The sequence below is a fragment of the Scyliorhinus canicula genome, unplaced genomic scaffold, assembly GCF_902713615.1.
Source record: "Scyliorhinus canicula unplaced genomic scaffold, sScyCan1.1, whole genome shotgun sequence".
Taxonomy (NCBI): Eukaryota; Metazoa; Chordata; class Chondrichthyes; order Carcharhiniformes; family Scyliorhinidae; genus Scyliorhinus; species Scyliorhinus canicula.
The window spans coordinates 1-136,927 of NW_024055487.1; the positions used below are offsets into that span (position 1 = coordinate 1).

Sequence of the window (136,927 nt, forward strand, 5' to 3'; positions counted from 1 at the left end):
GTGTCAATGCTTTGATGCTGTCACAATTGTCTCAATCCCTTGGTCACATTAACATAGAACATTACAGCGCAGTACAGGCCCTTTGGCCCTCGATGTTGCGCCTTCATGTGAAACCCCTCTAAAGTCCCTCTACACTATTCCCTTATCGTCCATATGCCAATCCAATGACCATTTGAATGCGTTTAGTGTTGGCGAGTCCACTACTGTTGCAGGCAGGGCATTCCACGCCCTTACTACTCTCTGAGTAAAGAACCTACCTCTGACATCTGTCCTATATCTATCTCCCCTCAATTTAAAGCTATGTCCCCTCGTGCTGGACATCACCATCCGAGGAAAAAGGCTCTCACTGTCCACCCTATCTAATCCTCTGATCATCTTGTATGCCTCAATTAAGTCACTTAACCTCTTCTCTCTAACGAAAACAGCCTCAAGTCCTTCAGCCTTTCCTCGTACGATCTACCCTCCATACCAGGCAACATTCTTGTAAATCTCCTCTGTACCCTTTCCAATGCTTCTACATCCTTCCTATAATGTGGCGACCAGAACTGCACACAATACTCGAAATGCGGCCACACCAGAGTTTTGTACAACTGCAACATGGCCTCATGGTTCCGAAACACAATTCCTCTACCATTTCATCTCCTGCTGTGTCTCAAGTAGCTGTGTGTGTTTGGGACCCGCTCTTCAGCCCATTTCACCGTAAATTTAAACTTGCTGTTTTTCACAAGTAACAAATCACATTTACACACACCAGTATCCAAATCATGTCACACATTCTTAACTCTCAGATGTGCTGATGAAAGACCAAAGTGAGTCTATCTTCCTTATTTCCCCCTGTTACGGTGCTGATATTTTATGTAGCGCCTGGACTTCTTTACAAACAAAGTTCATGGACAGGATGTAAACATTTCCAAGAGAAGTGATAACTCATTCATCCCATCTACTATTCCAGACTTTCACTGGAATTTAGGGGGATACCAGATTGACAGATTCCAGACACACCGAGGGAAGTATTCCAATTCATTTATTGTCTAGGACAATATATTCACAATATTTTTAAAACAGAAATTAAACGTTCCATTTGATTTAGACATTACATATTCTGTTTGTTCTTTAATGGGCGATGTCAGGCTGGGGCTGTTCACCTTTTCGCAAGGAGGTTGAGGGGGAGAGTTGAGAGAGGTGGGACATATTATGACAGTTTCGATAAGGTGGATAAAGAAAGGTTGTTCCCATTAGCTGAAGGACAAGGACAAGGGGGAGACAGATATAGGTTTTGGGGTAAAAGATGCAGAGGAATGTGAGGGAGAATATTTTGATGCAGTGAATGGTAATGACCTGGAACTTGCTGCCTGTGAGGGAGGGTGGAATGAGACAAGGAAGATTTCAAATGGAAACCGAATGGGCATCTCGGGATCTAAACTTGCAAGGGCTACAGGGATAGATGGGACTGACTAGTTTGCTCCAGGGAGCCAACAGGGAATCAATAGGCTGAATGGCCTCCTCGGATCTCACAACTGATCTGAAAACAACAATTGCAGCTGCTCCAGTCTCCCCCGCTCACTTAAGTCCCTCATCCCTGGTACCTATTCTCGTAAATCTCTGCACTCTCTCCTGAGAACTTCACATCTTTCCTAAAGTGTGGGGCCCATATATAGGGTTCCATTCCAGAGGGAGAATTGAAAAGCAGGAAGTTATGTTCAACTTGTTTAGATCCAGGGCTGGACGACACTGGGAGCACCGTCAACATTGGTGATCTCCATTTAGAAAAAGGAAATAGAGGCTCTGGAAAAGGAACAACAAAGATTCCAAGAATATACGAGAACAGCGCATTTAATCCTTAGGAAAGACTGGGACGGCTTTTCTCTAGAAAAGAGAAAACTGAAAAGTGACCAAATGGAAGATTATGAGGAGGTTCAATAACTCAATAGGAATTTCAGCAGAAACCTCTTTACCCAGCGAGTGGTGAGAATGTGGAACTCGTTACCACAGAGCGTGGTTGAGGTGAACAGCATGAATACATTGAAGGGGAATCTGGATACAGACATGAGGGAGAAAGGAATAGAAGGAGATGCTGATGGGGGGGGATGAAGAGGGGTGGGTGGAGGATCATGTGGAGCATAAATACTGACACAGACCAATGGAGCCAACTGGCTGCAAACTCAATGGATCACAGATAAATGTATTGATTTTAGATCCACCTGTACTGGTAGGAAACATCTGCTATTCCTCCATTGTGAAGGCAAACATACCATTCTATTGACATAGAAACATAGAAAATAGAAGCAGCAGGAGGCCCTATACAATTGCAGTAAAACAGGCCCTTTGAGTCTGCTCCACCATTCATTCTGATCATCAAGTTCAATACCCTGGTCCTGCTTCCCCCCCCCCCCCTTCCCTTGATCCATTTAGCCCCAATAGCTGTATCTAATTCCTTCTTGAAAGTACACTATGTTTTGGCCTCAACAATTTTTGTGGTAGCGAATTCCAGATTCCCCACTCTCTGGATGAAGAATATTCTCTTCACCTCAGTCTGAAAATGTTTACCCTTATCCTCAAACTATGACCCCTAGTTCTGGACTCCCCACCATCGGGAACATTCTTTCTGAATCTACCCTGTCTAATCCTTTTAGAATTTTGGAAGTTTCGATGAGATCCCCTCTCACTCTTCTAAACTCCAATAAATATAATCCTAACCGACTTAGTCTCTCCTCATATGACAGTCCCACCATCCCAGGAATCAGCCTGGTAAACATTCACTGCACTCCCTCCATTGCAAGAACATCCTTCCTCAGATAAGGACACCAAACTGAACAAAATACTCCAGGTGTGGCCTCACCAATGCCCTATAAAACTGCAATAAAACATCTCTATTCCTCCCGTTATGAAGGCCATCATACCATTTGCCTTCTTTCCTGCCTGCTGTACCTGTGCACTTACTTTCAGTGACTGATGCACGAGGACACAGGCCGTGCTGAGTATCCACCTCTCTCAAATTACACCCATTCAAATAATAATCTGCCTTCCTATTTTTGCTACTGAAGTGGACATCCACATTATACTGAATCTGCCATGTATGTGCCACTCACTCTGCCTGTCCAAATCCTGCTGAAGCATCTCTGCATCCTCCTCATAGCCATCTGGCCCATCGAGTCTGCATCGACCCTCTGAAAGAGCACTCCACCCAAGTCAACTCACCCATCCTATCCCAATAACAAAACCTACACATTGGCACAAATGGGCAATTTAGAATGGCCAATCACCTAACCTGCACATCCTTGGACACTCAAGAGGCAATTTGGCATGGTTGGTGGACCTCAAAAGAGTGGCCAATCCACCTAACCTGCACATCTGTGGACTGTGGGAAGAATCTGGATCACCGGGAGAAAACCCACGCTGACACGGAGAAAGTGGAAACTCCACACAGGCAGTCACCCGAGGCCAGAACTGAACCCTATACAGGATGAAATACGTGTCCTTCATCAGCTTTTGTGGATCATTTCAGTGGGAAGGTGCTCTTAAGTCTCAACATCAGCCCACTGGAAGCTACGTCGGGAGACCGGCCAGTCCAGCAGAAAGAAACTCTCCAACCCTCCCACTTCACCAAATGTCAGAATGTCAACCCTGGATGTGATTAACAGGAGCAGTAACAGCAGAATCCAGCCCCTATAATCGCTTTTGAACTCGCTGATGTGTCTGCAGGTTGGCTGACTGTGTGAATCCCTTCCTACAAACAGAACAGATGAATGGTCTCTCCCCAGTGTGAACTCTCTGATGTGTCAGCAGGCTAGATGACTGAGTGAATCCCTTCCCACATTGAGAGCAGAGGAATGGCCTCTCCCCAGTGTGAACACGCTGGTGTTTCAACAGGGTGGATGAATCTCGGAATCCCTTTCCACAGGCAGGGCAGGTGAATGGTCTCTCCCCGGTGTGAATTCGCTGGTGAGAGAGCAGGATGGAGGACTGAGTGAATCCCTTCCCACAGTCAGAACAAGTGAATGGCCTCTCCCCATTGTGAACTCGCTGGTGTATCAGCAGCTTGGATAACTGAATGAATCCCTTCCCACATGCAGAGCAGGTGAACGGCCTCTCTCCAGTGTGAACCGCCTCGTGTGTCAGTAAGTGGGTTAACTGAGTGAATCCCTTCTCACACAGAGCAGGTGAATGGCCTCTCCCCCGTGTGAACCCACTGGTGTTTCTGTAGATTGGATAAATTAGTAAATCCTTTGTCACACTGGGAGCAGGTGAAAGGCTTCTCCCCAGTGTGAACTCTCTGGTGTGACTGCAAATGGGATAACAGAGTGAACGCCTTCCCACATTCAGAGCAGGTGAATGGCCTCTCACCAGTGTGAACCCGCTGGTGTGACTGAAGGTTGGATGATCGATTGAATCCCTTCCCACAATCACAGCAGGTGTATGGCCTCACCCCGGTGTGAACTCGCTGGTGCATCAACAGGTTGGATGAATCACTGAACCCCTTCCCACAGTCAGAGCAGGTGAACGGCCTCTCTCCAGTGTGACTGCGTCGATGGATTTCCACCTCAGATGGAGCTTTGAATCCCTTCCCACAGTCCCCACATTTCCACGGTTTCTCCATAGTGCGGGTCACCTTGTGTCTCTCCAGGTTCAATGATCAGTTGAAGCCTCGTCCACACACAGAGCACGGGTGCAGTCTCTCCTCACTGTGAATGGTGTGATGTTTTGTCAGGCTGTGTAACTGGTGAAAGATCTTTCCACAGTCAGTTCACTGGAACTCTCTCACTCGGGTGTGTGTTGTGTGGGTCTCGATGCTTTTCCAGTCACACTGATATTTGAAACCTTTAGCTGACAGTTCGGGCAAACATTTCTCCTTCTAGATTCAAAAGCCGATGATATTCAGGTTCCAAGGGATCGAGTGACTGTCAGATCGAGATGTGACGTTTGAGATTTCTGTCTGTAATTCCTCCTCATCTAATACCCTGTAAAAACAATTTACAAAAGTCATCACTGTCAGTACAGGATAGAAATCCAGAACAGACAATTCTAGTTCCTATGGAACATTCTTTCCTCTCTTATTCCCTGAAAGCTGCAAATCTCCATCCCACACAGTCTATCTCCATTCTTACTCTGCTGGATCCCTGTGGTATGCCGCTGGTCACTGGCTTCCAGTCACTAAAGCAGCCGTCTGTAATCACCCTCTGTCTCCTACAGCTAAGCTGATTTTGAATCCACCGTATCATGTTACGTGTATCCCATGTATAAAGTCTCCTGTGTGGGATCTTGTCAAAGGCTTTGCTGAAATCCATGTAAACCACATCAACTGCACTACCCTCATCTACACAGCTGGTCACATAAATAATCAATCCAAAATTGTTAGGCATAACCTCCCTCTAACAATGCCATGCCAACTATTCCTGATCAAATATTGCCTCTTCAAGGTGAAGATAAGTCTCTCTCCTTCTGAATTTTTCCCAATATTTTCCCTAGCACTGACATGAGACTCATTAGTCTGTAGTTCTCGAGTTTATCTCTGCAAACGTTCTGAAATAGTGGGACCACATTAGGTGATCTCCAGGCCTCTGGCGCCTCTCTGGCCAGAGAGGAATTAGAAATTTGGGTCAGAGCCCTGCAATCTCCTCCCTCGTCTCTCACAGCATCCTGGGACACAGTTCATCCAGACACGGAAGATTCGTCCACCTTTTAAGCCTGCCAACACCTCCAATACCATGTCACTCCCTATCTCAATTTGCTCAGGAACCTCAGTCTCTCTGTCTGAGTTCCATATCTACCTCCTCATTCTCTTGGGTGAAGACAGATGTGAAATATTCGTTCAACAGCTGACCAATGTCCTCTGGCTCCACACACAGATTGCCCTTTGTCCCTAATAGGAACACTGTTCTTGATCTGATGAAAGATGATGCTGACCTGAAACATTAACTCTGTTTCTCTCCACAGGCGCTGCCCAATATGCTGAAGACTTCCAGCTTTTTGGGGGGTTTATTTAAATCACAGCAGTCCAGGGGTGTCGAACAAGGATTTTATATATCTCAGGGCTTCTCCAGTCACACAGATACTGGACATCTTACCGACAAACAGAACAGACCAGAAGAAATAGGAACAGGAGTCAGCCATTCAGCCTTTGAGCTGCTCCACCATTTAATAAGATCACGGCTGATCGAAACACTCGGTAAGTCCACTTTCCTACCTTCCCCAGTAACCCTTAATTCCCTACTGATTAAAAACAGATTGATCTGAGCCTTGCAATTGAGCAAGGACTCGGCCTCCACATTTCCTGGGTAAATAATTCCAAGATTTACCAGTTTGGGAGAAGAAATTCTTTCCGCATTTGGCAGACCCCCATTGTTCCTTGAAGAAGGTGATCAAGACTGTAGTGTTCTAAATGGGGCCTCACTGGCTGCTTGTACAGTTGCAGCAACACCACTTTGCTATTAGACTCCATCCTCCTTGAAATAAACAGAATAATAATCTTTATTAGTGGCACAAGTAGGCTTAACACTGCAATGAAGTTACTGTGAAAATCCCCTAGTCACCACACTCCGGCAACAGTTCGGTTACACTGAGGGAGAATTCAGAATGTTCAATTCACCTAACAAGCACGTCTTTCGGGACTTGTGGCAGAAAACCGGAGCACCTGAAAGAAACCCACACAGACACGGGGAGAACATGCAGACTCTGCACAGAGTGACCCAAGCTGGGAATCGAACCCAGGTCCCTGGCGCTGTGAAGCAACGGTGCTAACCATTGTGTTACTGTGCCACACGATAACTTGGGTGATTATTTGATTATTCTGCCCGCTGTCCCAAGGCAGCAGGAGGTGTTGATAGAGTCAGTGGATGGAAGGGGGTTGGGAAGTGGGTGAGAAGAATGGATGGGAGGACACCAAGATCCCGCTGCACAAAAGCATTTTGAAGTTTCTCTTCATTTAGATAATAAGTTGCCTTTTATTCAATTTTGGCCCACTCACCCAACCTATGCAAATCCATTAGTTTATTTCATATTTCCCCACTGCAACTTGATTTCCCATCCATTTCAGTGTTATCTACAAATTTGGATATTGTATATTCTGACTGCCCCATAATCATTAATACAGGTTGTAAATAGATGGGCCCGAGGGCCAAACCCTGAGGCACATCACTGGTTACAGCTTGCCGACCAGAAAAAGACAGATTAATCCTCACTCTGCTGTCGGTTGGTTAGCCAATCCTTTATCCAAGCGATAGAATTTGGGAGAATTTGGTTCAAGCGCCTGACTAGTTAACAGGAGATCCTGGGTTCGAAATCCAGTGGTGCCTACTCTTTATTTTAAGGACGGCACAATAGCACAGTGGTTAGCACTGTTGCTTCTCAGTGCCAGGGACCCGGGTTCCACTCTCGGCTTGGGTCACTGTGCAGAGTCCGTACGTTCTCACCGTGTCTGCATGAGTTTCCTCCGGGCGCTCTGGCATCCTCCTACAAGTCCCAAAAGACATGCTGTTAGGCGAATTGGACATTCTGAATTCTCCCTCCGTGTACCCGAACAGGCGCCAGAATGTGGCGACTCGGGGGTTTTCACAGTAACTTCATTGCAGTGTTAATGTCAGCCTACTTGTGACACTAAAAAAAATTATATATTACATTGTCTGTCATTCCCATGGGATCTTACCTTGTTTATTACCTTTTGTGCAGCACCTTATCAAATGTATTCTGGAAGTCCAAATACATTGACAGTACCCCCATTATTCATTTGGCTTGTGACACCTTCGAAGAACTTTAACAAATGATTCAAACACGATTTACCTTTCACAAAACCATGCTGACTCTGATGGACCTCTCACCTGATACAGCAAAATAGAGATAGATTGGAGAGTTGGGCAGAGAAATGGTAGATGGAGTTCAATCCAGGCAAATGCAAGGTGATGCATTTTGGAAGATCCAACTCAAGAGCAGACTATATGGTCAATGGAAGAGTCCTGGGGAAAATTGATGTACAGAGAGATCTGAGAGTTCAGGTCCATTGAACCCTGAAGGTGGCAACGCAGGTCGATAGAGTGGTCAAGAATGTATACAGCATGCTTGCCTTCATCGGACGGGGTATTGAATATACAGTCGGCAGGTCATGTCACAGTTGTATCGGACTTGGTTTGGCCACATTTGGAATACTGCATGCAGTTCTGGTCGCCACATTACCAGAAGGATGTGGATGCTTTAGAGAGGGGTGTAGAGGAGGTTCACCAGGATGTTGCCTGGTATGGAGGGTGCTAGCTATGAAGAAAGGTTGAGTAGATAGGACTGTTTCATTGGAAAGACGGAGGTTGAGGGGAGAACTAATTGAGGTCTACAAAATTATGAGAGGTATGGACAGGGTGGATAGCAACAAGCTTTTTCCAAGAGTGGGGGTGTCATTACAAGGGGTCACGATTTTCAAGGTGAGAGGGGAAAAGTTTAAAGGAGATGTGCGGGGAAATTTTTTTACGCAGAGGATGGTGGGTGCCTGGAATGCTTTGCCAGCGGAGCTGGTCGAGACCGGTACGAGAGCATCATTTAAGATGCATCTGGACAGATATATGAAGGGGTGGGGAACAGAGAGAAGTAGACCGTGGAAAATAGGCAACAGGTTTAGATAAAGGATCTGGTTCGGCGCAGGCTGGGAGGGCTGAAGGGCCTGTTCCTGTGCTGTAATTTTCTTTGTTCTTGAAACCTCACAATGCCCGGGGAATGATTGACGGCATCTCCGGACCAATGGAAGCAGAGGGGCGGGACCGGAGGCCTGTTCTGAAGCAGCTGGTCCTCCAACGAATCACAGTGAATGGGTGGGCGGGACTGGGCTGAGTGAAGCATGCGCAGTGTGATTAATGGCGACGTGAAGAAGGTTCTTTCTCCGATTCACAATCCGTAAAGGTCGGAATGGCAGGTCAGTGGGATCAGCCCGGTCGTGAGGCACACTTCCTAAACATATGATAGAAACAGGAAACCGGGAAAAATAACCTACCGGTGACCTGAGCGGAGGCTGCAGCTTTCTCACAGACAGGACGAAGCAGCCGCCATCTTTGTTTCGCACTAGCAGCAATGCGCATGCGCACACATTTTTAATTGCGTACTCGCAGCAGTGCGCACGCGCGCCCAGCATATCTTTATTGGAGCAGAGCGCATGCCCAGTCGCCATCATTGTTGGGGGCAACATTTTTAAAAAATGTTTCTTCATGTCAGAATGTCATCAACTTTTTCACTCTGAGTTACAGATTATTATTTATGGGGCAGAACAATGATACATATCCAGAGCTGTGACAATAATTCGTATTTATATTGTGCCTTGAACAGAATAAACATTAAGACTTTTCAGAGAAACGTTCCAAAATAGGTGATCTTGGTGGTGATGTGGATATATGTTGGGAGCTCATCTGGGGTGAAATATTTCACCAGGGATGTAAACAGTTTGCTTCAGCCTCAGACATTTTGCAGGAACAGACAGGGATCGTGTTTGTCTAGGGAACGGAAGAGAATGGGTTTAATCTTCTCAATATTTAAATAGAGTAAATTTCTGCTCCTTCAGCACTTGATGTCAGACAAGATCGGACATTGTGTGTCTTGGAAGGGAACTTACCAGGTAGTGATGTTAACATACAGCTGCTGTCCTGGTCCATCCAGGTGGTGGAGGTGAAGGGTTGAGGAGATTCTGTCAAATTGTGATTCCGATATAGGTATATATTCCATTTCATTTTTTTCGAATGCCTCTCCATTGTTCCTGTCACTCCCACTCCCTTTTCTCTCTCCCTTTCCCGCATCATTCTGTCTTCCTCTCTGTCTCTCCACCATGACTCACTCTCTTTTTCCTCTCTCTCTGTCTTTCTTGTCACGTGGAATTCCCTAGCCCAGAGGGTTGTGGATGCTCCATCGTTGAGTATATTTAAGGTTAAGATGGTGTGATGTTTGGTCTCTCAGGAAGTCAAGGAAATGGGAGCTGACAGGAAAGGAGACTGGAAGACTAAGATCAGCCACAATCGTGTTCACATGGCAGACCAGGTTTGACAGGCCGAATGATCTACTTCTGCTCCTGTTTCTTGTATTCTTGCAGAGGCCCGAGTCTTGTGTGCGTTCCGGCCGGTTGGCAGGTTCCCTTCCCTGAAGGACATTAGTGAACCACTTGGGGTTTTTATGACAATCCAACAGTTTTCATGGTCACTTTATCCCAGTGTTGGTCCCACAAATGACCAGATTCATCAGCTCAATTTCACAACCTGTCTTTGTGTTTTTGTGGGTTCCTCTCTCATTCCCTTTTTTTTGTTTTAAATCAATTTAACAGTGTTACAAGGGGGAAGATTTGCAGTCAGGAAACTCAAGCCAAACATTACATCAGGATCGGAGGATCGCCTAATTTGTTGCAATCTAAATATCGGTGAATTTTGAACATGGAAGGAAAAAGCACCGTTCACAGTGAGGAGAAACCATGGGAATGTGAGGAGGGATTCAGAGCCACATCTCAACTGGAAATTCATCATCCCAGACCCTCTGGGGAGAGATCATTCACTTGCTCCGATTGTGGGAAGGAATTCTCTCGATCATCCAGCCTGCTGCAACACCAGCGAGTGCACACCGGGGAGAAACCATTCAACTGCTCCGTGTGTGGGGAAGGGATTCGCTCAGTCTCCAGCCTGCTGAGACACCAGCGAGTTCACACTGGGAAGAGACCATTCATCTGCTCAGAGTGTGGGAAAGGATTCATTCGGTCATCAGACTTGATGACGCACCAGCGGGTCACACGGACGAGAGACCATTTAAATGTCCAGACTGTGGAAAGTGCTATAAAGGTTCTCGGGCTCTGATACTCCATCAGCGTGTTCACACTGATGAGAGACCTTTTCAATGCCCAGACTGTGGGAAATGCTTTAAAAGTCCGGGGAACTTATGCGGCATCAGCGTATTCACACTGACGAGAAACCATTCAGGTGCTCTTACTGTGAGACTGGGTTCAAGACATCATCTGACCTCACTGTGCACCAGCGAACTCACACTGGGGAGAGGCCATTCACCTGCTCCCAGTGTGGGAAGACATTCACTCAGTCATCCAGCCTGCTGACACACAAGCGAGCTCACACTGGGGAGAGGCCTTACATCTGCCTCAAGTGTGGGAAGGGATTCACACAGTCATCCAACCTGATGAGACACCAGAAAATTCACAAGTAATTACAGTGCGTGGATTATGCTGTTAATCACATGCAGGTCTGATCCATCTTCATTGGGGTCTGTTTCTGCTGATGTTATTGAATTTCAACCTCGTTACATAAGCTAATATTCAAGATAACATTTTAATAAATCAGCTTAATGCGCTATATTTAATCTTTTTTTAAAATTTAGAATGCCAATTAATTTTTTCCCAATTAAGGGGCAATTTAGTGTTGCCAATCTACCTAACCACATCTTTTGGGTTGTGCTGGCAAAACCCACGCAAACACAGGGAGAATGTGCAAACTCCACACGGACAGTGACCCAGAGCTGGGATAAAACCTGGGACCTTGGCGCAATGAGGCCCCAGTGCTAACCCACTGCACCACCGTGCTGCCCCTATTTAATTTTTTTAACACCTCAAACATAAGTTAGTTCCTTTTGAAGGATCCTCCTTCTCCCCTGTCTTCTCCATTCTCATCTCCAAAAACAACTGTGAGGAGCTCATGGAGGTTCTTTGTCACAAAGATTGAGACAATCCGATCAGCTGCCTCTGCTGCTTCCCTCCCTTCCTCTAACCCACCAGACAAAACTGTCTCTAAAACTCCCCCTTGTCTGAGTCATGAACTCACATCTATCTCCAGTTTCTGTCTGGTCTCCTGTCATGTCCCGTTCAATCTAATCTTGTTTACGAAACCTGCCTTCTGCTCCATTGACCCTATTCTCACTAAACCGCTGACCATCCAACTTCCCCACATTAACTGATATTGTTAATAGTTCTCTCTCTCTTCTGGTGTTGCCCCTCAATTTAAATACACCATCCTCACCCATCCTGAGAAAACAACCCTTGACCCCCAACTTCTTTGCAAATGACCACCCCGTCTCCAACCTCCCTTTCCTCTCCAGTTTGGTGTCCCCCAAGGATCTATCCTTGGCCCGTCCTATTTCTCATCTACATGATGGCACGAGAATCCATAGAATCACCACAGTGCAGAAGGAGGCCACTTGGCACACCGAGTTTGCATTGACTGCCTGAAAGAGGACCCTAGCTAGGCCCACTCCCCCTTCCTCCCCCCATAACACCACCTAACCTGCACATCTTTGGACTGTGAGAGGAAATCAGAGCACCTGGAGGAAACTCACACAGATTTGGGGAGTATGCACAAACTCCACACACTGTGTGGTATTTGCGCGTTTTCCCCGTGTCAGCGTGGGTTTCCTCCAGATGCTCTGGTTTCCTCCCACAGTCCAAAGATGCGCAGGTTAGGTGGATTGGCCATGCTAAATTGCCCCTTAGTGTCCAATATTCAGGTGGGGTTACGGGGATAGATCAGGGGAGTGGGTCTAGGTGGGGTGATCATTTAGAGGGTCAGTGCAGAATCGATGGGCTGAATGGCCTCCTTCTGCACTTTTAGGATTCTATTAAAGACAAATGTGGGCCCATTACAGAACGAGACAGGATTTATTTATAATGGGGAAGAGGGAAATGACAGAGAATCTAAATAATTACTTTGTGTCTGTCTCCACGGAGAAACGTAGAAAAAAATCCTCCCAGAAATAAGAGAGAAACTACAGACTAATGGGAATGAGGAACTGAATGAGATGAGTGAAAAAGTAGCACTGGAGAAATTAATGGGATTGAAAGTTGATAAATACCAGGGACCTGATTATTTACATTGCAGAGTGTCAGAGGAGGTGGCTGTCGACACAGTGGATATGCTGCTGGTCATCTTTCAACATTCTATAGACTCTGCAGATTGGAGGTTGAAAATGTAATCCCACTTTTTCAGAAATGGGGGAGAAAATGGGGAACAACAGACTTGTTATCCTGACATCAGTAATGGGGTAAATACTAGAATCTGTTACAAGGATGTGTTAACAGCAACATTTAGAAAATAATGATCTGATTGGGGAAATTCAGCATGAATTTCTGAAAGTGAAATTATATTTTCCATGGGGCAGCACGGTAGCACAGTGGGTAGCACAGTTGGTTCACAGCTCCAGGGTCCCAGGTTCAATTCCCGACATGGGTCACTGTCTGTGGAGTCTGCACATTTTCCCCGTGTCTGCATAGGTTCCCTCCGGGGCTCCGGTTTCCTCCCACAGTCCAAAGATGTGCAAGTTAGGTGGATTGTCCATGCTAAATTGTCCTTAGTGTCTAAAAAAGGTTAGGTGGGGTTACTGGATTATGGGGATGGGGGGAGGCGTGGGCTTAAGTAGGGTGCTCTTTCCAAGGGCCAGTGCAGACTCGATGGGCCGAATGTCCTCCTTCTGCACTGCAAATTCTATGATTCCAAAGCTGTTGGAGGTTTTCTTTAAGAATATTACTACTGTCTCTGCGTGGGTTTCACCCCCACAACCCAAAAATGTGCAGGTTAAGCGGATTGGCCATGCTAAATTGCCCCTTATTTGGAACAAAACAAAATTGGATACTCTAAATTTATAAAAAAAAGAATATTATTACAGAACAGATAAGGTGAATCAGTGGATATGGTGCATTTGGATCTTCAGAAGACTTTCGATTAAGTCCAACAGAGGAGGTTAGGAACATCTGAGTGGGGGGGGGGGGGGGGGGGGAGAGTATACTGGCACGGATTGAGGATTCATAGAAAACAGCGAGCAGGAATAAATGGATCATTTTCAGCTGGGCAGACTGTGGCCAGTGAGGTATTACAAGGATCAGTATTCGGGCTCCAGCTGTTCACAATATATATCAATGATTTGGGTGCGGGGACCAAATGCAATATTTCCATGATTGCTGATGACTCAAAACTCGGTGAGAATGTGCGTTGCGAGGAGGATGCAAAGAGGATTCATGAGGATTTAGACAGGCTAATGAATGGGTAAGAACATGGCAGATGGATTATAATGTGGACAAAATATGAAGTTATCCTCTTTGGTTCGAGGAAGGTGATGTAGAATATTCTTAAATGGTGAGAGATTGGGAAGTGCAGATATCCAGAGGGATCTGGGTGTCCTTGTTCATGAGTCATCAAAAGCAGGTGCAGCAAATGATCAGGAAGGCAAATGGTATGTTGAACATCATTGAAAGAGGATCTGAGTATATGTTGAAATTTATTATCAGGTTAGCAAGACTTTACTAAAACCAAAATGTTCAGTATGTAAAAGCCTGGGGCTTCTGACCTGGTCTAGCTTTGAGCAGAGGAACCAGATGAGAACAATGTGCTGATTACACTCACAGCTCTTTCTAATGTGTCCTCCTTTGAGTATCCAGTAATCTCACGGTCTCAGTATGCAGTCACTTATGTAATAGAAATAATCTTTAAATGCCCATTGTTTCCTACTTTCCTACTGTTTAATGGAGTCTGGATACAGAGACTTCTGTAAAAACACAATGTATATTGAACCTGTTGGGGAGAAACAATCTGTTATAATTTGAAATGAAGTCCAGGATTTCTGAAAAGCTGTGGCTCCATTATCAGCAAAGCTCTTTTCATCCATGAAGCAGATAAATTACTGAGTGAATCTCCTCCCACACACAACCACGAAACCTAGAAGGACAAGGGCAGCAGATGTATGGAACATCACTTCCTGGAAGTTCCCCTCCAAGCCACGCCATTGGGACTTGGAAACATATCACTGTTCCTTTACTGTTGCTGCATCAACATCCTACCTAACAACACTGTGGGTAGACCAACACCACATGGACTGAAGAGGTTCAAGAAGGTGACTGTGAGAGGAAACCAGAGCACTGGGAGGAAGCCCATGCAGACACGGGGAGAAAGTGCAAACTCCACAGTCAACCAAGTCTTGGAATCAAACCCAGGTCGCTAGCAGTGCTACCATGCTAATCACGATCCAACATCCCGTCTGGGTTCCTATTGTTACTGATTTCCGCCCCAATTGCTAAATCAAAGCACAATAAATTCACAATTCCCTGGTTAGTTGGTAGCTGCCATGGCGAGGACGTTACCCGACACCCCCGCCCCCGCCCCCGCGGTGGTGAATGTCCTCTCTCCAGAGCACAGGAGAGCAGTGCGCAGGCGCAGCAACGCCCTGCACAGGATCATGCGCAGTGATAGGGATGGGAAGCCTATTGTTTATCGGATCTCCAAACCGGTGAGGATGCGGAAACGCGGAGGGGGCGATGAAGCCGGCGGGTGGACGGGGAGGGTTTCTAAACACCTGGTGAAGGCATCAAGCCCCGAATCCGAAGCTGCAGGTCCCACATTTGCAGCTCCGGGTCTTTTCCCCGGAGACTGACCCAGACTAACGGCCGCCATCTTATTTCAATGGAGAGACTGCGCATGCGTTCGTGTTTTGGCGAATTCGAAAGATGGTGGGCGGGGCTTCAGCGCCTCTGTTTCCAACCGGGTCCTAGTGTTCGGGAGGTGCATTAGGCTGCAGGCGCTGCTTCCAACCCAGAGAATTCCATGGACCATGTCTTAATTCAGTGTGGGAGGTTGCAGTCCTGATAGTTAGTTATCTGCAGCAGCTACTTCTCAAGTTTTAGTTACACTTCAGTCCCCTGCTCCTAATCTTTGGCTGCCCGGTGTAGAGGGACTGGGTAAGTCAGGGATCTTGTCCTGGACTTGCTCTTGGGCCTGGTTAAAACAGCAATTTATAGAATTTGGATGATCAGGTCCCATTTGGTGGTGGGAATTACTCTGGTTGAATATAAGAAATAGGAGTCAACAACTTCACCACTACCACTGCGCCACTACCTCCTGTGGGGTGGCAGTGACGGTGTGGTATTGTCACTGGACTACTAAACCAGAAATCCAGGGTAATGTTCTGTTACCCGGGTTCGAATCCTCCCACTGCAGATGGTAAAATTTTAATTAAATAAAAATCTGGAATTAAAAGTCTTGATGACCATGAAACCATTGTCAATTGTCGTTAAAACTCAACTGATTCACCAATGACCTTTAGGGAAGGAAATCTTCTGTCCTCACCTGGTCTGACCTACATGTGACTGCAGACCCACAGCAAAGTGGATGACTCTTAACTGCCTCCTCCAGGGCAATTAGAGATGTTCAATAAATAGGAACTTTTTTTTAAATCAGTCTATCAAGCCTGCTCCACCATTGAATAAGGTCACTTTACTGCCGACCCCCATAAGAGGCCTCTCTTCCATGGGCCTGCATGTGTCTGGGTGGCTCTGGGAAACAGTTGACACCTTCCACGATCGGTGGGTACCTCAGAGTACAGAGTGTTTCATAGACATTGGTAAAGACATTCTGGTTTAGTCAGGAAGATTCTCTTTTGCTCTTGTTGGGATTTTGTTTCTGATTTTGATTTATTTTATTTTGATTGAACAACACGTTTAAGAAAACAAGAAAAGAAAGAATGTTGCATAGAAACTAGAATTGCCTATTCTAAATTTCTGTCCTGCACTGACAGCAATGACTTTTGTAAACTGTTTATAGGATATTAGAAGATGATTTGTGGATGGGAAACTCAAACCAAGCATCACATTAAGATCTGATCATCACTTAATTCACTCGGAGCTGATTGTCATCAAGCTTTGAATGTCAAAGCAGAAATATTTATCAGTTTTGGCTGCAGGAAATAATTTCAAACATCAGTGAGACTGGAAAAGCACCGAGACACACACACCCGAGTGAGGGAAGGGATTCATTTCATCATCCCACCTGGTGAGACACCAACGGATGTTGATGAGACAAAGGAGAAGATATTCACCTGCTCTGTGTCTGGGAAGGGCTTTACTCAGTCTTCCAACGTGCTGAGACACCAGCAAGTTCACACTGGGGAGAGGCCGTTCACCTGCTCTGTGTGTGGGAAGAGATTCTCTCAATCATCTCACTTGCTGACACACCAGCGAGTTCACAAATGACTGCGGAGGTCAGATTCTGCTGTTAATCACATAATTCGTTTGTTTATGTTGCTGTTAGTAACTCCTGTAACTGAGACACAGTTTAATTATCTGGATATCTGTTAAAAAAAATCGGTGATGATGAAAGTAGACAGCGCCGTTGGAAGCAGATAAGGGTTAGGAGCAGGATCAGTCCAGACAACCTGTCTCACCTACACTGTTATTCAATACAATCATGGCTGATTCAGCCTCAATTCCTCCCTCCTGCCTGTTCACCAGAACCCTTAATTCTCTGAGAGACCAAAATTCAGTCTATTTCAGTCTTAAATATGCTCGACAATGGAAACAGAAAATTTAAATTCATAGGACCAAAGGAGGCCAGGTGGCCCATCTCTCTGTCTCTCCTCTCTCGCTCGCTCCCTCCCTCCCTCTCTGCCTGGAACAGTCCCTTGTTAACACTCAACATCCTGCTTCAGCCACTGGAGGATGGTTCACATCAGTGGATGGGGTAGGGGGGATAATAAATAAGAGCTGACACTTTGCACTGAAATTAATGAGGACTCTGAGCTCTGGGAAACTATTAACAAATGTCTCCTTGTGAAACATCAGCTCAGGAAGAGAGCCAGAAACTAAAACAGGACAAGACACTGAGTTTCACAGAGAGAGAGAGAGGGAATAGAGAGAGAGAAAGATGAGGATCTGCAGTGGAATAAGTTTTAAAAATGTTCCATAGGAATTAGAATTGTCTGTTATGCATTTCTATCTTCCACTTACAGTGATGACTTTGGTAATCTCCTTTTACAGAGCATGGGAAGGTGAGGATTTGCAGATGTTTAAAGCAGTGAAACAAAACATCATGTCAAGATCTGACAGACACTTGATTCACCAGGACTTGAATATCATCAGCCTTTGAATGTGGAAGGAGAAATGTTTGTCTATTCTGTCTGTGGGAACAGATTTCAAATGTAAGTATGACTGGAAAAGCACTGAGTCCCACACAACACACACCCGAGTGAGAGAGTTCCAGTGAACTGACTGTGGAAAGAGCCTCCACCAGTTACACAACCAGAAACCTCACAGTAACATTCAGAGTGGGGAGAAACGGTACATGTGTCCTGTTTGGACGAGGCTTCAACTGATCGTCCAACCTGGAGAGTCACAAGGACACCGGCACCATGGAGAAACCGTGGAAATGTGGGGACTGTGGGAAGAGATTCAATTATCCATCCTGGCTGGAAACTCATCAACTCAGTCACACCCGGGCCAGCATCACACAGAGACTATTGAAATGTGGAGACTGTGGTAAAGTTATCAGATCCCCATCAGAGCTGGAAATTCACCAACGCAGTCACACCGGCGAGAGACCATTCAACTGCTCTAAATGTGGGAAGGGATTCACTCAGTTATCCACCCTGACTAGACACCAGCGAGTTCACACTGGGAAGAGGCCATTCACCTGCTCAGAGTGTGGAAAGGGATTCACTCAGTCATCCCACCTCACTGAACACCAGCGAGTTCACACTGGGGAGAGGCCGTTTACCTGCTCTGAGTGTGGGAAGGGATTCATTAATTTAACTAACCTTACTTCTCATCAACTTGTTCACACTGATAAGAGACTTTTTAAATGTTCTGACTGTGATAAGAGCTTTAAAGCACAAGGGATCTAGAGACACCAACACATTCACTCTAGTCAGAGCCCATTCTCCTGTTCTGTGTGTGGGAAGGGATTCCCTCGGTCATTCAGCCTCCTGAGACACCAGCGAGTTCATACCAGGGAGAGACCGTTCCCTTGCACTAAGTGTAAAATGAAATTCACTCGGTTATGCGTCCTGCAGAGACATCAGAAAGTTCACACTGTGGAGAGTCCATTCACCTGCTCCGAGTGTGGAAAGGGATTCATTCAGTCATCTGCCCTGCTGAGACACCACCTAGTTCACACTGGGGAGAGGTCATTCATCTGCTCCCAGTGTGGGAAGGGATTCATTGAGTCATCCCACCTGGTGAAACACTGGCGAATTCACACTGGGGAGAGGCCGTTCACCTGCTCCAAGTGTGGGAAGGGATTTGCTCAGTCCTACCACCTACTGAAACACCAGCAAGTTCATGAGTGACTGCAGGGTTGGATTCTGCTCTTATTGCTTCTGTTAATCACATCCAGGACTGAACTATGTCCATTCTGACAGGGCGTGTTTTCCCTTCCATTAATAATGCCTGTGACTGGACTGGAGTTTAATATTTTGATATGCGTTAAGTATGACAGTGTTTTCTAAATACAGTGTGTTAGGTATTTGTTTTCCCCAAGAGGAGACTAATTGCTGTCCTTGTTGTGATATCAAGTTCAGGAGATTTTTTTGTGAGGAAGTAACCAGGATGTAAAGCAGCTTGTGATCAGCAGCTAGTATTGGGTAGGAATTGCAGGTAAATCCCCAGGGTCTGAGAATCTGGATCCCAGAGTGCTTAAGGAAGTGGCTCTGGAAATAGTGGATGCATTGATGGTTATCTTCTGGGATTTTGTAGACTCTGGAACAGTCCCTGCAGTTTGGAGGATAGCTCACGTCACTCCAATATTCAAAAAGGGAGGTAGAGAGAAAGCAGGGAATTATAGACCAGTAAGCCTAACATTGGTAGTGGGGAAAATGCTTGAATTCATTATCAAAGATAGGTGCTGGTTTAGCACACAGGGCTAAATCGCTGGCTTTGAAAGCAGACCAGGGCACGGTTCGATTCCCGTACCAGCCTTCCCGAACAGGCACCGGAATGTGGCGACTAGGGGCTTTTCACAGTACCTTCATTTGAAGCCTACTTGTGATAATAAACGATTTTCATTTTTTTTTCATAGAATTTACAGTGCTGAAGGAGGCCATTTGGCCCATCAAGTCTGCACCGGCTCTTGGAAAGAGCACCCTACCCAAGCCTATACCTCCACCCCATCCCCATAACCCAGTAACCCCACCTAACACTAAGGGCAATTTGGACTCTGAGGGCAATTTAGCCTGGCCAATTCACCTAACCTGCACATCTTTGGACTGTGGGAGGAAACCGGAGCACCCGGAGGAAACCCACGCGCACACGGGGAGAACGTGCAGACTCCACACAGACAGTGACCCAAGCCGGGATTCGAACCTGGGACCCTAGAGCTGTGAAGCATTTGTGCTAACCACTATGCTACCATGCTACGTTATTTCATTTCAAGGACTTTATGGCGAAACATTTAGGAAGCACTAGCAGGATCAGTCAGAGTCAGCATAGATTTATGAAGGGAAAATCATGCTTGACAAATATGTTGGAATTCTTTGAAGATGTAACCAGTACAGTGAGCCAGTCGATGTGGTACATTTGGACTTTCAGAAGGCGTTTGACAAAGTCTCGCTTAAGAGATTATTGTGCAAAATTAAAGCGCATGTGATTGGGGGAAATGTATTGAGGTGGATAGAAAACTGGCTGGCAGAGAGGAAACGAAGAGTAGGAATTAATGGGTCCTTTTCAAATTGGAAGGCAGTAACTAGTGGGATCCCTAAGGGATCGGTGCTGGGACCCCAGCTATTCACAATATATATTCATGATTTGGATGAGGGAACAAAATGTAACATCTTAAAGTCTGCAGATGATACCAAGTTGGGTGGGAGGGTGAACTGGGACAAGCATACAGGGATTCTACAGCAAGATCTGGACAGGTTGGGCAAGTGGGCAAATCAATGGCAGGGCTATATAATTTGGATAAGTGAGAGGTTATTCGCTTTGGAAACAAAAACAGGAAGGCAGATTACTACCTGAATGGTTGTAAATTGGGAGAGGGGAGTGTGCAGTGAGACCTGGGTGTCCTTGTGCACCAGTTGCTGAAGGTAAGCATGCAGGTGCAGCAGGCGGTAAACAAGGCTAATGGTATGTTGGCCTTCATTGCGAGAGGTTTCGAGTACAGAAGCAGGGATGTGTTGCTGCAATTATACAGGGCCTCGCTGAGGCCACACCTGGAGTATTGTGAGCAGTTTTGGTCTCCTTCTCTGAGGAAGAATGTTCTTGCTCTCGAGGGAGTGCAGCAAAAGGTTACCAGACTGATTCCAGGGATGGCGGGACTGTCATATGAGCAGAGATTGACTCGGTTGGGATTGTTCTCGCTGGCGTTCAGACGAATGAGGGGGCATCTCATAAAATTCGAACAGGACTAGTCAGGGTAGATGCAGGGAAGATGTAACCAATGATGGGTATGTCCAGAACCAGGGGTCACAGTCTGAGAATTCAGGATGAACCATTTCGGACAGAGATGTGGAGACATTTCTTCACCCAAAGAGTGGTGAGCCTGTGGAATCCATTACCACAGGAAGTAGTTGATGGTAAAACATTGAATATATTCAAGAGACGGCTGGATATTGCACTTGGGGTGAATGTAATCAAAGGCTATGGGGAGAAAGCAGGATTAGGCTATTGAGTTGGATGATCAGCCATGATGGTGATGAATGGTGGAGCAAGCTCAAAGGGCCAAAAGGCCTCATCCTGCTCCTATCTTCTATGTATCTATGTACTGTCTGTAAATAATGGTTGCTGAATCCCAAGTGTAGATCTGTCTACTGAGCCATCTTGTCATGTATCTTCAATTAAACCAAAGCTATGACTAGTTCAGCAATCCTGTGTGACATTGGTTAATTGGTGCAAAGACACATCAACACAACATGGTGACAGCAGTGGATTTGCGAACCACAGGAGCCGCCATGGAAAAGATTTAATGCAAACCGGAAGCTGTATGTGTATGGAAGCCACAGAAGGAAGAGTCCCTCCACAAACAGTGATTTGCAGAACAGTGAATATCTGATGTGTGGGATTACTGGATTGAGGGTGAAAGTAAAGCCACAAGTGAGTTCAGGGTCGTGCTGTGCAATCGGTTTTGAATCTGGCATTAAAAGCTGCAGGGCCATTGAAACATCCTTGGGGCCATTCCTGTGCAAAAGACAACAGTACGTGAGGAACTGCTGCCAAAAGAAGAAAGGAAAAACAAACCCAGCAGCTGCAATGTGAATCTCCCCACAGAGCAGAGAGGTTACATATCCCTTTCATATCAAGGTTGTCCGTAAAACACCGGGAACATCAGGAAGGTGACCACCAAATCCCCTAGCAAGAATTGGAAAGCCACAGATATCCAATCTACATTTAGGCTTTTCAAACAAAGGATGGAATGACACTTCTGATTTAGCCATCACTTAACTGGATGAACGTGCAGTGAAAATGAAGATAGGTCATGAATTCAAAGGGCTGTATGGAGTCAACACTTGGGGTCTGTCTGAGGAGTATCAGAACAAGCCTGTTAAACTATGGAACATGTTGAAAGAGCAGCTTCATATAAAGGTGAACTTTAGAATACACTGAATGGAGCTGATCACTTACAGGCAACGGCCAAATAATCAATCAGTTCGTCAGTAGGCACCGTGATAGGAGAAATGAATATGATTTTTTCAGAAGCTGAGCTATCTGAACAGAGTTATTTTGTATTATCTATTTGACGTTTCAATGGTGCATTCATTACCCATGATTCACCGCGGTTGTGAATGTGCCCTATTCACTGCACAGGGGCCCAGTGCGCCGACGCAGCTCTGGGCTTTATCGGGAGCATGCGCGGTTTCATATTGCTCGGAGACCTTCGAGTGCGGTAATGGCTTGTTCCGTGGGTGAGAGTCGGTGGGGCGGAAGAAGGAATTAAGCGGGAGTCGGGATGCGGAGGGTGCAGAAACTTTATAAACAGCCGGTGTATGCCCTAGGACCGGCATAAGACCCTGAAGTTCCCGCGTTTGCAGCTGTGGAGCTTTTCCCTGGGATCAGGCCCAGTTCCAAGGCCTCCATCTTAGTTCAGAGGTGAGCAGAGCGCATGCCATCTTTGTGACGTAACGGAAAGTAGGTCAGTGTTCAGGTGACCAGGAGAGAAAATGTTGGATTCCTGAATTGACAGAGGGCCGGGTTGACCGACACCTCGACATCGCAGAGCGCATGTGCGGCCATCCGAATCACAGAAGAATAAGATTGTAGAATCTGTACAGTGCATATGGAGTCCATGCGGTCCATTGAGTCTGCACAGACCCTTCTAAAGAAAACTTTACAGATACACTCACCCATCAATCACGCGCTATCTCTGCAACCCCATAATCGAACCTGCACATCCATGGACACTAAGGAGCAGTTTATCATGGCCAATCCACCAAACCCTCACTTCTTTGGACTGTGGGAGAAAACTGGAGGAAAACCATGCAGACACCGGGAGAACTTGCAAACTCCCCACAGACAGTGACTGGAATTGAACCTGGGTTGCTGGCACTGTGAGGCAGCAGTGCTAACCACTGTACCACCATACCATCCGAGCACTGAGGCCTCAGCGCCAGGGACCCAGGTTTGTTTCTGACCTCGGGCGACTGTCTGAGTGGAGTTTGCACATTCTCCCTGTGTCTGCGTGGGTTTCCTCCGGGTGCTCCAGCTTCCTCCCACTGCCCTAAGATGTGCAGGTTGGGTGCCTCGGCCATGCTAAAATTGCCCCTTAATTTGTCCAAAGATTAGGTGGGATTATCGACATTGGGGGAAGTGGGCCTAGATAGGGTGCTTTCAGATGGTTCATGCAGACATGATGGGCTGAATGGCCACATTCTCCACCATTGGGGCTGGTTTAGCTCACTCAGCTAAATCGCTGGCTTTTAAAGCAGACCAAGCAGGCCAGCAGCACGGTTCGATTCCTGTACCAGCCTCCCCGGACAGGCGCCGGAATGTGGCGACTAGGGGCTTTTCACAGTAACTTCATTGAAGCCTACTCGTGACAATAAGCCATTTTCATTTCATTTCATAGGGATTCTATGTTTCTAATTAGGAGCAGGAAGAGGCCACTTGGACAAACCGGCTCCCTAACCTTTGACTCAGTTGTAGGTAGAAATCTCTCAGAGGGAGAGAATTCTGCCGGCTCTCTGAATCACAATTTCGCCACATCTCTGTCTGAGACTCTTATTTTTAAACTGTCCCTGCAGATTGAGATTTCCTGTGAAGAAAAATCATTTAAGCAGTTACCCTGTCAAGCACCCTCAGAATCTTCAAAACTACCTTTCATTCATCTAACTCCAATCAGTTATAGAGACCCCGTCCAACTTTCCCCCATAAAACCCTTCATACCAGGTATCAGCTGAGTGAATCTTGTCTGAACTGCTTCCAATGTCAGTGTATCCCATATTCTGTAATCCTGCACCAGGAAACCAGAGAGGATGTTATGAATTTATATCCGGACTTTGAAAACTCCTTTCAGAGGGAGTTAGAAGGGGAGGATTTACACACAGCAATCTCGAATTTAAGTTAAAATGTTTCTCTTCATTTCTAACCACAATTGACACATGACTCTTGTAATCTTCTTTTGCAGGGAGTGAGAAGGTTTGAAGACTGAGAATTTTCTCTGATTCCAGTGCTTCTGATATCTTTCCAGCTGCAGCTCCAGCAGGTGGTTTGAAATTTGAAAACAGTGAAATTGTTCCAGAGGTGAGTATTATCGAGCATTCATCTATAATTTAAAGTTTTTAGCATTGTGCTTTGTTATCTGTGCTCTGGTTTCAGGGCTCTGGGGCAGGTTTGTCTCCTTTATTGTGGATCTGAATCCATGTTCACCCATTGCTCTGTTTCAGCTCTGCCCTCCCTCATCACCTCTCTGCCATTGTTTAACGTTTTCTGCCTCTAATAGTGGATTTATTTTAACCATGTTTGGTATTTTATTGTTATTTCTTCCAATGTGTCTCAATGAAGATTTCACTGCTGCCCATCGCTTGGCTATGTGCTGCTGATTTACCATCTTTATCTTCCCATGGTCAGGAATTGTTTTTCCTGCACTAGAGATCATTTCTCTTCTGTTCATCAGCTAATATTAACCATCAAATTCTGCACCATATTTATTCCGTGTAATTGAAGATTTGAGATTACTATCAGACCAGCCACGACCTTATTAAATGGTGGAGCAGGATTGAGGGGCTGAATGGCGACTCCTGCTCCTTGTTCTTATGTTTATTGATTCTGTCACCCTGAGATGTTAAATCTGTTTCTCTTGCCACAGTTACTCACTGACATGTTGAGTATTTTCATTTCAGAATATTTTTATTTCAGATTTTCAGCAACCAGTATTTTGCTATTATTTTGTTGCAGACGTTTCTCACAGAAGCGAGTCTAGAAGCAGAGATAGACCAATTAAGAACTGATTTGTGTTGGGGGGGGGGGGGTGTTGTTTGTGGAGGTTAGTATCTGGCCTCCAGTTACAGTCCTTTTTCACAGAATCATTGAATGATTACAATGCAGATGGAGGCCATTCGGCCCACCATAACTATGCTGCCTCATCCCACTCCCCTGCCCTTTCTTCACTTCCTTGCAGTGTTTTTTTCTTTCCAAGGTCTTGTCCAATTCCCTTTGGTTTGTTGTATCAGTTTGGCTGGAATGGAGATGCAGGAGAAGCTGCTGGGTTTAACCCCGAGGACTTTGTAACCCAGTATTGAGCAATAATTTCAGATGTGAAGTTGTCAAGGGAGGTACGGGGAACGGCACCAAGTCATCATCCTCATTTGGAGATCCGGTGCAGACACAATGGGCCTTCTGCACCCTAACAATTCAGTGATTGGGTGATCTATAATAGTTTGCTCTGTGGCCAGCTGTTCTTAAGAAACTGCCCCCAAAACACTCTCTATGTGCTCATCTGCAGGGAAACACGGTGTTGCAGTGGTTAGCACTGCTGTTTCACGGCACTGAGGATCTGGGTTCGATCTCAGCCCTGGCTCCCTGTCTGTGTGGAGTTTGCACATTTTCCCCATGTTTGTGTGGGTTTCACCACCACAACACAAAGATGTGCAGGATAGGTGGATTGGCCACACTAAATTGCCCCTCAATTGGAAAAAATGAACTGGGTACTCTAAATTTAAAAAAACAAATGAGCTCATCTGCCTGGCTACCTTTGCCAATCTGATTTCCACAATCTATATGTGGATAAAAATCACATGATTATTGCAGTACTTTTCTCACAAGCCCTTATTTCTTCCTGTATTCTCCGTCCTACAGTGTGGTTATTGTTAGGGGGTGCCTAGAAACTACTCCCACAGTGACTTCCTACCTTTATCATTTTCTATCGTTACCCAATGTGATTGTACATCGTGATCTCCAGAACTAAGGTCATCTCTCTCTATTGTAATAATGTCATCCTTAATTAACAGAGCTGCCCCTCCGCATATTCCCAGTTTCCTGTCCTTCTGAAAAGTCACGCAGCTGTGAATATTCAGGTCCCAGCCTTTGTCATCTTGCAGCCGTGTCTCTGTAATGACTATCAGATCACAGTACCTGGAGTACGGTGCACACTTTTAATCTCCTTCACTAAGGAGGGTGATTCTTGCATTGGGAGCAGTTCAGAGAAGGATCATTGGGCTGATTCCTGGGATGAAGGTGTTGTGTTGTGAGGAAAGGTTGGGCCTGGACTCATTGGAGTTTCGAGGTGATCATATTGAAACAAAAAAGATTCTGAGGTAACATGATAGGGGAGATGAAGAGAGGATGTTTCCCCTCATGGGGGATTCAGGAGCGAGTGGGCAGATTGTCAAAATAAAGGGTCCCCATTTCTGATGGAGATGAGGGGAAATGTCTTCCCTCAGAGGGGGGTTAGTCTTTGCAATTCTCTTCCCCAGAGAGCAGTGGAGGCTGCATCGTTAAATATATACAAGGCCCAGTTAGAGTTTTGATCAAAAAGGGAGTCGAGGGTTACGGGTGACAGGAAGAAAATGAAGTTCAGGTCACAATCCGATCAGCCATGATCTTATTAAATAGAAAAGCAGGTTTGATGGGCTGAATGGCCTTCTCCTCTTATTTCTGAGGATATAAGATCTCTTGGTCGAGAACAGGAAACGCTGAGTGTTGATCTGTCGATCAGCGGGAATTAGCACCTTCTGGAGAATAGGCAGTGTGTATCTTAGATACAGCAGAGTGAGAATGGAGGGAGAGAGAGATAGTGTGTGTGTATGTTTGTGTGTGAAAGTAACTAGAATTGTCTGTTCTGAATTTTTGAGCTGTACTGACAGTGATGATATTTGTAAACTCCTTTAACAGGATATTCAACGGCGAGTATTTGCAGCCAGAAATCTCAAACCAAACTTCACATTGAGATCTGACGGCGTCGGCCATTTTACCATCAGTATGACTGGAAAAGCACCGAGACTCCCGCACCAGGGGGAAACCGTAGGGATTGTGGGAATGGATTCACTTCCCCATCTGAGCTGGAAACTCATCGACTCACTCACACAAGAGACCGTTCACCTGCTCTCAGTGTGGGAAAGGATTTACTGCTTCATCCAACCTGCTGACACACCAGTGAGGTCACACTGTTCACCTGCTCTGTGGAGGAAGGGAGTTACTACTTCATCCAGTCTACGCAAACACCAGCAAGTTCACACTGGGAGAGACCATATACCTGCTCGCTGCGTGGGAAAGGATTCGTCCATTCATTCATTCTGCTTACACACTGGTGACATCACACTGAGATGCCGTTTATCTGCTCTGTGTGTGGGAAGGGATTCGGAGATTCATCCAAACTGCTCATACACTCCCGAATTCACACTGGGGCGAGGCCGTTCACCTGTTCTGACTGTGGGAAGGGATTCGCTCAGTTATGCAGCCTGCTGAGGCACCAGCGAATTCACACTCGGGAGATGCCGTTTATCTGCTCCGTGTGTGGGAAGGGATTCGGCGATTCATCCAACCTGCACACACACTCCCGAGTTCACACTGGGGAGAGGCCATACACCTGTTCTGACTGTGGGAAGGGATTCACTCAGTTGTCCAGCCTGCTGAGACACCAGCGAGTTCACTCTGGGGAGAGACCATTCACCTGCTCCGTGTGTCGGAAGGGATTTGGAGATCCATCCAGCCTGAGCAGACACCAGCGAATTCACACTGGGGAGAAGCCATTTACTTGTTCCATTTGTGGAAACAGATTTGTTGATTCAATCCACCTGCAGAGACACCAGCGAGTTCACACTGGGGAGAAGCCGTTCACCTGCTCAGTGTGTGGGAAAGGATTCACTCAGTTAACCAACCTGCAGACACACCAGCGAGTACACACTGGGGAGAGGCCGTTCACCTGCTCTGTGTGTGGGAAGAGATTTGTTAATTCATCCAACTTGTTAACACACCAGCGACTTCACACTGATGAGAAGCCGTTTATCTGCTCCGTGTGTGGGAAAGGATTCAGAAGTACAGCCCACCTGCAGAAACACCAGCGAGTTCACAAGTCATTACAGGGGTTGGATTCTGCTGTTGCTGCTGTTAATCACATCCAGGACTGACCCACGTTCATTCTGACAGTGGGTGAAGTGGGAGGGTCGGGGGAGGTTTCTTTCCGTTGCACTGGCCAGTGTCCCAATTTTAATTTCTGTCGGCTGAATCTCTGAGCGAGGGCACATTTCTACTGAAATGATCCACAGAAGCAGATGAAATGCATTAATTTTATCCTGGAAAGTTCTGATGAATGTAGGAAATTTTTATACATTCAATTTTATATATATTGCAGAAATATTTTTGAAAATCTACATTTACAATATCACTATACTCTGCATCACCCAATATCTATGTCTATGCATTTACATTGTGTATTTATCGTATGTCCTATGTTATTTCACGCATGGAACGATCTGCCTGGATTGTATGCAGAACAATAGTTTTCACTATCTCTGCACATGTGACAATAAATCTAAATCTAACATACAGGCAGATGGTATGCTTGCAAAAGATGCAATTAAAATTTTGTAAAAATGGGATAATCATTGAATCTAACCATTTAATTGTTTTCCTAAATTGGGCGAATTAAATCTAGTTTATAGAAAGGTTCACTGGGGTTTAAGATAATTGAGGAGTTGTGTTTAGCCTTATTAAAATGGCAATAAGACAGTTAGCGGGGTAGCAAAATGTAACTAATGAGTCAAAGACAGATAGCTGAAAGGTCTCTCACTTCTACTGAAAGCAACTCTACACAGAGGACAGCAAAGATCCCTGTGTTTGCTAACTTTATTTCCAAGTGGCTTTGATTAATTGGAGAATAAGAAGCTCTCGGGTAGTAATTAAGAATAGGTTACCTGTTAATTGCAGCTATTCTCTGTGATGTCAGTGTAGTTGGTACTGTGTTAATAATAACGTTTGTTTTAATATAAAAGATCGCTGTTAGTCAGTGGAATCACTCGTGGGGTGAAATATCTTTTCCTCACAGTTTTATAAATTGAAAAACGTTGGAGTCTCGTCCGGATTCCTAATATAAATTGGGGTCTGGTCTGGTATCCATAACACAGTAAATAAATGATGCAGAGTTGGGTGGGAGGGTGAACTGTGAGGAGAGACGCTTCAGCAGGATTTGGACAGGCTGAGTGGGTATATACATGGCAGGTGCAGTATAATGTGGATAAATGTGCGGTTTCAGCTTTGGTCGCAAAAACAGGAAAGCAAATTATTTGTTGAATGGGTGTAAATTGGGAGAGGTGGATACTCAGCGAGACTTTGGTGTCCTCGTGTATCAAACGCTGAAAGTAAGTGCTCAGGTACAGCAGGCAGTAAAGAAGGCAAATGGTATGTTGGCCTTCATAGCGAGAGAATTTGAGGATAGGAATAGGGATGTTTTACTGTGATTGTACAGGGCATTGGTTAGGCAAAACCTGATGTATTGTGTTCAGATTTTGTGTCCTTATCTGAGGAAGGAGGTTCTTCCTACAGAGGGAGTGCAGCAAAGGTTTATCAGGCTGATTCCTGGGATGGTGGGACTGTCATATGAGGAGAGACTAAGTCAGTGAGGGTTATATTTATTGGAGTTTAGAAGAGGGAGAGAGGATCTCATCGAAACTTACAGAATTCAGAACTAGTGGTCACAGTTTGGGGATAAGGGGTGAACCTTTTAGAACTGAGGTGAGGGGAAATTTCTTCACCAGAGAGTAGTTAATCTGTGGAATTCACTCCCAAGAAAAGTAGTTGAGGCCAAAACGCTGTTTAATTTCACGAAGGAATTAGATTTAGCTACGGCGGGGTGGGTGGGGGGGTGGAGGCAGGATCGGGGTATTGAATTTGATGATTAGCCATGATCATAATGAATGGTGGAGCAGGCTCGAAGGGCCGAATGGCCGCCTCCCTATTTTCTGTGTATATTTGAAGTAAATAGTCTTTTTCTTACCACTACAGGTGTCTTGTCTTTCATCTGTCCACATTCCGGAGGTTAGCCGCACTCTGAACAATCTTTCTCCACTGACATTTAATTTGTTAATTTCATTAATATCTATTTGAATTTGGTGAACTTTTCATTGTTAGATTGATGCCCTTGAGGGAAAGTGAGTGAGAGGGGTTGGCAGGCTCTTTAACAGAAAGCCAGTCCCTCTAAGGCCATTGGCAAAGGAGCCAGAGTGGGAGAAGAGATTTCATTTTTCACAGTGAGTTGTTCTGATCTGCCTGAAAGCAGATTCAGTAGTATCTTTCCAAAGCGTAAGTACTTGAAAGGGAAGAATTTGCAGGACTGTGGGGGAAGAGCTGAGCAGGTGGATGAATCGGAGTCCTTTCAGAGACATAACAGGGGAATGATGGACCAAATGGACTCCTCCTGCAGCCTGTGAATCTGAGCCTCTTTGTGCAGGTTAAAAGGGACAAATTTCATTTCAGCCCCTTCCCTGTTTATGTATTTAAAGAGAAGATATAACAATGTTTTCCTCGGTATATTTTAAACATTGAAGTCTTGCACGGCCGAATCTAGTCAACAACCTTCCTGTAGCCCTCTCTGGACACAGCAAGAAAGCGTTTGACTGCTTAACAATAGCTGATTCCACTGAATATGATCTAACCACAACAACAAAAACAACACCCATTTGTATAGTACCTTTAAACTTCCCCAAGATTTTTACAAATGTGAATACCAAAGAGAATTTGACACTGAACCACAGAGGCAGGTTTAAAACAGAGTCGTTAATTTAATGGCAGTTAATGCAGGTCAGGGAGAGCTGGGGATGATCGGTGAATGGGACTCAGTGAGAGTTGAGACAGGGACAGCAGAGTTTCTCTATTAAAGAAAACTGGGACAGTTCTGTACATTTCCCATCACACTTTATGGCTAAAGTCCAGCTGACATCACAGCATTCCATTGGGATTGTGGAATCTACTGATGTCATCACATTCTATTGTGATGTCATAAAATGACATCAGCCTTTTTGTGATTCCATAATCAGCTGACACCAGACTGGGCGTGTGGGATTAGCTGATGACTGCACATTCCTCAATCATGTACAGTGAGCAGAAATAATTTATTTTAAAAATTTATACATAGAATTTGTGCTACATGTATATAAGGGGAGTTTAGCAAGTGAACAGTTAAGCTCTGAGTGGGAGATGGAGCGGAAGGAAGTCTGAGCAGCTGGGAAAAGAAGAACAAAAAGGTTGATTGGATCTTCATACTGGATTCCCCCAGAGGTGGCAAATCTGGCAGTAAGAGATCCAGAGGTGGGGAATCCAGCCGTGAGAGATCCAGAGGTGGGGAATCCAGCAGCGAGAGATTCAGAGGCGGGAAATCCAGCAGTGAGAGATCCAGAGGTGGGGAATCCAGCCATGAGAGATCCAGAGGTGGGGACTCCAGCCATGAGAGATCCAGAGGTGGGGAATCCAGCAGTGAGAGATCCAGAGGTGGGGAATCCAGCAGAGATCCAGAAGTGGGGAATCCAGCTTTAAGAGATCCAGTGGTGGGGAATCCACCATTGAGAGTTCCAGAGGCAGGGTAACCAGCATTGAGAGATCCAGAGGTAGGGAATCTAGCCGTGAGCGATCCAGAGGTAGGGAATCCAGCAGAGAGATCCAGAGATGGGGAATCTAGCCGTGAGAGATCCAGAGGTAGGGACTCCAGTAGTGAGAGATCCAGAGGTGAGGAATCCAGCAGTGAGAGATCCAGAGGTGAGGAATCCAGCAGTGAGAGATCCAGAGGTGAGGAATCCAGCAGTGAGAGATCCAGAGGTGGGGAATCCAGCAGAGAGATCCAGAGATGGGGAATCCAGCAGAGAGATCCAGAGATGGGGAATCTAGCAGTGAGAGATCCAGAGGCTGTGACTCTTTTTCTAAAGTATAAATTTAGAGTACCCAATTCATTTTTTCTAATTAAGGGCAATTTAGTGTGGCCAATCCACCTAGCCTGCACATCTTTGGGTTGTGAGGGCGAAATCTACGCAAACATGGGGAGAATGTGCAAACTCCACACGGACAATGACCCAGAACCAGGATTGAACCTGGGACCACGGAGCCGTGAGGCAGCAGGGCTAACCCACTGCGTCACCGGGCTGCCCCCAGAGGCTGTGACTCTTGGGGCTGCCTGTGGGAATGGGCTGCGGGGAGACATCTGTCTGAAGGGACTTCAGTCAACCTCCTGTTGGAGATTAAATAATTGAATCTGTACCTGAGTCTATCTGGGGATTGTAACAACAGAGATATTTCTCCAGTTTTAATGGTACATATTGGGTATATTAGTTTTGGTCCTGCTGTAAAGTACATGTATTATTTCTGTTCTTGTAATGCAATACTGTTGTTATGTTAAATAAAAGCAAATTACTGCAGATGCTGGAATCTGAAACCAAAAGGGAAAAATGCTGGAAAATCTCAGCAAGTCTGGCAGCATTTGTCAGGAGAGAAAAAAGCTAATGTTTCGAGTCCAGATAGTTATGTTATGTATTTCCAGTCAGAGACATTGCAGCACAGAAGGAGTGTATTCTGCAACTCAAATCCAAGCCAACTCTCTGTAGAGCAATATAATTAGTCCCATTCTCCCTCTGTATCGCTGCCCTGCAACTTTATTTCATTGAAATGACCATCCAGTATAATTTTGAAATTATGAATTGTCTCTGTTTCCACCATCCACAAACGGAGTGAGTTCCAGTTTATGACCACTTGCTGTCCACGTAAAGCTTGTTCTCACATTCTCCAGTTATCGCTAATTAAGTAATATTGTATTTTACACACTGTTAGTCCAGCTATATATACATATATGGGATGCATATGTATAAAGTATATATAGAGGCAGGAGGTTTAGAGGAGATGTGAGGAAAATCTGTTTTACCCAGAGGGTGATGGGAGTCTGGAACTTGCTGCCTGAAAGTGGGGCAGCATGGTCGCATTGTGGATAGCACAATCGCTTCACAGCTCCAGGGTCCCAGGTTCGATTCCGGCTTGGGTCACTGTCTGTGCGGAGTCTGCACATCCTCCCCGTGTGTGTGTGTGGGTTTCCACCGGGTGCTCCGGTTTCCTCCCACAGTCCAAAGATGTGCACGTTAGGTGGATTGGCCATGATAAATTGCCCTTAGTGTTCAAAATTGCCCTTAGTGTTGGGTGGAGTTACTGGGTTATGGGGTTACTAGGTTATGGGGATAGGGTGGAGTTGTTGACCTTGGGTAGGGTGCTCTTTCCAAGAGCCGGTGCAGACTCGATGGGCTGAAATGCCTCCTTCTGCACTGTAAATTCTGTCAATTCTATCTATGAAAGGGTGGTGAAGGCAGAGACCCCAATAACATTGAGGTATTTAGATGTGCACTTGTGATGTCAGGGCCGACGAGGCTATGGGACAAGTGCTGGGAAACAGGATTACAACAGTTCGGTGGTTATTTTTGACCAGTGCAGCCACAATGGTTTGAAGGGTCTTCACTGTGCTGTTGACCTCGAGGACTATGGCCTTGGACAGGCTGCAGGGATTCAGTACGGTGACAGGAATGAGGAGCTTCAGTGATGTGAACACAGTGGAGAAGCCGGTTTTCTTCTCCTTGGAGTAATGAAGAGGAGATTTGACAGAGATATTCAAGATCGTAAATAGTTCACATTGAATAAATAAAAACTGTTTCCACAGACCAAAGGGTTGTTAACCAGAGGACACACACCAGGAGGCATAGTGGCGCAGTGGTTAGCACTGCTGCCTCATGGTGCTGAGGAACTGAGATCGATCCCAGCCCCAGGTCACAGTTGAGTTTGCACATTCTCCCCGTGTCTGTGTGGGTTTCACCCCCACAACCCAAAGATGTGCAGGGTCAGTGGATTGGCCACACTCAATTGCCCCTTAATTAGAATTTCTTTTTAAAAATTGAAACCAGAGGTCACAGATTTAAGGTGATTGACATAAAGGTCAGAGGGGAAGATTGAATGAGGTGTTGTTAACCGGAATGCACTTCCTGAAAGGCTGGTGGAAACAGATTCAACAAAGGGAGTTGGATAAATGTTGGAAGGGGACTAGTTTGCAGGGTTCATGAGAAAGGGCAAGATAGTGGGACTAATTGAGTCGCTCTTTCAAAGAACCAGCACGGGCTCGATGATCAGAATGGCCTTCTGTGCAGGGAGATTCTGTGATTACAGACAAGTGTGTGCTCCCCGTGTCTGTGTGGGTCTCACCCCCTTTGATAAAGCGAGAGGAGTCCAACGAGTTTCTTAAAAGTCATTTTTTATATTCAGCAACAGCAATATTCCCACAGAGCCGGGTTACAATTCACCGGCTCCTCTCTCCTTTTTAGCTGGCTCGACAGCGGCCACCCTTTTATACAAGTGCTGGATTAACTCAGTTAATGAGCGCGGGGAAACAATCATCCCCAGCTGGAGGAGTCCTGTACAGGTTATCAAACCCCCACAACCCAAACATATGTGCAGGCTAGGTGAATTGGCGATGCTAAATTGCCTCTTAATTTGAATAAAAAAGATTGGGTACTTTAAATTTCTTAAGAAATAAATGTATCTCCAATATGTACAGTAATGTCTGGATTTCCCATCATTCCCTGCTATCTCTTTGAAAGGACAATTGCTCTGCTCTTTCCCCATAGCTCTGCAAATTCCTCCCTTTTAAATATTTACCCTTTGGAAAGATACATTGAATCAGCTTTCAGGCAGAACAGAACACTCACTGTGAAAAATAAAATAAAATCTCATCCCCCCTCTGGCTCCTTTGCCAATGACCTTGGAGGTCCTCACTTTCTGTTAAAGAACCTGCCAACTCCTCTCACCCACTTTCCGGAAAGAGCATCAATCTAATCATGAAAAGTTGAGAAAAATAAAATTGAATATTTTTACTGAAAAAAGTTTATTAATGAAACTGAACATGATTAAAAAGAACAGAAAATTACTTGAAGATCAAAGACAACCAGAATAACAGATGTTCATAATGTTCTGGGTCCCAAATGGTTTCCCTTTGGCTCCTCTGCACCCTGTTCCTGTGACTCTCTGCTTTGGACACGGGGGCACTGAACCCTGGGGGTCGAGTCACCATTACACATGATCACCACCACCAGGCAGCATGGTGGTACAGTGGTTAGCATTGCTGCCTCATGACGCTGAGGTCCCAGGTTCGATCCCGGCTCTGGGTAACTGTCTGTGTGGAGTTTGCACATTCTCCCCGTGTTTGTGTGGGTTTCACCCCCACATCCCAAAGATGTGCAGGTTAGGTGGATTGGCCATGCTAAATTGTCCCTTAATTGGAAAAATATGAATTGGGTATAAAAAAAGACACCACCCCCTCCAGTGCCCCATTTCGAACCCGGGTCCTCAGCCCATTAGCAGTGCTAGCCACTGTGCCACCCGCCTCTCTTATTAACTCCAGCCCAGGTGACATCCTGGTAAATCTCCTCTGCACCCTTTCCAGTGGTATGACATCCCTCCTGCAATGCAGATTCCAGAACTGCATAGAAGACTCTAACTGTGGCCAAACCAACATTTTATTCAGTTCCAACATAACCTCCCTGCTCTGAAACTCTGCCTCGGCTAATAAAGGCAAGTATACTTTACCATCGAACTTAAAACGCCCACACTTCATGTCGAGATTGCGAAGGCACCCAATTCTCAAATTCGGCCAGGAACACATTCCCCACTCCCCTCAAGGGACCTGGTGTGCCGGCATACTCTGTCCGGCCACAACTCTGAGTCGGTCAGAATAATCAGCATCCCGTGCAACAGGGTTTCCTATTGAGATGAGCCTCCTCCGGGTAGTTTGCCCTATCGAGCAAAAAGATTCTCATCTCCGCTTCCACTATTCTCTCAAGGATATTTCACAGTTCATCAAAGTGAGCAGCAACAAGCTACACCACGGAGCAGAGAGTATCGGCCACAACATCCTTCCTAATGGCAGCCACCATCACAATGTCAACAGCACAGCCGGGGTGTAGGCCTGCTCACCAGCAAAACCACCACTGCAGGCTGGGCCCACCCCAACCACTCGGATCCTCATCGCCAAAGTCTAGCCAGGATCTTCCAGGGACATAGTACGAGGCACGTGCTCCAAAAGCAAGTAATTATGTAATGTCCATCCAGATTAAAAACAAGGATTAAAAGATGAGAAGCGCCAGAGCTTGAGAAAATGCAGCCGCTTCCTGTGCTCACATGTCCACCCCCTTCCTTGTTTTGCAGTTCGATGAGGGTCAGAGTTCTTACTGCCCCCACCGGGGCTTGAAGGTAAGATGGTGGACAGCGCAGGCTGCGTGCCTGGAGCTACTGTTTCCCGGAGATCCAGCAGAGACGGCCCACGTTCAATTCTTCAGGACAATATTACACGTGCTACCACCTTGGGAAAGCCTTCCACCATTCCTCCGCAATGTTGAATAAGGGATACTTTTCCCAGGGCTGGAAGCTCGAGGCATTCAGTTGTAATCAGGGTTCCTTTTATTCTTCGAGGCACTGGTTTCATGTTCAAACCTTTGCTTCAGAACAGTTAATGTGAGGCCATTGGCACCATTATTGAGGGTAGCCATAATGTTTGAAACAAACCTGTTGGATTGTAACCTGGTGTTGTAAGACTTCTTACCATTATTGAAGATTAGGATTTGCAACCAGATGGCTTTGTTGGTAACTGGTTGGGGCAGACAGACCCACCGTCTGCTGGGCCACTGTGTGGCTTAGCTGGAATGTTCATATGATGCAAGATGTGTTACATTCCAGGACATCTGGGGTGTTAGCCTTTGTTCACTTTGAAACTCCTCAGAAACTTCCAGAACCCAGCATGTGACCTGCTGGAACCAACCTGTCAGCTCAGCAATTGTACCTTCCGAAAATCATTAATAAAAAGACGTTATATAGTAGCCCAGCTGACAGATATGTTTCATCTTCCGTCTTGACGGTGACGTACTTTTAATTGAAAGTTTAAAAAAATCTTTTTAACTTGTTACTTTCCTACCTCTGAACAGTTAATGAATCCTATGAATTGACCATTTGAAGTGTCCATTCTGGCTGGATGGTTAAGGCTTGTGAAACTTGATTCATTTTGCAATGGTAATTTCTTGTACCCCATAAATCAACCTGTCATTTGTGAATTTGCTGGTGTTTCTTGAGTGTGGATGACTGAGTGAATCCCTTCCCACAGAGCAGATGAATTGTCTCTCTCCGGTGTGAAGTCGCTGGTGTGACAGCAGGGTGGACGAACGACTGAATCCCTTCCCACAGGCAGAGCAGGTGAACGGTCTTTCCCCAGTGTGAATTCGCTGGTGCTTTTGCAGGTTGGATGAATCACTGAATCCCTTCTCACACTGAGAGCAGGTGAATGGCCTCTCCCCGGTGTGAATTCGCTGGTGTTTCCGCAGGGCCGATGACTGATTAAATCCCTTTTCACACAATGAGCAGAGGAACGGCCTCTCCCCAGTGTGAACACGCTCATGTTTCAGCAGGGTAGACGAATCAGCGAATCTCTTGCCACAATCGGAGCAGGTGAACGGCCTCTGCCCGGTGTGAACACGGAGATGTCTCCGCAGCGTAGATGATTCAGTGAATGCCTGCCCACAATCAGGGCAGGTGAATGGCTTCTCCCCGGTATGGCGACGCCGATGGATTTCCAGCTGGGATGGGCAAATAAATCCCCTCTCACATTCTCCACATTTCCACGGTTTCGCCATGATCCAGATGCCCCTGCCTCTCTCCCAGTTGAAAGATGATTTGAAGCCTTGTCCACAAACACAGAGAACACAGTACGATCCCTCCCCGCTTTGTGAGTGGCGCAATGTCTTTTTCAGACTGTGTCAGTGTTTAAAGCACTTTCCACAGTTTGTACAATGGAACCCGCTAAATTGGGTGTCTGTGTGTCTGTGTATCCCGGTGCTTTGGCAGTCACACTGATTTTTTAAATCTTTTGAAGCAGGTGGAACAGGCAAACATATCTCCTTCTAGATTCAAAAGCCGATGATATTCAGGTCGCTATGAACTGAGTGACTCGGTCAGATCTCAACTTGCATTTGGTTGAGATTTTCCTCCGTCAATCCCCTCCTTCCATTATCCTGTGAAAGGAATTTACAAGTGTCATTACAAGACAGAAATTCAGAATAGACAATTTTAGTTGATGTCAAATTTGTTTCCTCTCTCATTTACTGAAAAGCTATAAATCTTCATCCAACATATACTCCCTCCATTCTCACTCTTCTGTAGCCGATAGTCACCCTCCAAATTCTACTGAAGGTTTTGGTTAAGGTTGATTGACAAATCTATGTTCACTGTTCCTATCCTGGACACACAGACCTCACAATCTTCATGTAGGCTGCCAGACAGATGTATGTCCCTGGCCCAAGGATGGAATTGAACCCGGTGCCTGGTGCTGTAAGGCAGCAGTACACCACTGTGCTGCTCTCAAAGAGATTGACAGGCCAAATGGCCTCCTTGAGGGCTGCACTGTGGCACAGTGGTTAGCACTGCTGATTCACAGTGCCAGGGACACAGGTTCGATTCCGATCTTCGTTGACTTGATGTGTGGAGTTTGTACGTTCTCCCCTGTCTGTGTGGGTTTCCTCCCACAGTTCAAAGATTTGAGGGTTAGGTGGATTTGCCATGTTAAATTGCCTCTTGGTATTGTTACATCACCCTGCGGTCAATTCCAGTCCCACAGACCCAGAGTCCCAACACGAGTGAATTCTAAAGTATCCAAAATCTTTGGCCCTTGACTGCTCCAATAACTTACAGGCGTCAGATTTGTAAGTGAAACACAACAACTGTTTATTTATAACAAAGATAGAAATAAGACAAGCAATAATTATAATAGAATAATGGCCAGATAATCTATCAGTCCCCCCTTTTACCATCTGACCCTCCACCAAAACACACACAGGACGGAGACACACAAAGGGAGGAGAAGGGGTAAAAATAATAAGAGGATGAATATGAAATGGAAGAGGAGTGTTCTTGCTTCGGATGCTGATATCGTTGCAGCAGCAGCTGTCCTCCCAAACCGAGGGGTGATTGTAACCGCCGGTTGGATCGCTAATGAGGATCTTTTGGCAGTAGCATTCAGCCAGAAGTCCCAGCTATAGGATTCCCAATGGGGGAATCACTTTAACTTGTGTTAACCTGAGCCTTCACTCCAAACGAACAGCCTCAGTGCTGTGTAATTCTTAAGCTCTTGGTCTCACTTTCTCCCCAGATTCAACTTGTGATTTAAACTTCACTGCTTTCCAGACTCACCAGAATGTCCCTGAGCTTAACTGAGGAAAATGGAATATCAGAGAGCACCTTCTACAAGATCTTAGAAAGGTCTGGTAACCTTTCAGGGAGTGAAACCCAAAGAGTTCCCTCCAGCTCTGTCTTCAGGATTAAACACTGTAGAAGTCAGGTATTTTAAATACACTTAATATAGGTAAGAAGACTGTTTAAGACAGAAATATTAAATCCCAGTTTTAAAATGAAAGAAATATACAACTTCCAAACTCAGACATGTGTTTGGGAAAAACAGAACCACTGATAAAAACATCACATTCTTTCAAGGGCAGCAGCAAAATCCCATGGATTTTAAGGTGGTATAATCAAAGGACCCATTGTTTTGAATTCTGGCCACTTGTGATAACAGCCTGAACCACATTCCATAACGTATGCAAGCTGAAACATTTTAGACTGTGTCAAAATACAGTTTCATATATATTTTCGAAATAATAGCATGATGAGATGACTAACGTCTCAATTGTTGCAGATAAGCAACAATTGGAAGTGGCGTTGCATTGGGAGGATGGACGGCTTGTTATCAAATCAAATGTGTTTTGAATATAGCTTAAACCAATTAGGATTATATTGGGGTGTGATCGGATCGCTTAAGACAGATATCAAAGAGTATATCCATGGATGATTTGGCCACCATTTTAAGACTAGAGACAGACAAGTCAAAAAGACAAGAGACTAGAGGCAAGAAGACAGACAAATCAGAGGAAAAAGAGAAAAGGCAAGAAGACAGACAAGTCAGAGAGACAAGAGAAAAGACAAGAAGACAGAAAGTCAGAAAGACACAGAGAGAAAGAGACAGGAAAGAGACAAAGAGAACAAGACAGAAAGAGAGAGAGAGAGAGAGTAAAGGAAGAGAATTAGAAAAGAGTTCTGTATTCCTACTTCATTTTCATACTTTGACTTCAGCCTTTGACTTTTAAAGTTGTGTTCAGGCTAATGTCTCAGAAGATAATTCCTGTGATTCTTTGAAGAAAATCAAATTGTCTACAAACTACCTTTTAAATCATTTTCAAGTTGTAACCAATGAACTTCAATAAAACAATTCTTATTTGCACCTGACAAGTTTTTAACTTGAATTTCTACTGAGTTTCAGCAATGTCTCACCAACAACCGGCAACCGTAAATTAAATAAAACTGGATCAAATCCTAAGATACTTCAATTGGCGTGGTCGGGCAGCGGGGGAGGAGTTCTGATTCGACCTTCGGAGAGGTTCGGAAAGCTTCGTGAGAAATCGGAGGAGGAACAGGCGACGACGGAAGCTTCGGGAATAATCGGAAGAGATCGGAAGACAGTCGGAATCCACGGCTAGACTGGGGTAAGAAATATCTTTTTCACCCATTAAAAGTCTTAAAGCCGCATCAATCAGTGCTTCGACCCCTGAAAAGGACATTTTTATAGACTGTGTTAAATCAATCAGCTGCTGGTTGTTGAGACTAACGCAGCCTACACACAAAAAGTTAAGTGAAAGGTTGAATTTATGGCTGATCCAGTTGAAAGTATAGATTTAGACCCTTTAGAAGGCAGAAATTTACTCCCTACGACGATAAAAGGAGGAACTGGGATACCAGATGTTTCCATTGAAGATATGTTGGGGGATTTTGGGTCTTTCTTTCGTAAACAATTTGACCTATGTGAAACTTCAAGAAAAATTGAATCAAAGTATAATATCCGCAGAGGACAGTGGTCCTTTGATAATATCAAGAGAGCATGGGGAAAAAGCACACGATTGCACAGTGCAGAACGTGTTAAATGGTCCCTGGCAATTATGGGACAATTACGCAGACAGCAAGAGATAATTACTAAAAATAAAACTGATCATGAATATAGGACCACTAAAGACCAACTAATTGCAGTTGTTGAAGAATTGCAAGATGCAAAGGCAAAACTTGAATCTGATGATGAAACTAGAACTGATTTGGAAAACAAAATCTCTGAACTCCAGCAGTTGCCTGTTCAAATAGCAGAAGTACAAAATCAAATTTTTGAGGTGCAATCAAGAAACCAACAGCTGCTATCAAAAACTGAGCAAATTGAATTTGAAAATTCCAAGTTAATTGAAGAAAACTGTGTTTTAGAAAAAGAATTGCGAGATGCAGAATTCAGTTTTGAACAGGATGATGCCAAATTCCAACAGTTATCTGTTCAAATAGCAGAATTCCAAAATCAAATTTTTGAGGTGGACTTAAGAAACCAAAAGCTGTTAGCAAAAACTGAGCAAATTGAATTTGAAAATTCCAAGTTAATTGAAGAAAACTGTGTTTTAGAAAGAGAATTGCGAGATGTAAAATCCAAATTTGAACAGGACGATGAACTTAGAACAGAATTGCAAAACAAAACTTCTAAACTCCAGCAGTTATCTGTTCAAATAGAGTTCCAAGATCAAATTTTTGACGTAGAGTCAAGATACAAACAGTTGCAATCAAAAACTGATCAAACTGACCTTGAAAATTCCAAGTTAATTGAAGAAAAATGTGTTTTAGAAAAAGAATTGCAAGATACAAAAGCAAAACTTGAACATTATGATGAAATTGGAACAGAATTGCAAAACAAAACTTCTAAACTCCAGCAGTTATCTTCTCAAATAGCAGAATTACAAAATCAAATTTTTACAGTGGAGTCAAAATATCAAAAGTTGCAATCAAAAACTGAGAGAATTGAACTTGAAAAATACAAGGTAATGGAACAAAAATGTGTTTTAGAAAGAGAACTGCAAGATGCAGAATCTAAACTTGAACATTATGATGAAATTGGAACAGAATTGCAAAACAAAACCTCTAAACTCCAGAAGTTATCTATTCAAACAGCAGAATTACAAGATCAAATTTTTGAAGTTGAGTCAAGATATCAAAGGTTGCAATCAAAAACTGAGCGAATTGAATATGATAATTGCAAGTTAATCGAAGAAAGATATGTTTTAAAAAGAAATTTAAACATTGCCACTGAAAGTGGCAAGGTCCTAAAAGACTGGATTCAAACAGCAGCTGAAGTAACACAAACTCAACAAGCAGCCCACCTAGTGGCACAATTGGCAAATGCACAGCCGAAATCAAGTGTCATGAATAAATTAATTCCTCTGCCAAATGAATCAGACGAAGATAGTGTTCCTACAAAGCGTAATACTAAATTAATTCAACTAGCCCCTTTAAAACGCAAACGGGTTAGAGTTGGAAGCAAAAAAATAGAGGAAGAAGGTGAAACTATCTCTAGAAACATATTTGATCATCAATGGACTCAGGAACCAGCAGAGCCTGCACAAATTGACAAATGGTCCAAAAATCTCTTTTTACAGTTTGCTTTTAAAGGTTTGCTTTTACAGTCAATCAACAACAGTACACATGGACTAGACTACCGCAAGGTTTTCACAATAGCCCAACTGTTTACCACATGGCTCTGCAGAATCACATCAGGGAACTGCCTGATCTGCCTTCAACCATTATTCAGTATGTAGATGATGTTCTGTTAGCCTCCATCAATAAAGATGACCATGAAAAGGACTTACGGGTGGTCTTGAACCACCTCAGTGCAAATGGTCACAAAGCTAGCTTTGCAAAAGCACAAATTACCCAGGAAGAAGTTGTTTACTTGGGACAGAAAATTTCCAAAGGCAAAAGGGAACTTACTCAGGACAGAACAGCTGCCATCAAAGCAGCTAAAGAACCCTCAACTGTACAGGAAGTCAGATCTTTCTTGGGACTCTGTAATTTTAACAGAAATTGGATTGATTCTTATACTCAGTTATGCCAGCCATTGAATGATCTTCTGAAAGGAAACAGGAAATCAAAAGATCGAGTTAAACTCAATTCTGAACAAAAACAATCATTTCTGAATTTGAAAAAGGTCCTGTGTTCAGCGCCAGCCTTAGGTATTCCAAACAACGGAAAACCTTTTACCACGTTTGTTCATGAAAGAGATGGTTACATGACTGCAGTACTAGCTCAAGAACATGGTGATCAGTTAAGACCAGTTGGGTACTATTCCCTTAAACTTGACAATGTGGCACTAGCATTTGGCAGTTGCTTACGAGCCATGGAAGCTACATGTCGAGCTGTAATGATTACATCTGGACTTGTTCTAGACCAAAAGTTAATCATTAAATGTCCACATTCAGTCCATTCTCTACTATCCATGAACAGAGTGTCACAAGTTACATCAGCTAGATGGACTAGATGGACAGCAGTTTTGGAAGCTCCCAACTTATATTTTCACAAAGCCAGTCCTGTAAACCCATCGTCCTTGCTCCCGCTTCCCGAGGAACAAGGGGAGGGAGAGAGAGAAGTGCATGACTGTGTGAAAATAATAGAGGAAATGGAAGAAGTACGCTTAGTAGAAGAAGAGCCACTACAGAACCCAGATTTAATCCTATTCACAGATGGTTCCTCTTTTATTGACAAGGGTATCAGGAAAGCTGGGTGGGCAGTCACATGCCCATACGAAGTATCAGCTGAAGGAAGTTTGCCCCCAGCTACATCAGCTCAGCAGGCCGAATTAAAGGCACTTACAGAAGCATGTCATGTGGCAAGAGATAAAACTGCTAACATCTATACTGACTCCAGATATGGTTTTGGAGTAGCACATGATTTTGGCCAACTGTGGAGAAAAAGAGGATTTCTCACAACAGCAGGTACACCTATCCGAAATGGAAAGGAAGTACAAGATCTTCTAGAAGCTATGACCTTGCCCAAAGAAGTATCAGTTCTAAAATGTAAAGCCCATACTCATGAGGACACTATGGAAGCAAGAGGAAATGCTCTTGCGGACCACGCAGCAAGGGAAGCTGCCTCCCTTTGTGCCTCTCATTGGCATCAACAATCCAGTCACATTTACAAATTGGGAGTAACCACCTTATTACATGATTTACGTGAAATGCAGAATGATTGTACAAAGGAAGAAAAATGGAAATGGTTAGAATCAGGTATTCAACCGTATGATGATGAAATTTGGAGAGAAGTTCAAACTTGTAAACCAGCCGCACCGCAATCACTAATGCCCTTCTTAGCTCAACAAATTCATTCATGGGGACACATATCACCTCAACAAATGATGGATCGATTCCACAGAAGTTGGTGTGGTAAAGGATTCAAAAAACATGCACAATTGGTAGCAAACCGATGTGTAACCTGTCAAAAGAATAACTTGGGTCCTATAACATCAATGCCTCAATTAAGAGCTCCTGCTCCTGCAGGTCCATTCCAGGACTTACAAGTAGATTACATCACTCTTCCTAAATGTCAACAGTACAATGACGTCCTTGTAATAGTGGATAAATTCTCCAGATGGGTGGAAGCTGCTCCAGCTAGAAGAGGGACAGCTGCCCATACAGCCAAAGTGCTATGCCAAGACTTTATTCCCAGATGGGGAGTACCAGCTAGCATTGACTCAGACAATGGAACCCACTTTACAGGAGCTGTTTGTAGGGAAGTCTGTAAACTACTAAACATTAACTGGAATTTACACTGTCCTTATCATCCACAATCATCAGGACAAGTGGAAAGTATGAATCGAACTTTGAAAGAAAGACTGTCTAAATACAGCCAGGAAGGCATGAATTGGGTCCAAGCTTTGCCAATAGTATTATGCAGCATTAGAGCAACACCAAATAGAACAACAGGCCTGAGCCCTTTTGAAATCATCACAGGCAGACCAATGTCTCTGCCAGGAACTATTGACTTGAGGAAAGCAGACTGTCATTTAATGAGTGATGCTTTGCTGTCTTACTGTCAAAATCTAACAAATGCTGTTAGCTCTGCTTCTCAACAGGTGTTAGCTGCGTGGGGTGATCCTCCGGAGGGTGGACACGACCTGGTGCCCGGTGAAGAAGTGTACGTCAAAAAGCTGCAAAAGGAACCTTTGGGATCAAAGTGGGAAGGTCCTTTCGTAATCCTTCTCACCACCCAATCCGCTGTTAAGTTAAAAGGAAAGAAAAGTTGGATTCACGCATCGCACGTGAAGCGCGCGTACAAGTAAAATGTTTGCCGCAATTTTAATTTTCAGTTATTTGATTGACTTCGTGAATGTTGCATCAGAAATGAATAAGAACACATTCTAAGATATATGCTGAAAACTTTAACATTTCTAATTGTTGGGTATGCATTGCAACCCCTACTAACTCAGGGGAGGGTATTCCCTTTCTAACTATTCCCTTTAATGCTTCAGAAACAGCAGAATGGTACATCTATCAAAGTGTCCCTCGCTCTGTGGTGACCCGTTCTGGAGCATATACATGTGAAAATGGGAGGTACCAGGTTGACATCCAAAAATCTATTAACTTATGGAAATCTGCAGGCTATCCACTAAACACCTTTTCAGGATGGCACCAACTTCAATTTAACCCTGACAACAAACCTCAACATCTTAACCTCCCAACTAATATTAAACAAAAAGGATCAATTTGCCTCATCAGTAAGGACCCTAAAGGGATACCAATGGGTAATAGTAATTGTACTAACTATGTAGATGTTAACACAGCTTTTAAATGTACTAACGACCGCTTAGAAAGAGTTATGCGGTCCTCAAGGATAACAGGCATACCTAACCTCAGAAATAATAAAACATTCGAAGACCAATGGCTCTTAGAATATATTTACTCATATTCTGCTTATAATGGAACTTATTTTATTTGTGATGATAAAGCATATCCCTGGCTCCCAAGATCCTGGTCAGGATCTTGCTATTTAGGATACATGGTACCTGCCATTCGTCATGTGACTAATCTCCTGCATATTTCAGAAATGACTGTTCAAAGAAAAAAACGTTCTATCACCTTTAGAGATGCAATTTTTGCTAGATTCATTCCTTTCTATTGGGAAGTAAGGATGGAGAATGAGTTAAATAAAATAACAACCATCATACAAGATGTGGCAGAATACACTGCCACTGCCCTAGACAAAATCTCTGACGAAATGCAAACAATTCGAACCGTGGTATTGCAAAATCGAATGGCACTTGACTATGTGCTAGCCAAAACCGGTGGCACGTGCGCCCTGATTGGTGCAGAATGTTGCACTTTCATTCCTGATAACTCTGAAGAAGTTAAAGATTTGGTATTACATATCCAAAAAGAAATCAAAAAACTTGATCCATCCCAAGTTCTCTCTCTCTGGGATAGAATTTGCGGGTGGTTTGGATACACAGGAATGTCCATAATGAGAATAATTCTATTCTCCTGTGCAGCTGGATTCATCATTTATATGACATACCAGTGTGCTACGTGCATCAAAGAACTATTCGCTAAACGCAGGGGGCCAACTGTCAGAATGATTCACACTAACCCTACTGCACCCCCAATTGATGAATTTGAGATGAAATACTTTTGTTAAAATGTTAACCGTAATATCAATCAATTATTTGTATAATCTATTAATACTGAATCTGTAGCATCAAATTTGACTAATTCATTAATTGTTATTTTGTAATAATGATTCTTTAAGAATTTTAATGATTATTGTTGAAATACTTGTTGCAATACTAAGTTTCCATTCTATTGTTTAAATCTGCAATGACAATATAGAATGAATTATTCTTTGCGCTTTTACCTACCCTATCGCTTTAATGATATCTTTTATCTTATTCTGATATATCTCACTTGATCTTTCGATTTATCAAAGGGGTGACTGTAGAAGTCAGGTATTTTAAATACACTTAATATAGGTAAGAAGACTGTTTAAGACAGAAATATCAATTCCCAGTTTTAAAATGAAAGAACCATACAATTTCCAAACTCAGTCATGAGTTTGCAAAACACAGAAGTTTGATAAAAACATCACATTTTTCCAAGGGCAAGGGCGGAATCCATAGCAACGAGGGATAAGGATGAAGTATTGTACGGTTCTCACGCCACTCGAGATTAGGTTGAATCATATCCCATAAATTATACAAGCTAAAAAAATATCTTGAACTATATTGCCTTGTTTTTAATAAATGGACAGTTAAAACATCGACTCAAATATAATATATATATGTATATATTTGATTCCAACATTCTCAGTGAAACAATCTTATAAAAGACAGTTTGAGTTGTATGTTCTGAAATATGCCTAGCCTAGCAAGATGAGATAACATGAGGTCTCCATGGTGGCAATAGGTAGGTCAGCATTAGACCAGTTTTTGCTGGTTTTGATAAAGCACAATATCCCATGAGAAACATACCAATAAGCAACAATTAGAAGTGGCGTTACATTGTCATGATGGACGGCTTTTTATCAAATCAAATGTGTTTTGAATATAGCTTAAACCAATTAGGATTATATTGGGGTGTGATCGGATCGCTTAATATAGATATCAAAGAGTATATCCATGGATGATTTGACCACCATTTTTAGTGAAGTGAAGTGAAGTGAGGTGAAGTGAGGTGAGGTGAGGTGAGGTGAGGTGAGGTGAGGTGAGGTGAGGTGAGGTGAGGTGAGGTGAGGTGAGGTGAGGTGAAGTGAAGTGAAGTGAAGTGAAGTGAAGTGAAGTGAAGTGAAGTGAAGTGAAGTGAAGTGAGGAGAGGAGAGAAACGGGGGCAGTGAGGCGTGAAGAGACTAGAGACGAGAGACTAGAGACTAGAGGCAGAAGACGAGAGGCAAGAAGACAGACAAGTCAGAAAGGCAAGAAGACAGACAAGTCAGAGAGACAAAGAGAACAAGACAGAAAGAGAGAGAGAGAGAGAGAGAGAATTAGAAAAGAGTTCTGTATTCCTATTTCATTTTCATACTTTGACTTCAGCCTCTGACTTTTAAAGTTGTGTTCAGGCTATTGTCTCAGAAGATAATTCCTGTGAATTTTTGAAGAAAATCAAATTGTCTACAAACTACCTTTTAAATCATTTCCAAGTTGTAACCAATGAACTTTGAATAAAACAATTCTTATTTGCACCTGAGAAGTTTTAAACTTGCTTTTCTACTGAGTTTCAGCAATGTCTCACCAACAACCGGCAACCGTAAATTAAACAAAACTGGATCAAATCCAGAAATCCTAAGAAGAGATACTTTTCAATTACTCTGAATTTTTTTTTAAGAAAAGGATTACTTGTAACTTCCCCACCTGTCAGTTTTTTTGCATTATCCTGAAGTGACCTTATTTCTATCGGGAGTTAACTGAAGTGTGTTCCTAACCCCTCATTATCTAAATTTCCATTTACCACTTTTCTGTCCACCTGACCCAGTCCATGGCTTTCTCCCTCATTGTCTAAAACACATCAGCAACTTATAATCCTGGTGCATACATTTCAGTCTAAATCACTGATATATACTGGAAAACTGTGGAGCCCCACTGGAAACAGACGTCCAGGCATCATTCAGTCCCGGATGTGACTAACAGCAGCAACAACAGCTGAATCCAAACCCTGCTGTTGCCTGTGAACTTGCTGATGTCGGTGCAGATTGTTTGACTGAATGAATATCCTCCCACACACGGAGCAGTTAAACAGCCTCTCCCCAGGACCGCTCCGACGTGTGAGCCACATTGTAGCACTGTGGTTAGCACTGTTGCTCCAGGGTCCCAGAATTATCGGCTTGGCTCATTGTCTGTGCGGAGTTTGCACATTTTCCCCGTGTTTGCGTGGGTTTCCTCCGAGTGCTCCAGTTTCCTCCCACAAGTCCAAAAATGTGTAGATGAGGTTAGGTGGGGTTATGGGTTAGGTTGGAGGTATGGGCTTAAGCAAGGTGCTCTTTCCAAGGGCCGCTGCACTCGATGGGCCGAATGCCCTCATGCACTGTAAATTCTATGATTCTGTTTCAGAACTCACTGGTGTTTCTGCAGGTTTGGTTTACTTTTAGACCTCTTTTCTAAGTCAGAACATTTAAAAGGTTTCTGGTCAGTGTGAACACGTTGGTGTGTAGTCAGGCGGGATGACTGAGTAAATTTCTTGTCACACATTGGGCAAGATTAGTCTCTGCCCAGTGTGAACTCGCTGGTGTTGCAGAAGCTGGGATGAACATGGGAATCCCTTCCCACACACGGAGCAGGTGAATGGCCTCTCCCCAGTGTGAGTGCGTTGGTGTCTCAGTAAATGCATTTTACTTTTAAAGCTCTTCTCACAGTCAGCACATTTAAAACGTCTCTGATCAGTATGAACAAGTTGGTGTCTCAGGAGGATTGATGACCGAGTGAATCCCTTCCCACAAACGGAGCAGATGAATGGCCACTCCCCAGTGTGAGTGCGTTGATGTAACAGTAAATCCTTTCTGCTTTTAAAGCTCTTCTCACAGTCAGCACATTTAAAAGGTCTCTGATCAGTATGAACAAGTTGGTGTCTCAGGAGTTCGGATGACAGAGTGAATCCCTTCCCACACGCGGAGCAGGTGAATGGTTTCTCCCCAGTGTGAGTACGTTGATGTGCCAGTAAATCCTTTCTGCTTTTAAAGCTCTTCTCACAGTCAGCACATTTAAACGGTCTCTGGTCAGAGTGGACCTGACGGTGAGCCCGGAGGTTTGATAAAGCATTAAATCCCTTCCCACATTCCAAACAGGCGAATGGCCTCTCCCCAGTGTGAGTACGTTGATGTAACAGTAAACGGTTTCTGCTTTTAAAGCTCTTCTCACAGTCAGCACATTTAAACGGTCTCTGATCAGTGTGAACAAGTTGGTGTGTCAGGAGGTGGAATGAGCGAGTGAATCCCTTCCCACACACGGAGCAGATGAATGGCCTCTCCCCAGTGTGAGTGTGTTGATGTGTCAGTAAATAATTTCTGCTTTTAAAGCTCTTCTCACAGTCAGCACATTTAAACGGTCTCTGGTCAGAGTGGACCTGACGGTGAGCCCGGAGATTTGACGAAGCATTAAATCCCTTCCCACATTCCAAACAGGTGAATGGCCTCTCCCCGGTGTGAGTGCGTTGATGTGACAGTAAATCCATTCTGCTTTTAAAGCTCTTTTCACAGTCAGCACATTTAAAAGGTCTCTGATCAGTATGAACAAGTTGGTGTCTCAGGAGGTGGGATGACAGAGTGAATCCCTTCCCACACACGGTGCAGATGAATGGCTTCTCCCCAGTGTGAGTGCGCTGATGTGTCAGTAAATAATTGCTGCGTTTAAAGCTCTTTCCACAGTCAGCACATTTAAACGGTCTCTGATCAGTATGAACAAGTTGATGTTTAAGGAGTTGGGATGACAGAGTGAATCCCTTCCCACACACCGAGCAGGTGAATGGCCTTTCCTCAGTGTGAATACGTTGATGAGTTTCCAATTCAGAAGGGTAATTGAATCCCATACCACAGTCCCCACATTTCCACGGTTTCTCCATGGTTATCAACAAGTTATCAGGTGGGATGTAGGTTTGAGGTCACTATCAGATCAGCCGTGATGTTATTAAATGGTGGAACAGGCTCACGGGGCTGAATGTCCTATTGCTGCTTCTTGATTCCAATGGTGCGAATGTCCTTCTCTCTCTCCAACTTGGATCATCAGTTGAAGCCAGAGTACGGTGTCTTCCTGATGTAAATGCTGCAATTGAATTTCATGCTGTGTGACTGGTTAAAGCTCAGTTCCAGCTAACTGGAAAATTACTTCCATGTCTGTGTCTCGGTGCTTTTCCAATCACAGTTACTTTTGACATTTTTCCCCAAAGACAAAACAGACAAACATTTCTCCTTCCACGTTGAAAGGCCGGTCCTGATGAATCAAGTGATTCTGTCAGATCTCAACATGATGTTTGCATCTGCAAATATTCTGTAAAAGGAGATTACATTGAATTATTGTGAATATATAAGATACAACCAGGCCATTCTGTCACAGATTCTGATGCTGTCAATACTCAGCACACATCTCCGACTGTCACACCGATCAAATTTCAGCCTTTCAGCTGATTTTCGATTCCATTTTCTCTCATGTGCTTGTCCCGTTTCCTTTTGGAAACACCTCAGCACTTTCCTCAACTCCTTTCTGTGGTAATGAGTTGCACATTCTGAACCTGTCATAAATAATTTTGTCCGTATTGTCCCCTTGGATTTATTCTTAACTATATTGTTGTTTATTGATGGTCACTCTCACATCGCCCCTCTCCAAACTATAGACAATTTAAAGATTTATAGCAGGTCACTGCTAAATTTGTTGTTGTCGATAGAAAAAAGGCCCCACTCCATTTAATCTTTCCCGAGAGCTGTAATCTCTCATGTTACAAAAGTCATCACTGTTGATGCAGGATAGAATTCGCAGAGAGACAAACCTTTCCGTTGAGTTCAGTTTTTTGTGTGCAAATTCTCCAGTTCTAACCCCCTGTAAAAGGAGTTTACAAAAGTCATCACTGTCAATCCAGGATAGAAATTCTGAACAGACAATTCTAGTTTCTCTGGAACATTTTTTGCTCTCTTGTTCCCCCAAAGCTGTAAATCCCCGTCCCACACATTCTCCCTCCTCCCTGAGCTGAAATCCAAACTCATCTCACCATCTGCACCATTTCTTTCCTCCACTTCCAGTTTTCTCCCTCCCTCTCCTCTGCCTGGGTTCAGTTCTCCAGCTCCTGTCTGCAGACTGACAATGAAATCAATGGGTCTTAATGTTGAAGCCTCGTTGACACAGAATATGTCCAGGGTGACTATTCATTGTGAATACTGTGGTTTTGCTTTCAGGCTGGTGAAATCTCTTTCCAGGGTCAGCACATTGGAAACTCTCTCTCGGGTATTTGTGTATCTTGGTGTTTTCTCACTCACACTGGTGGCTCAGATATTTTTCCAGACAGAACGGAACAAACATTTCTCCTTCTGTATACAAATGCTGATGATATTCAGATTCTGATCAATCAAATCACTAAAGCATCTTGATGTGAAGTTTGGTTTGAGTTTCATGTCTGTAAATCCTCTGATATCCTGGAAAAATAATTTTACAAAATCCATCACCGACAGGATACAGGGGGCTTGGGGCCTCCAGCGGGTGTTTGTGAATCCTCCCCGCCCACCTGCCAGGGTTTCCTTCCTTGCCAGAGATCAGAGTCCTCATTGATTTGAGTGCAAAGGGTAAGCTCTTATTTATTGTTTCCCTCCCCGACCTTCTGATGTGAATCACCCTCCAGTGTGTGAAGCAGGATGGTGCCCGTTAACCTGGGCCTGTTCCCGGGAGGGAGGGAGAAGCTCCGCAGCTGCAAACCAGGGAGCTGACAATGATGGTGAAGGGTTTGCTCCAGCTCACAATGCCCGGGAACTGATTGACGGCGGTTTCGGACCAATAGGAAGAGAGGGCGGGCCTGGAAGACGGAACAACAACGGCTGGTCCTCCAGCCAATCAGAGTGAATGGGAGGCGGGGCACAGCCGGGGCTCTCGCTCCCTCCGCAGCACCCGGGCCTGTCTCGGTGAAAAGCCTGAGCAGCTTTCGCTGGTTCAGCTGCCGTATCCGACCTTCCTATTCGGTGCTTGGGCTACACGGAGTGTTTATGAAGCCTCCCGACCCATCCGCCGTCTCCATCCCTCCCTCATGACTCACCTGACTGAATTTATGTGTAAATTTCGCACTTCTGACCCCCGGCTGAGGATTTCTTCCCGACCGCCTGAATCCTGACTAGTCATCTGTATTGCGCATGCTCCAGCACACGTGGGAGACCGGGGCTGAGCCCCGCCCCTCATTCATTCTGAATGGTTGGAGGACCAGCCGCTCCACTCGGTCTGCCAGTCCCGCCCCTCTCTTCCTATTGGACCAAAGCCGCCGTCAATCACTCCCTGGGCATTGTGAGCTAGAGCATGCGCAGTGCCGATGCCGGACTCGGCCAGGAGGCTCCAAATCCCAATAAGAAGTTTCCGGACCCGGGTTTGCATCGAGCGGGGGAACAGCTGCGGCCTGGTCCCGGTGACAGGCCTGAGTTAACGGCCGCCGTCTTTATGGAGGCTGCAAACCCACAGGGGGAAAAACATCAGAGATAGGGTTTGTTGTGAAACCAATGGGATATTGTAAAACAGGAGGGTTACAGTCAACAACAACTATTTATATAACACCTTTAACATCATAAATCCACCCAGTCAGCTTCACAGGAACATTATAAAACAAAGTGAGACACCCAGACACAAAAGGAGATAAAAACTTGGTCAAAGAGGTGAGTTTTAAAGAGTCTGAAAGGAGGTAAGTGAGGTGGAGACGGGTAGTTTTCGGGAGGGAATTCAGTGCTTGGGGTCGAGGGAACTTAAAACCATGGCGGAGTAATTAGAATCGGGGCTGTGCAAGAGTCCAGGATCAGAGCTGTGCAGATATCTCAGGGGGTTGTGGAGCTGTAGGAGGTGACAGACACAGGGAGAGATGAGGCCATGGAGGGATTTGAAAACAAGGGTGAGAATTGACTGGGAGCGAATGCAAGTCTCGGAGCACAGGGATCATGGGGGAAAGGAACTTGCTGTGAATTAAGACATGGGTAGCAGACTTTTGGATGGCTTGAAGTTTCCAGAGGTAGAATGTGGGAGAGCAGCCAGGTGTGTCATGGAATTGTCCAATCGGAGGTGACGATCGTAAATTGCCTTTGTATCTAAAATGGTTAGTGGGAATTATGGGGATAGGTGTAGGTGTGGGCTGAGCTAGGGTGCTCTTTCTAAGGGCCGGTGCCGACTAGATGGCGCAAATGGCCTCCTTCTGCACTGTAAATTCTATGAGGTCAGAAGCTCATACTGGATCAAGTGTGAAACCAAATTTACAGAGACTGGCTAAGTTTCAGACTGATAGAATCGGTATGTCAGGAATGGAGATTGGAGCAGGGACCGAACAGTGGATTCAGTCATCTCCATATTTGATTGAAGTTATTTAGTCAGCAGGAAGAGAACCAGAATGAGCCTTAAGTCTGATATCCGGTATAACTTAGTTCGAGAGGGAGAGGAAAAACGAAGGAAACCTTGGAAGATTTGGAGAAACGAGTTTCACGATTGCTCATCAAGTCTCCACATGGTCAGTTCTGGACACAATGTTCACATCTGTTATTCTATTTCGTCAGTCAGAGTCATTCAGATTAATGTCTATCACAAGTCATGAATGAATTGACTGAATTATATTCATATATTCATATTGGAAGCAACTGTGCTAACCACTGTGCTGCCGCTGATTTATTGGATTCAAGTTCAAATACAAGCCACGATGAAACATCTGCCGTGGTGGGGTTTGAACCTGCATTCTCAGAGAATTGTGCTGGGTCTCGGGATTACTCATCCAGGGACAATACCACTACACCATCACCTCCCCAGTCAAGCGCTTTGCAGAGCTCGTCCGAGATACGAACCCGGGTCCTCTCGCATTTTGGAAACCCCCGAGCGAAAATCATACCCCACGGTTTCCACGGTAGCTCCATGGAGTCAGTGTCTTTGAGCTTCTCCGACCACCCCCCTTCTGTCACGCCAGCCCATGGGTCTATTCGGGCTCCCAGGTATTTCTCTGTTTCACCTGGAGGGATGTAGGCGATTACCTCGTCCCCGAGCTTCCAGTTTTCGCTGTGGTTGTATATGAAGGTTTTCGACTTGTGGGTAAAGTGAAAACCTTTGGTCTTGTTGATATGAATGAATTAAAAAGGCATATTCTTACCACTAATTATATAACTTTGGTAAAAGGATACAGAAATAATAATCAAATACTTTATTTGGATTTCAGCCCAGGGAGAAGGGAGAGTGTGTGGGACGGGGATTTACAGCTTTGGGGACAGAAGAGAGAAAAAATGTTCCGCAGAAACTGGAATTAATTGTTCTGAATTTCTATCCTGTACTGATAGTGTGACCTTTGTAAACTCCTTTTACAGGGCATTAGGAGAGCATTTTCATATAGGAAACACAAACTAAATATCCCATTAAGATCTGACAGTGTCACTCAATTGCTCAGGACCTGAATATCCTCAGACGATGAATGTGGAATGAAAAATGTTTGTTCTGTTTGTGGGAAAATATTTCAAACACCAGTGTGACTGGAAAAGCCCCGAGACACACACACACACCCCTGAGTGAATGTGTTCCAGTGGACAGACTGTGGAAAGAGCTTTAACCAGTTACACAGCCTAATAAAACATCACACCATTCACTAAGGGGAGAAACCATACACGTGTTCTGTGTGAGGACCAAGCTTCACTTGATTGTCTAAAGAGGAAATGGACAAAGACACTGACTCCATGGAGCTACCGTGGAAACCGTGGGGTATGATTTTCGCTCGGGGGTTTCCAAAATGCGAGAGGACCCGGGTTCGTATCTCGGACGAGCTCTGCAAAGCGCTTGACTGGGGAGGTGATGGTGTAGTGGTATTGTCCCTGGATGAGTAATCCCGAGACCCAGCACAATTCTCTGAGAATGCAGGTTCAAACCCCACCACGGCAGATGTTTCATCGTGGCTTGTATTTGAACTTGAATCCAATAAATCAGGGGCAGCATGGTGGTTAGCACAGTTGCTTCCAGCTCCACTGTCCCAGGTTCGATTCCTGCTTGGGTCACTGTCTGTGTGGAGTCTACACGTTCTCCTTGTGTCTGCGTGGCTTTACTCCGGGTGCTCCGGTTTTCCCCCAGTCCAAAGATGTGCAGGTTTGGTGGAGTGGCCATGCTAAATTTGGCCCAAAAGCGTTAAGTGGGGTTACTGGGTTATGGAGATAGGGTGGAGGTGTGTGCTTGAGAAGGGCTCTTTCCAAAGGCCAGTGCAGACTCGATGTGCCGAATGGCCTGTTCTGCACTGTAAATTCTATGATTATGGAAGTTGGATGTTAAACAATTTCGTGAGAATTAGGTCAAAGGAGCAAAGGGTCTCACAGACAAGATGAGCGCTGAGAGAGCATGATGGGAGATAGCAGGTAAAGAGGAGAAAGATGTGAGTTCAGAATTTGGACAAGAAAGGTCTTCGAGGCAGTTTTATTGAGTGGTTTAGTGGAAGAGGACCTGTAGAATCAGCTGATTGGATTGTTTCAATGGGTGAGGTTTTCCAGACCTTCCTGCTGGCTGGAACTTCCAGTCCCACAGATCTCTCAGTCTGCTGTTCCGGTTCATTGGTTGCCTCATTGGCTTTGCTGTAGGCCTCTTGAGGTCTGTGGAAGAACTCCCGGAGCCTCATTCACCTGATGAATTCTCTGGAGCGGAAAAACTATGACATCATCTTCGCAGCCTTCAACGCGTCATCGATGAAGACGAACATCTTGCCAAGGCCACCCCACACCCCCACTTCTTGCTTTCAAACAACTGTGCAACCTCAAACAGACCATTGCTTGCAGCAAACTACCCAGCCTTCATGAGAACAGTAACCATGACACCACACAACTCTGCCATGGCAACCTCTGCAAGAGGTGCCCAATCATCAACATGGGCACCACCATGATACGCGGGAACACTGCCCACCAGGTACGTGGTACATACTCGTGCGACTCGGCCAACGTTATCAACCTCATACGCTGCAGGAAAGGATGTCCCGAGCATGGTACATTAGCGAGACCATGCAGACACTGTATGAAGTTACTGTGAAAAGCCCCTAGTCACCACATTCTGGCACCGGTTGGCAAAGCTGGTTTAGGAATTTAACCCGCGCTGCTGGCTTTGTTCTGCATCACAAACCAGCTGTCTAGCCCACTGAGCTAAACCAAAGACAATTGCCAGGCAGGAATGTTCCGCACACATGACTATGGCCTCAACCAGAACCTTGGATTCATTTCGCATTACATTCACCACCCACCATCTGGCCTGGGCTTACAAAATCTGACCAACTGTCCTGCCTTGAGACAATTCACACATCTTTAACCTGTGATTATCTCTCTCCAGTCGCATCATCTGGACCAGTAAAGACTAAGGAGAAGGTTCTCAATAAACTGAAAGGTCTGAAGGTGGATAAATCACCTGGAACGGATTGACTACACCCCAGGGTTCTAAAAGAGATAGTTTAAGAGATTGTGGAGGCATTGGTGGTGATCTTTCAGGAATCACTGGAGACAGGAAGGGTCACAGAGGACTGGAACTCGCTAACGTAACACTGCTGTTTAAGAAGGGAGGGAGGCAGAAGACGGGAATTTATAGGCCGGTTAGCCCAACTTCGGTCAATTGTAATATTTCAGAGTCCATTATTAAAGATGAGATCGGAGAATACTTGGAAGAGCATGATAAAATACAGTAGTCCCCCGTTATACCGCGCTCTGCAATACCGCGGTTCGCGATATACGGCGGGGGGGGGGGCTTATGGACCCCAACTTACTTGACTCATTTTAAACTCTTTTTGAAACAGCACCTTTTTTAGCCACAATGATTAGACCGATTAGCCGCGATGATTAGAACGATTAGCCGCGATGATTAGTCCGATTAGCCGCGATGATTAGCCGCGATGATTAGACCGATTAGCCGTGATGATTAGAACGATTAGCCGCGATGATTAGACCGATTAGCCGCGATGATTAGCCGCGATGATTAGAACGATTAGCCGCGATGATTAGACCGATTAGCCGCGATGATTAGACCGATTAGCCGCGATGATTAGCCGTGATGATTAGAACGATTAGCCGCGATGATTAGACCGATTAGCCGCGATGATTAGAACGATTAGCTGCGATGATTAGAATGATTAGCCGCGATGATTAGACCGATTAGCTGCGATGATTAGACCGATTAGCTGCGATGATTAGCCGTGATGATTAGACCGATTAGCCGCGATGATTAGACCGATTAGCTGCGATGATTAGACCGATTAGCCGCGATGATTAGCCGTGATGATTAGACCGATTAGCTGCGATGATTAGACCGATTAGCCGCGATGATTAGCCGTGATGATTAGAACGATTAGCCGCGATGATTAGACCGATTAGCTGCGATGATTAGACCGATTAGCCGCGATGATTAGCCGTGATGATTAGACCGATTAGCTGCGATGATTAGACCGATTAGCCGCGATGATTAGCCGTGATGATTAGAACGATTAGCCGCGATGATTAGACCGATTAGCAGCGATGATTAGACCGATTAGCAGTGATGATTAGCCGCGTTGATTAGACCGATTAGCAGCGATGATTAGCCGCGTTGATTAGACCGATTAGCAGCGATGATTAGCCGCGTTGATTAGACCGATTAGCAGCGATGATTAGAACGATTAGCAGCGATGAGTAGCCGCGATGATTAGAACAATTAGCAGCGATGATTAGCCGCGATGATTAGACCGATTAGCAGCGATGATTACCCGCAATGATTAGAACGATTAGCAGCGATGAGTAGCCGCGATGATTAGAACAATTAGCAGCGATGATTAGAACAATTAGCAGCAATGATTAGACCGATTAGCCGCGATGGGTAGCCGCGACCGATTAGCCCGATTACCCAGCCATAAAAGGGATACCTTTTCGAGTGCGGGTATCTTCGAGTTCAGTTACTGTCGTTCAAAATATTTAAGCGCAAGTCTTACACAGTAAAGCAAAAGATACATTTGAGAGACCGGCTTCGAAAAGCGAAGCCAAGGCAAATGGCTTCGGAAGCGAAGGCAAAATTCTCCAGAGAGACTGGTGTACCATCAGTGGTGAACAGAGATCCGCCGACTCAGGAGCAGCAGCAACCTTTCCCGACATCCTCAAGAACTACATGGTGCAAGAGGAGCTGACCCCAGAGCAACTCTACAATGCAGATGAGTCAGGGCTCTACTGGGAGATGCTGCCTGACAAGACCCTAGCTGTCAAGGATGATGCCCACAAGACTCTGGGATACAAGCAAGCGAAGAACAGGCTCACCATCCTGTTTGCCAGCAATGCCACGGGAACACACAAGCTGAAGCCATTGATTGTGGGCAAATTCAAGTCTCCTCGATGCTTTCACCACATCAACATGGAGAACCTACCCATTACCTACCGGAACTCTGGCAAAGCCTGGATGACAGCTTCCTTATTTAAGGAGTGGTTCTTCAAGTTCTTCGTACCCAGTGTCAGGGACCACCTTAGTGCCCGCAACTTACCGCAGAAGGCCACACTCCTACTGGACAACTGCTCAGCCCACCCTCAGGGAGATGTTCTCAAGACCAGGGATGGGCAGATCCAAGTGCTCTATCTCCCAAAGAACACCACCAGCAAGATCCAGCCATGTGATGCTGGCATCATTCAGACCTTCAAGTCTGTGTACAAAAAGGAACTGATCCTGGAAATGATAGACTCTCCTCTCACTGTCCCAGATTACCTGAAAGCCATCACCATCAAGGATGCCTGTTATCTGGCAGGGAAGGCCTGGGGAGCTGTGACGGAGAAGACCATCGCCAACTGCTGGAACAAGGCCCTAGGAGCAGCACTCCCTCGACCCCTACATTACTCGGATGAAGAGGACTTTGTAGGCTTTACTGAAGCAGAGATCAGGGCAGCTGAGGAGAGGCGAGAGGACCACCTGGATGAGAACCTAACACTCCAGGATTGGGTGAACAGGTGGTCAGCAGCAGAGGATGACATGGCACCCGCAGAAACATTCACAGAGGAGGAGATCATCGACCAGGTCACCCAAGAGGAGGCAGAAGAAGAAGAAGAACCCCAGCCCACAGTGGCAAAGAGCCACTCGGATGCCATCACGCACCTGAAGTGGCTCATAGCATACACAGAGCAACAGGACTTCGACCCCATATTTATCCTACACCTGAAGAACCTCCAGAGGCAAGCACAAGTCAAGATGAGGAAGGGGATGTGCCAGAAGAAACTCACAGACTTTTTTAAATGATTTTTAAAAATATGCTTGTAAGTACAATTTTAAGTATATTATTGTATGTATATATTATTGTATATATTTTAATAAATTTAAAACTTGATTTAAGACTTGAACGAACTTTGATGTTTTTTATTTAAAATGCCCTTCCATTCAGCAATGTTCAGCACAGTCAGCGATGTTTCCTCCCGTTCATTCATTTGGATATCCGCCATCTTGGATATCCGCGGCTCGGTGGCTGTCTTGGACCCGAACACCCGCGATATAACGGGGGACTGCTGTAGTACTGAGTCAACACGGCTTTGTCAAAGGGAGGTCATGTCTGACAAATCTGTTAAGAGTTCTTTGAGGAGGTAACAAGGAAGGTAGACAAAGGAAAACCAGTGGACATGATTTATTTAGATTTCCAGAAGGCCTTTGACAAGGTGCCGCAGAGGAGACTGTGAAATACGTTAAGAACCCATGGTGTTAAGTGTAAGATCTTGACATGGATAAAGGATTGGCTGACTGGCAGAAGGCAGAGAATGGGCATAAAGAGGTATTTTTCAGAATGGCAGCCGGTGACTAGTAGTGCGCCTCAGCGGTCTGTGTTGGGACCACAACTTTTCACAATATACATTAATGATCTCGAAGAAGGAACTGAAGGCACTGTAAATTTTCAGATGCTACAAAGATCTGTAATGGGACAGGTAGTATTGAGGAAGCAGGCGGGCTGTAGAAGGATTGGATCAGGTGAGCAGAGTGGGCAGTGAAGTGGCAAATGAAATACAATGTGGAAAGGTGTGAGGTTATGCACTTTGGAAGGAGGAATGGAGGCATAGACTATTTTCTAAATGGGGAAATGCTTAAGAAATCAGAAGCACAAATGGACTTGGGAGTCCTAGTTCATGATTCTCTTCAGGTTAACGTGCAGGTTCAGTCAGCAGTTAGGAAGGCAAATGCAATGTTAGCATTCATGGAGAGAGGGCTAGAATACAAGACCAGAGATGAACTTCTGAGGCTGTATAATGCTTTGGTCAGACCCCATTTGGAGTATTGTGAGCAGTTTTGGGCCCCGTGTCAAAGGAAGGATGTGTTGGCCTTGTAAAGGGTCCAGAGGAGGTTCACAAGAATGATCCCTGGAATGAAGAGCTTGTCGTATGGGAAGGTTGAGGACACTGGGTCTGTACTCGTTGGGAGTTTAGAAGGATGTGGGGAATCTTATTTTAAAATTTAGAGTACCCAATTCATTTTTTCAAATTAAGGGGCAATTTAGCGTGGCCAATCCACCTGCGCTGCACATCTTTGAGTTGTAGGGAGAAACCCACACAGACACAGGAAAAATGCACAAACACAGGGTTGAGTCTGCTCTGCCAGTCAATCATGGCTGATATATTTCTAATCCCCATTCTCCTGCCTTCTCCCTACACCCCCGATTCCCCTTATTAATCAATAACCTATCTATCTCTGTCTTAAAGACATGTCTAACAGTAAGATAAAAGCAACTTACTGCGGATGTTTCAACCTGAAACAAAAACAGAAAATACTGGACAATCTCAGCCGGTCTGGCAGCCTCTCTGGAGCGAGATGGCAGCTGCCATTTCGAGTCTGGGTGACTCTTCGTCAAAGCTGGAGAACTGGAGATTGGGTGAAATTTATACTGGAGAGAAAGAGAAAATGCTGGGAAATCTCAGCAGGTCTGGCAGCATCTGTAGGAAGTCCAATGTCTCTTTGTCAATGTCAAAGAGTCATTGGACTCGAAACGTTTGCTCTTTTCTCTCCCTACAGATAGAACATGGAACATACAGTGCAGAAGGAGGCCATTCAGCCCATCGAGTCTGCACCGACCCACTTAAGCCTCACTTCCACCCTATCCCCGTAACCCAATGACCCCGCCTATCCTTTTTGGTCACTAAGGGCAATTTAACATGGCCTATCCACCTAACCAGCATGTCTTTGGACTGTGGGAGGAAACCGGAGCACCCAGAGGAAACCCACGCAGACACGGGGAGAACGTGCAGACTCTGCACAGACAGCGACCTAGCGCGGAATCCAACCTGGGACCTTGGCACTGTGAAGCCACAGTGCTAATCACTTGTGCCACTGTGCTGCCCACATCTGCCTACAGATGCTACCAGAGCTCCTGAGATTTTCCAGCATTTTCTCTTTCGTTTCAGATTCCAGCAGCCGCAGTAATTTGCTTTGATTCACATTTATACTGTTGGGGGTGGCGAGGGTGGGGTGGGCCTGGGGAGTGGATCATTTGGGCTGGATAGAGGGCCGGCAATAGGTGAAGATTGACAAAGATGTCTTGGATGGAAAGACAAAGGGAATGTCAATGACGGTGATCAAGGCTAAAAAGGCTGCTAATAGTGGCACATTCGGATATTAGAATGTGTTAATGACAGAACAACGGTCAGCAGCATGTCAAAGGACAGTAGGAACAGGGAGCTGTGGGGTGGGGGGTAATGTTAAAGGGAAAACAGATCAGTGGAAGGTGGTGAAGGGGGAGGAGGGATTTCACAGTCTGAAACTGTTGAGCAGACTGTTAAATCCGCATGGCTGTATCGGAGGATGGGGGCTGTTCCTCGGCTTTGTGCTGAGCTTCGGGGGAACATAGCAGCAGGCCAAGATCGGACATGTGGACATGAGAGCAGGACAGTGAGTTGAAATGGCAAGCGACAGGAGAGCCTGCCACCAGCTTGTGGATGGAGCGACGGTGTTTTCCAAAGCGGTCACCCAGTCGGTATTTAGTCTCTCCAATGCAGAGTAGATGGCATTTGGATCAGCAAATGCAACAGGCCAGATTGAAGGATGTCTTATAGTAATGTGTACTCAAAAGGACAGACACAAACGATACTGTAACTGACTTAGAGGAAATGCAAAAGACTTAACTGAACCAGCTTTGAGAAAGAAAATCGGTCTTCCTGATAGAGAAACAGGAAAAGCCAATGTGGGAATCCAGGCTCAGTGCGGATTTGCTGTCAGCCCTCCTTTCTTATACATGAATGGGATTAAGATGCCAGAATGTTTTACACCAAAACAGAGGGTCAAATATAATGAAAATATATTTCTTAAATCTCCTACCTGTGAAAATATTTGATTGTTTTTAAAAACTAACTGTGGCTAATCTCACAATGAACACAAGGGAACTTGTATTACACAGTGACTCGATTTATTTTCTCTGTCAATCACGTTGTCATTCAATGTTGTATATTTCAGAGTCTCGATTTACATCAGGACATTACTTTCAAATAACAGTAAGATTGAAGTAATGGGGGGCAGCACGGTGGCCTAGTGGTTAGCACAGCTGCCTCGCGGCGCTGAGGTCCCAGGTTCGATCCCGGCTCTGGGTCCCAGGTTCGATCCCGGCTCTGGGTCACTGTCTATGTGGAGTTTGCACATTCTCCCCGTGTCTGCCCCCACAACCCAAAAAAATGTGCAGAGTAGGTGGATTGGACACGCTAAATTGCCCATTAATTGGAAAATCTAAATTAAAAAAAAAAGATTGGAGTAATGGAACATTAAAAAAAATAAATTTAGATTACCCAATCCATTTACTCAATTAAGGGGCAATTTAGCATAGCCAAACCACCTACCCTGCCCATCTTTGGGTTGTGGGGGCGAAACCCACGCAGACACGGGGAGAATGTACAAACTCCACACAGACAGTGACCCAGAGCCGGGAACGAACCTGGGACCTCGGCGCCGTGAGGCAGCAGTGCTAACCACGGTGCCACCATGCTGCTCTGAGTAATGGGACATTACATGATTGAACAGAAAGTATTGCTGAACAAATGGTTTTACATTTTGAAGTGCAGACTGAGTTCTGAATCTTATAGTCTTGTCAGTTGAGACATCTGCTGGGGTTCAATCCTGGCTCCTGGTCACTGTCCCTGTGGAGTTTGCACATCCCTTCCCCCCCCCCCCCCCCCTGTTTGCATGAGTTCCGCACGCACAACCCAAAGATGTGCAGATTAGGTGGATTGGCCATGCTAAATTGCCCGTTAATTGGAGAAAAAGCAATTCGGTCTTCCTAAATTTATTTTTATAAAGTTGAGACATCTGTCTTATTTAGTGTGAGGAAAGTTTGCACAAACTAATTTTGAAACTGAATATCACCGGAATGTTCAGGACGCAATGAGAAGAAAAAAGATGTTCCCATTTTGACACAGTTCACATATTAGCAGTTTGTTCATGCACAACAGAATTTAATGGGTTTACAGATGCAGATGAACAAATTTAATCACCATCTCAAACATGTCTCAATGTACAATAAAAGCGCAGTGGGTTAGCACTGCCGCGGCGCTGAGATCCCAGGTTCGATCCCGGCTCTGGGTCACTGTCCATGTGGAGTTTGCACATTCTCCCCGTGGGTTTCGCCCCCACAACCCAAAAACGTGCAAGCTAGGTGGATTGGGCACTCTAAATTGCCCCTTAATTGGAAAAATGATTGGGTACACTAAATTTATAAAAAAAAGAAAAAAAAAATGTACAATAAAAGCAACTTACTGTGGATGCTGGAATCTGAATCAGAAACACAAATACTGGACCCTCTCAGCAGGTCTGGCAGCCTCTGTGGAGAGAGATGGCAGCTGCCGTTCCGAGTCTGGGTGACGCTCTGTCAAAGCTGGAGAACTGGAAATCGGGTCAGATTTATACTGTGGGGAGGGGGAGGGGAACATTGGGGCTGGATAGACGGCCAGCGATAGGGGGAGGATGTCTTGGAAGGAAAGACAAAGGGAATGCAAAAGGCGGTGATCAAGGCTAAGAAAGGTGCTGATGGCGCATTAAGAGATGAGAATGTGTTAATGGCAGAACAAAGGTAAGCAGGGAGCCAAAGGACAGGAGGAACAGGGAGCAGATTGCTCAGGTGGGGGGAGGGGGAGGGGGGGGGGAGCGATGGTGAGGGAAATTTCCCTTATTCGAAACATTATTGATGTCACTCATCTAAATTTGCAGATGAGTTGTATCCTTGCTATTTGTTGTTCAATAGTTAAGCGAATGCATTACCTTACACCCGCAAAGTTCAACTGATACCCTGCAAAATACTCTGTGATGGAGACTGGCAGGAATCGCAGGAGGAGTTCATTGTGTTAATTCTGAATGGTTTTCTAATGTGCTGACATTTTATGATTCTAATATTAGATCGATTTCTCCGCCAATTGTCTAAGTTTTCAGTTGAATAGCACTCTGACAATAGAAGGTCCTTCAGTGCAATAAGGCCGCACAGTTTACTATTCTCGGTCAGTGCGCTAAGCAATGTTCCCTGTTTCTGTAGTGTAGCGATTATCATGTTTGCTTAAAGGCCCTCGTTTTAAACCCGCACAGAAACATTATCAAACCCCCATTCATTTCCGTGTGTGGAAAAGTTACATGATTGTCATTTTCATTGTTCATTTACACCCATCCTGAATTGCCCTTGAATTGGGTCGCTGAGTGAATCTGCCGTGTGGAACCCCGGTCCCCAGAGCTTCAGCCTGGTTCTCTGCTTTACTGGTCCAGAGCCAGTTACACTATTCCCCCACCAGCCACTCCCCCAGTGAATCCACTGTCCAATATTACCTGGTCCAGAGCCAGTTACACTATTCACCCACCAGCCACTCCCCCAGTGAATCCACTGTCCAATATTACCTTGTCCAGAGCCAGTTACACTATTCACCCACCAGCCACTCCCCCAGTGAATCCACTGTCCAATATTACCTGGTCCAGAGCCAGTTACACTATTCACCCACCAGCCACTCCCCCAGTGAATCCACTGTCCAATATTACCTTGTCCAGAGCCAGTTACACTATTCACCCACCAGCCACTCCCCCAGTGAATCCACTGTCCAATATTACCTGGTCCAGAGCCAGTTACACTATTCACCCACCAGCCACTCCCCCAGTGAATCCACTGTCCAATATTACCTGGTCCAGAGCCAGTTACACTATTCACCCACCAGCCACTCCCCCAGTGAATCCACTGTCCAATATTACCTGGTCCAGAGCCAGTTACACTATTCACCCACCAGCCACTCCCCCAGTGAATCCACTGTCCAATATTACCTGAATATAATAACTTTCAAGCATGTGTCATTCGCTCTGACATGTACCTCAAAATACATTCAGGATCAGCTGAAAATTGCCGGCACACTGAGCAGAAACACAGATGCTCCAATTTTGACTCGGCACAAATATCAACAGTTCGTTCAATGGCGCCAAATGCAGGTCAGAGGCTGGGAATCCTGCAGCGAGTAACTCACCTCCTAACCCCACAAAACCTGTCCACTATCTACAAGGCACATGTCGGGAGTGTGATGGAATACTCTCCACTTGCCTGGATGGGTGCAGGAACTCACCAAAGGCATCTCAGACAGCACCTTTCAAACCCAAGACCCTGACACCCTGAAAGTTTCCTTCCCAGCCACTCCCCATCCTGACTGGGAAATATATCGGCTGTGCCTTCACTGTCACTGGGACATCATCCTGGAACTCTCTCCCTAACAGCACCAATGGACTGCAGCGGTTCAGGAAGACAGCTCACCACCACCTTCTCAAGGGCAAAGAGTTCTGGGCAATAAATCCTGGCACTCCCAGTGATGTTCACATCCTCGAATGAATCAAACGAAACAGACACACAGACAAACTGAATCCACCATCATGGGGTCACCTGGATTAGTGAATAGAGATAAGTGAATGTCCACTCACAGACAAGCTTTTTCAAAATGTCTCGATTTTCTCGGGAACGTATTGATTCCCTGCAGTGTGAGCTCAGCTTCTCAAAGCAAACCCAACGTGAACCGATCCCGCTGTCTGCACTGGAAAGAAATGAACAAAATCTGCAGTTTGGCCAATAAGGGCTCGTCCGGGATTTGAACCCGGGATCTCTCACATTTTCATGCAGCATAAACCCCGAAGCGAGAATCCTACCCCTAGACCAACGAGCCAGTACGAAGGAGGTGATTGAGGCAACAGATACTTTCATTGCCACCCACAGCCAATCAGATACCTGCGGAAAATGCTGGGAAATCTCAGGCAGTCAGACAGCTTTTGTGGACAGGGAAACAAAATTCATCTTTCACCTCCTTGACCTTCCATTGAAATCGGGAAAGGTTAGAAATGTAGTACGTTTTAACGAAGTGAAATCCCGGAGGGAGGAAACAGAACAACAGGAAAGGGCTCTGATAGGGGGCAAGTCAGGAGAGATTAAATGAAAAAAGGCCTTGGCTTTCGTAGCCACAGGGTGAAGTTAGCATCAAATCAGAGAATGATTACACCACAGATTCAGGCCATTCGGGCTATTGTGTCTGTGCTAGCTCTCTGTCAGAGCAATGGAAGATACATAGAAACACAAGATATGTCTGGAGGAGCTATCAATGGCAGATTGATCAACAACTGCCGCTCGACACAAAGAACAAGTGGAAACAAGATTGAAACCCAAATCTGCGATGTAAGGACACACAAAATGGGTGCAGCATTTACAGTGTGAAACTGCTGAACACACACTGAGTGTGAAAGCTGTATTCAGCCCAGTGGAAAGATGCGCTGCTGTTCCTCGAGTGTTTGTTGAGATTCTTTCGAACTCTGCACATGTGCTGTATCATTCTAGAAAACAGAATATTCAGTTTCACAGAAGCTTATTTCGTCTGTTTGCATGATGGCAATGTGGAACTCGAAACACAAACAGACCAGCCATGGTCTCAGTGAATAGCAGGACAGGCTGAAGGGACCGAATGGCCGACTTCTGCTTCTATCGCATCTGTTTGTATGTGCTACCGTGTGTGTATCATGCTATAAAACAAACAAGTTAGTATCACAGAATCAAATGTCGTCTGTTTGCATGATGGGAATGTGGAATTCGAAACACAAACAGAGCAGCCAGCTTATTGAACAGTAAGAAGTCGTTCAACACCAGGTTAAAGTCCAACAGGGTTGTTTCCAATCACTAGCTTTCGGAGCACTGCTCCTTCATCGAGTGAATGAAGAGGTGGGTTCCATAACCACATATATCGACAGTCAGTGATGCAAGGTGATACAATGAATGCCCGTCTTTGTATCATTGACTGTTGTCTATATATCTGGTGGTACAACCCACCTCTTTACACACCTGAGAAAGCTCGTGTTTGAAACAAACCTGTTGGACTTTAAACTGGTGTTGGAAGACTTCTTACTGTGCCCACCCCAGTCCAACGCCGTCATCTCCCCATCTTATTGAATAGTAGAACAGCCTGAAGGGGCCGAATGGCCAACTTCTGCTTCTATTTCACCTGCTCCTATGTTTGAAAGCAGAGAGGAGCCATTGACTGAGACAGCACCTGAAGGTGAATATTATGGCGGGTATTTGATCAGGAGGAAACATGTGGCCATGTCGCCCTCTGGTGGACATGATCGGAACTTTACAGCGTTCGGACATTTGATGGAAACAGAAAATGAGAGTATCAGTTCCAGGGGAATAAATGCAGCAGGGGAAACAGAGCCTGCAGTTTGTCCATAAACATCACTGGCACCGACACCAGTTGAACGGGCAGGGAATAAAAGTTAGTTTTATCGGTGTGGTTCGTTGTTCATTGTGCAACTCAGAGCGGGAAATACCTGCAGACAGTAAGGAGCTGGGAATTTCCAAACTTACATTCATTCACTTGTTGTTTTATGTCCTGGTAAGTGTTACTCCAGCCTGGCCATTCACCAACTGCATTTCCCCACAAACAGACACTGGACACGATCCCACAACTGGGAGCCCATTCTTTCTGTTTTTCGGGGATGACCTCCCAGGCTGGGAACAGCATTGGTGTATTTTACATTGTCACCAAATTCAACCCCGACTCCAATCCAATCCGCGGGGGGGGGGGGGGGGGGGGGGGGGGCTGATCCTGAGAGAATTTCCCCCAGAGTTGTGAACCACTTTGGGATAAATAGTCTGTGTGACGTTTTGAACCAATTTGTAACAGCTTGATTTTGCTGTGGGCCAGTGGCGCAATGGATAACGCGCCTGACTACGGATCAGGAGATTCCAGGTTCGACTCCTGGCTGGCTCGTGGTAAACTTTTCGACATCAGTTTGCAAAGTCAATGAAAAATGCATATTGAATAACTTTAACCCAATTCAGTTGATCGTTTAGATTATTAGATTTACTTTTAGTAGCCTTTTTGACAAATTCCAGTATATTCTAAAGAGACAGAAACTGACACAAATCAGATGGCAGAAATGTTGGGAATGGAGGGTTTAGTGAGAGGAAGGAACTGAAGGAGATCAATATTGGTGGAATCATACAACCCCAACAGTGCAGGACGAGACCATTCGGCCCATCGAGTGACCACCAACCCTTGGAAAGAGCACCCTAACTCGACCCACACTCCTCGTAACCCAGTCATTTCGCATGGCCAATCCACCCAGCCAGCTTTCCCCTTTGAGCCATTGAATTTCTGACGTGTGACTGCTGATGGTGAGGACGCTGGAAAGTGGGGGAGGGGGTGAATTACTCTCCGCAGTATTCCCAGCCGGTCTTTTAGTGTTAATCAATTTAATATATTAACAGAGACAATCCCAGCCTCTGACCTGCATTTATCATCATTGAACGAACAGTTAATATTTTTGACGAGTCAAAACATGAGCATTTGTGTTCCTGCTCAGTGTGCCGGCAATTTTCAGCACTTCTGCTTTTCCTGAATGTCTTTTCTGGTATATATGAGAGCAAATGACATTTGCTTTGTCAGATATTATATTCAGGAAAAATCGAGAGCGGATTCACTGGGGGTGATAGTTGGTGTTGAGTTGTGTTATTGCCACTAAACTGGCAATGCAGAGAATCAGGCTGAAGCTCTGGGGACCGGGGTTCCACACGGCGGATTCACTCAGTTTAAGGGTTATTCGGGGTGAGCAACAATGAAAATGTCAATTATGCAACTTTTCCCACACACTTAAACGAATGGGATTTGACAATATTGTAACGTGGTTTCCAATCCAGGATTTTTTGAATGTAAAGTAAACATTCATTCTGCACTACACCACAGAAACAGGACACCGAGTTTGACCCGCTGACCGAGAACAGGAAAGCTGCATTCTTGTTGCACTGAAGAAACTTCTTTTGAGGAAGTCCAACTGGATTGGATTGGATTGGATTTGTTTATTGTCACGTGTACCGAGGTACAGTGAAAAGTATTTTTCTGCAAGCAGCTCAACAGATCATTCAGTACATGGTAGAAAAGGGAATTAAACACAATTCAAGAAAATACATGAGAATACATAATAGGGCAACACAAGATATACAATGGAACTACATAAGCATTGGCATCGGGTGAAGCATACAGGGTGTAGTGTTAATGAGGTCAGTCAATAAGAGGGTCATTTAGGAGTCTGGTGACAGTGGGGAAGAAGCTGTTTTTAAGTCTGTTCGTCCGTGTTCTCAGACTTCTGTATCTCCTGCCCGATGGAAGATGTTGGAAAAGTGAGTAAGGCGGGTGGGAGGGATCCTTGATTATGCTGCCTGCTTTCCCCCACAGCGGGATGTGTAGATAGAGTCCATGGATGGGAGGCATGTTCATGTGATGGACTGGGCACTATTCACGACTCTCTGAAGTTCCTTGCGGTCCTGGGCTGAGCAGTTGCCATACCAGTCTGTGATGCAGCCCGAGAGGATGCTTTCTATAATGCATCTGTAAAAGTTGGTAAGGGTTAATGTGGACATGCCGAATTTCCTTAGTTTCCTGAGGAAGTATAGGCGCTGATGTGCTTTCTTGGGTGATAGCGTCGACATGAGTGGACCAGGACAGATTTTGGTGATGTGCACCCCTAGGAATTTGAAACTGCTAACCATCTCCACCTCGGCCCCGTTGATGCTGACAGGGGTGTGTACAGTACTTTGCTTCCTGAAGTCGATGACCAGCTCTTTAGTTTTGCTGGCATTGAGGGAGAGATTGTTGTCGTTACACCACTCCACTAGGTTCTCTATCTCCCTCCTGTATTCGGACTCGTCGTTATTCATGATCCGGCCCACTCTGGTCGTATCGTCAGCCAACTTGTAGATGGAGTTGGAACCAAGTTTTGCCACGCAGTCGTGTGTGTACAGGGAGTAGAGTAGGGGCCTAAATACACAGCCTTGCGGGGCACCGGTATTGAGGACTATTGTGGAGGAGGTGTTGGTGTTCATTCTTACTGATTGTGGTCTGTTGGTTAAAAAGTCAAGGATCCAGTTGCAGAGTGGAGAGCCAAGTCCTAGGTTTTGGAGCTTTGATATGAGCTTGGCTGGGATTATGGTGTTGAAGGCGGGGCTGTAGTCAATAAATAGGAGTCTGATGTAGGAGTCCTTGTTTTCAAGATGCTCTAGGGATGAGTGTAGGGCCAGGGAAATGGCGTCTGATGTAGACCGGTTGCGACGGTATGCGAATTGAAGTGGGTCAAGGCGTTCCGGGAGTATGGTGGTGATGCGCTTCATGATCAGCCTCTCGAAGCACTTCATTACAACTGACGTCAGGGCCGCCGGAGGGTAGTCATTGAGGCATGTTGCCTCGTTCTTCTTTGGTACTGGTATGATGGTGGTCTTCTTCAAGCAGTTGGGGACCTCGGAGTGGAGTAGGGATAGGTTAAAGGTGTCTGTGAATACCTCTGCCAGCTGGCCCGCGCAGGCTCTGAGTGAACGACCAGGGATCCCGTCCGGGCCAGTCGCCTTCCGTGGGTTCACTTTCCGGAAGGCCGAGCTGACTTTGGAAACTGTGATGGTGGGTATGGGTGAATTAAGGGCTGCTGGGGCACTTGGCAGCGGATTGTTGGTTACCTGCTCAAACCGAGCATAGAATGCATTACGTTCATCGGGAAGGGATGCGCTGCTGCCAGAGATACAGTAAGAAGTCTTACAACACCAGGTTAAAGTCCAATAGGTTTGTTTCAAACACGAGCTTTCGGAGCGCAGCTCCTTCCTCAGGTGAATCACAAAACAGAATCATTTAACCTGGTGTTGTTAGATTTTGGAACATAGAACATAGAACAGTACAGGCCCTTCAGCCCTCAATGTTGTGCTGAGCCATGATCACCCTACTCAAACCCACATATCCACCCTATACCCGTAACCCAACAACCCCCACTTAACCTTACTTTTATTAGGACACTACGGGCAATTTAGCATGGCCAATCCACCTAACCCGCACATCTTTGGACTGTGGGAGGAAACCGGAGCACCCGGAGGAAACCCACGCACACAGGGGGAGGACGTGCAGACTCCACACAGACAGTGACCCAGCCGGGAATCGAACCTGGGACCCTGGAGCTGTGAAGCATTTATGCTAACCACCATGCTACCCTGCTGCCCCTACTACCCTGCTGCCCCTTCTTACTGTGCTCACCCTAGTCCAACGCCGGCATCTCCACATCATGGCCAGAGATACTGCTCGACCCGGCCCGGTTATGTAGATCTTTGGGCTTTTTTTCTGAGGGATTCTTCTCCAGAGACCGCTGAGATAGGCCCATTGAAGATTTTAAGGCCGATGTGGTTGGATTCTCAACTGAAAAGGTAATCAAAGGTTATCTGGGGTCGGTGAAATGTGAATCTGAGGTCATGTTCGCATCTGTCACAAACTTATTGAATGTTGAAGAAGGCTCAAGGGGATGAATATCCAACTCCTGCTCAACATTCGTCTGTTAGCAGGTCCGTGAGGAGGTGTCACAATCTCCTGAGTTATCGAGGGAGACACAGCATCGTTGAGCTATTCCCCAGCTCGGCGCCATCAAGGATATTACAGCGATAGAGGCAACTCCATGCCACAGCCGGTGCACGGTACGTGTTATCAGAACAGGAAAATCGCTTATTGTCACGAGTCGGCTTCAAATGAAGTTACTGTGAAAATCCCCTAGTCGTCACATTCCGGCGCCTGTTCGGGGAGGCTGTTACGGGAATCGAACCGTGCTGCTGGTCTGCTTGGTCTGCTTTCAAAGCCAGCGATTTAGCCCTGCCCTAAACACCCATCATCCAGGAGTGGAACAACAATTCGTCTCTGGGTGGGATCGAACCAACCTTTCGGTTAACAGCCGAACGCGCTAACCGATTGCGCCACAGAGACGACAACAGGATCACAACTCTGTGCATTTCAACACTGACGGCCAATCCTCTGATTCCCAGGGTCCGAATGAGAATGCTGGTAATATTGGTCCCCTGAGGCAGTGCGGAAAATATCTGGAAGGAGCGTACACATGGTCCCGCTGGCATAAAAAACGGTTTTTATGAAAGGTGATGGTGAAAGACGAACTTTGTTGTCCTGTCGACAAATGCCACCTGACTCCCTGAGATGGTGCAGTAATTTTGGCGTTCTCCGCAGATGTTAGATTGATTTCCGGTGGCAATGACAGTATGCATTAGCTTTTTTCGCGGGGCTCGTTGGTCGAGGGGTAGGATTCTCGCTTTGGGTGTCTTGCTGTCGGAATTTGCAAGAACATATTTAATCACCATCTCAAACATGTCTAAATGTATGACAATGCAACTTACTGCGGATGCTTCAAACGGAAATATAAACAGAAAACAGAAATGCGAGAATCATACCCCTGGACCAACGAGCCCCACGAAATGAGCCGCAGCACACTGTCATTGCCATCGCAAATTAATCTAACATCTGCGGAGAACGCCAAAATACTGCAACAGCTCAGGTAGTGAGGCGGCATTTGTCGACAGGACAACAAAGTTCGTCTTTCACCATCACATTTCATTAAAACCGGGACAGGTTAGAAATCAGAAGGGGGTTCAGTGCAGTTAGATTGCGAATATACAGACCGGACGATGTACCACATGCTCTGGTATCAGCAAAAGCCGGCACAGCCGCCGAGATTGGTCATCATTAACATAGTGACGATGAAGAAAGAGGAGATCTCAGGACGATATCTGGCGGCTGCCAACAAGTCTAAAAAGAATGGCTACCTCAATATAAACGCGCTCAGTGTGGAGGACGGGGCGGTCTATTACTGTGCAATGAGCACAGTGTCACAAAGCAGCTACAACCACGTACGAAAGCCTCAGAGAGTATTTTCAATTCCAGTAAATTTGCGTTCCTGCCCTTGTACCGGAGGATGGTTTGATCTGGATTCAGAAAAATACTCAGGTCTATTTCTCCACAATTGCATTGCCGTCTCTGTCCTTGTATAGGTCAATAGAGGAGCCGTTTCGGATTCGTGAGATTAATCAGCATGTCGCGATGCACAGTAAATTTAAGCTTGGAATATCCACTTCCGAGCAGCAGTAATGAAAGTTCTCAGATGTGGGGATAATAAAATCTTCCAGGACCGTTAACTTAGGTCGACCTTATGCCAATGAGTCTGAGCCCCCGGTAGTCTTCAGCGGAACATCGACTTTCTGATCGAAAATACATCAAATCTATGTTGACGCTTCCTGCTTTCTGTTATGGAGGTTCCCGGATAAGGGACGTGTTTTAACGAAAGTGTGGTGCTGTCCAAGTGAGTTCTGTAAAATCCACGGGCCTGTGTTGATTCCACGTCTCACAAATGTCCATGCCCGCGGGACCATGTGTACGCTCCTTCCAGATATTTTCTGCACTGCCTCATGGGACCAATATTGCCAGCATTCTCATTCGGTCCCTGGCAATCAGAGGATTGGCCGTCACTGTTGAAATGCACAGAGGTGTGATCCTGTTGTTGTCTCCGTGGCGCAGTCGGTTATCGCGTTCGGCTGTTAACCGAAAGGTTGGTGGTTTGATCCCACCCAGAGACGAATTGTTGTTTCACTCCTGGATGATATGTGTTTAGGGCAGGGCTAAATCGCTGGCTTTGAAAGCAGACCAAGCAGGCCAGCAGCACGGTTCGATTCCCGTAACAGCCTCCCCGAACAGGCGCTGGAATGTGACGACTAGGGGATTTTCACAGTAACTTCATTTGAAGCCGACTCGTGACAATAAGCGATTTTCCTGTTCTGATAACACGTACCGTGCACCGGCTGCGGCATGGAGTTGCCTCTATCGCTGTAATATCCTTCATGGCGCCAAGCTGGGGAATAGCTCAACGATGCTGTGTCTCCCTCGATAACTCAGGAGATTGTGACACCTCCTCACGGACCTGCTAACAGACGAATGTTGAGCAGGAGTTGGATATTCATCCCCTTGAGCCTTCTTCAACATTCAATAAGTTTGTGACAGATGCGAACATGACCTCAGATTCACATTTCACCTACCCCGGATAACCTTTGATTACCTTTTCAGTTGAGAATCCAACCACATCGGTCTTTAAATCTTCAATGGGCCTATCTCAGCGGTCTCTGGAGAAGAATCCCTCAGAAAAAAAGCCCAAAGATCTACATAACCGGGCCGGGTCGAGCAGTATCTCTGGCCATGATGTGGAGATGCCGGCGTTGGACTAGGGTGAGCACAGTAAGAAGGGGCAGCAGGGTAGTAGGGGCAGCAGGGTAGCATGGTGGTTAGCATAAATGCTTCACAGCTCCAGGGTCCCAGGTTCGATTCCCGGCTGGGTCACTGTCTGTGTGGAGTCTGCACGTCCTCCCCCTGTGTGCGTGGGTTTCCTCCGGGTGCTCCGGTTTCCTCCCACAGTCCAAAGATGTGCGGGTTAGGTGGATTGGCCATGATAAATTGCCCGTTGTGTCCTAATAAAAGTAAGGTTAAGGGGGGGTTGTTGGGTTACGGGTATAGGGTGGATATGTGGGTTTGAGTAGGGTGATCATGGCTCGGCACAACATTGAGGGCTGAAGGGCCTGTTCTGTGCTGTACTGTTCAATGTTCTAAGTCTTACAACACCAGGTTAAATGATTCTGTTTTGTGATTCACCTGAGGAAGGAGCTGCGCTCCGAAAGCTCGTGTTTGAAACAAACCTGTTGGACTTTAACCTGGTGTTGTAAGACGTCTCACTGTATCTCTGGCAGCAGCGCATCCTTTCCCGATGAACTTAATGCATTCTATGCTCGGTTTGAGCAGGTAACCAAAAATACGCTGTCGAGTGCCCCAGCAGCCCTTAATTCACCCATACCCACCATCACAGTTTCCGAAGTCAGATTATTATTATGTACAATAACCGCCGAGCAACATGAGAATTACTATCAGTTGGGACATGGGAAGCACATGGTGCCAGGTTTAGACTTTAATAGAAATCAATTTTTCGATGGAAAATCCCTGAAGTTTCTGTTGACCCGACATGTTTTATGTTGGATTCCCACACAGATCAGGAACAGACTTCGCCCAATTGAGACGAAGGGGCGCTAAGGGCCAATTCAGCAAGGCCAATCCAGATTTCCTACACATCTTTGAACTGTGGGAGGAAATCGCTTCTCGCCTTTTTGCTAAGGCGAGCGTGAGGTCAGGTGGAATGCGTGGATCTGGTATGTCTCTCTTCTGGGGGCCATGAATTGGATTCAATTTGAATTCGTTTTTGGAGCAGGCGGCCCTGACGTCAATTGTAATGAAGTGCTTTGAGAGGCTGATCATGAAGCGCATCACCTCCATTCTCCCGGAACGCCTTGACCCAACTTATCATTCCTTCCATTGATATGTTTTACCCTCAGCATTCCCCCCCCTCCCCATCCTACTTCAGCAATCTGATCCCTGTTTGTAATTGTTCTCTGACGCACTGCTTACCTTTGTTCTGCCATTAACACATTTTGACCGCTTGATGCGCCATCAGCACCTTTCATAGCCTTGATTAGCCTCATTTACATTCCCTTTTTCTTTCTGCCCGAGACATTTTCGTCATTTCCCACCTATTATCCAGTATTTTCTGTTTTTGTTTCCGTTTGAAGCATCCTCTTCTTCACCTCTCATTGCCTGCCGAAAATTCAGTGCTTGGGCCTTAATGTTCAATTCAGTTTAGTGGCTCATGTGAGACGAAATTTCATAGTCCTGGAACACACGAGATTCCGGCAACAATCAGGAAACAGAATTATTTTGTGCCCAATAATTGTGCAAACTTTTCTCACACGAAATCCTAAATGTTCGATGTTTCCAACCGGGAACCTTTCGATTGTGAGGCGAATGTGATAACCACTACACTACAGAAACCGCTGGCAATCAATGGACGTGCGGAATGTACAACCTCACTGTGTTGCTGCAGATTCTGATGGTCTGTCTGAGAGGCCAGGTCCCTTGTTGCAAGCGACAGCTGTTTCTTAAATTAACAGATGTCTCAACATATAACGCCGTGAGATGTAGAAATTATATCGAAATTAACATAAGTTATATTTTGCTGAATGTCGGTCTTAAATTTGTGCTCTTTGGTCTCGAGGTCTGGTTCTCGTTTAGAGATTTTCAATCAATGCCTATGGGAGTAGTCGTGGGTTTAAATCCAGGACAAGCTGTTTACTCCAGGTCAGAGATTACGAATTGTTTGCGATGCTGACGGCGGGGATGATTTACATTGGCCCACTCTGAAAAAGATTTCTCAGGACTCGGGATGCTAACGTCGTTTCTCTCCCCACAGATGATGCTCGAGAGAGAGAGACAGTGTCTGAGCTCGAGTGCGTTTGGATAAAATTGATGCTCCAGATCTGTGTTAACCACAGGGACGTGACCCATCTAACCCACAGAGCCAAAGTGGAGAATTGAACTGACTGGGGAGCTGGATCGTAACGCTGACCTCCCGGACCTCGGCGTCGTGAAATGTTCCAAAACAGCTCAACAGACACTCGAGGAACAGCAGCGCATCTTTCCACTGGGCTCAATACAGCTTTTACACTCAGTGTGTGTTCAGTAGTTTCACACTGTAAATGCTGCACCCATTTTGCGTGTCGTTACATCGCAGATTTGGGTTTCAATCTTGTTTCCACTTGACAAATGCCGCCTGAGTCCCTGAGTTGTTGCAGTACTTTCGGCGTTCTCCGCTGATGTTAGATGGACGTTCGATGGCAATGACAGTATGCTTTGCCTGCATCTGCGTGGCTGGTTGGTCTAGGGGTATGATTCTCGCTTTGGGTGTCTTGCTGTCGGAATTTGCGAGGGGTCGGGGGTTCAAATCGGGGGAGCCCTTCGATGGAGTGTTCCCTTGGTCAAGCAACATGATTTCTTTGCGGCGCAAATAAATTTTCTGATTTTGTTTCCGATTGACACAAGTTGCTTTTATCGTACATTTATACATGTTTGAAATGGTGATTAAATATGTTCATCTGCATCTGTAAACCCAATAGATTCTGTGGTGGTGGAACAAACTGCTAATATCCGAATTGTGGCAAAATAGGCTTTTATTCCCCCCGCGTCTTGAAAATTCAGTATTTCCGACTTTGTTGCAGGAATTTTAATACCTTATGCGAGACCAACTGGGAACTTCTTCGAACGTGCGAGATTGAGAAACAAACGTATTTCGTGCAAAAATTCGTCACACACAATGATAAGCACGGGATGTTTCTGCCCGGTTTCGAACCGCGTACTTTTCGCGTGTTAGGCGAATATGATAACCACTACACTACAGAAACTGCTGGGAGCATCGTAAACAGTTGACGTGTGCAATGTTCAACCTCAATGTGTTGCTGCAGCTTCTATTTTTTTAAGCTGAGAGGCCATTTAACTTATTGCAGGAAGCCGTTTCTTTAAAACTGATGTCTCAACTTATCGAAGCATCACACAGTTTTGGTGTGTAACATACCGTTCATGTAGAAGAAAGGAGGGGTAATTGCAAATCAACTTTGAGCCTGGATTCCCTCAGTGGCTTTTCCTGTTTCTCCATCAGGAACACCGTTTTTTCTTTCTCAAAGCTGGTTCAGTTAAGTCTCTGGCATTTCCTCTAAGCCAGTTACAGGTGGCAGACTCTCCTGTTGCTTGCTATTTGAACTCACTGTCCTGCCCACATGTCCGATCTTGGCCTGCTGCTATGTTCCCATGTAGCTCAGCACAACGCCGAGGAACAGCATCCCATCCTCCGAATCGGCACGGCCTTGCGGATTTTACAGTAGGCTCAACAACTTCGCACCGTGAAATCACTCTTCTCGCTTCACCGCATGTTTATTTCCATCAACTTATTTTCATTGCTTCCTCTCCCATTGTCTCCCCTCCCCATTCCCCTATTGGTACGGGAATCGACCCGTGCTGCTGGCCTGCTTGGTCTGCTTTAAAAGCCAGCGATTTAGCCGAGTGAGCTAAACCAGCCCCAGCTAAAATAATGGCGCTCCCAATGCCGTGTCATTGCCATTCCCGCAATGCCGTGACTCGGATTCGAACCGAGGTTGCTGCGGTCACAACGCAGAGTACTAACCACTATACGATCACGGCGAGCTACTCAAGAGCCACCCCAGAGTCTATTAAATTTCGGTACATTATCACTAGTGCATCTGCAATTTCTCTAGCCATCTCTTTTAGCACTCTGGGATGCATTCCATCAGGGCCAGGAGACTTGTCTACCTTTAGCCCCATTAGCTTGCCCATCACTACCTCCTTAGTGATAACAATCCTCTCAAGGTCATAGCCTTGTCATAGCCTCATTTCTATCAGTCGCTGGCATGTTATTTGTGTCTTCCACTGTGAAGACCTGTTCAGTTCCTCAGCCATTTCTTCATTTCCCATTATTAAAACTCCCTTCTCATCCTCTAAAGGACCAATATTTACCTTAGCCACTCTTTTTTGTTTTATATATTTGTAAAAACTTTTACTGTCTGTTTTTATATTCTGAGCAAGTTTACTCTCATACTCTACCTTACTCTTCTTTATAGCTTTTTTTAGTAGCTTTCTGTTGCCCCCTAAAGATTTCCCAGTCCTCTAATCTGCCAGCAATCTTTGCCACTTTATATGCTTTTTCCTTCAATTTGATACTCTCCCTTATTTCCTTAGATATCCACGGTCGATTTTCCCTCTTTCTACCGTCCTTCCTTTTTGTTGGTATAAACCTTTGCTGAGCACTGTGAAAAATCGCTTGGAAGGTTCTCCACTGTTCCTCAACTGTTCCACCATAAAGTCTTAGCTCCCAGTCTACCTTAGCTAGTTCTTCTCTCATCCCCTTGTACTCTCCTTTGTTTAAACACAAAACACTAGTATTTGATTTTACTTTCTCACCCTCCATCTGTATTTTAAATTCCACCATATTGTGATCGCTCCTTCCGAGAGGATCCCTAACTATGAGATCATGAACCAATCCTGTCTCATTACACAGGACAAGATCTAGGACCACTTGTTCCCTCGTAGGTTCCATTACATACTGTTCTAGGAAACTATCGCGGATACATTCTATAAACTCCTCCTCATGGTTGCCTTGACCGACCTGGTTAAACCAATCGACATGTAGATTAAAATCCCCCATGATAACTGCTGTACCATTTCTACATGCATCAGTTATTTCTTTGTTTATTGCCTGCCCCACCATAACGTTACTATTTGGTGGCCAATAGACTACTCCTATCAGTGACTTTTTCGCCTTACTATTCCTGATTTCCACCCAAATGGATATCCTCCATAGCACCGATGTCATCCCATACTATTGCCCGGATGTCTTCCTTAAATAACAGAGCAACACCACCTCCCTTACCATCCACTCTGTCCTTCGAATAGTTTGATACCCTCGGATATTTAACTCCCAGTCGTGAGCATCCTTTAACCATGTTTCAGTAATGGCCACTAAATCATAGTCATTTACGATGATTTGTGCCATCAACTCATTTACTTTATTCCGAATACTACGAGCATTCAGGTAAAGTACACTTATGTTGGTTTTTTTTACCTAAGTTTTGAATCTTAACATCTTTGGGGCTCGTTGGTCTAGGGGTATGATTGTCGCTGTTGGAATTTGCGAGAGGTCCCGGGTTCAAATCCCGGACGATGAGGTTTTCCGTTGGTCAAGCTGCATGTTTGGGGCAGCACGGTAGCATGGTGGTTAGCATAAATGTTTCACAGCTCCAGGGTCCCAGGTTCGATTCCCGGCTGGGTCACTGTCTGTGCGGAGTCTGCACATCCTCCCCGTGTGTGCGTGGGTTTCCTCCGGGCGCTCCGGTTTCCTCCCACAGTCCAAAGATGTGCGGGTTAGGTGGATTGGCCATGCTAAATTGCCCGTAGTGTACTAAAAAGTAAGGTTAAGGGGGGTGTTGTTGGGTTGCAGGTATGGGTTGGATACGTGGGTTTGAGTAGGGTGATCATTGCTCGGCACAACATCTAGGGCCGAAGGGCCTGTTCTGTGCAATGCTGTTCTCTGTTATAATTACATCTCCAGTTTTATTCTTTTTGTTATTACTGGGCCTATTCACTGAGCTCCCCTCAGCCACTGTCGCCCTTTTAGATTTTTGACTATGTCTTCTCTGCCTTGCACTTTTCCCCTTACTTCCTTTTGCTTCTGTCCCTGTTTTACTACCTTCCAACTTCCTGCATTGGTTCCCATCCCCCTGCCACATTAGTTTAAACCCTCCCCAACAGCTCTAGAAAACACCCCCCCTAGGACATCGGTTCCAGTCCTGCCCAGGTGCAGACCGTCCGGTTTGTACTGGTCCCACCTCCCCCACAACCGGTCCCAATGCCCCAGGAATTTGAATCCCTCCCTCTTGCATCATCTCTCGAGCCACACATTCATCCTATCTATCCTGACATTCCTACTCACCTTTCGCGTGTTAGACGAATGTGATAACCACTACACGACATAAACTGCTGGGAGTGTTGCAATCAGCGGCCCTGTGCAATGTTGAACCGCAATGTGTTGCTGCAGCTGCTAATGGTTCCGCTGAAATGCCATGTAACTTATTGCAAGAACCCGTTTCTTTAAAACTGATGTCTCAACTTATCAAAGGATCAGATATTGAACTTTGCTGAACTGGAGATCAGTTATGTTTTGCTTGAAGTTAAATTGAGAGGGCAGGACTTTCATAAATAACCAGAGCTGAAACGAGAATTGATGATGCCCTGCTCACTTTGCTCTGCATCGGAAACCAGCTGTCCAACCCACTGAACTAAAGGGGACGCCAAAACTAGGAACTGCGAGCCAGCCAGGAGTCGAACCTGGAATCTGCTAATTCGTAGTCAGATGCGTTATCCATTGCGCCACTGGCCCACAGCAGTTCCAAACTCGTGCTATTCCTCGATGATGAAGATCAGTTACGAGATTGAGGTAATATTCAGCAACAGACTAAACTGGAAGCACTAGATGTTTCTGCCCGGTTCCGAATTGGGGACCATTCGCGTGTAAAGCGAATGCGGTAACCACTACACCACAGAAACAGCTTTGCATGGTTCAGCTTTGCTGAGAGGCCATGTCACTTCTTAAAAGAACATGTCTGTTTCTTTAAAACAGATGTTTAAACTTACAAGCCAGAAGAAGAACTTATATTGAACTGAAGAATTTGTTCAGCAAATCTCTAACGGCGAAATGCTCTCTTCTATTATTAATGCAGCATTCTGAAATCCTACAGAACAAAGCAACCGACTTTACACAATATTTGTTTCGTTATTCAATGCTTGAGTAGAGTTTCAGAATTGACAATTATGTGTTTCTTATATTTGACCTCTTTGTGTTTTGGTGTGTAACATGCTGCAGCCTAAATACCGTTCATGTAGAAGAAAGGAGGGGTAATTGTAAATCAACTTTGAGCCTGGATTCCCACACTGGCTTTTCCTGTTTATCCATCAGGAAGACCGTTTTTTCTATCTCAAAGTTGGTTCAGTTAAGTCTCTGGCATTTCCTCTAAGCCAGTTACAGTATCGTTTGTGTCTGTCCTTTTGAGTACCTCCCAACACACACACATGGAAAACCGAGGAGATGGACCATCCGAGCCTCCCTCGAAAACTCAATGGGGGAACAGGACTTCTACACCACTCCCCCCCCCCCCACCCGCTCCCCACTTCGCCGTTCAAAAATGAGCGTAAATATAAAGTTAAAAGTTCTGACTTTGATTGTAAATATAAATGTACAAAAGGGAATGTGAGCACAGAACCTGGTTCACAGTGAAAGTGACGACCTGTTTTACAGATGTTTATGACGTTGCTGTTGCTTTGTTTCTTCTTTTGTATTCTTACCAATGGCTCTGTCTCATGTTGTGCATACATTTTGTTACTAAATGTTAAAAATCCCAATGAAAGTATTTGTGAAAAAGAGTCAATCACATTGCTGTGGATCTGCAGTCTCCTGTAGAACTGTATTTTTTACAATAACAAACCTGAATGATTTAAATTCCAACACCCGCCATGGTGAGATTCAAACAAGGATTTCTGATTTATTTACCCAGTGATAATGCCACGAGGTCACCACCTCCCCACTGAGAGCCTCGAGTTCCAAAATAACAATTTTCACTGAAACATACGCTCATTTTGCAGAGTCCACCGTCAACATCCCCGAGAATGTGCTGCCCGACTGGCAGAACTGACTCAGAGGTGGCGGTAAAATGGTTTCCTGTCGGGCGTTTGTCGAGTGCTGCTGGGAAGGGGTAAACTGCTTTGGCAGGAGGGTGGGAACTGATTGGTAAATTCAGATGTGGAATAATCAAGAATGGGCCTGAAAGACGGAAAATCATTGGGTGCGTCTGGACAACAAAGGAATCCATTGATAGAAAATAAAAAGGAGGATTTGACAGTGGCAATGGGGATATAATTCAATATGGTGAGCACAGTAAACAAAATAGGCCAGTTTAGGGCACCGATAAGAGTATGAATTAATAGTTACTGCAGAAACAGATAGAGAGGGACCGAATGGCAGTTCAATATTCCTCCTGTCAGGGTTTTCAGACAGAGATAGACAGGGTATAAAAAGGGTGGGGTAGCTAAATGGGTTAGATAATCAATTACAGAAATGACAAGGGATGATATGCTGGAAGATGACCAATTGACGACACACCGATTGAGTGTAGGGTCAATAAAGGCGCTCTCATGCTACTGGGAGTGCATTACAGACCCTCAAACAGTCAGAAGGAGATCGAATGGTAAATATTCAGGTAAACCTTTAAAAAGTGCGGAAGCAATGAGGAAACAATCATTTCCGAGATCCATTTGACGCCTTGGATGACGTGACTCGTCGCACAAACACCATGTTGTCTCTCCTATGCCGAGTGCAGTGAACAGAAAAACATGGTGAGCGAGCTCCATCTGGTGGCGATCTGAGGTATATGGCGCTTTCCTGGAAAATTATCGAATTCTCAAATTACTGAAGGATGTTGATGAATAATGACGTAACATTATTTTTGGTTCATATTTTTATTATTGCAATTTATTTCAATGATTATAAAGTTATACATGGAGCTAATTCCAACTTTGCTTTAAATCCTGCCTAATACCGTTGTTTAGTGTGATATCTCAGTCACATTGTTTAAGGAAGCTGGTTTTAAACAATATGAAATCACGGAGATCACGATGAGATCCTGACTCTAAATACCAATACATCGAAAATATGTTAATATGACCATAATTCACACAAATATCCTGTATTATTTTGGGATCTAAATGTAACTGATGCCATGTTTATCCTAATCCTGAGCTGTGGATATTATATTTTACCTGTTTTAGCTGCTCCTATTAACTGAACACTTTCATGAACTCCTTGAAATGAGGAAGTTGGACGAATTGGGTTTTCTACAGTCTGAACTTCAAGGAAAAGGGAAGAAAGAGGCAGACGAAGTGTGTGAGAGAGGGTCAGAAACAGAGGAAGGGGAAACAGATATATAGAGACCGAGCGATAGGGCGGGGCAGACCTTGAGACAAAGACAGAGATGGAGGGACAGAGAAAGACAGGGAGAAGGAGAGAATCAGAAGATATTATTCGTCCAGGACTAACACTGATTGGCGCCCAACTGTCATCAGGGTCGACAGACCAGCCGATCACGTCGCTGGGAAACGCCCCTCAGTCTCCCAGTCAGTGAAGATTCTCCTGATCTGAATTTCTGCTTTAATACCAGAACATATTTCAAATCGGATTTATTTCTGCCGAACTCTAATCTAGACACCATGTGTTCCCCATGTTGGTTACTGATAATAATGGCCATGCTTCCCGGTGAGTCGATGTTTAAATGTTCACCATGTGTTCTGTGTGTTATGTTCACTCCCAGATATTGAATACATTTTGTGTTTTGTTCCAGGAACAAATGGTGAAGATTCAGTGTCCCAGGATCGATCTGACATAACGGTTCTGGAAGGACAGAGCATTAACCTGGACTGTAGATACTCGACAGCTGTTTTTGATACTCTGTTCTGGTACATTCAGTATCGCGGGGATCCTCTGAGGAATGTAATGAAAATATATAGCACGGGAAGTTCAGATAAGTCTCCAGACTTCCCAACCAGGTTCTCGGCTGTTTTACACAAAGAAAACCAAACGGTTCCTTTAAATATCGCCGGAGCTGATCTCTCCGACAGTGCCGTATATTTCTGCGCCATGGAGTCCACACTGCTGCAGAGTTATAGCGGGTTCCGTACATGAACTCGCACTGGGAGTTCCAGTTACTTCGCAGCAGAGGGCGCTCTCGCAATGATAGACGGACACAACTACTCAGCCTGTGAGGGTCACAGGCTCATTAATACAACATCAAAATCAAACACAACACTCAATACGAACAAGTGAGCAGGAACTGAATACTTATATTCGTTAATTTATAACTTGCATTTGTACTGAAATGAATTTCACAAGTTAATTTATGGTTCGTTAACTCACACTTAGTCTGTTTATGATCTTTCCATTTCTGGCTGAATTATTGTGTGAACCTTTTCCATCTCAGTTCTCCCCTTCTAGGACCCTTTGATCAAAGTCGATACACAGAGTCTGGATAACTGGTGTATTTTATTGGTTCACAGACATTTGTAGAAAATTGGCACATTTCATGAGGCAGTGGTTGCAGACTTTATAACAAACGCCAAGGTCAGAGTCCCTCCAATATTAATTCTCCTTTCGATGTCTGTTTAATGTTTTCTGACACAATTCACAAACATGTTTTTCCGTCCTACAATAACCAGACCAGCAAACCCATTCCTAACCCCGTCTGGAAATATGCAGCGATTCTTCTTATAAGGTACTGACTGTATCCCAGCTCGGATTGTTCCCATTCACTGACGGGCAGTTCCCCACCTACAGGTCTTAAACCGTCATTGGAGACGCAAGAAAGTGAAGTGAGAAAATGCTGAGAAAGACAACCGATTCTTGGTGGTGCGGAATAGAAGGTGTTGCTTCGAACTTCAACCTTTACAAATCAGAGGGCGACAATGCAGCCACCCAGTATCTGGGTTGTATGGGGCTGGTGCGGGCGGGGCATTTCGGAAAGTAATTGTGGAACAAACACATTTCATCGCATTTGAAATCATGGTTTCAATCGGAATTTTAAACATATGATTATTTCCTGTTTCAGCGTGTATTTCTGATCTGAGTGATGAGAATTCTGTTTCTCGGCTACTGCCGTCTGATGTTAAGACAGAAGAAGAAGTTGCTGTTTTTAGTTTAACCTTTGATGCTGTCTTCTTGAACCGCTGCAGTCCGTGTGGGGTTCAGGAGAAAGTTTCAGTCTTTCACTTGTGCTGTGTTACTCATGTCAGCAGACAAGCAGCGAGGCAAAAAACATACAGCAACAGCACCGCTCAGGCAGCCAAACTTCTCTCTGTATCTCTGGGTGGAGAAAGTGGCTCTGAATAGTTACTCAGGAGCAGGATTCACAGACTGAGTTCATGGTGGACAACAGTCCCACTCCCGTACTTTGTACTGTGTCTTAGAGCTCCTGTCTGTTGGAGTTCGACAGAATCTCGGGCAGATGCAGACATGATGTGGAGCCATCGAGCAGCGGCGATGTCAGCCACACAAACCCACACCGGGGCGGGGGAGGGGACCACATTGATCTCGAATGAAACTAACCCACCTGTTACCAGCAGCGGCAGTAAGAATAAACTTCAGAATCCGATCAGACCGACAGATCCGTTATCAAAGCAGTCTTCAGGGTAACCCAGCATTGCTATTCCTGATCAGCTGTTAATTCTCTGAATCTCAGGGCTGGATGTTCAGATCAGCTCCGGGAAAAGATGTTTCTTACCTTTCAACCAGTCCCACTAACGTCACTCGGTTTACAGACTTACGTCACTAAAACTACACGGAAACATCACACATGTCCTCAGTCTGACTCCACATAGGCGGTGCTCTGCGCATGCGCATTCTCCAACCCACACCCACCAATGCTGAATCTCCTTCACAGCTTCACTTTGTGACCACAAGTCCCAGAGGCCCGGCTCGGGCGGGCACGGCGCAGTTGGTGTTAGACTCAGTTTGATGGACAACAGCGCTGCCTTCGCAGCATTGTCTCTGGTCCTGAAAACTATCGAGAGCTACAGAACACAGATCGATAGGATCCAACATGAAGCGGAGATTCACTTTAGTGATTATCTCCCTGAATATCTTACTCTTCACTCCGTGTGAGTGTGATCACTGTATCTGGCAGGAATATGTCACACATCAGACATGTCATGTTATAGGGACATACAGTTTCTTTTATTGTATATCTTTTTATGTCATGTTGTAGGTGATTGTGCTATATCATATTCTCGCCTTCTGTGTGATATTAAATTATTCATGTTATTTTACATCTCAGATGCCGCTGGCAGTGACGAGTTATCGCAGTCTCCAGAGTCAATGGTGGTTCCCGAGGGAGACATTGCATCCTTGGCCTGTTCCACCACAGTAGCAGGAATGATCCTACAATGGTACAGAAAATACCCGGATGGAACCGTGCAGCACCTGGCGAGCGGTACCAGTGCTCAGGGCCGGATCACAGCTCGGTTCATTTCAGCAGACAAACACAGCGTTCTGAATGTTAGTGACGTTCGAGTGACAGACACCGCCACCTATCTCTGTGCAGTGAGGCACAGTGAACTGAAAACCATTCAACGCCGTACAAAAACCCGCCGGGTCATTCTGAAAGTGTGTAGCCTGTGCAGTTATCCGAGGGCAGACATTTTAGTAACACTTCCATGGATATGCTGCAATGAGTGAGGTCTGTTCGTGATTTGCGTTTACACTTTCATATCAGAAAAGAAGGGTCAGAACCCATTTAAATTCATTTTATTTCTTTAGAAGTCACAACCAGAGAGCACGGGTCCCATGGTGCATCATCCAGTACTTAATATGCAAGAGCCCCGCCAGTATTATTAGAAACATGTCTGACTGAATCTCTCAGTGATTGGGAATGGAATGAGTTAGAGATTGAGAGGAGCGAGGGAACCCAGGCTCTGTTCAGCTCAATGTCCCACCCAGACACAGCACGGGAGCCAGGCCCACTGTGACATCACTGAACATACGTCTGGCTTTGGTCTCATGTGACTTTCTATCATGCTTGAACTTTGCGCCCTCTGCTGGTGGATTCTGTTCAATCCGGTTCACAATGGGGGTTACTGAATGGATTTAAGGTTCATTGATTTATATGTGAAAACATCGATGTCAGGAATGAGAACTGACTATCCAAATCTGGATTCATCTCATTACTTCTTTCTCTGGTGCTATCTGTCGGAAGGCAGGTCCAATCCATTGCAAAGTCACTGGGAGGCAGGCCGCAACCACCCCAGAGCTGGAACAGGAATTCAGACGTTTCGGCTTTCCAATCTCCTGAGCTACACTCAACCGTCGTTCGCACACAGCATGAAAATCGTCGGTGTGCTAAATAGCGAGGAGGAATGGTATAGATTGCAGGATGATATTGACGGAAGGGCGAGATGGGCAGAACAGTGGCAAACGGAATTGAACCCTGATGCATTTTGGGAGGACGAACTTTGCAACAAAACACACAATGAATGGCAGAACGCCAAGAAGTACAGAGGCAAGAGGGACCTTGGTGTTCATGCCCACAGGTCCCCCAGTCTACTGGACAAGTAGATAAGGTGGTGAAGAAGACATACAGGATACTTGCCTTTATTAGCTGAGACATGGAATATAAGAGCAGGGAGGTAATTATGGAGCCGTATAAAATGCTGGTGAGTCATCAGCTGAAGTATTTTGTGCACATCTGCTCGCCACCTTACGGAAAGGATGTGATTATAGCAGAGAGGGTGCAGACGAGATTAATCCGGAGGTTTTCTGGGCAGGAATGTTTCAGCTCTGAGGAGAGGCTGGATAGGCTGGGATATTGTCCTTAAAGCAGAGAATACCGAGGAGGACCTAATCGAGGGGTTCAAAAAATAAACCTTTCCATTAGCAGAGGGGTCAACAACGAGGGGGCGTAGATTTATGGTATGAAGCAGACGATTTAGAGGGAATTTGAGAGCGGTTAGAACCTGGAACTCATTGCCGATAAGGCTAGCCGAGCCGGAAACTCTCACAACAATAAAGAAGCGTTTAGATGAGGATTTGAAACGCCATTCTATGCAAGGCGACGGCCAAGTGTCAGAAATTGGTTTAGACTAGCTAGGTACTTGATGGCCGGGGCAAACACGATGTGTCAAAGGGCCACTTCTTTGCCGTAAAGCTCTACGGCTAAGGAGCCAGAGGCACGAAGCTGCCGATGACGCCACAAGGCCACCTCTCCTTAGGTCAAAGAAAGTAAAGGAGAGACTGTACTGAGTTGCTGAAACGTAAGTGGATCTGTAAATGAAGATGACACGGAGCTGTTTCCACGAGCAGATCCCTGGATAGTACAAAGATGGAGGAGAAATAAAGCCCAGGAAAGTCCCATTCATTATGTCTTCTGCGATTTGCTGAACTGCAGAAGAGGTGTCTTAATAAAGGAAGAAAATTCAACAATAACTTTAAGAAGGAAATGTAAAGGCAATTACCCGGCTATGTAGAAAATGCTATTTTTGAAGGAAGAATAAGATAACCATTTCAAAGTGTCTCGGGCAATATAGATCCTGTTGCCTCATCCCTGACTCGAAGATTGTAGATTCGAGTCCGTCATGTCCTTTCCAATATATTTCTTCTCAGTGCCTTGCACAGTGAGCAGGTGCGGGTGGTCACAGTGCAGTGAAGATTGAACCGTCGCTATTTCCGCTCCATCAGTTCCGGGTGCAGCTGAGAGTCACCGCACACTTCGCTCAATACTGAAACTGCGGTACCCCGCCCACAGCTTCCGGTTGCTGCTGTCACTCTGATCCAATTGTGTTATTGGAGAGATTGCTGCTGCTTGTTCTTTCCATTCATTGGCCGGATCACCAGTGCAGTGTGATGGGGATCTGTATTTCTGTCTCTGACAGAGGATTGATCTCATTGCAGAGTTACAAACTCAAGGAGGATCATGAGGAACCATCTCGCTTCGCTCCTTGTCATTATCTCACTTCTCAGTAAGTATTTCCTTCCCAGTAACACTCCATTCTCTTCCTGAATGCCGTAACCCTGATTTTATTGTTGGTAAAATGACAAAGATTATTTTGCTGATGATCGTATTGCTGAATGCGATGCTAACTCTGATTGTCATTATTGTTGTTACTTCTGTTAGAATGGAGCCATCAGGACACCGTGGAACAAAGGGAACCTGAAATAACGGTTAAAGAGGAAAGGAATGTCACAATAACCTGCAACTTGAAAACAAGCGATCCTAACCCTTATGTGTACTGGTACAGTCAGCAACCCGGGAAAGCTCCAAAGTATATGTTTCTTCTTATTGGACAGACTGTGCAAAGGAACACCGACCTCAATGATCGGTTTTCTTCTACGTTTGATAAAAAAGACAAGACTACCGAGCTAACGATCAGCAACACAATGATCTCCGACAGCGCCGTGTATTTCTGTGCCATGAAGCCCACACTGCTACAGAGATACAGTGGACCCGTACAAAAACCCCACACTGGCAGTTCCAGCTGCTGCTCAGCAGGGTGCGCGTCCTCATGGGCAGTTCAGTTTACACAGTGAGTGACAAACATTGTAGCAAAACATCTCAAAAATAGCAAGAGGTGAGGTCCACTTGCACAGTTAAACCAGTTTACTATTGCAACTTGCATTCATAACAGATGTAAGATTGACGAATCGACCTGTCATTCCTTAAATCCTGCTTCTTGTTCATATCTTGATGTACAGACTCACTCACTCAGTAAACTATCAGGTCTCACGGGACAATAGCAAATACAACAATTTAAATTAATGTTGAGCTTTTCACATCATTACATGTCCAAAGGAGTTTCGGAGGAGCATTTAGGTCAAATGATCAAAAACCTGCTCAAAGAGTTTGGTTATTTAGGGCGGCACAGTGGCTAGCACTGCAGCCTCACAGCGCCAGGGACCCGGATTCTACTCTGGCCTTGGACGAGCTCGTGGCGTTTGCACGTTGTCCCCGGGCCTGTGATGGTTTCCTCCGTGTTCCGCGGTTTCCTCTCACAACCCAAAAATATGCAGAATAGGGCAGCACGGTGGCCTAGTGGTTAGCATAACCGCCTCACGGCGCTGAGGTCCCAGGTTCGATCCCGGCTCTGGGTCACTGTCCGTGTGGAGTTTGCACATTCTCCCCGTGTCTGCGTGGGTTTCGCCCCCACAACCCAAAAATGTGCAGAGTAGGTGGATTGGCCTCGTTAAATTGCCCCTTAATAGAAAAAATAATTGGGTAATCTAAATTTATAAAAAAAAAAAAAAAAAATATGCAGAATAGGTGGATTAGATAGATTTAATAAACCTGAATCAGGCCCCCCTTCAGCCTTCTCTGCTCTGAGGGAAACAACCCTAAGCTAATCAGCCTGTCTTCATGGCAGAAACACTCCATCCCCGGCAACATCCTGGGGAATCTCCACTGCATCCTCTTTCGAGCAATCAAATCCTTCCGATAGTTTGGCGACCAGAACTGCACACAGGGATCCAGCCGTTGCCTAACCAGCGTTTCTGCAGCTTCATCATAACCTCCCTGCTCTTATGTTCAACGGAAAATAAACGCAAATATTTCATAAGACTTTCTTAACCACCGTATTTACCTGTCCTGCTGCTTTCAGGGGTCCATGGATACGCACCCCAGGTCCCTCTGGTTACTGTAATTCCGAGCGGCCTATCTTTCATTATATATTCCCTTGCCTTTCTAGCCCTCCCAAATTGCATCACCTCGCAATTTTCAGAGTCAATTTGCCACTGTTTTAAGGTTTTCCTCCTCACTATTTACCACATCAACAATGTTCTCGGAATCTGCGAACTTACTGATTATACCTCTACCAGCGCCCCTGGGTTACACGGAATGTGGAGCTGAGGCCATGGTCACCTTCGTCATGATGTCACTGAATTGTGGAGTAGACCCGAGTGGCCGATTGACCAACTCCCTGCTCCCAAGTCGGATGCTCATATGGCAATGAAAAGACCCTGCATTTTACAGAGTCAGTGTTTGTTACTGAGGGAGGTACAATCGTTGAGCTGAGCCCCCACACCAACAGGCCGTATCCTTCAATGGTGCGGCGATCCCAATACTGCAGCCGGCTCACGGTACTTGCTGTCCCAACATTATCACATCTAGCTTTATTGCAGCAGAGAAATGCATTCCTCTGATTGCCAGCGACACGCCAGTGAAAGACAAGGCCAGTAAAATTGGGCAGCCAATACCTGGACATAAATATGTACGCATAAATCCTGGAAGTTTGTCACTCGCGGAATTATTATAGCGCGAGGAATGTTACAGCACTCAGAATCCCAGATACACAGAACCACCAGTTCAGATGAGGCCTTCCGGTCAATCGAGTCTGAACCAACACGTGAAAAATACAGGACTAACTACAGGACCTCATTTGTCAGCACGTGTTCCATAGCCTTGAATGTGAAGACGTGCCATGTGTTCAGCCAGGTACTATTTAATGGATGTGAAGCACACGGCCTCTACCACCCTCCCACCTAGTTTACTCCAGACAGTCACCATCCGCTGGCTAAATAAGATTTTCCTCAAATCCCCATAACCTCCTGCCCCTCACCTTGAACTTGTGTTCCCCCGTAACTGACCCTTCAACTAAGGGGAACTGCTGCTCCCTATCCACCCTGCCATGACCCTCGTAATCTTGTACACCCAAGACTATGCAACTTCTCTTCATAACATAAATGTTCCATCCCAGGCAACATAAGACCATAAGACGATAAGACATAGGAGCAGAAGTAAGGCCATTCGGCCCATCGAGTCCACTCCACCATTCAATCATGGTTGATTTCAACTCCATTTACCCGCTCTCTCCCCATAGCCCTTAATTCCTCGAGAAATCAAGAATTTATCAATTTTTGTCTTAAAGACACTCAATGTCCCGGCCTCCACTGCCCTCTGTGGCAATGAATTCCACAGACCTACCACTCTCTGGCTGAAGAAATTTCTCCTCATCTCTGTTCTAAAGTGACTCCCTTTTATTCTAAGGCTGTGCCCCCGCGTCCTAGTCTCCCCTGCTAATGGAAACAACTTCCCTACGTCCATCCTATCCAAGCCATTCATTATCTTGTAAGTTTCTATTAGATCTCCCCTCAACCTCCTAAACTCCAATGAATATAATCCCACGATCCTCAGACGTTCATCGTATGTTAAGCCTACCATTCCTGGGATCATTCGTGTGAATCTCCGCTGGACCCGCTCCAGTGCCAGTATGTCCTTCCTGAGGTATGGGGCCCAAAATTGCTCACAGTATTCTAAATGGGGCCTAACTAGTGCTTTATAAAGCCTCAGAAGTACATCCCTGCTTTTATATTCCAAGCCTCTTGAGATAAATGACAACATTACATTTGCTTTCTTAATTACGGACTCAACCTGCAAGTTTACCTTTAGAGAATCCTGGACTAGGACTCCCAAGTCCCTTTGCACTTTAGCATTATGAATTTGTCACCGTTTAGAAAATAGTCCATGCCTCTATTCTTTTTTCCAAAGTGCAAGACCTCGCACTTGCCCACGTTGAATTTCATCAGCCACTTCTTGGACCATTCTCCTAAACTGTCTAAATCTTTCTGCAGCCTCCCCACGTCCTCAATACTACCTGCCCCTCCACCTATCTTTGTATCATCGGCAAACTTGGCCTGAATGCCCCAGTCCCGTCATCTAGATCGTTAATATATAAAGAGAACAGCTGTGGCCCCAACACTGAACCCTGCGGGACACCACTTGTCACCGGTTTGCCATTCCGAAAAAGAACCTTTTATCCCAACTCTCTGCCTTCTGTCTGACAGCCAATCGTCAATCCATGTTAGTACCTTGCCTCGAATACCATGGGCCCTTATTTTACTCAGCAGTCTCCCGTGAGGCACCTTGTCAAAGGCCTTTTGGAAGTCAAGATAGATAACATCCATTGGCTCTCCTTGGTCTAACCTATTTGTTATCTCTTCAAAGAACTCTAACAGGTTTGTCAGGCACGACCTCCCCTTACTAAATCCATGCTGACTTGTTCTAATCCGACCCTGCACTTCCAAGAATTTAGAAATCTCATCCTTAACGATGGATTCTAGAATTTTGCCAACAACCGAGGTTAGGCTAATTGGCCTATAATTTTCCATCTTTTTTCTTGTTCCCTTCTTGAACAGGGGGGTTACAACAGCGATTTTCCAATCCTCTGGGACTTTCCCTGATTCCAGTGACTTTTGAAAGATCATAACTAACGCCTCCTCTATTTCTTCAGCTATCTCCTTTAGAACTCTAGGATGTAGCCCATCTGGGCCCGGAGATTTATCAATTTTCAGACCTTTTAGTTTCTCTAGCACCTTCTCCTTTGTGATGGCAACCATATTCAACTCTGCCCCCTGACTTTCCTGAATTGTTGGGATATTTCTCATGTCTTCTACTGTGAAGACTGACGCAAAGTACTTATTAAGTTCCTCAGCTATTTCCTTGTCTCCCATCACTAGATTACCAGCTTCATTTTGGAGCGGCCCAATGTCTACTTTTGCCTCCCGTTTGTTTTTAATGTATTTAAAGAAACTTTTACTATCATTCCTAATGTTACTGGCTAGCCTACCTTCATATTTGATCCTCTCCTTCCTTATTTCTCTCTTTGTTATCCTCTGTTTGGTTTTGTAGCCTTCCCAATCTTCTGACTTCCCACTACTCTTTGCCACATTATAGGCTCTCTCTTTTGCCTTGATGCATTCCCTGACTTCCTTTGTCAGCCATGGCTGCCTAATCCTCCCTCTGATAACCTTTCTTTTCTTTGGGATGAACCTCTGCACTGTGTCCTCAATTACTCCCAGAAACTCCTGCCATTGCTGTTCTACTGTCTTTCCCACTAGGCTCTGCTTCCAGTCCATTTTCGTCAGTTTCTCCCTCATGCGCCTGTAATTACCTTTATTTAACTAAAACCTTTACATCTGATTCTACCTTCCTTCTTTCAAATTGCAGACTGAATTCTACCATATTATGATCACTGCTTCCTAAGTGTTCCCTTACTTTAAGATCTTTTATCAATTCTGGCTCATTACATAACACTAAGTCCAGAATAGCCTGTTCCCTCGTGGGCTCCATCACAAGCTGTTCCAAAAAGCCATCCTGTAAACATTCAATGAATTCCCTTTCTTTGGGTCCACTGGCAACATTATTTACCCAGTCCACCTGCATATTGAAGTCCCCCATGATCACTGTGACCTTGCCTTTCTGACATGCCCTTTCTATTTCGTGGTGCATTTTGTGCCCCTGGTCCTGACCACTGTCAGGAGGCCTGTACATAACTCCCATTATGGTTTTTTGCCTTTGTGGTTCCTCAACTCTACCCACACAGACTCCACACCGTCTGACCCTATGTCGTTTAGTGCTATTGATTTAATTTCATTTCTAATTAACAAGGCAACCCCGCCCCCTCTACCCACCTCTCTGTCTTTTCGATAGGTTCTAAATTCCTGGATGTTTAACTGCCAGTCCTGAACCCCCTGCAACCATGTCTCTGTGATGCCTACCACATCATACCTGCCAGTCACAATCTGGGCCACAAGCTCATCTACCTTGTTCCGTACACTGCGGGCATTTAAATATAGCACCTTTAATTCCCTATTGACTGTCCCTTTTTGTTTTCTTAGTGTGGTGGACCTTGGTTTACTGAGCCTTTCCATACACTGTGTCATATTTTGTGAGATGGGGACTATCGTAACCTCTCCTGAGCTCTGTCTTTTCGTGATTTTTTGTAATCCTAAACAGCTACGCTTCCCACTGATTCCTTCACCTCTTGGTTCCCTGACTTTCCCTTCCCCCCCAATCTCTAGTTTAAAGTCCTATTGACCACCCTATTTACTCTTTTCGCCAGAACACTGGTCCCAGCTCGGTTCAGGTGGATCGTGGCGAATCTCCTCTGCACCCCCTCCAGTGCAATCACATCCTCCTATAATGTGGCGCCCAGAACTGTACAGTACTCCAGCTGCGGTCTCACGCCAGTTCTGTACAACTCCAACATGATCTCCCTGTTTTTATAATCCATGTCTCTATTGTCCCTGCAAGCACAGGAGTGGTACAGTGGTTAGCACTGCTGCCTCACAGCGCCAGGGACCCGGGTTCACTCCCGGCCGTGAGTGTGCAGTTTGCACTTTCTGTCCATGTCTGCGAGGGTTTCCTCCGGCTGCTCAAGTTTTTTTAAAGACCTTATCAGAGTTACAAAGCTAGAGCTCAGAGTGTGGACAGGGGCAAACCCCTAATGCAGCTCCATGCCTGCTCCAAAAAACAATTCAAATTGAATCCAATTCATGGCCCCCAGAAGAGAGACAAACCAGATCCAGGCATCACACCTGACCTCACGCTCATCTCAGCAAAAAGGCGAGAAGCGATTTCCTCCCACCGTTCAAAGATGTGTCGGAAATCTGGATTGACCTTGCTAAATTGCCCCTTAGCGCCCCTTCGTCTCAATTGGACGAAGCCTGTCCCTGATCTGCGTGGGAATCCAACATAAAACATGTCGTGTCAACAGAAACTTCTGGTATTTTCGATCGACAACTTGATTTCTATTAAAGTATAAACCTGGCACCATGTGCTTCCCATGTCCCAGACTGATAGTAATTCTCATGTTGTTCAGCGGTTATTGTACATAATAATAATCTGTATTAGTGTCACAATTAGGCTTACATGAAGTTACGGTGAAAATCCCCCAGTCACCACATTCCGAAGCCTGTTCGGGTACACAGAGGGGAGTCAGAATGTCCAAATTACCTAACAACATGTCTTTTTGCGACATGTGGGAGGAAACCGGAACACCCTGGGGAAACCCACGCAGACACTGGGAGAATGTGCAGACTCCACACAGACAGTGACTCAAGCCGGGAATCGAACCCGGATTCCTGGAGCTGTGAGGCAGCAATACAAACCACTGAGCCACAGTGCCGCCCATTAAGTACCTTGCACATTTAGTACCGCAGCAGACATTGATCCATTCTGCATTTCGTTATAGGAACGGGTAACGAGAAGTCTTTGTCCTTGGACTCATCTGCGAGAGCAGGCCATGATTTTCGTCCATCTTAACTCCTCATTCGCGTGGCTCCCTCTGCTGGTAGGTCGATATTCGGTTTTAAAGATACAATAAAATGTGCGGTATAATAGACAATAATAAGATGATAAGGCCATTAGACATAGGAGCAGAATAGGCCACTTGGCCCATCGAGTGCGCTTCGCCATTCAATCATGGCTGATATTTTCAGCCAAAGCTCTCAAGATTTCCCAAACTATTCCTCTGTCGATCTACACAAGGACAGAAAAATGTCCGGTAAATAGACATGATTGCTTGCCTGAGCCCGGGATCAATTCCTTCTCGGAAAGGAACCTCAGTGATGCTGTAAACACTCACTCAGCGTTGTGTACGGGGCTTTTCTCTAACGCTGTTTCTCAGTGCGCAGTAAGAGACCTCCCTGTCCTCCTCATCGAATGCGCTGATACTGAGGTAACCGTTCTGTTTAGATTTGTCAGCAAACGCCAGATATCGTCCTGAACCCACATCTCTCTTCATTGCTGAGGTGTTGGTGATAATCCATCACGGTGGCTGTGCCGGTTTCTCCTGATATCATTGCATTTTGTACATGTTGGGGCCTTTATATTGGCAATTTAACTTCACCGGACCCACTTCTGGGACAGTTATTGTCACTGGTGACTGAGCTACTGGATTGCACATAGCCGGCTTGCGAAAGTGAAGGAACGAAGTGAACAGATTGTTGTTCCTTTATAAAGTTAGAGTTTGTTCAATTAAGAGGTGCTTTTAGCGTGGCTAGTCCACTTAGCCTGTACATCTAGGTTGTGGGAGTGAGAATGTTCAAACACCACACGGGCAGTGATCTGGGACCGGGATCGAACCCGTGTCCTCAGTGCAATGAGGCAGTAGTGCCAACCATTGCGCCACCGGGCCGCCCTGAGTTTAAGCAGGGTTGATATAAATCTACTTGAATCTGCGGCATTTTTTGGGACCTCTGATGCAGGCACTTCATAGACATTCCCGATCGTTAATTACACATAGCCTATGTGTATTAATATGCTAATCTGGTTTAATTAACACGATAACTACTTACTGTGCCAAAGCGCCGCTAGTATTATCACAAACATGTCTGACTGAATCTCTCCCAGTGAACTGAACTGGACTGAGTCAGGGATTGTGTCGGAGAGAGGGAACTTAGTGCAGTGCAGGGAGAGGGTCTATTGTGACATCACTCGCCTCCCATCCTATCGGCTTGGCCGACACCATCAGGTGAGTTTCTGACGCCCGTGCTTGAATTTGGCGCCCTCTGCTGCCGGATTCGGTTTACTCCGTGTTAGAATTCGGCTGTTGAGTGGATTCAGTGTTGACTGCAATGCATATCAGGGCGAAAAACCTAGACAGAAATCTAAATTTCAGCTATTTATACACCATCTTTGTCACTAGTTTTCTTTATTTTGGTTCTGACGAAGAAGGTACAAAAGGGGAACTGCTGTGAACATCGCTTTTTTCAGAGACCAGATTGTCTGGAATTATTTTCATTAGCTGAAGGTTAAACGTTCTATGAAGAAGATAGGTGAATTATATTTCATGCAGCAAGTGTTTGTGAGACAATGAAACGTTACAGAGGACTTTGAATGGATCAGCACCAAGGCACGGGCGGGATTCGAACCCGCGATTTTTGGTTTACGAGACCAACGCCTTTCCTCTTGGCCACCGCACCTTAGGCAAGGTAATGATGTTGATTGCACTGTGAATTGTTATCATTTGGAGTGTGGCGCAACAATTGGTGAGTGAAGATGAATCAATAGAACATTTCAAAAAATTGTCAGAACTTGAGAACGGAAAACCCCGCGGGATTTAAATGCAGGGTGAAAAGGGCAATAGAAAAAGCTCTTTCAAATAGGCGCAGGTAGCGTCAGTTCAATCTGCCCCCACCCCTCCGACACTATATTGTTCTCAGTGAGTTGAGCAGGTGCAGGATGGTCACGGGCTGCTGGGTGCTCAACTGTCGCTATTTCCGCTCCATCACTTGTGACTGCAGCTGATAACCGCCGCACAATTTTCAGCTTTGAGTCTGCGGTGCCCCGGTCACAGTTTCCGTTTGATGCCCTTGCCCCAACACCATTGGGATATTCTAGACATTGCTGCCGCTGCTCGATTCCTGTCATTGGTTGGATTAGCAATGCAGTGGGACCTGAATCTGGATTGCTGCTCTGACAGATAATTGGCTGCCCTGAAGAGCGATTGATTCAGGAACGATCGCGAGGAACCGCCTCGTCACCCTCCTCATTATGATCTCGCTACTCAGTATTTCCTTCACTGCAAAACCCCCATTCTCCCCTTACTGAGTAACCAGATATTATTGTTAATTAAATAATAATGAGTATGGTGCAGGTGACCGTTACGTTGGTCAATATGAGGCTGATTCTGAATTTTGAGATTATTATTGTTTTCTGTTCGTTTCTATCAGACTGGAGCCACCAAGACCCAGTGGAACATCTGGACGCTGAAATGAGGGTTGAAGAGGATACTGACGTCACACATCAATACAATCGATACTGACGATCCTGATACACAGTCAGCATCGGGCAGCCTGCACGGTTCATATTCCGTCTGATTGGAGAGAATCTGCGTAGCAGCAAATGTAGAAGTGATCGCAATATGACACATATATAGAGAAATAACAGCACACAAATATAGAGATCCCTACATGTGTCTGTGCCGTCAATCACATTATAGCAGAAAGGCAGTGGGTCCCAGAAACAAACCGACACCAAGAGGGGTAGGGGTATGTGTGTGTGTGTGTGGAGGGGGTGGGGGGGGGGGGGGGGGTGATATTCATCTCTCAAGGTGGATGCGAGAGGGCGGTCAGAAAGACCATCGCCATTTATTTTTATGTGAAAATGGAGCAAGACGGGTTATTGGATTGGATTTGTTTATTACCGAGGTACAGTGAAAAGTATTTTTCTGCAAGCAGCTCAACAGATCATTCAGTACATGGAAGAAAAGGGAATTAAACAACATTCAACAAAATACAAGAAAATACATGGGACTACATAATAGGGCAACACAAGATATACAATGTAACTACATATGCATTGGCATCGGTTGAAGTACACAGGGTATAGAGTTAATGAGGTCAGTCAATAAGAGAGTCATTTCGGAGTCTTGTGACAGTGGGGAAGAAGCTGTTTTTGAGTCTGTTCGTGCGTGTTCTCAGACTTCTATATCTCCTGCCCGATGGAAGAAGTTGGAAAAGCTCTTTGTCCCTTTCATTTTATCAGATCAACAACTTCAGACTGTGAACTCTCACTTCCCCCTCCACCACATGTTTTTTCCATCAACTTATCATTCCTTCCATTGATATATTTTACCCTCAGCATTCCCCACCTCCCCCCAGCCCATACCATCCTACTTGATCAATCAGATCCCTGTTTGTAATTGTTCTCTGACGCATTGCTTACATTTGTTCTGCCATTAACACATTCTGACCGCTTGATGCAACATCAGCACCTTTCATAGCCTTGATTAGCTTCATTTACATTCCCTTTTTCTTTCTGCCCGAGACATTTTCGTCATTTCCCACCTATTGCTAGCCCTCTATCGAGACCCAATACAGCACTCCACCACCCCGACCCCCCACCCACACCCCCCACCCACAATCATCTGAATATCCAGTTCCAGTTCTCCAGCTTTGACAAAGAGTCCACTTGACTGGAAACGACAGCTGCCATTTCGCTCCCCAGAGGCTGTCAGACCTGCTGAGATTATCCAGTATTTTCTATTTTAGTTTCCGTTTGAAGCATCCGCAGTCAGTTGCATTTGTCATACATTTAGACATGTTTGAGATGGTAATTAAATGTGTTCATTTGTAAATCGCTGAAATTCTGTTCGGATGAACTAGCTGCCAATATCCCAGCTGTGCCAAGATATGGAAACTCTTCACCTCTCATTGCCTGCCGAAAATTCAGTGCTTGGGCCTTAATGTTCAATTCAGTTTGGTGGCTCATGTGAGACGAAATCTCATAGTCCTGGAACACACGAGATTCCGGCAGCATTCAGGAAACAGAATTATTTTGTGCGCAATAATTGTGCAAACGCTTCTCACACGTGCCTATTCAGAGGATGGGGGCTGTTCCACGACATTGTGCTGAGCTACATGGGAACATTGCAGCAAGCCAAGATCGGACATTTGGACATGAGAGCAGGACAGTGAGTTCAAATAGCAAGCGACAGGAGAGTCTGCCGCCAGCTTGTCGATGGAGCGAAGGTGTTTTGCAAAGTGTTCACCCAGTCAGCATTTAGTGTCTCCAATGCAGAGTAGATGGCATTGGGATCATTAACCCCTGGAGTAAATTATTCCTCGGTAAGCCAAAGAAGGACTTTTACAGATGTCGCGCCTTTTACCGACTCCGGATGTCCGAAAGCACTTTTCAAGTGGGCAGCACGGTAGCATGTTGGTTAGCCTAATTGCTTCACAGCTCCAGGGTCCCAGGTTCGATTCCCGGCGCGTCTTCCTCTGGGTGCTCGGGTTTCCTCCGGGTGCTCCGGTTTCCTCCCACGATCCAAAGATGTGCGGGCTAGGTGGATTGGCCAGGCTAAATTGCCCTTAGTGTCCTTAAAAAATAATGTTAATGGGGGTTGTTGGGTTACTGGTATAGGGTGGATACGTGGGCTTGAGTAGGGTGATCATTGCTCGGCACAACATTGAGGGCCGAAGGGCCTGTTCTGTGCTGTACTGTTTTAATTCTAATATAGGTTCTTCTACTGGCTTGTAAGTTTAGACATCTATTTTAAAGAAACAGACATGTCCTTGTAAGAAGTGACATGGCCTCTTAGCCGAACCATGCGAAGCTGCAACAAGGCAGCTGAGTTGAAGGTGACACAGGTCCGTTGGAGTTTGCGCTGCCAGCGGTTTCTGTAGTGTAGTGGTTATCACATTCGCTTTACACGCGAATGGTCCCCGGTTCGAAACCGGCCCGAAACATTCCAGAGAGATTCCAGTTTAGTCTGGTTCTAAATATTACCTCGATCTCGTAACTGGTCTTCATCATCGAGGAATAGCAAAAGCTTGTAACTGCTGTGGGCCAGTGGCGCAATGGATAACGCGTCTGTGTACGAATCAGGAGATTCCAGGCTGGCTCGCAGTTCCGAGTTTTGGCGTCACCTTTAGTTCAGTGGGTTGGACAACTGGTTCCCGATGCAGAGCAAAGTGAGCAGGGCATCATCAATTCTCGTTTCAGCTGTGGTTACTTATGAAAGCCATGCCCTCTCAATTTAACTTCAAGCAAAACATAACTTATCTCCAGTTCAGCAAAGTTCAATATCTGATCCTTTCATAAGTTCAGACATCAGTTTTAAAGAAACGGCTTCTTCCAATAAGTGACATGGCCTCTCAGCGGAACCGTTAGAAGCTGCAACAGTACATTGAGGTTCAACATTGCACAGGGCCACTGATTGTGATGCGCCCAGCAGTTTCTGTAGTGTAATGGTTATCACATTCGCCTAACATGCGAAAGGTTCGTGGTTCGAAACCGGGCAGGAACATTCCGTACTTCTCATTCTGTGTGACGAATGTTTGCACAAAATACATTTCTTCCTCAATCTCGCACGTTCGAGGAACATGAGATTTGGTCTCGCATCAGATATTAGAATTCCTGCAACAAAGTCAGAAATACTGAATTTTCAAGACGCCAGGGGAAGAAAAGCCTTCCCTATTTTGCCACGATTCGAATATTAGCAGTTTGTTCATCCACCACAGAATCTATTGGGTTTACAGATGCAGATGAACATATTTAATCACCATTTCAAACATGTCTAAATGTACGATAAAAGCAATTTACTGCGGATGCGTCAATGGGAAAGAAAAACAGAAAACACAGGACAGTCTCAGCAGGTCTGACAGGCTCTGTGGAGAGAGATGGCAAGTGTCGTTTCGAGTCTGGGTGACTCTTTGTCGAAGCTGGACAACTGGATCTTGGCCAGGTTTAGACTGGCGGTGTGTGTGGGGGAAGTGGGGGTTGGGAGAGGGGAGCGTGAAGTATTGGGCCTCGACAGACGGCCAGCGATGGGTGGAGAATAACAAAAATGTGTTGGGTCGAAAGAAAAAGGGAATGTAAATGTTTCTAATCAAAGTTACGAACGGTGCTGACCGAGGCGATTAGAAGATTAGAATGTGTTAATGACAGAGGACAATGAGGAACAAGGGGCGCATTTCCCAAGAGGGATGCGATTGGCTAGGTAGGGGAATGGGGAGGGGGAGACAATGGGAGAGGAAGACATATCAATGGAAGCAATGAAAATAAGTTGATGGAAATAAACATGTGGTGAAGTGGGAAGAGTGATTTCACGGTGCGAAGTTGTTGAGCGTACTGTAAAATCCGCAAGGCTGTACCGTGCCTATTCGGAGGATGGGGTGCTCTTCCTCGGCGTTGTGCTGAGCTACATGGGAACATTGCAGCGGGCCAAGATCGGACATGTGGACATGAGAGCACGTGAGTGAACGTGAGTTCAAATAGCAAGCGACAGGAGAGTCTGCCACCAGCTTGTCGATGGAGCGAAGGTGTTTTGCAAAGTGGTCACCCAGTCGGCATTTAGTCTCTCCAATGCAGAGTAGATGGCATTGGGATCAGCAAATGCAACAGGCCAGATTGAAGGATGTCTGAAAGTAATGTGTACTCAAAAGGACAGACACAAACGATACTGTAACTGACTTAGAGGAAATGCCAGAGACTAAACTGAAGCAGCTTTGGGAAAGAAAAAACGGTCTTCCTGACGGAGAAACAGGAAAAGCCAGTGTGGGAATCCAGGCTCAATGTTGATTTACAATTACCCCTCCTTTCTTCTACATGAACGGTATTTAGGCTGCAGCATTTTCGAGCAACATGAGATTTGGTCTCGCATCAGATATTAAAATTCCTGCAGCAAAGTTAGAAATACTGAATTTTCAAGAAGCCAGGGGAAGAAAAGCCTTCCCTATTTTTCCACGATTAGGATATTAGCAGTTTGTTCATCCACCACAGAATCTATTGGGTTTACAGATGCAGATGAACATATTTAATCACCATTTCAAACATGTCTAAATGTACGATAAAAGCATCTTACTGCGGATGCGTCAATGGGGAACAAAAAAAGAAAACACAGGACAGTCTCAGCTGGTCTGGCAGCCTCTGTGGAGAGAGATGGCAGCTGACGTTTCGAGTCTGGGTGACTCTTTGTCAAAGCTGGAGAACGGGCAACAGGGTCAGATTCAGACTATTGTGGCTGGGGCGGGGCTGACGTGACGCATTGGTCCTCGGTAGAGTGTCAGCGACTGGTGGCAAATGACGAAAATGTGTTGGACAGAAAGGAAAAGGGAATGTAATTGAGGCTAATCAGGGCTAAGAAAGGTGCTGATGGCGCATTAAGAGGTCAGAATGTGTTCATGGTAGAACAAAAGTAAGCAGCGACGCAGAGGAAAATGAGATTAAAATCGCTTATTGTCACTAGTGGGCTGCAAATAAAGTTACTGTCGCCACATTCCGGCGCCTGTTGGGGGAGGCTGGTATTGGCCTATCGTGGTCCGCTTGCAAAGCCAGCGATTTCGCACTGTGCTAATCCAGCCCCTGCAATAGAGATCAGATTGCTCAAGTGGGATCGGATGGGCTGGATGGAGGGGGCAATGGTGAGGGCAAAACATATCGTTGGAATTAATGAAAATAAGTTGATGGAAATAAACAGGTGGTTAAGGGGGTAGAGAGAGTTCACAGTCTGAGGTTGTTGAACCGAATGTTAAGTCGGGAAGGCTGTAACATGCCTAATCAGAGGATGAGGAGCTATTTCCCCAGTTTCTGCTGGGTTTCTATGGAACATTGCAGCAGACCAGGGTGGAACTGGTTAAGGGGCTGTTTAGCTCACAGGGCTAATCGCTGGCTTTGAAAGCAGACCAACACAAGCCAGTAGCGCAGTTCGATTCCCGTAACAGCCTCCCCGAACAGGCGCTGGAATGTGGCGACTAGGGGCTTTTCACAGTAACTTCATTTGAAGCCTACTCGTGACAATAAGCGATTTTCATTTCAAATGAAGACATAATAAATAAGTACGTGAATGTAAATTGGGAATGTTTCACTGTCGAAATAAATATTGGGTAAAAATAGACTAGCGATTCAAGAAGGCAATTCACCATCACCGTCCCAATAGCAAATAGCTGTGGGCAATAAATGTGGGTGTTCGCATCCCCGAATGAATGAAATGGAACAGACAGAGAGCTGCCGGAATCCACCAGAATAGAGATAAGTGAATGTCCACTCATAGACAAGCTTTTCGAAAATGTTTCGATTTTCTCGGGAACGTATTGGTTCCCTGCAGTTTGAGCTCAGCTTCTCAAAGTAAACCCAATGTGAATGAATCCCGCCGTCTACGCCGCAAAGAAATGAAGAAAACATGTTGCTTGACCAACGGAAAACCTCATCAAAGAGCTCGTCCGGGATTAACCCGGGACCTCTCGCAAATTCCGACAGCGAGACACCCAAAGCGAGAATCATACCCCTAGACCAACGAACCCCTCGAAAGTAACGCAGCATACTGTCATTGCCATCGAAAGTCGATCTAACATCTGCGGAGAAAGTGGAAAATACTGGAACAACTCAGGGAGTCAGGCGGCATTTCTCGACAGGACAACAAAGTTCGTCTTTCACCATCACCTTTCGTTAAAACCGGGACAGGTTAGAAATGTAGGACGTCTTAACCAAGTGAACTCCCGGAGGGAGGAAACAGAACAACAGGAAAGGGCTCTGAAAGGGGGCAAGTCAGGAGAGATTAAATGGGAAAAGGCCTTGGCTTCCCTGGCCACAGAGTGAGGTCCGCATCGAATCAGAGAATGATTAGAAGGGACACTCAATTGATGTGCTAAAACATATTGACTTTCGTGGTATATATCACTAGTAATTGTTTCTAAAAGCAGCAAACAAAATCTTCCCGATTACATGAAAAATTAGACAGTGAGAGATGAATTTTATTTATCATGATGAATTTTATTTACTGTGTTGCGATATGTTAACATCCGTACTTCCACCAAGATTCAACGGAAACTTTCAAAGGAGAATTGTGAAGGGAAGCATCATGGCTAATGTGAGGTGTGAAAGGCGATTGGGGCAGCGTTTTCAAATAGACACAGGAAAACTGAATCCTCATTCCGTTCCCTAAATCTCTATGATTTATGAGCGTTCATGTCACTCCCTCACTGTTTGTTCTCAGTCACTTGAGCAGTGAGCAGGTGCAGGATGGTCACAGGCCTCTGGAGATTGAACCGTCGCTATTTCAGCTCCAGCAGTTGATCCGCCGCACAGTTTGATCAGTTTAGAGTCTGCGGTGTCCACGACCACAGCTTCCGTTTGCTGCTCTCGATATGAACCGATTGTGCTGGTGGATACATCGCTGCCTCTGGCCCCTTCCTATCATTACTTCTGTAAACAATGCAGTGGTGCAGGAATCTGTATGGCTGCGTCAGCAGATAATTTCCTGCATTGAATAACCACGGAAGAACATTAGTTGTTGATCTAAAGTGCAACCACAAATGCTGTGTCTGATTCTATCATATAAACATATAAAGTAGATGGAATGAGGCAGGAACTCAGAAGTAAATATAGTTTACATGAGTCAAAGAGGACAAAGATCTCAGGGATCGAATGCGAAAATTTGGGAACACGATGCTGATGATGTTACAGAGTTAAAGGATCCAGGATTTATCAACAACGACGCAGGCATTAGAAAAGATACAGCAAGTGTAAATATGTACATATCGCTGTTGGGAATGCTGTTCAAACATATGGATGGTTCTGTTACTCTTCTTTCGTTTGGTATTAACCGCACAGACAGAGTGTGGGAGGGATTGGGAAAGATGAAGCAGGGATGAAATACAATAATCCTGACCAGAGACTTCAGCAACTGGAGCAAGTGCACGAGAAACGTTGCCGGGAACAGAATCCATCAATCAGCTTAAGAAAGAAGTGGATAAATATCGGACCAGTAACTAGAAATTTAAAAATGATGAAATCTATGGAACAAGCAGATAATTAATCAGTGGATAAATCCTTAAGCGAGACAATACAAAATAATGGACCGAATTTCCTCTCTTTGGGCTGTAAAACACTATGATTGTAAGATAACCAATGGCTCTGCTCAGTCAGACAGGAAACAGAGCACTGACTATCTGAATCATTGTAACCTGGTGTTACACACAGGAAGCAGAGAGGTTTGGAATCAGTGACGGTTCAAGTGGTCTATGGATTGAGAAACAGCCAATCGCTCAGTGGCACCGTGAGTAACGCCAGGTCATGACATCCCATAATAGTCCAATCGGTGACAATGTGGCCCCTCAGTCTCACATTGAGGGAGGGAGGGGGGGGGGGGGCAAGTCCCAGTCTGGAAATCAGACCCGGATTGATCCGCCTTTTGTCCACTTTCATCATGGTGACCAGGAATCCCAGGAAAGAGCTGTTTCCAGCTGGAACTATGAAGCTGCTGATATTGGGTGAGTTTATTTTCTTATCTGATGCATTGTTTTAACAATCTCATAACACCGTGTGGTTATGTGGATTTTGTTTTGTTCCCAGCCGTTCAGTGTGAGGATCAGAGCTCCCACCCTGAGCAGGCGGTGTCCCGGGAAGGGGATCGGGCTGAACTGAATTGCTGGCTCTCCATTGGTTCTGGCTATTTCGTAGTCTGGGACAGACAGACACTGACAGGGGCTCCCACATTATCGCCTCCATTTACCAGGGGACTGAGCCCAAAGGACGCTACACCCTGTCCTTGGAGAGAACAAAGAAGTCCAATACCATCTGTATAGATGAGAGCACGGTCCAGGACTCCGGAATGTATCTCTGTGCGAAGCAGCCACAGTGCCATACAGAGCGGATCCGGCTGGATAATATCTTGTTCTCTGTCGGGTCTCCGCTGCCCCGTTAACCTTTCCCCAAACCAGAACCTTTAGAGTTGCCGGTGATGGTCATAAATGTTACTTTCCCATGTTCAAACTTCTATCTGGACAATCTTCCAACGCAAGGGCAGCACGGTAGCATTGTGGATAGCACAATGGCTTCACAGCTTCAGGGTCCCAGGTTCCATTCCGGCTTGGGTCACTGTCTGTACGGAGTCTGCACATCCTCCCCGTGTGTTCAGGTCAGGTGGATGGCCATGATAATTGCCCTTAGTGTCCAAAATTCACTTAGTGTTGGGTGGGGTTACTGGGTTATTGGGAGGTGTTGACCTTGGGGAATGTGCTCTTTCCAAGAGCCGGTGCAGACTCGATGGGCCGAATGGCCTCCTTCTGCACTGTAAATTCTATGATAAAACATTATAGCTGTTACTAGTAACGTAAAGCCGCCATAGACCCAAATCAGCACTTTGAGTGGAATGCTGACTGGTGGTGATTTAACCGCATGATCACCACATCGTCTGTCGAGGGACAAGGTTGGGAACTCGGGGCTTAGGAATAACGTCTGTTATAGCTGTTACAGGAGATATAGAGGAACAGGGCAGGTTAAGTAAAGTTCTCTATTTAATTGTCCCAAACTAAAAAGTTAAGACACAGGCAGAAAATCTGACTCTTCTTTCTCTTTCAAATACTTAGCTTGACGTGCAAGAGAAAGATAGATAATGAATGATGCAGATAGATAGAAAAATTGATAGTCGGTATATATATGGTTAGATAGTCATGGGAACACAGACAGACAAATAGAATGGTAGATAAATTCAGTAAGAAGTTCCGCAACAAAGCTGTTGGACTTCAACCTCCTGTGGTAAAACTTCTTACTCTCCCATCCCAGTCCGGCATCTTCACATCATGATAGATAGACTGTTAGATTAGCTTATTCTGCCTATATACTCAAGCACTTTATCTATTTCTCCTTGGATATATCGTGATGTTAATTTTATTTCTGTTTTAACAGCTGTTCCTTGTCATTCAGAGACATTTCAGATATCGATATCTCGGGTAACACAATGTTAGACTATCTCGCTTCAACACAACGCTACTTTCACTACAAATGACTGGTGCCGGCAGTTCTCCAATCAAGCTCCCGAGTATCTGGTCTCCACACTAGGAGGTTAAAGAGTTCAGGGAAGGTTTAAAGTATCCCCGGACCTTGAGAAAGGCTCCACCACTCTCAGTGTTAACACAGTTGAGCTGACAGACTGTGCGGCGTATTACAATGCAGTGAGACACTGTGAAACGAAGAGTTGAGAACCCTGTACCCTGCTCACTAGATATGGGGACTGCAGAGACATGTAGCGAATGGGCTTTAGAAGTGAGTGTGATACAAGCAAAATCGATTAAAATCCTCAGTAGAAACACGTAAATCATTGGGTGATACATTGGCTTACTGGAATTTGGTTACCATCCTTGTTTGATGTTTAGGGAACCTTCAAGCCTTCCATTGTTCCGAAATTAATATTCCAAATTTATCAGTTCTGGATATATCAGTTTATTTCGTTAAGCTATTTATGCAAATAACAAGTACTTTACAAATGACGTAGGCACGCCAGAAGATTGAGGCAAATGAGCTCGCGTCAATCCGAAATAGCAAGTGTAGCAAAAGCAATGTGATGAAAAATGCCTCAGATGCGGTAATAAAGACATCAAAGTAATAAACCCCGTAATAAGTTGCCACAATAAAATCTCCCCAATATTCGAGGATAAATCGAGAATCGCTGCTTGACAGAGAATATTCCACTAGATGGTGCGCAAGGACATTATCTGTGTCCAAAATTTACAGAGGCGTCAGTTCACCGCCGTTACAGCTGACAGCTGAGGAACACAGGAAATGTCTATGTTTCGTGTCATTTCCCGGTAAACGATAGGTATGTAGGGCAAGAGCCTATGTATGAATTACAGAAGCTCTGGTACAGAGCACGTTTCTGGGCCTGAGGCTCTGGAATCCAGCCCCACTTCAGGACTTTCTGGTTCGCAGTCTGGTTAAACCGATTGATGATCAGCTTGTAAATTCTTCCAAGATACCCATTGACAGGTCGTAAGAGCTGGAGAGTTTTCTAGTCAACCAAACTGCAGGAGGCAATTGAAATTACTGCAGTCAAACATAACCATGGGTCAATCTAATGGAAGCCAATGGTCAACCAGCGCCACCTGAGGTGATGGTACCTGGAGGATGAGGAGGATGACAGTGGAGACTTAGACAGTGAACAGAATAAAATTGTTTTATTCCATATCACTGGGTGTCTGACTAAGAGATTTAACAGGTTTCAAATCAATGTGATTCCTCAATATATCATAGAGAGAGAGAGAAAGGGATGTCCACCAAATCGTCACAGAATGTTCTGGTTACTATTTGCAAGAAGGTCAAAGTGCCAGGAAAATACCTAGGCTCTCAAATCCCTTCGCTCAAGCATTAGGATGACAACACTTCCTGTCGGAGAATTAAACTTCCCAATGACCATCCGTGTTAATAATATCTCCGACATCACAACACCGACTGCAGTGGGAACGAACTTCCTGAGGTTGAAAAGGCTTTCGGACATCCGGAGTCAGTAAAAGGCGCGACATCAGTAAAAGTCCTTCTTTGTTTACCGAGGAAATAATTTACTCCAGGGGTTAAAATAATTGTCCTCCTTTTTCCATGAAGATCATTAATTTGTTATTAATTCCCTTTTCTTTATTCCTGTCTCCTTTTCCCGGATTGGATTAATGAGTGGTCACCACGTCCTGGGATTTTCCAGGATTCTATCTCCAGTCTGTTGAGAGGTTCCGACCTCTCAACAGGGCACCGGCAGTCCGTCAGGAACAAGAATCCTGGAATTTACCGAGGAGACGGTGCATCCCTCAGGGAATGCTGCACTGTCAGAGTTCCTGGCCTCTGGATAATATGTTAAATTGAGGATACTGCCTTCCACCGGTATGTATCGCTGTGTAAAGCAGACACAGTGAGACATAACAATGGAGGCATTTATATCTCATGGCCACCATTTCCAAAATAAAGAGCAGGAGAAATGCCCTGTTCAATATCCATCCACCAATTACAATTACTGTAACAGAGAGGCTATTAAATATTATTGTATGGAATGATATGTTGGGTCCAATTGGCTGCAAGGTTTTCCACATTGTATAACAACAGTGACGGTGAAACACTTTGCAACCTGAAGCTCTATAAATATTCTAATGTTCATTCACGAAACTGGCCCCTTCCATTGCTTTATTTTGGCAATAAATGTATTAGTGCTAAAAGTGTATGTTAGAATTGAAAAGTTGAGATATCACCTTGATTTCAGGCTCCATTACAGATTCGCCGCTGATCACAGTGTTTGTCTCACGCTCTGTTATGCTGAATGGCACTTTGACAGTTTTTGTACAGGTTCAGCCCAGCTCTGTGTCTCTGTGGGTCTCAGTGCGCAGTAATACACCGCGGAATCTGTCAGCTCTGCTTTAGACACATTCAGCAGGACGGTGCGGATTGTATCATTGAGCTCCACGGAAAAACGGTCCCCTGGGGATCTCTCTGTGTTCCCGATGTATTTACTAATCTGCAGCAGGTACTCCATGGATCCTCTGGGATACTGACGGTACCAAAATAGGTAAGGATTGCTCGTGCTTGTAGCTGTATAATTACAGAACAATTGAACATCTTCTCCTTCACTCACTGTGACAGCAGCCGGTGTCTGAGAAACGGAATCTCCTCGACAATGTCCTGTAAGAACCCAGAGTGATTTTAAATTAAATAATGCGAATTCACTGAGTCTATACCGCAGAACCATCCCGTCATCCTGAACAATAGCCTCAGAGAGTGAACAGACAGCAGAACAGAAACATATATCCCACAGCTTAGTGGCTGTCAGGGAAAATGTTTGGAAATTGTAAATCTTTTAAGTCCGGTCTTTCTAACGAGGTCCGGTCCTCAGCTTCAGTCACTGTAACTGGAAGAGGAAAGTACTAATGGTCTGTGAGTTTGACAGTCAGATGTTTGTCAAGGTCATTCACTATAGAACATAGAACATAGAACAGTACAGCACAGAACAGGCCCTTCGGCCCTCAATGTTGTGCCGAGCCATGATCACCCACACTAGCAGCAGAGAAGCTTCAATCTCAGCCCAACTCTTCCGCTCTCATTCCCCTGGGAAATGTGCCGACTTCCAGCAAACAGTGTTCTGTGCTGAGACCAGCAAGATCCGGATGACTTTTCGAAGTTGGGGTCAATCTATATGTCCGACCACCCACACCCTTGTATTGAGCGACCTGCCTGACAGAATGCCATGTATGGAAAGGCTGTGACATAAAGAGTTGAGCAACTTGTGAACTTACCGGTTAAAAGAGCGGCCGCTGTGAGGAAGAAATACACAGTAACAGGCGACATGTTTGAAGAGAGATCGTGGCAGCTTTGAACATAAATGGTTGAGGCTGAAATTGTTTTCGTCAAGAGTTGAGAAGAGGTTGAGTCACATTCGAGTGCCTGGCGATTGGTACATTGCTCACAACGTCATCGGGTCACATCCAATTGCCTGTAAGCTCCTTTTCTCTTCCATTCAACCAATGTTCTCACAGGGTATTGGATCTCCAATTCATCCTATTGGCGCAGATCGGAAACACCAAATCAAATTTATTAATCTCCATGCTAATCCTTAAATAGGTTAACAGGAATAGGTTAATTTATAAGTGAGGTGGGCAGTTGTTTCGCCCAGAGCTGGACAAAGGACATTCGAATGAATTTGTTGGGCTATTGTTGTAAACAATGGCGTTTGGATGAAAACTCTGTATTTGCGTCAACATTAGGCCTGCGAATATGATGATATACTGAGCCGTCAGCAACATAAATGTGCAGGCCAACTGGATTAGCCATTCGAAAATTGTCCCTTAGTCTCAAAGGATGTGAACGTTAAGTGGGGTGCAGGGTGAGGGCTGGGGAGTGGGCCGAGGTAGGGTGCTCATTCAGAGGGTCGGTGCAGACTGGATGGGCAAAAATGCCTGGCAACCCCTCCCATCCACACTCCAGTCCAGCCTGACTCTCCCACTCCAGTCCACCCTGACCCTCCCACTCCACTCCAGCCTGAACGCCCACTCCAGTCCAGCCTGACCCACCCACTCCAGTCCAGCCTGACCCTCCCACTCCACTCCAGCCTGACCCGCCCACTCCAGTCCAGCCTGACCCACCCACTCCAGTCCAGCCTGACCCTCCCACTCCAGTCCAGCCTGACTCTCCCATTCCATTCCAGCCTGACCTTCCCACTCCAGTCCAGCCTGACACCCCCCCCCCCACTCCAGTCCAGCCTGACCCTCCCACTCCAGTCCAGCCTGACCCTCCCACTCCAGCCCACCCTGACCCTCCCACTCCAATTCAGCCTGACCCTCCCACTCCAGTCCAGCCTGACCCTCTCACTCCATTCCAGCCTGACCCTCCCACTCCAGTCCAGCCTGGCCCACCCACTCCAGTCCACACTGACTCTCCCATTCCAGTCCAGCCTGAAACCCCCATTCCAGACCAGCCTGACCTTCCCACTCCATTCCAGCCTGACCCTCCCACTCCGGTCCAGCCTGACCCACCCACTCCATCCCAGCCTGACACTCCCACTCCAGTCCAGCCTGAAACCCCCATTCCAGTCCAGCCAGACCCTCCCACTCCAGCCCAGCCTGACCCCCCCCCCACACTCCAGTCCAGCCTGACCCTCCCACTCCAGTCCAGCCTGACCCTCCCACTCCAGTCCAGCCTGACCCTCCCACTCCAGTCCAGCCTGACCCTTCTTCCTCCGATCCCACTCGACTCCTGAGACTCCCATTTGAATGCCCCCCCCCCTCTCTGTTCCAGCAGAGGCCCTCTGGTCTGACCCGACACCGCCTTGTGATCCGACACAAGTCCGGTCTGAGCAGACAACCTCCCTTGCTGTTCGACCAATGCACCGCCGTCCCCATTGTATCCCCCCACTCCCCCTCGCCTCCCCCCCCCCCCCCGTCCGATACCCCGCCTTGCCTGACCCACTTGCCTTTTTAATTGTCCCTTTAAACACTTCCCTTCCGGCAGCTAGTGCCGCAAAAATGAGTGCTTCTTACCTCACTGAGCCTCAGCTGCCCCACGCCGGACAGAGATAGTCAGCTTCTTGATTAATAAGCGAACCAGGGATATGCGGAGAAGGCAGGAGATTGGGTATGAGAAGTACATCAGCTGTGTTTGACCGGAGGAGCAAACGTGATGGGCCAAATGGCCTCATTCTGCCCCTATGTCTTATGGCCTTATGTTCCAGAAACTGGACAGGTATTTTTAAGCGCACATTGTAGTGATTGTAGCTGCCACCGAGGGCAGTGGGAGGGGTGAGTATCTTTAGTGAAGAAAATGTGATGGAGGGAGCCAATGCGGAAACAGAAACATTATTTTAACACTGATATGAAACTTGAATTTTTAAAAAAGTTATTTATTATCATGTGTTTTCACTGCTGCTGTTACTGTTGGGATGTTACAAATGTCCGATAGAGAGACGAGTTCGCATTTGACGGGTTCAAATTGGAAAATGATATAAGGACCTTCATCAGGATCTTCGTCTTGTCAAACCGACTGGTCAGATTTGCAGGAAGAGTGAGTGAGCAAAAGGCACCGCAATCGGTGGACAGCAGACATGAAGGTGAGATTTAGTCTCTCCCGCAATAAAATAGCTAAAGGAGGAAGGTGGGAATACCTGTCCTCATTCGTTACTATATCGTGAACTGCAACTTGTTGGCATTTGAAGTGAATAATTGCACCGTGTACTTACCAGTTCACACCGCCAGAGGGCAGTGTGATGTATGAAAAGTATTTAAGGTGATGGTCAGGTGTGTGCTCACAGTGCGAGCTGGTGTCAATGTGAAACGTGGAGAATGGGTTGTTAAACCTTAAGGGATACTCAGCTTATTTAGTTAGATCAACAGCAACACGTCACTAGGTGAACCCGAAGTTAGTGTTTGGTTCCCGGTTAATTTTTCAGAATATAGTATTCACCTCCCGGTTCTGAGCCGAGCTCGGTATTGTTTGTGAACTGATAATGCTTCGGGTTCACACAGGCATTTTGCTGTGTTTCACGCTGATCTGCACGGCGGTGACCGGAGAAGATGAGGTGCAGCAGCTCCCTGGGTGGATGGTTGTTAGTGAAACGGGTAATGTGTCCATGAACTGCACCAGCAGTGTTGCATTTAGCATCGTATTCTGGTACAGACAGTACCCGAACCAGTCACCCCAGCATCTGGTGATGGCCACCATTGGAACCGATCAACACGGGAGGATTACAGCTTCAATCGGTGGAGACAACAAGCTCAGTATCCTGACTGTGAGAGAGGCGCATATTACAGACGCTGCCACCTATCTCTGCGCTGTGAGGCACAGTGTAACTAACAGAGGGAGACCCCATACAAAACCCTGCACCGTCTTACAAACCCGCTTCGCTGTGGCTGCAATATCGGCGTTTCATGAAGCGGGGTGTTGTATTCCATGGGAAGGGGGGAATGAGAACAACACGTATATAGAAGCGGAAGAGTTAAAGAGGAAGAAATATGAAGAGAGTTGGAAATATAGTCGAAGAATGGGAAAGTGTTAACATATTAACGGAATGAGTGAAGAACAACACAGAACACTCTGTAGCAATGAAAAGTGAAGTGGAAAAAGTGAAAAATAACGAGTGTGATGCATAGAGTTAACGATCAGTTAAAATCATAAATGAAGTGACTCAGAAATAATGTAAAACGGCCTTAACATCATTCAATCTTCCTTGATAATTCAACATTTTATAGTTTGAAAAGCGGCTTCTGAAGGAGTGCCATTGGATTGCTCTATAAGTAAATTTACACCCTTTCCACCGTTCTGGCCATGTAATACTCACCCACTGGGAATCCCGCCAGAGGGCGAGGTGGTCCCAAAGTATTTCCAAACTATCGACAAAGGACTCGCGGTAACGTTGCGAGCTTCGGTCCCGACGACAGCTTGTTCAAACTCTGATACACATTTTCTGCCCTGTGATAGTGGAGATCTTTCCCAGTTTGTTATTGCTGCCTCAGCTGGGGTCCCGGGATCGGTATTTCTGTAACCTTTTCCTGAAACCCACAACGAACATCAAACTGGTAATTTTTCAGTTTGTCAGGATGTGCTGAGGACTGGGCCTTCAAATGTTATAATTAGATAAATGATTTGGACGGTATAGTTGCTCAATCTGCTGACCACAGAGAGAGATGTAGGAAAGTAAATGTTGAAGAGGACCTTAGGGTAAAAGGGCATGGATAGGGTAAGTGAATGGACAAAGTTCTGGCAAATAGAATATAATGTGGAAAATGTGAATTTTTATAGTTTGGGAAGTAGATACACAATGAAGCTTTTTATCTGAGGAATTGCAGAGGACTGAGATTCAGAGGGATCTGGGTGTCCGAGTGCGTGAATCACAAACGCCAGTTTCCAGGTGTAGCAAATAATCAGATTATTGTTGTTCGTTGTGAGGTGAATTCATCACAAAAACATGGAGGTTATGCTTCAGTTGTCGAGAGTATGAGTTGGATCACATCTGGGACATTGTGCAGTAGGGTGCGATTTGTTGCAATTTTCTAACGGTCTCCTACTGTGACTGTCACACTGGAGGCTGAATTGTTGTTTTTTTTGCTGAGTAGTAACTGCAACTCTGACTGTTGGGGTTTTGTACGGGAACCGCTATATCTGTAGCAGTGTGGGGGCTGCAAGGGACAGAGATACAGTGCGCTGTCAGACATCAGCGTGTTGCCTATCATCAGCTCGCTAAGCTTCGCAGTTTGATTTATGGTAGCTGAAAAGCGATCGGTGATGTCAGTGTCTCTGAAAAGGTTCTTTCGCAGAACACGAAGAATGTATTGTGGAGCCTTCCCGGGACTCTGACTGTACCAGTTCACATACGGGTTAGAAGTGCTTGTCTTCAAGTTGCAGGTTAGTGTGACATTACTTTCCTCTTCAATCTTTATTTCAGCATCCGGCTGCTCCACTGTGTCCTGGTGGCTCCAATCTGACATAAAAAATAGATTAAAGGAACAATCAGTATCAACCCCAAATTGATCAACTTAATCTTCACCATCACTATTGTTTTCACCAACAATAACGTCAGGGTTACAACAGCCAGGAGGAGAATGGAGTTTTACTGGGAAGGAAATACTTACTGATAAGTGAGATAATGATGAGCATCTGAGCGAGCCGGTTCCCCATGATCCTTCCTGAGTCTGGAACTCTGCAGTGAGAGGAATCCTCTGTCAGACACAGAAATACCGATCTCCGTCATACTGCATTGCTCATCCAGCCAATGGCAGAGGCAGAAATACAGATCCCCGTCACACTGTATTGCTCATCCAGCCAATGGCAGAGGCAGACATTTCTCCAATAACACAATTGGGTCAGGGCGAGAGCAGCAACCGGAAGCTGTGGGTGGGGAGACCGCAGACTCAGAGTGACATGTGCGGTGACTCTCAGCTGTACTCGGAGCGGAAATAGAGAATATGCAGAAGATTGTGACCATCCTGCACCTGCTCAATGTTCAAGAGGCTGAGAAGCACTCGAGCGGGAAGGACATAAAGCAGCGAGAATCATAGAATCTTGGAGCACCGACTGAGACTATTGGAATAATTAACCAAATAATTTTTCATTCCATCATTTTATCTGATTTGTTGTTCAAGATACATATAATTTCCTTTTGAACGTTGCTATTGAATATTCTGTCACCATTTCAGGCAGTATTTCCAGGTTTGAACACATGGCAGTGTAATAAGTGAATGTGATATTTCCTTGCCTTTCTCTCTCTTAACCTGGCGGACATGGATTATTGAATGTTCTACTGATTGAAACAATTACATCTGATCCGTTTCATTAAACGTCTTAAAATCGTTACCACTATAATTAAGAATCTCCCTGAACTGATTGATAAGCGAAGAACAGTCCCAGTTAGTCATTGAATGCTGAGATCCTGGTACCATTCCATGTACTTTCTCCCAAATCTCTGCGTTATATCAAAATGGTGATTTCTAAGCAATGATTTATTAACATTTAGCTTTACTTCAAAAACTCAGAAACGAATGAAAAGTGAAATTCGCTTATTGTCACGAGTAGGCTTCAATGAAGTTACTGTGAAAAGCCCCTAGTCGTCATATTCCGGCGCCTGTTTGGGGAGGCTGTTACGGGAATCAAACCGCGCTGCTGGCCTGCCTTGGTCTGCTTTCAAAGCCAGCGATTTAGCCCAGTGTGCCCAGTGTGCTAAACAGCCCCTGTTTATGAAACGTCAACGAATATTAAAATTGTGGCGGATCAGGTCCCATTTAGACTTCCTAGAAGATGATTTTTGATATTCATGTTTTAATGTGCGTCAATAAACTCGACATTTTCAACAGAATCCCATAGCAGAAGGCATCAAATCCAAGCATGCTAATTAGAAAGTCACGTGGGATCATCACCAAAGCCAATAGGCATGGTTTCCTGACCGAGGTCACAATGGGCCTGACCCCGTGCAGTGTCTGGGTGGAACATTGAGCTGAACAGGGCCCGAGCTCCCTCTCTCCTTTCAATCTCTGGATCATTCCCATTCACTGCGATATTCAGTCAGACATGTTTCTGATCATACCACTGGCGCTGTTGCACCGTAAGTGATGGGGTTATATACTTTAAAACACTTAAGCAGATTGGTGCAACGAGTTTGTATTATTATTTAATGTGTTTAACGATGCCACATAGTATCATAGAATTTACAGTGCAGAAGGAGGTCATTCGGCTCATCGAATCAGCACGGGCCCTTACAAAGTGCACCCTACTGAAGCCCACGCCGCCACCCTATCCCCGTAATCCAGTAACCCCCACTTAACATTTTGTGGACACAAAGGGCAATTTAGCATGGCCAATCCACCTAACCTGCATAATTTTGGACTGTGGGAGGAAAGCAGATCACCCGGAGGAAACACTCACAGGCACGGGGAGAACGTGCTGACTCCGCACAGACAGTGGTCCAGCGGGGAATCGAATCTGGGACCCTGGAGCTGTGAGGCAACTGTTCTACACACTATGCTAATCACTATGCATATACCGATATTAAGGACATCTCGGAAACTGGAAACTTACGCCCAGTCATACAGATCGACATAACTTTAAATCAATTCACTTTAACCTTATGCACTTTTATTCCTCGACTTTTACAGACGGACTATGTCAGCAACTCAATGTCCGGTGTTGTTAAGAAGGACGTTCAGTGCAGTTAGATTGTGAATATACAGACCAGGTTACAGAAACGAGGCTTTATGCACTGGTCTAGTGTTCCGGATGGGGGCAAGCGACGTTATATTGTCTTATTTTTCCACCTCTTTCTGGAATTCCTGATTTCATTTCGGACATTGCGTTTCTCACTGAACCCCTTTGTTTCTCTCACTGTCTATCTCACTGCTTCTCCTGTTCCCTCTTCGTTGGTCTCCCTTCGTTTTCCCGTCTGTATGACCTCTACATATTTGCATGTGTTCCCTTCAGTGTTTCTTAACCATATTTTCAACTATTCCCCTTCCTGCCCCCGTCTCTCCTTCGTTTCTCTCACTGTCTGCCCCAACCTGCCTCTCTCTCATTTCCATCATTCCCTTTCCTCAGATTTATATCCCTGTATATCCAACGGGGTTGTCCTATCTCTGTCTCCGTATCTATCACGGTTTCTTCTTCTGATTCACTCACTGTCTCCCTTTCATATGTCGTATTTCTCCATGTTGGATATCAAATATTAAATATTTTTCTCAGCATTTCTATTATAATATCTTTTATTCACAACATGGTATCAATACTCCAAACACAGCCTCACATTATCTTCCCAGTGTTGTACCTGTTGCTTTCGGCTTGTTAATAATTCGGATTTATTTTGAATAAGAACAATCTGCTGATAGGTTTACAAAGTCCAGGTGTTCCTGCTCTGCCCGCTATTCCCTTTGTTACGCTGCGGCAGTGTTTTTGTCCGAGGCTCCCACTAGTTGTTGTCACTGTCTCCCAGTCCGCAGTAATACACCGTGCTGTCAAACAGCCGCAGCTCCCGGATGGTGAATTTCCCCTCACTTTTCATCCTGTTTAGGGATGCAGAAATTCGAGTCCCCACGCCCTTTGCTCTGATAACATCTCCATAATTAGGGATGTAGATCAAGAATGCAGTGGTTCTATCCCGATCCTGACGGTATAGCTGTAAAGAATATGCAATATTTGTTGTCGAATATTTGAAATCAATGGTCATCGATTCTCCTGCAAACTTTGTGGCTGTAACCGGCTCTTGTGAGACAGAATCTGCACCACTCGCACCTGCAAACAATTAGAAACAAGGACTTTAACTTTTTATATCACCTTTTAAGAAACAATGTGATCAACGTAATTGTGGATATTACAAATAGAAGGAAAACACAGTTGAAGGGTAAGATGTATATGTCAGTCTCCTGAACAAGTTTGAGATTGTGTAACTTGGGAACTTACCAGTTAGGAGATTGGCTGTTGTTAAGAATGAGTAAAAGATAATGCACAACATGTTCACGGAGCTGATGGTGGATTTGAACACAGTGAGTTACAGCTGAATTGTTGTAATGAAGAATTCAGAAGACGTTGAGTGATATCCGGCGTCACAACCGATTGGTTCATTCCTGACAAAGCCAACAGGTGACACCCAATCAGGTCACGGCTCCTTTGTCGTACGTTTCATCCAATTAGATCCATTTATTTGTTCTCCAATCCATGACGTCTGAGCGAGGAGCACGGTACCACTTGCACCTGTTGCCAGAACAATGAATTGAACAGAACATCAGACGATAAGGAACAGGAGCTGCAGTGGACCATTTGTCCCATCACTTGGACCTACTCCGCAATTCATGATTCAAGATCATGGTTGATCAATCTCACATCTACCTTCCTACCCCACATCCTTTATTTCCCGGAATATTCACAAATCCATCAACTGTCTCGACAAAACTAAACGACTGACTAACCTTTGACACAGGGAGAGCATTAAAGTGAATGTTGGCCCTTTTGCAGATTGAATTTTGAGAATGGACACTGATAGGTGTTACTTAATGTTGTGATAACAGCGTAAGAGTCTACTAGACAGCTAGTCAGGAACCTCGGAAAATACTATTCAGCGCCACAGAAAGAAATTATTCGGGCGAACTGCTCGTTATAATGTTGTTTTGTTTATATTGACAGTTCACAATTCAGGTCACAGAACTGGTTCAGAGAGGAGGATTTTTTGATTCTTTCATCTGACGTCGGCGTAGCAGGCTGTGCGTTTATTGTCCATCCCTAATTGTCCTTGAGGGGGCAGTTAAGAGTGAACCACATTGCTGTGGGTCTGGAGTCACGTGTAGGCCTGACCAGGTAAGGATGGCAGATTTATTTCCCTACATTAGTGAATCAGATTTTTTTTTAACGAGAATCAACAATGGTTCCATGATCGCCATTAGACCTTTAATTTCAGATTCAAATGTAGCCATCTGCTGTGATGTGATTGAACCTGCCCCCAGGGCATTTTTATGGGTCTCTGGTTTACTAGTCCAGTGATAATACCACTCCGCCACCGCCTCACCAAGAGTGCCTTGCAGGTTTGTGTGAAGACTGACTGTGTCTCTGCAATAATGTGGGACTCAACGCACAGTGATACACGACAGAGTCAGAGACTGTAACCACTGTGATATTTAAAGAAACTGCTGTCTTGTCTTGGTCTAAATCAGCCGAAAACTGGTCTGGGAAATCTGAAGACTTTTCCCCATCCCCCGTATTGCATTTCTTCAGTAAATATCTCGGAGCTTCTCCTGGATACTGGATGTACCAGAAGAGAGTCTGGCCAGGGTATTCCGTTTTGTAACTGCAGATCAATTTTGCCGTCCATCCATCCTGAACCGTTAATTCAGGCGGCTCCTGGGAAACTAAATCTTGGCCATTGGTTCCTGTAACAACAGATAGAACGTGTGAGAACTCTGTGAGTAACATGACCCATGAAACACAGTCTGAGGATTTGAGCTCAGACTCACCGGGCAGCAAGACGTTTATTATAAGTAAAGCACACAGGGAGCACGTGGTTCCTGATGGACAGTAAACAGCGATACTGTTTCAAATATGTTACTGTTTAAAGTGTGAGATCAAAAGGTACACTCAGATCAGAGGCCATGATGTGGAGATGCCGGCGTTGGACTGTGGTGGACATAGTAAAAAATCTTACAACACCAGGTTAAATTCCAACAGGTTTGTTGGGAATCACTAGCTTTCGAAGCACAGCTCCTTCATCAGGTGAGTCATTCTGTGGGAGGAAACGCACGCAGACAGGGGGAGAATGTTCAAACTCTATACAGACTGTCACCTAGAATTGAACGCGGGACCTTGGAGCTGTGAGGCAGCAGTACCACTTTGCCTCCCTGTGATTGTCGACCCGCTCCAGTTTTTGTATGAGCCCCGCCGGGCCCTCATTCACTGTGGGTCTCAGCGCGCAGTAATACACGGCGCTGTCTGTCATCTTCAAATCTGTCACAGACAAGTGAAAAGTGCTTTGCGTCTGGTTGAGTTTCCCGCTGAAGTGTTCAAAGCTGGGAGCCGTCTGTTTAAATCCATTATTATCAACTCTGAGCAGATACTGAGGAGATCGGTGTGGATACTGACGATACCAGAACAGATAATATACTATAGCTGAATTCGATACCGAGTAACTACAGGGCATTGCTGAATCGTCACCCTCTTCTGCGTCGACTCCTCGTTCTACCTGGGATACGGTGTCTCCCTTACTCATCCCTGAAATTAAACAACAAAAATACAGCGGGTTAAACGAATTAACATGGGGACGACGTGTACCCGAAGATAGAAATGTAAATAAATATACGATTTGGGTAATTTAGGACAGGGGTTCAATATAACCGACCTGTTACCAGGACAATAACCAGAGACAGACAGAGTTTCACCCCCATGGCTCCAGTCTGAAGTCCAGAAACAGAGACAGTGATCACTGTCTGCAGCAGTCCTGCAATTGCGGAAGTTCAAACATTCAGAGGGATGTCATGAGGTTAAATGCGATTTCTTCTCTCCGCCCATTTTCACGTCCTAAAATAGTCGCTTCCCCGGAGAAGGGAAACATGCTCTTTCATAAGCGATTAGAGAGCGCCCTCCCGTGGAAAACACGGCGCAAATTGAAAACAGACACACGGCCACTGCAAAGACATAAACTATAAAGAGACAACCATACAGACATAAGTTCCAACGTGCGTTGACATAAAACCAGAAGTGCTTTGGAGATTTTTGATATATATTAGTCTGAGTTGCTAACGATGAAAATACCTGAATAAATGTGCCTCCCATGTTCACCAGAAGCCTCGAACATATCGGAGAATCGACAGAAATATAGACACAGAGACAAGTAACCATACTGATAGATCCCCAAACTGATCTACTAAAACATAGATACAGAGATCAACACTTAAATCGATAAATAAACAGAGTAACAGCGCCATAGATACAGAACCTTCGAATTTTCAGAGTGAGCTTTCTGAAATGGAATTCCCTGAGGTTGTGTCAGTGTGGTAATGTCGGGGAGATATCCGTTGCCATTAAATTGTGCATTTTAGCAACATGAACATCCATGGAATGTATTTGTCATTAACCGTGATCATGAATTTCTACATGCGACCAGATTGTGGACCCATTCGTAGAATCAGTGTTCGGGAATGCATGTATGTTTTACAGACAAGCGCATTCTCGAAGCTTCCGTAACATGAGGGAGATTAGAGTAAGACAACCATTCTCGGAGACATGCTATCGGATTTCAAGGAGAAAGGCTTCCTTGATCGGTAGATTGTGTCTCAGGATAGAATAGTGCGGCTAACAGAGAATTTGAAGTTTTGCTTTTCAGAATCGTACCCTGTACAATTGTATCGGGGCTAGTTTAGCACAGGGCTAAATCGCTGGCTTTTAAAGCAGACCAAGGCAGGCCAGCAGCACGGTTGAAATCCCGTACCAGCCTCCCCGAACAGGCGCCGGAATGTGGCGACTAGGGGTTTTTCACAGTAACTGAAGCCGACTTGTGAAAATAGCGATTTTCATTTAATTTCATGATATTGCTATTGGTTGTTTCATTTATGTTTACAGCTTTGTCTGTTTGTCCATTCCACTGTCGATACAACTCTCTTCTATTTACCAATCTACTGTTGTATTAATTTTGGTCTCTGTTTACCGATCCAAATCTATCTATAACTCCAGTTATCTCCCTCGTCTTGTCAATCTCACACAAATTAACGCCTGTCTCCGAAGGAAGGGATTCATGTAAAGGAGCAAAAGGTTATCAGGTTAAATATCCATTCCGTCTCTTCGTATCTATCTATCTATCTATCTATCTATCTATCTATCTATCTATCTATCTATCTATCTATCTATCTATCTATCTATCTATCTATCTATCTATCTATCTATCTATCTATCTATCTATCTATCTATCTACCTTCCTACCTACCTACCTACCTACCTACCTACCTACCTATCTACATATCTATCTATCTATCTATCTATCTATCTATCATATCTATCTATCTATCTATCTATCTATCTATCTATCTATCTATCTATCTATCTATCTATCTATCTATCTATCTATCTATCTATCTATCTATCTATCTATCTATCTATCTATCTATCTATCTATCTATCTATCTATCTATCTATCTATCTATCTATCTATCTATCTATCTATCTATCTATCTATCTATCTATCTATCTATCTATCCCTTATGCGACCTCAGAAGTACATCCCTGGCCTTGTATTCTAGCCCTCTTGACATGAATGCAAACATTGCATTTTCCTTCCTAACTGCCGACTGAATCTGCACGTTAACCTTAAAAGAATCGTGAACAAAGACTTGCAAGTCCCTTTGTGCTTCTCATTTCCGAAGCATTTCCCCATTTAGAAAATAGTCTATGCCTAAATTCCTTCTTCCAAAGTGCATAACCTCACACTTTTCCACGTTACATTTCATCTACCACTTCATTGCCCACTCTCGTAGTCTATCCAAATCCTTCTGCAGCCCGCGTGCTTCCTCAATACTACCTGTCCCTCTACAGATCTTTGTATCAACTGCAACTTAACAACCGTGCCTTCAGTACCTTCTTCCAGATCATTAATGTATGTTGTGAAAAGTTGTGGTCCCGGCTCAGACCCCTGAGGCACACCTCTAGTCACCAGCTGCCATCCTGAAAACGACCCCTTTATCCTCATTCTCTGCCTTCTGGCAGTCAGCCAATCCTCTTTCCATGCCAGGATCTTGTCCTTAACACCATGGTCTCTTAACTTATTTAACAAACATCTATGTGGCTCCTTATTAAACGGCTTCTGGAAATCTAAATAAATGACGTCCACTGGTTCTCCTTTGTCTAACATCCTTGTCACATCCTCAAAGAACTCTAACAGATTTGGCAGACATGACCTCCCTTTGACAAAGCCATGCTGACTCAGTCCTGTTTTGCCATGCACTTCCAAGTACTCCACGATCATATTTTTAATAGCAGATTCTAAAATCTTACCAATGACCGAAATCCGGCTAACCGGCCTATAATTTTCCGTCTTCTGCCTCCCTCCATTCTTAAACAGTGATGTTACATTCGCCACTTTCCAGTCATCTTGGACCCTTCTTGCCTCTAGTAGCTCCTGAAAGATTACCACCTATGCCTCCACCATCTCCTCAGTTATCTCTGGGGTGTAGTCCATCCAGTCAAGGTGACTTATCCACCTTCCGACCCTTCAGTTTCTCCAGAACCTGCTCCTTAGTGATGGCCACTGCACGTACCTCTGCTCCCTGATTCTCTTGGGGCTCTGGCACCCCAGTCTTCCACCGTGAAGACTGATGCAAAGTAACTATTCAGTTCGTCTGCCATTTCTTTGTTTCCTATTATTACTTCTCCAGCCACGTTTTCCAATGATTTAACATCTATTTTTGCCTCTCTCTTACCTTTTATATATTGAGAAAAACTATTCCTATTTTATTTTATATTACTAGCCAGCTTGCACTAAAATTTCATCTTCTCTCCACTTATTGCTTTTTTAGTTGCCCTCTGCTCGCCTTTAAAGACTTCCCAATCCATTGGCTTCTCACCAATCCTCGCCACTTTGTCTGCTTTTTCTTTTGCTTCTCTGCTACCCTTGACTTCCCACGGCAACCATGGATGCCTTGTTCTCCCCTTAGCATGTTTCCTCCTCCTTGGGTTGAATTTGTGCCTCCCGAATAACCCCCCAAAACTCCTGCCATTGCGGTTCCACTGTCAACTCTGATACGCTATTCTTCCAATCAACTTTGGCCAGCTCCTCTCTTATGTCTTTGTAGTTACCCTTATTGAATTGTAATACCGTTACATCTGATTCCAGCTTCTCCCTCTCAAACTGCAGGGTACATTCTATCATATGGTGGTAATTGCTCCCGAAGGGTTTATTCACCTCAAGATCCCTAATCAAGTCTGCCTCAATATACATCACCAAATCCAGAAATGCCTGATCCCTAGTGGGCTCTACCACAGTGGCTCCAAAAAAAATCTCTTAAACACCCCAAAAATTTATTTTCTTTGAATCCACTACCAACCTGATTTCTCCAATCTACCTGCATATTGGCCCCCCATGATTATTGTGATATTGCCTTTTTTACGTGCACTGCCACCTCATAGCACTAGGGACCTGGGGTCAATTCCGACCTTGGGTAACTGTCTGTGGAGTTTGCACGTTCTCCTCATATCTGCATGGGTTTCCTCCGGGGGCTCCGGTTTCTTCCCACAATCCAAACCGAACGACTTCAGGAATGAGTTAGGATTCTGTCTTACCCTCACCAGCTTCACTCATGTCATACACCCAGGACATGCTTGTCTGCAAAACATAAACGCATCTATTGAAACCTATTATCCGGAAGGGTCGACAGTATGGTCATTTTTGTAAATCAACGATCATGGTTATTGAGAAATACATTCCTGGATGGTCATGTTGCAAAAATGTATAGTTCCATAGAAATTAATGTGCAACACAATATTGCCACACTGACACAACCTCAGGGAATTCCATTTCGGAGAGCTCACTTTGAAAAGTCGATGGTTTTTCGCAGCCTCACTGACTCTTTGCTCTTTTATGTGTCTATGGTTGTCTTAATCAGTTTTATTGTCTACTGCCGTGTTTGTCTCTGTGTCCGTGCTTGTGTTGCTTCTGTGCTATATTCGAGGCTTCTGGTGAACACGGGAGGCGGATATATTCACTTACTTTTATCGTTACCAACTCGTCTTTCAAGAATCTCCATAGCACTTCTGGTTTTAGGTCGACGTATGGTGCAACTTATGTCATAGTCTGTGCGTGTCGGATTGGTTGTTTATCTCTATGACCAAGAAAGCACAACAGTGCCTATACTTCCTCGGGAAACTAAGGAACTTCGGCATATCCGTACTGACTCTTACTAACTTTTACAGATGCACCAGAGAAAGCTTCCTATCTGGCTGGTCCAATGCCTGGTATGGCAACAGCTCGGCCCAAGACCGTAAGAAACCACAGAAAGTCGTAAACACAGCCCAGTCCATCCTGCGAACCCACCTCCCATCTAATGACTCTTTCTACACCTCCCGCTGTCTTGGGAAAGCGGGCAGCATAATAAAATAACACAGCTCCGCAACCACCGAGGTTATTCTCTCTTCCAACCTTTTCCACCGGCCAGAAGATACAGAAGTCTGAGAACAGGCACTAACAGATTAAAAAACAGGTCCTTCCCCGCTGTTACCAGACTCCTGAATGTACCTTTTATGGACTCAACTGATCTCTCCAAACATCTCTGCTGTTGCAGCAATTTACTCAGTATGCTGCATCTGGTGTCTATGTATTTATATTGTGTATTTATCGTGTGTCCTATGTTTTTTCATGTATTGAACGATCTCTCTGGACTGTACGCAGAACGATAATTTTCACTGTACCTCGGTACACGTGATAAGAAATCTAAATCTAAATCTACGTGTGCATCTTCGCATGGGGCCGTGTTCCCGTATCCAATATGGGGTAGTGCTGTCCACTAGAGAGCGCGTTCTGATCATATATGAAAGATAGCGACCCTTTCTGGGGAAAGCGACTGCTTGAAGACGTAAAAATGGGGCGGAGAAAATAGGTCGTATTCGACCTCACAACATCCCTCTGACTATTTGAACTTCTCCAATTGTAGGTCTGGTGCAGACAGTGATCACTGTCTCTGTTGCTGGAGTTCAGACTGAAACCATGGAGGTGAAACACTGTCTGTCTCTGGTTATTGTCCTGATCACAGGTCGGTTATATTGAACGTCTGTTCTAAATTCCCCAATTCTCATATTTATTATAATTTCCATCTCTGCAAACCCATCCTCCTCATGTTACTCTTTGTAACCCGCTGTCTTTCTGCTGTTTATTTTTAGAGATGAGTAACGGAGAGTCAGTGTCCCAGGCAGAACAAGGAATCGACGCAGAAGAGGGTGAAGATTCAGCCATACCCTGCCGTTACTCTGTACCGAGCTCAGCTCGAGAATATGGCTTGTTCTGGTATCGCCAGTATCCATACCCAGCTCCTCAGTATGTGCTCAGAAGCGATAGTTACGGATATAAAAAGACGGCTCCCGGCTTTGAACGCTTCAGCGGGAATCATAACACGACACAAAACACTTTCACTTTGTCCCTGATAGATTTGAAGATGACAGACAGCGCCGTGTATTACTGCGCGCTGAGACCCACAGTGAATGCGGGCCCGGCGGGGCTCATACACAAAAGTGGAGCAGGTCGTCAATCAAGCATTCGGTATCAGAAAAACACAAGGCGTTGAATCTCATTAAAAATGAAAGGGACATTGCAGCTCCATCTGAATGTTTTTTCCTGGCACAGGTCAATGGTTGTCACAGTTGGGAAATGTGACAAGTGGCGGTCATATTACTCCGGGAACAAATTCAATAATTTCCCCATCCCGATTCGGGAAATTCGCACAAACATCTAGATCTCTCGGCTGAATAACTTAATGTATCTGTAAATTTAAAACTTCTGGATCAGCTGACAGTCTATCAGGCAGTATCTTTCAAAAGTGAAGTGATTACAGATTTGTCACATTTTAAATGACCTTGGGGAGAAATAATGACTGACTGATATCAGTACATCACACGAGTAGGCCCAATGGAACAGCAACTCGGTGTGGGATTGGGTGATGATTTATCTCCGGTACTCTTAAAACAGTCAGTATTAATTATGGTCATGCACTGAATGGCCTGATTAATATCTGTGCATTAGACTGACTCTAATATATTGATCTCACCTTTCAGCTTCACGAGAGCAGATAGGTAGATAGATTTTGGAAAGGAGTAAAAGCAACAGGGTTGTTGTGATGGGAGACTTTAACTTCCACAATATTGACTGGGACTCACTTAGTGCTAGGGGCCTGGATACGGTAGAGTTCGTAAGGAGCATCCAGGAGGGCTTCTTAAAACAATATGTAGATAGTCCAACTAGGGAAGCGGCTGTACTGGACCTGGCATTGGGAAATGAGGCAGGCCAGGTGGTAGACGGTTCAGGAGGGGAGCATTTCGGGAACAGTGACCACAATTCAGTAAGTTTTAAAGTGCTGGTGGACAAGGATAAGGGTGGTCCAAGGGTGAATGTGCTAAATTGGGGGAAGGCTAATTATAACAGTATCAGGCGGGAACTGAAGAACCAAGATTGGGGCGGAGGTTTGAGGGTAAATCAACATCTGACGTGTGGGAGGCTTTCAACTGTCAGTTGAAAGGAATTCAGGACCGGCATGTTCCTGTGAGGAAGAAGGATAAATACGGCAAATTTCGGGAACCTTGGACAACGACAGATATTGTAGGCCTCATCAAAAAGAAAAAGTAAGCATTTGGCAGGGCTAGAAGGCTGAGAACAGAAGAAGCCTGTGTGGAATATAAGGAAAGTAGGAAGGAACTTAACCAAGGAGTCAGGGGGCTAGAAGGGATCACGAAAAGTTATTGGAAATAGGGTTAAGGAAACTCCCAAGGCTTATTACACGTACATAAAAAGCAAGAAAATGCGGGTTAGGTGGATTGGCCATGCTAAATTGCCCTTAGTGTCCTAAAAAGTAAGGTGGGGGGGGGGGGGGTTGTTGGGTTACGGGTATAGGGTGGATACGTGGGTTTGAGTAGGGTGATCATTGCTCGGCACAACATCGAGGGCCGAAGGGACTGTTCTGTGCTGTAGTGTTCCATCTATTCTATCCAAGAGGGTTGCCAGAGAAAGGGTTGGCCCACTGAAGGACAGGGGTGGGAATCTATGTGTGGAGCCAATGAAATGGGCGAGGTACTAAATTAATACTTTGCATCAGCATTCACCAAATAGAAGGAATTGGTGGATGTCGAGTCTCGAGAAGGGTGTATAGATAGTCTGAGTCACATTGAGATCCAAAAAGACGAGATGTTTGGCGTCTTGAAAAATATTAAGGTAGATAAGTCCTCAGGGTCAGATGGGATCTACCCCAGAATTCTGAAGGAGGCAAGAGAGGAAATTGTTGAGGCCTTGAAAGAAATCTTTGGATACTCACTGTCTTCAGGTAATGTCCCGGAGGAGTGGAGAAGAGCCAATGTTGTTCCTTTGTTCAAGAAGGGTAGCAAGAATAATCCAGGAATCTACAGGCTGGTTGGTAGCCTTACATCACTGGTAGGGAAATTATTTTTTCCCATTTCAGACTGGTAAAAAAGGTGGTCACACAGGATCAGAGGTGAGCTGGCAAGAGGCATTCAGAACTGGCTAGGTCATAGAAGGCAGAGAGTAGCAATGGAAGGGTGCTTTTCTGATCGCAGGGATCAGTGCTGGGAGCTTTGGTGTTCGTAGTATACATAAATTATTTGGAGGAAAATGTAACTGGTCTGATTAGTAAGGTTAAGGACGATACAAAGGTTGGTGGAATTGCGAATGGCGATGAGGACTGTCAGAGGATACAGCAGGATTTAGATTGTTTGGAGACTTGGGCAGAGAGATGGCAGGTGGAGTTTAAGCCGGACAAATGTGAGGTAATGCATTTTGGAAGGTCTAATACAGGTACGGAATATACAGTGAATGGTAGAACCCTCAAGAGTATTGACAGTCAACGAGATCTAGGTGTACAGGTCCACAGGTCACTGAAAAGGGAAACACAGGTGGAGAAGGTAGTCAACAAGGCATACGGCATGCTTGCCTTCATTGGTCGGGCATTGAGTACAAAAAATTGGCAAGTCATGTTGCAGCTGTATAGAACCTTAGTTAGGCCACACTTGGAGTATAGTGTTCAATTCTGGTCGCCACACGACCAGAAGGACGCGGAGGCTTTAGAGAGGGCGCAGAAGAGATTTACCAGGATGTTGCCTGGTATGGAGGGCATTAGCTATGAGGACAAGTTGAATAAATTCGGTCTGTTCTCATTGGAACGACGGAGGTTGAGGGGCGACCTGATAGAGGTCTACAAAATAATGAGGGGCATAGACAGGGTGGATAGTCAGAGACTTTTTCCCAGGGTAGAGAGGTCAATTACTAGGGGCATATGTTTAAGTTGCGAGGGACAAGGTTTAGGGGAGATGCACGAGGCACGTTTTCTACACAGAGGGTAGTAGGTGCCTAGAACTCGCTACCGGAGGAGGTGGTGGAAGCAGGGACGATAGTGGTATTTAAGGGTATATTGACAAAGACATGAATAGGATGGGAATAGAGGGATACCGACACCGGAAGTGTAGATGTTTTTGTTTAGGCGGGCAGCATTGTCGGCGCAGGCTTGGGGGGTCGAAGGGCCTGTTCCTGTGCTGTACGTTTCTTTGTTCTTTTTTCTTTTGCATTGATTAGAGGTAAAGATCTACCGAAATTTCGAAGAAAAGCGAGTTACACCCAGAAAAAGCCAAAATGTCTAATAATGTGAGACAGAGAAAAGGGAACAAGACTGAAAAACACAACCGGGGGTGGAATCTGATTGGAGAGAACCAGCTGTGTTTGGTCCTCAACTAACTATGATTGGTCCACAGCGGACGGCAAGACTGAGAGACGAGCCAATCGCAGCACGGAGGAAAGCGCCTCAATTTCCCACTAAGTGAAGCCTTTACCTCTGGTCTGAATTGACTCTTTGCTGTGAGGCTAGAAGCAGGAACATATCTGAAACAGTGACGCTGTTAGCTGTCCAATCGGGAACCATGTTTGATTTACTGATAATAATGGTCTTACTGCCCGGTGAGTCTGAGCTCAAATCCCCAGTGTGTGTTTCATGGGTTATATTTACTCACAGATTTCTGACACATTCTATATCTTGTTACAGGAACGAATGGCCAAGATTCAGTTTCCCAGGACGCGCGTGAATTAACGGTTGAGGAAGAACAGACAGCAATGTTGAACTGCAGTTACAAAACACAATACTCCTCGCCAACTCTCTTCTGGTACATCCAGTATCCCGGGAAAGCTCCGAGATATTTACTGAAAATGTTCGGCAAGGAAAGCGGCGATAATTCACCAGAGTTTTCTGACCGATTTTCTGCTGATTTGGACAAAGACAGGAAAATCGTTCCATTAAATATCACCGGGGTCCGTGTCTCTGACTCTGCCGTGTATCTCTGTGCGCTGATCCCCACACTGTTACAGAGGCACAGTCAACCCGTACAAAAACCTGCAATGCACTCTCACCTCCTCTTCACGGAATCAGATCTGTCAGTAGAATTGTGAACTGTTAATATAAATAAAACAATATTATAAAGAACAGCTGCGCGGATGATCACCTCCTAAAAATACCGAATATTTATTATTCTGTGTAAAATCCCGCTTTACATTAGTTTTCCTGAGCTCCAAGCAGCTCTGTAAATGGGAGGCTCTGGTTCTGTCATCAGAACAATATGAAATGTTACCAATCCGTGCCCCATCTCAAAGATTAATCCCGATAAAGATCCAACAATTGATTTAATGCTCGTTTTGTTATTGGTCTGTAGCACAGAGAACGTAGTTGTTCAGTCGCTGAGTTTCTTCAAGGAGGGTTCCAAAGATCTGCGGATATTAAGGCAAATAAGACAGTTGTGGATGGTGCAGAAAGGAGGATATGAGTTAGATCAGCCATGATCTTATTGAATGGTGGAACAGGCCCAAGTGAAGGAGCAAATGGTCCACTGCAGCTCCTGTTTCTTATTCTCTGATGTGATTCAGTTCAGTTCCTTGTTTTGAGAAGTTTCATGCGGTTCCATTTTCCTTGTTCTGACGTCATGGAGTTAAGAACAAAGAGACTCTGAGCTGATTGGATGAAATGTAGGACACAGGTGCTGAGGGCTGATTGTTTGTCGCTCAATAGAGGGAATAGAGGTATACGGACCCCGGATGTGCAGAAGAATTTAGTTTAGACCGTCAGCATGGTCGGCACAGTCTTGGAGAGCCGAAGGGTCTGTTCCTGTGCTGTACTTTTATTTGTTCTTTAGACTCTGTCAGGAATGAACCAATCAGTAGCGGGGTGGGATATGACTCAACATCTTGTCAAGTCTTATCTGAAACAATTCAACTTCAACTCACTCTGTTTAAATCCACCACCAGCTCAGTGAACATGTTGGCTGTTATCTTTTACACATTGCTCACAAGTGCAGCTCTCTTAACTGGTAAGTTTACAAGTTGCACAGTTTTCTCTTTGCTCGTAATACCGATATAGAAATCATCATTGAAATGTATCTCTCCTCCGTTTGCAATCTATGTCCTTAACTTGGAAACACCGTGATAATAAAAAAATAAAGACCACTATTTCTAAATGTTTTCAGGGGTTAGAGGTGAAGACTGGGTCTCTCAAGAGCCGCTTGCAGTGACACAATTTGAAGAAGACTCAGTGACCATTATTTACAGCTATTCGACCAGAGCGGATTCATATTATTTACAGCTGTACCGTCAGGACAGGAACAAAGCCCCCACATTATTGATCTACATCTATAACTACGGAGATGTTTCCAGAGCAGAGGGTGTGGGGAGTCGATTTTCTGCATCTCTGGATACTTCAAAAGGAGAGGGGAATTTCACCATCCAGGAGTTGCGGCTGTCTGACAGCGCGGTGTATTACTGCGGACTGAGAGACACAGTGACGGCAACCAGAGGGAGCCTCGTACAAAACACTGGCACAGTGTGACAAAGAGAATAGGGAGCAGAGGGGGGAAAGCTGGGCTTTATGAACCTATCAGCTGATATTTCTGATTGAAATATACCCAAATTATGCACAAGCCGAGAGCAGCAGATGCTGCGCTGGGGATGGGTTTCTCGGCTTATTTTACATCCAAAAAATTACAGTATTTATTTCGGGTTCCAACTTGAATTGACAATTGACATTGTGAACCAGTCTTTCAAACACCAGGTAATGCAGCAGTAGGTATATAACACTGAGGTGTGCTCAGGTCAAATGTACAAATAGTTTGTGCAGAAAGCCTTACCCGATGTGTTCAGATTTCCCAGAGCGATTCTGGTGCTATGGAAAACTTCGTGCTGTTCATTCCATTTGATTGTTGTAGTCAATTGTTTTTGTTACCGTTAATCCAGGTGCTTAAATCTGCCCTTATGGATAATTTACTTATGAATCATTGTTCATCAGCTCCTAATCATGCCCGGAAAATAACCTCTGTACTTTTTCTACATTAAGGATTGATTGTTCGGTAGCACAGACCTGAGCATTGCTAAAAATAATTGTCGAAGTTTTTGGCCTTGTACTCATCAGGACAATGGTAAGAACAGCAATGTCAGGGGAAACAACACATGGACTTTTCAGCGATGTTAAGATTCTGAGTTTTAATATGTGTCAGTGACATTAACATTGAGAGATGTTCAATCGGGTTATTATGATTATTAAGATTATCCTCACCCAGTGGGCATTGGTTTGCACTATAGACTGATATTTCAAACCAAAAATGACTTGTCGCTCAGAGATTTCCTGAACAGCGGTCAGGGATATAAATAGTTCCCGGCCACCTGCACAGTTTACTTTCTCAGTGGTTGTGGCGAGTTCTCAGATATCCCGTACCAGCATCAACTAATTCTGCTCTCAGTAAATGCAATAATCGGACTGAATGATTTTAGATGGTGATAAGGGGATTGTACTCGGGGTCTGTGCTCACAAGAAACATTCACGTTTCAGTGTCTGAGTCGCTGTTATAAACAGCTCCCAACATACAGCAGCTGTGACCCAGAAACCTGCGGCAGTTTTTATTCGAGACTTTCCCTCGTTCCCATCAGGGAGACTCTGCACAGTAATAGACCGCGGGTGTCAGACAGCCGCAGCTCCGAGATGGCCAATCAGTACAACTTGTCCGACTGCTGGACTGTATCAGAAACCGGCCCTGTGCGAAATCCGCCTTCAATTCATCACCGCCACCCGTGTGCCTCCGGACCTAAAACTCGGGCTGTCTGTCTGGGTATTGATGCTACCAGAATAAATAATAAGCATCATCGATATATGTGCAGGTTAGCGTGACATCTTCCCCCTCTGTCTGTGTGAGTGAGGATTCCCGCGGAGTCATATAATCTCCATCGCTCAGACCTGCAACACACGGTTATAGAATGTGGAAATAAGTGATTGAATTTCAATTTAACTGAACTGAGGGTGAAAATTCCATCAGTGTAACATAAAAAAATAGAATTTAGAGCACAAGAAAGCTCGTTCGGCCCAATTGTTTCATGTCAGTGTTTACAATCCCCAGGAGAATCCTCCATCTCGCCTCATCTCATTGTATCAGCAAATCCCTCCACCCCTATCTCTCTCATATGTTTATCTAGTTTCCCTTGAAATGTATCAGTGCTCCGCTCCTCAGCTCTTCCTTGTGTTAATTTGAGCCACATTCTTCCTCTCTTTCTAAAGTGATTTTTCCTTATTTCCCAGTTAGAAAATTTGGGGGTGCTTCGATTCCTGGCACCGAGATTTGGAACCTGTGGAATTATCCTCTCCACACGCCCAACAGATCATAGTAAAGACATCAAGGTTGACTTCCTGTTAGTACAGAAAAGAACCAGAACATTTACATTGCTTTCTGATAGATATCATCATCCAATTCGGTATCGTCACTCTAAATCACGTATGCTTTGTGTTTTGCCAATATAAACTCCTATAAAGAAGAGGCTAGTAGGGCATAGACGCGTGTTTTCCCAGGCAGGTTGGGTACTTGATTACCACAAGGGTACTGCTTTCCAAATTTATTCCTCTAGAAATGAACTTTTAAAAAAGTTTTAAACGTCTTACCAGCAATGAATGTTATCCAGATCACAGCGAGAACGGGGATCCGCATTGCTGCTGGTCCTGGATTGCGCGGACTAATTATGTCTCAGAAACCTGCAGAAACCCAACAAGATAAAGCTGAGAGCATTGGCTGAGGCTGCTCTGACGTCACTGCCTATGGAACGAATGATAGGAAGAGCTAGGATAGCTGGATCTGATTGGTCTGTTGTCACCTTTTAACAATACATGTTTATTCCAGGGAATTAAGGCAGTTGCCGTGCATTTTGATCATCAGCGCGAGACCGGAAAACACAGAAAACTTGATCCCGAATTGATCTGAGAGACATTTGTATCTTCGGCTCACCTGAAAGAAACAGCCTTGAAGAAAGAAAATACAAGTGCTGAATGTGGATGAAGGTGTTCCGAGCATTTTATTCACTAAAAATACTTAATTTGTGGAGGGGATGAAAGGAAATATGTTCTCAGACTTGTTTTGGCTTCGTGTCGTATCAAACAGAGCGGGAAAATACAATGACAATAGCTGGAGAAGTTTCAATTTAACCTATGTTAAAATGTCAGTTTGTCAAATAAACCTTAAATGTTTCCACTCAATTGCTCATTATTGAGTGAATCAAATCTGACATCTAACACCTCTGTTCAGCGCTTCTGGGATCTGTCTTGTGGCTCCATTTTCAAGTCCATCTGCTCATTGCTAGCAGTAGCGATACATCCCTCCACGGTCCACTATTCCGTCCACTCTGTCACAA

At 45.2% G+C, this 136,927-nt stretch overlaps 1 long non-coding RNA gene and 8 other non-coding genes across 10 annotated transcripts; 5 read left to right on the forward strand and 4 right to left on the reverse strand.

Moving 5' to 3' along the window:
- The first annotated feature begins 8,799 nt into the window (after positions 1–8,799).
- Positions 8,800–27,102, forward strand: LOC119960123. Of its 2 annotated transcripts, none has more exons than XR_005459320.1 (4): positions 8,800–8,890; positions 17,741–17,901; positions 24,312–24,427; positions 27,017–27,102. It is a non-coding gene; the product is annotated as an uncharacterized LOC119960123 (long non-coding RNA). The 2 variants fall into 2 exon arrangements; XR_005459321.1 differs by lacking the exon at positions 8,800–8,890 and adding an exon at positions 15,171–15,219.
- A 39,655-nt stretch (positions 27,103–66,757) lies between these two features.
- trnap-cgg lies at positions 66,758–66,847 on the reverse strand. Its single transcript is given in 2 exon segments — positions 66,758–66,793; positions 66,812–66,847. It is a non-coding gene; the product is annotated as a tRNA-Pro (tRNA).
- A 2,015-nt stretch (positions 66,848–68,862) lies between these two features.
- Positions 68,863–68,935, forward strand: trnar-acg. Its single transcript has one exon. It is a non-coding gene; the product is annotated as a tRNA-Arg (tRNA).
- A 3,943-nt stretch (positions 68,936–72,878) lies between these two features.
- Positions 72,879–72,949, reverse strand: trnan-guu. Its single transcript has one exon. It is a non-coding gene; the product is annotated as a tRNA-Asn (tRNA).
- A 1,581-nt stretch (positions 72,950–74,530) lies between these two features.
- Positions 74,531–74,604, forward strand: trnan-guu. Its single transcript has one exon. It is a non-coding gene; the product is annotated as a tRNA-Asn (tRNA).
- A 4,414-nt stretch (positions 74,605–79,018) lies between these two features.
- On the reverse strand, positions 79,019–79,090 carry trnah-gug. Its single transcript has one exon. It is a non-coding gene; the product is annotated as a tRNA-His (tRNA).
- Positions 79,091–98,675: 19,585 nt separating this feature from the next.
- On the reverse strand, positions 98,676–98,747 carry trnat-cgu. Its single transcript has one exon. It is a non-coding gene; the product is annotated as a tRNA-Thr (tRNA).
- A 3,194-nt stretch (positions 98,748–101,941) lies between these two features.
- On the forward strand, positions 101,942–102,014 carry trnav-uac. The gene has a single exon. It is a non-coding gene; the product is annotated as a tRNA-Val (tRNA).
- A 487-nt stretch (positions 102,015–102,501) lies between these two features.
- On the forward strand, positions 102,502–102,574 carry trnav-aac. Its single transcript has one exon. It is a non-coding gene; the product is annotated as a tRNA-Val (tRNA).
- Positions 102,575–136,927: the final 34,353 nt, after the last annotated feature.